Source organism: Pongo pygmaeus, chromosome 15 (genome assembly GCF_028885625.2).
Source record: "Pongo pygmaeus isolate AG05252 chromosome 15, NHGRI_mPonPyg2-v2.0_pri, whole genome shotgun sequence".
NCBI classification, from domain to species: domain Eukaryota; kingdom Metazoa; phylum Chordata; class Mammalia; order Primates; family Hominidae; genus Pongo; species Pongo pygmaeus.
Window position 1 is genome coordinate 64,821,216 of NC_072388.2, and position 144,179 is coordinate 64,965,394.

A 144,179-nucleotide genomic window follows, 5' to 3' on the forward strand; every position below is an offset into this window, starting at 1 on the left:
ACAATCTTATTAATGTTAATTTTGCTTATTTTGTAGATGTGAAAATGGAGACTGGGAAGTAAATTTGCCCACATTTGATTAGACAGGTAATAAAGAACAGAGCTAGCATGGAAATACAGGTTCAGAGCCTGTGCTGTTTCATCTACATTTCATGACTTCTTAATTTTTTAAGTGCACAGTCCTACCAGTTGAGTACCTCCCAGTCATTATTAGCAATGTAACAGGCTTGCGACAAATTGCTCAGCATTACTTGACGTGGGTTAGGGAATAGCTTTTTGCAGGAAATAAAAGAGCTTCAGGTCAACAAAAGAAGAGAAATGACAGGCCCCCATCAACCATCAATCTGTGAGAGACGTGTTGGTGCCAAGGCACCCTGCCCTCTGCTATTTCAGCCTTTTCATAGATCAAGGGTGAGAAATGACCTTGTAACTTGGGGAACAAACAAACAGCCTGGGTTTGGGGTATAGCTCTTTGCAGGAGTTGTCTAGGAAACCAAATGCCTAGCACCTGAAAACTTGGTACTGTTGGGATATCACAGAACCCCTTTTGGGGCAAAGAAGCCCATCGTCCTATGGGAAGCTGAGCTGAGGGTTGGCACCTATCCTGGCATAGTTAGCTCATCATCTGGGCTAACAAGAGGAAGCTCCCAGGGTCAATTCCAGCCATGGTACCCATGAGAATACCTGAGAACAGAGTCATAAACAGTGATGTGGGCAAGCAGCATGGACCTGCCCTCCAATCAACAGAGGTAACTGGTTGTGAGGAAAGAATAGGAGGGAAAGGATACAGGTCTGAGGCACAGCAAGTTCTATCTCCTCCTTACTTTGGGTCTCCCATTTCAACCATCTCTTCTGCCTGGCTGATGGGAGTGGCAAGGGGCAAGTCTGGCAGAACTAAGCTGATCTCAGGATAGACAGGTGAAGGGAAAGGGGCCACATTTGCTGAGAGTGGAGGGGGGATTTGAAACAGGTAAAATATTTAAACATCACTATCTCATACTTTTGCTTCCTTAAATTTCAGGATCCTGGGCAAAGTTCCCATTTCTTTGAACAACCAGATCTCAGCTGGGTTATTTCCTCTCCTCCCTCTTTCTTAGGCATCCACCAATAAATATGTACCCATAATTTACTCATTTCATTATCCTTTCTTACACACCTCCCCTCTCTAGCCTGGGGAATATTATTTATTTCATCTGTGACATGAATCCTATCTTATTTCCTAAGGCCTACACATTTAAAGTTCAGAAGTTTAGAAGAGTCCTGGTGTTTTTTCCCCCATCTTCCTGCTTTCTGCTATTAATTCTGTTTCCCAAGAAAATGAATGTTGAATGGCCTGGCTGCCTGAATGTCGGGTGGGATAGAGTCAATTGGGTGGTAAGAGATGGGGGAAAATATCATCCATTAATATTTAAACAGTATTACTTCTATACAACTTAAAAAAACTAAATTCACTCTTTCCTTGATCCCAGGTACTATCAAATGCCACATATGTGATGTTAGTATGGGTAAGGAGACACATCAACTATGTGAGGACCCTTCTGTTACAGTGAGGTGGGAAATTAAAGAAAGAAAAAAATTAAATTAAAAAAAGAGAAATAAGCTTTCCTATATTAGGCTGACTTATCCCAGAGGCAGCAACAGGCACAGCCCAGACCCAGGAAAAGCCTTGATAAACACTATCTAAGAAGCTAGGACACAAAGGAATGTGGGTCTGAGTTCACTCAGTAAAGATCCTCCTGTATACACCCCAAGGTCTCTCTGGTCCTCCTGTTTCCTGCAACAACAGATCAGCAAAAATCAGCATGAACCATACTGAGGCCTTGATCTTGAGGAAAAGGCTAGCAATGTATAATTTTCCACCTGGATTCTTATTTCCTAGGCATTGGTCAAAGCCCTAAAGTAGCCTATTCAAGGCAATGACTCTCTGGGAGTGAGGAAAAATAGCTCCAAGAGGGAAAGTAACCCTTCCCAGTGTCAGGGGACAGTTGGAGAGATTGCCTCTTTGCAGCATAGTTCCAAAAGCCCTGGAAAGAAGTACAGCTTCCTGAGATGCCTTTCTTGAATTTAAGAGAATCTGCTTCATCCTTGCTGACTGTTCCAAGAGAAACAGACTTGAAAAGGACCATGCTTTCTATTTTGTAGATGCATTTCCTAATTGCTCTTGCATGAGGCTGTGGCAGTATACTCCTCCTTTTCTTTCTTTTCCTTTTGGAATTCCTCCTGACTTCTAGGGGTGAGGAGGTGGCATAGGGAAGAGAAAAAGGAAAGGATTGTGTTTATGTAGCAAAGGCTGCATGATGCCTTGGAAAGCTGGTGAGGCTTCAAACACACATGTCTTCTCAGCTACTAGGGGAGTGGATTATTTAGATACAAAGAACATTCACATTTGCCTGTTCTTCAGTTTGCTGTTGGGTGGGGGCTGATGGAAAAAAGGGACAGAAATGGGAGTGAGGTATGGCATGTTTGTCCACCGAAAATGGAATGCTTCTCAACTCTGGAACTCCAGAGCTATTTTCTTATGTGTAAAAGTCAACTTGTAATATCCCCAAACACCAACTCCTTTTCCTGTATTTCAGATTTTGATTCATGGCACAGAGATCTACACAAGTGCCCAAGGTTTCCTTTCTTCTCCCTCCCTCACTACTCACACATCCGGTTGGACAACAAATCATGTTGACACTAGCTCCTCAGCTGAACCTCAAGAATCAATTCCCTCCAGTTCAGTCTCCCTGACCCTGTCTTAATTTTGAAGAGGTAATTTCTCCTGCCAACTTCTAGTATATCTATATTATTATATATGCTGGTATATGTTTAGTATATTAGTTCCTTGCCTTAAAACTTCTCTTGCTTCCAAGCCATATTGTCACACTTATCTTTCCAAAATACACATATTCATTGTCACTCCTTTGCTTACAAACTTTTGCCACATCCCCATTCCCTGCAAGATAAAGTCCTAATCCCTTAATATAGTGCACACTGCTTTCCTGTTTCCAGATGTTGACTTCCTGGACTCATGCCCCTGCCACTCCTTTCTTCTTTCCACTTTTCCACCAAATCTTATGTGCTCCAGCCACAACAAACTGCCTGTCTTTCCCTGATTGCACCCCCATGCTTTTCTCATGCTGTCTCCTCAACCTGAAAACCTTTTTCACTCCTTCTCAACTCGGTAAAATCCTTGTAGACCCAGTTCTAATGTGAGTTCCTGGAGTGCTTCCTCTTCAAACTGTTCAGGTTGGCTCCGGGCTCCCACAGCAGTTTACACAAGCCTTTCTTCTTTCTTGCATTGTAATGTTTAGTTAAATGTATTTCCTCTATTGAGCATAAACTCTCAAGAGCAGGGACTGTGCAGATTCACAGTAGATATTCAATTAAGTTTGAATGATTGAGTCTATATCACAATTCAAATTCCAAAGACACAGGGAATTTTTTTCCCCTATGTATATCTTCTTTTTTTTTTTTTTCCTTTTGAGATGGGTAGTTTGTGCTTAGGCAGCTCCTAATGCTTCTTTTCTTACTTTCCCTATTTTCTAATTTCTCTGCCCTTTCCTTTAGCTACTAATCACTCCCCTCACCTCTTGCCATGATTTTCTCACTTCTTGGCCATTAAGACAACACTTTTCTCTGGGAGAGCTCCCCATGGTCTCCTTTCTAGAGGGAATGTCAGGAAGACAAAGCAGGGCACACCCCAAGAGGGGAAGGCGGTCCTGCATCAACGGTCTATTTGCAGCCAAACCTAAATGCAAACCATACTGCCAACGGGGAGGATGGAAACCACTCAAGTGGAATCAGATCTAGAGACACAGATATGCCCAGAGAGAGGAGAAAGAGACATCAGTGTCAAAACCAGAGGCCTCAAGGCCAGGCCTGGGCGTAGAGGTTACTCCTCACATTTTTCACATAGCTGGAGAAGAGGTCATTATGGTATCACTGAAAGACAAGACTGGACATGGATGGAGAGATGGATGGGAGGAGGGACAGGGGAACCATACAGTGGACATCTTCTAGCCCAAGCACAGGCTGTGTAGTCCAGGAGGCAGTCAAGAGATACTTCTAGGACGGACTGGGTTGACTGGCTGGGGATCTGGTTGTAACTATTAATGATGCCAGGATCCCACTTTTCAGCAGTTGTGATTCTTTGGGTTGCTGAGGCAAATTAAAATGAGACCCAATCACCATCTTGTGGAATCTTGGGGCGGATTTATGAAGGGAATGGCACCTGTCATACCAACGGAGCTAATATGGAAATTTCCCTTGTAGCTTCAGAAAGGACATTGTGTGAACAAAGCTTACAGAATAAGATGGAAAGTCCCCACCTTCATGTTCACAGGCAGTGCAGCTGCCGACTGCTCCATCTCTGCTGTGACAGGGAAGGGAGAGCCTTAGCAGGAGAGATGGGGTGAGTCAGCTACCACTGAGACCCTCATTCTGCTAGCAGAGATGTTTGCCACGGAGGTCCCCTGATGAGCTCTTGGCATCTCATTACCATTTTCAAATGAGCATGGAGGAATCTGGGCTTTACCAGGCATGTTGGTTGTGGGTTCTCCCATATCCAGGAGTGTTGAGTCAGCTCATTAGTGCCTGGAATTCTACAGACTCTGAATGTCAACTAGGGAAAAGGCGAATGTTCTACCATAAGCAGAGCGCAGCTTGTCGCTGGTAATTAAGAGATAAGGTCATTTGAGAGAGAAGGTAATTCACAGTACCAAGGGGCAAAAACACTGCTAATTCTCAGACTCCAAAAGCTTAGGTGGGGAGGCCAGAATCCCCTCCTCTCCACTCAGTTCCTACTAAGGCTGTTGTAGGTGTATGTACCCTGCATCATTTTACAAGTGGATAGATGTAAAAATTCATTCCATTCTGAACCCTAAAATCCCAACTCAATATACCTCAGTGTTCAGCTCCCCTGGAGTCTTGAAGACACGGTCAGGTTTCAGCACAATTCTGTGCCCTGGGGCAGGCTTCCACTGTGTCATCAGGTTCACAAACAAACCAGACACAGAGGTTTTCGAGGGCTTTTCCCACACCTAGTTCTCCTGCTGGAAATTGCTCTTATTGAGCACTAGCTCTGTTCAGAAACATGTCCCTGCTCCATTTCCATGGTTGCCACAAGCTTCCTTATAGAGTTTTCTCCAGAGCAGAAAAGGATTTTCTGCAGGTGATTTTCCCCTTTCTATGGTAATTCCAAGTCTCTCTTCCACCCCACCCCCAACTCTTCATGCTCCAGTAACTGTTAAGAAAAACCTCTCTCTGATCCTGCTGTTACCACACCTCATGGAGCCGGCTTTGGCCAGCAATTGTGATGCTCCTGACAGCGTTTCCATTGTCAGCTCTTTTAAATCCCAGCATCTGCAGCCCTTTTTCTCTCTGCAGTATGGTTTTGCTTCCCTGACATGCCGCCTCTGCTAACAACTGCTCCAGTTTCTCTACTACCGGTGCTGTGGCTTTTCCTGTCTGTCTGGGCCCAGTCACTCCTGAGGGGGACAGGGGTTGGTAGAACAAGTAGAATAGTGGAATGGGTTCAAGTCACCACCTGTCACTGCCTAGCTGGGAGACACTGGGAAGTTAATTCACCTCACTAAACCCCAGTCTCCTCATCTGTAAGAAGAGGGTTGTTGTAAAGGTGGAATGAGATAATCTAGTGCTTAACACAGGGTCCAGACAGAGTAGATAAATAATCTATTTATATGAGGTAGGGTAGGCTGCCTGAGAGCAAGCATCCTTGTATCCCACATCTGTAAAGGTCAGATAAAACCTCTTAGAAATCAAAACATTAAATCCCGAGAAAACCTTTCTGTTTTCAAGGAATCCTAACAAATACCTTCTGATATAGTTTGGATATTTGTACCCACTCAAATCTCATGTTGAATTGTAATCCCCAATGGAAGTAGGGCCTGCTGGGAGGTGTTTGGATCATGGGGGCAGATCCCTCATGGTTTGGTGCTGTTTTCCCCAATAATGAGTTCTTGCAAGATCTGGTCATTTAAAAGGGCTTGGCATCTCCCCCACCTCTCTTGCTCTCTCACTCTCATGCTCTCTCTCTCTCTCCCCCTTCTTCTCCCTCCTTTCTCTCTCTCCCTCTTCCTCTCTCTCCCCCACTCCCTTTCTCTCTCCTGCTTTGCCATGTGACATGCCTGCTCCTTCTTTACCTTCCACCATGATTGTGAGCTTCCTGAGGCCTCCCTAGAAGCCTAGCAGATGCCAGCATCGTGCATCCTGTAAAGACCACAAAAACCATGATCCAGTTAACCCACACGCCCCTTCGCAGTGAATCTCTGCTCTGTCCCTTCACAGATCAGCTACACAGTTCTGATTTCTGAACACCATAGATCACTGCCTGTTTTAGTCTTCTTTGGCTGAGCAAAGTGCTTTTGAAAGTCATTCACATTGTTGATGGATCAGTTGTTTGTCCTTTTTTATCTCAGAATATGTTATTGTATAAATATACAGTTGGCGCTTTGTATCTGTGGGTTCCACATTCACAGATTCAACCAATCGTGATAGAAAATATTTGAAAAAAATTACATCTGTATTGAACATATACAGACTTTTTTTGTCATGATTCCCTAAATGATACAGTATAACAACTATTTATGTAGCATTTATATTAGGTACTGTAAGTATTAGCTATTATAAGTAATCTAGAGATGATTTAAATTATATGACAGGATGTGCATAGGTTATATGCAAATATGATACCATTTTATATCAGGGACTTGGGCATCTGTGGATTTTGGTATCTGCAGGAGGCCCTGGAACAAATCCCTTGTGGATACTGAGGTACAACTTATTGCATTTTGCTTATTCATTCTCCTTTTGATAGAGATTTAGGTTGTTACTAATTTAGAGCTATGAATAAATTGCTATGAACACTTTATAATTCTTTTTGTGGATATATGTTTTAATTTCCCTTGTGTAAATACCTAGAAGAAGAATTTCTGGGTCATATAACTGATAGGTGCTTAATTAGAAACAGTCAGCAGTTTTCCAAAGTGATTGAACCATTTTAAATTCCCACCAATAATGTTTGAGAGTTCTAGTTGCTTCATATCTTTGCCATCATTTGGTGTTGTTAGCCTTTTAAATTTTAGCCATTCTGGTGAATGTGAAGTAGTATCTCATTGGGGTTTTAATTTGTATTGCCTTGATAATGAAGGATGTTGGACACATTTTCATGTTGTTATTGAATATCTTCATTTGTGAAGTGTCTATTTGCATCTTTTGTCCATTTTTAAAAAAACTGGGTTGTCTGTTTATTGTTGAGTTGCAAGAGTTCTTCGTGTATTTTGGGTAAAAGCTCATTATCAAACCTACGTATTGTGAATATTTTATCTCAATCTGTGCTTTGCTTTTTAATTGTCATAATGGTATTTTATATGAACATAAACTTTATATTGAAGTTTTTAATTCTGATGAAATTCATATGGTCATTGTTTTCTGTACATAAAAAAGATTTGCTCATCCCAAGTCAAGATGTTCTCCCATGTTTTTTCTTAGCAGCTTTATGATTGGAGTTTTTCTGTTTATGTTAGTGATCCATTTAGGATGGTTTTTATATGTGATGTTGTAGGAAAGAAAAAATATATGTATTGTTAACCCTCATATGTTCTTAGTTGAGACATTCTTTTGAAAACAAAAGTCAGATTAACAAGAGAAAAACCTGCAGAAGTCTAGTGACACGTGTTGTGCTCGTCATGCAGGAGAGGCCTCAGTTCCAAAGCATCCCTGCCAAGGCAGCATCTCAGGAGCCTTGCCTAAACAGTATTTTAACAAACAGTCATAAATTCTGTAGTGACAAGACAAAGGAGAGGACAGTTTCTGTCTTTAAAAGGCAGGAAAATGTGGGAAGTAAAATCTGTTCCCAGATTCATCTGGTGCCTGCTGGTATCTTCTCTGGGCTGATAAGCAAGTGCTGTCTTTAGCAAGGAAGGATTTCCCTTCTGCCATCAGGCAAGTAGAGGCTAAGGCAGAGTGTTCCCTCTGTGTTTACAGTGTCTTTAACTTAACAATCCTCCTCATTTTGGGGAGAAATATTTTGGTTTCCTTTAATGTGAAATAGAGGCCAAGACACTCATTTTTCCACACGAAAATCTAGTTGTTGCATTACCATTTGTTAAAGAAAACTTTGTTTCTCCTCATTGAATAGCTTTGACATATTTTTAAAAAATCAATTGTCTATATAAATGTGAGTTTATCTCTGGACCCTTTAGTGTGTTTTATTGATATATTTATTTATTTGTCCTATGCTAATACCACACCTACTTGTTTATTGTAACTTTACACTACATTTTGAAATCAAGTTTTATAAAATTCTCTACTGTTGTGTGTTTTTTTTTTTAAGCAAGATTTATCCTTTTCCAGACTTTTGTATTTCCATATAAATTTTAGAATGGGCTTATCAATTTCTAAAAAACAAATGCCTGGTAGAATTTTGACTGGGATTGTGTTGAATGTAGAGATCAATTTGGGGAAAATATGAACATTGTATAACTCTCTGTTTAGGTCTTCTTTAGTTTCTTTCAGCAATGTTTGTTCAGTTTTATACCTGTTTAAGGCAGGAGGGTAAGACCGATACCCATTACTCCATCATGACCATAGCCAGAAACAAATTACTGATTCTTATACTTTAAACTCTACTCTTGGATTTACCTCTCATAATGGCTTCATCAGTGTCTACAAAAATGCAACCTGTTTGCAAAGGGAGTTTCATTCAGAGAAGTGAGGCTTTCAGGGGCCTTAGGAAACCTTGCTCTACTCAGACAGAGGGTTAGATTCTATTAGTTCAACTTTAATGTTGCAACAACAGTTGCTATGAGCCATGTATCCTAGCTATAGTAAACCGCACAGTGATCATTTCTCAATGAGAACACTCTATCTAGCCCCCAGACAATGTATCCATCCCATTTGGACAAGTATTTTGGTTGGAATCCTGGTGTTTCTCTCTCAATATTTTAGATTCTCAATGTTTCTCTCTGAATGTGACCTACCCAAGTAAACTTTTAAAATATAAATCAGATCATTTCATTCCTAGGATTAAAATTCTCTTATGGTTCCTGTTTGTTATCTATTGCTGTATTACAAACCATCCCCAAACTTAGATGCTTAAAACAGCCAATTATTATTTATCATAATTCTGTGGATCAGCAATATAGATTGGGCTTAGCTGGGCAGTTCTTCCATGTGGTCACTTACTATTTAGTAGTTCAGTTGGGGATTTCTTACATAATGGCAGAAGTGTTTCAAGAGGTGAAGGTAGAAGCTATAGGAACTCTTGAGGCTGAGCCTTTGGAATTAACATATTGCTTTTGCCATTCTGAGGTCAAAGCTAGCCACAAGCCTAGTCCAGATGGCAGAGCTGGGAAAACAGAGTCCAACTCTTGAAGGGAAAAATGGCAAAATATTGTGCCTTTTTTCTCCATTTCTCACAGCTTTCCATTGTCCTTAGAATAAAGTTTAATAATAAATTTAAAATTAATGATCAAAATTTTGAAATAAAGTTCAAAATGGCCCTACATAGTCTAGCACCTGCCTCTCTATCTGAATTGACCTGTTATCAGTCTCTCCTTGGCTCACTAAAAATAAACAGTTGCACTCCATTTGGGGCCTTCTTATTTTCTGTTCCCTCTGCTTGGAATGCTCTTCTCTCAGATCTTTGCAAAGTTCAATTCCATTTTGTAATTTAGTCCACATGTCAGCTCCTCAAAGAGATCTTCTTCCCTGATCCCTTCTCCCAGTCACTCCTTACCAGCTTACCCTGTTTTATTTTCATATAGCACTTAACAACATCAGAAATTATTTTATTAATCCATTCATTCATTGCCCATTTTCTTACCAAAATTTGGATACTATGAGAGCATGGTCATCAACTTTTTAGGCCATCTCTGTATCCCCAGTGCCTGTAATAGTGCCTGACACTGAGTAGATGCTCTGTAATGATTTGTTGAATCAGTTAACATTGCAGTCTTCATCTTTATAGCTTTTGAAAATCCATATCATCTTAGAAAATAGGACAAGAGTGGGTGGAAATATGAATCTGTGTATACAAAACTGGGATTAAAAAAACCTGTAGGCTCTTTTCCTGCAATCAGTATACATTGCCACCAAATGGCAGTAAGTGCCCTGTTGGGCATTCTATCAGGAAAGATTTTTTCCTGAGATTCACATTTTGTTGTTTTCCCAAGTCCATGCTAACAAATTTATAATTAATTATTAACTACACAATGTACTTTTAAAATTGCTGACTTGAAAGAACAATAAACAATAAAGCTGTTTATTCTTTAAAAATAAACACTTAGAGAAACATTTTGTTAACTCCGTACATATTTGTTATTAGTCATCCTTAAATCTAAATCCTCCCACATAGCCATATTCTGATTTAAATGTTCTTTCGAATTTGACGTGAATGCCTCGAGGCTGATGAGGGGAGCTGGACCTTCAGGCTAGATTTCTATTGCAAAGCTTTGTGGCTTCTCTCAGCTGTTAGCTCTAGTCTCATTTAGAGCCTGCTGATGACTTAGTTCCTCCTGGGTTTCAACTCCCTTTCCTCAACGGTAGCTCTTTTACTTCTCTTCCCTAAATCAAAATTAGAAAGAGAGAGAAAAAACACCTATTTCTTTATCCTGAAAGCATAGGTCTGCCTCAGATTCTTTCTAATACAAAGAAAGCAATTTCTACTTCTCCTTAAATAAGAGTCAAATATCTCCCTTCATTCAGTTTCCTCATTGGGAATTCTTTAAACTGCTGTTTGTATACAATAGGACTTATCTTAGTGAAACCACAGCAATGGTTTCACAAGAGGCAGCTTATACAAACTGTTTTCATGATAAGAATTCCTCAGAAACTCTTTTTCTAAAGGAAAAGATAAGCTCTTAAGCAGAAAAATGAAGCAACATTTATACAAATCTTCTGATTGGGCATTTCAGCTTTTCTGCACAGCTCCGCTGAAGAATGCCAGCTCCACAGGGTGGACCTCATGAGTCAGCAGTAGGGATCCAGCTGTGAATCATGCTAAGATCTTAAGATCTCCAGGAACAAATCCTTTCCTTGGCTCACACTTTTTCACCAGGCATGTCAGGGATGCAATAAATGCTACAGGGATGATCCAGACTCTTGGCATTCCATGGCACAGCTGCTGGATCCAACCTAAAGGATAACTTCTTTCTTCTTTCTGTGAGAATAGCCCATTCATATTTTTTGCATATTGCTAACAAAATCCAATCACCCTTAACTTAAATATCTTTTAGAATATAAATGCAATCAATACTCATTAAGCTAATGTTTTTATATAGTGAATATTCATTGAATGAATGAAAATAGCCACACGTGTAATCCCAGCACTTTGGGAGGCCGAGGCGGGTGGATCATGAGGTCAGGAGATCGAGATCATCCTGGCTAACATGGTGAACTCCCGTCTCTACTAAAAATACAAAAAATTAGCCGGACGTGATGGCAGGCGCCTATAGTCCCAGCTGCTGGGGAGGCTGAGGCAGGAGGATCGCATGAACCTGGGAGGCAGAGCTTGCGGTGAGCGGAGATCGCACCACTGCACTCCAGCATGGGTGACACAGCAAGACTCCATCTCAAAAAAAAAAAAAAAAAAAAAAAATAGCCACACAGAGTTTACAGTCTATAAATGTGTTAATTTACATCAGTGTCTTCTGCTCTTTTTGGGTTACATGACACATGTTAAAAAAGGTAAACAACCCCCTAAAATATATGTGTATTTGCATAGGTTATTCAGATGTATCAATGTTTCATATATGTGAAAATATACACAAAAATGTAAATTATAAAGGATAAGATAAAAAAGAAACAATGCTTTTTAAGTAATTGTGTTATTAATGATAAAATGTTCTCACTAAACTCTTTTTACACATTATCAATATTAGAGAGAGCAATGCACTTGAAAATACTTTATGTTTTCAAATCTTGGTTTACGACTTTGTAGTATACTCATTGGAGGGTCCAGTTCTAAGTTGGGTTTGTTTGCTTGCTTGATTTTAATTTCTGTCAGAGGGAAAAAAAGATCCTTCATAGATTCATATGGAAGGCGTGCACCATTGGTCTCTCTTACTAAATTATAGTATTCATTATTGTCATGCCCAGGGTCAGGTTCCAGCCCATGCTGAGGTTTGAGGGAGTGCGTGGATGAGCAGAAAGAACACTTAGGGGGCCATAGGCAGGTGAAAGATGATTTTATTCAGCAGCAGCTGTCATCAACAGCTTTGTGACTCTGTCCGTCCTGTTTCAACTGCTTAGTCCAGTGGCTCCCACACACAGCTGCATGGCTGGCTTTCCCTTACCTTCAGGGTCAGCAGCTTAACTCTTTCTCCAGGCACAAGCGAGCTGAGCTGTGTCCTGGCCTCTGCTCTGTCTGTCTGCAAAGATGGACAGCTCTGACTGTCTCTCTCTTTCTCTGGGTGCCAGTGCACATGTACAGTGTCAGCAGGGCAATTATACCTTTTACAGACAATAGTGACTTAGAGCCAAGGGATGGCTTTCCCATGTTATGGCTACATGGCTGTGATAACAGTGGAGTTATACACCTGTGCTCTAAACTCGCTGACTCACCTCGGCCTGTCCTTGACCGAAGCACAGCCATGTTCCTTACAATTATTCAATCTTATTCACCAATTATGCAAAAGTATTTGTGAAAATTCAGCTAACATTTTCTATATTCTCTGATACCAAATTAGTTTTCTTGCAAAGAAATTAGAAGGTGATGTTTTTATATTTTTAGCAAATGTGTTCAAAATTCACTATGTAAATGACTTAAATATTAGAAAATTCCGTTTCCAAGGTTTTTAGTGTGAAAATATGAAAGTTTTTGTGGGTGGTGCTTTGTCATTTCCACAAAAACTCATCATAATGAAAACATCTGTTTTCACAATGCTGTCTTCATAGCGCAAAGCTTTTTGAAGAGCAGTTACTTTCCCATTCATTGTTAAATTGCCATTTTACATAAAGAAATAGATTAGATGTATTTATTTATTTCCTGCTAGATAGAACTCTACCAACAACTATTTGTCATTATTTAAAAGGTCAGAAATCGGAAAATATTGTATTTTTGTGAAAGCAAAATTAGCAGCACATCTTCATATATGACAGCTCTTTAGGACGTGGACACAAGATGACCAGCAAACCTCTCTGTGAAAATGCTTTGCATGATCCATACCAAATAACCTGAAGATTATATTGTCAATGATCTTATTTTTATAAAATGAATACCAACCCTAACATTTTGTATTTCTTTATGCTCTCACTATTCCAAGTGCAGTTCATGGACCAGCGTTGTCGGCATTGCCTGGGAACTCTTTAGAAATGCAGAATCCCAGGACAGGCCAGCCCTCCTGAATTACAATCTGCATTTTAACAAGATCCCCAGGTGAAACATATGCACTTTCAGGTTTGCGAGTACTGCTCTGTGAAATTCTGCCTTCTACTTCTTTGCCACAGTAGCTTGTTAAGGAAAAATGAACTAAATGAATTTCACATGTGGGACAACTCTACAGCCTGACTTTGGAATCCTTTTTTTCTCCAATCAAACCACCTTCTCCATTGGAGGTAATATTCAGTTTTCAAGATGTCATTTTCTGTGGAGAATATGTCTTCTTTCATGCCTCTTTTTTTTTATTGACTCACAAAATCAGTTCTTCTACAGTCATTATGGAAACAGAACCTAGCAATACCATTCATTTAGATAACATCTTTTCATCCCCAACTCTTACAAACCTCCCACTCTTGTTCTAGACGCATTTCTTCTAACCTTCGACAATGTTTTCTATGCATCTTTTAATATCGTTGGCTGACAAAGTAATTCATTTCTGTGTGCAGCCATATTCTTTTCCACATCTGATTTCAGTTATTTTCACAATAGAAGGAAGAACTAGAAAAAAGATGTGTGGCCTTTTGCTTCTTCTAAGTAAGAAGGCTTTAAAGAGGCTTCTTTATTGTAGTTTAGTAGCATTTTTAAAAACACTGGATTGGGTACCACATGACCTATACTATTGCTGAGGCAATTGCAGAAGTTTGTATCTGGGTTCTGAATGCTTAAAGTTTTCATGTCCTGCTAGTTATGACAATTTCAGGTACAACGTGCACTTGGGACAATTTAATGATAGTTAATGATAGTGGATATAAATATGTGTTTTAAATAGTAATCATCTTCATCATTTCAATTTTTTTTTCCCTTTTAGCTGACTTCTCTGAAGTGATCACATCACCTCACCACTGTGTCACTTTGCAGTGTGGCTGACCAAGAGCTTGTTCTTGTGGTGGGCTGCTTATCAGCCCAGCAATTTCCCTGTTGTTTTTGGTCAGTGGGAGATTAGCAGACATGACACAAGAAGAGGCTGCAGATGGGCTTGGGCATTGGAGCTTGTCCTCTTGCATCTACGCCATCACCATGAGGAAAACAAGCCTGGGCAAGTCTACCAGTCCCAGGATGAGGCTGAGGGTCCTGTGTAGCAGATAAGCTGACAGCTGCTGGAGTCCCAGGTAAGCTGACAGCTGTGGAGTCCCAGACAGGTGAGTTCAGCCAAGATCAGTGGCGCCCCTTAGCCAACCCTCAGTTGATTCCAGTGGTGGGAGCAACAACATGTATCAGTGTACTTGCCTGGGTCTTTGTGGTTGTTAACTGGCACTAGGTCTGTTCTCCTGTCTGAGGCCAGCAAATCTCCCAACTGCTGTTTCTTTGCAGGAAACTTTTAAAGCCATGTGTTAAGTTTCTGACAGTTTAGTTAAAATTAGACACTATATTCCATCAATGCCCCTGAGGAGGAATACATCACACTACACTGAATTGAAAGAAGGGGGAACGACTCATCTAGACCCCTGATTTATGTAAGCTCAAGATCCACAGGTGATAACCATGGACACCTTTGTACACTGAAGGTTTATAATTCGCAGTGCCGTGCTTTGGTGTTTCAGAAGCAGAGAGAGGTATTTATAGAATGGTTCTGCCTGAAAATAGAGAGGAGGGAGAAGGGCAGGTGATGATAACTTTCGGGAATGTCTGAAGCATATGGTGAAAGCACTCCCCATCACAGAATCACCATTCTGTTCTTACCTTTGTGGTTTAGCCCTTGGAAACCTGGCTTCATTGATCCACAAGCTCATTTCTTGCCCTTCCAAGTGTAATATGGATGTAAGCCAGAGCTGTCTTTTCCTCACTTTTGCAGACACTCCTGTCTCCCCACCCTGCTCTTTAAATTAAACTCTTTCACAGTCCAATAATCTTCTCTCATAAACAAGCTTTGGAGAGAATATTTTTTTTCTTTTGCCCAGGAGCAGACTCCACCAACTTCATGGAGGTGGTGGAGGGCTTTCCCCCTTTCAACAAAAGCAATAAAGCTGACTTTGCTGTCATTAAGTTTTATAAGGTGATGCTGACCCTATCATGAAGTGTTCTCATCTAGGCTGACTTTGCTCATTAACCACAGTTGAGTGTTAACCTTTCCGGACATAAATAATACAGCAGCACCTTGATCTGCACGAAAGAGGGGTGAATGGCTAGGCCTTTGTCTTTTTCCCTTGGGTTCTTACAAACTGCTTTTTCTTCTTGTGTTTGACAAAATGTCAAAACTGTATTTCTCTTTATCTGTGTTAAGATATCTGTGACCTCATGCTCTCTGCCATTTAACTTTGCAATGTGTGGGTGGACTGACCTGACACTGGGCTCAGCCACATGACTTGTTTTGGTCAGTGGGAGATTAGCAGGTATGACATAAGAAGAGGCTGCAGATGGGCTTGGAAATTGTATCTTGCTCTATTGCATCTCTGCCATTGCCATGAGAAAAAACAAGTCCAGGCAAGTCTACCCATCCCAGGATGAAGCTGAGGGTCTTGTGGAGGGTCAGATGAGGCTCATCCAGATCAGATGAGAGCTGTGGAGTCCTAGAGAGTTGAGTACAGCCAAGATCAGTGGAGCCAGTTAGCTGATTGTCAGTTGATTCCAGATGTGAGAGCATCAACATGTATTGGTGTACCTTCCTGGGTTTTTGTGGTTGTTTTTTAACTGGCACCAGGTCTGTCCTCCTGACAGGGTCAGTACCTCTTTCTGCACCCAGGACCCAGGCAAGCCCCCCATCTCACCTTCTCACATATGCCCCTTCTTCCTCCCATCTCATGAAACTTTGCCTCTCTATTGGCTAATTCTCATGAGCATTTGAATCACTTCAAGTCTCTTCTATCATTTAGTTCCTAATAATTTAGTTTCATAATAATTGCCTTATATCCTGTCATTCTCCTCTGGCACTTATTGCCTCCTCTCCCCATGTCCTTCACATATGGAATCTTGAAAAAGTTGTTCTTACTCTAAATTTCACGTTTTCACCTTCCATTCACTCTGCAACTCACTGCAGCTGTATTTCCTCTTCCATTGTGCCACTGAAACTGCTTTTACCCAGGCCACCAATGATCTGTTTGCCATTGATGATAGTATACACCTCCAGTAATTCTTTTACAATTGCTCTTTCATTCTGTATGACCTCTTTGTAGCGTTTGACTCTGTTGACAAACCATTTGTTCCCAAAGCCTCTCTTCCCATGGCGCCTGTGGCAACTCACTCTCCTAGGTCTTCTACTCCACTGATCCTCAGGCTGCCTCATGGGCTCCTCACCCTCATTCCATCTCTTTGATATTGGTTACTTCCCTAGGGCTCTGTTCTAGGATCTCCTCTCCCCATACCAAGGGTAATTTCATCCATATTTCATTGCCTACATTACCAAGAATAAGATGATAACTCCCAAATCTCTAAGTCTTGCCAGTTCCCTGTCCTGGGCTCCAGATACATATATCTAAGAGTTTATTGGATATCCCAAAGGCAAACATGAAATATCTAAAATTTAATTCACCATTGTTTCCCTTAAACTCCCTCTTCCCCTTTTGTTCACTATCTCAGTAAGTGGTACCATTTCCCACCCAGTGGTATAACCCAAAATCCCTTTAGCTTCTTTCTTTCCTCCTCTTCCACATTCAACCCATGTCTGTGTCCTAATTTTACCTTCCTAGCATATCTTCAGTCTGTTCACTTCTTTCTATCCCATGTCAGGTACCTTAGTTCAGGCCACTCATATCCTTTGGCTTGATTATTTATTGCTTTACCAGACTCCCAACTTGCCTCCCATGTCCACCTTTCCCTGTTCCAATCCATTTTGCACACTGCAGCCTATACCATCTGATATGGTTTGACTGTGTCTCCACCCATATCTCATCTTGAATTGTAGTTCCCATCACCCCCATGTGTCATGGGAGGGACCTGGTGGGAGGTAATTGAATCATAGGGATAGTTACCTCCATGCTGTTCTCATGATAGTGAGTTCTCACGAGATCTGATGGTTTTATAAGGCCTTTTCCCCCTTTGGCTTGGGACTTCTCCTCGCTGCCACCATGTGAAGAAGGACTTGTTTGCTTTCCCTTCCACCATGATTGTAAGTTTCCTGAGGCCTCCCCAGCCATGCTAAACTGTGAGCTAATTAAACCGCTTTTTTAAATAAATTATCCAGTCTCAGGTATGTTTTTATTTGCAGTGTTAGAACAGACAAATACACCACCTTTCTAAAATGGATATGTGGTCACATCATCCCCCTGCTTAGAACCTTTTAAGGGTATTCCATTTTCAAGAATCATACAAGGTTCTTTGTGATCTGGATCCCTGCTTATTTCTCCAGCTTTTACCTCTTGACATTCCCTTCCTTGAACTAGTGGAAGCCATAAATAGCTGCTTGGAAGTTGCTGAAGGACACCCCATTTTCTCTCTCCTTGCATATTTTTGTACCTCTAGCTCCATCTGCCTGGAACAACCCACACCCCAGCCTTGCTCTAGCAGGTCAGGTAGGAAGCGTTCCTGTAACCCCCACGTGCACTGGCACAATACCCCCTGCCTCCCTTTCCACTTATTCCATCCCTTTGCACTCAGTGGCCTCTTTCCTAGTCTATCATCTATGTGTGAGTTCCTCCAGGCAGGGATTGTGCCTTAGTTATCACTGTATTCTCAGGAGCCACCACATTTAGGAACATAGTAGGTGCTTAATAAACACTGGTTAACTGAGTGACTGAGAAAGGTAAATACATTAATGAATATGCACATGAACCATAGACTTCTCACCTGAAAGCTTCTCTACTTTGTATACTGTAGAGCTAAGACCTTTTAGTTTCTCAAAGATTTCCTCCTCTTGCTTATCATCTACAAATGGATTTTGTCCTTACTTTATTGGCACTATCTTTAGGTCCTATAAAAATGTCTTCAATTCCTTTTACTAGCTATCTCAGAGTAATAAGCTTCTCAAGTTTCCCCTATCTCTAATGACTGCCATATGGGGACATGATACGCTAATGCTCACTTCAATAAGCTGAAGTTATTGTTAAACAAACTGAACTACCTCCAGCTCACCTTCCATTTTAAAGGGCCCACTAAAATTGATTATGTGAAATAGGCTTTTAAAAAAATATCCTCCTTAAGTAGAAAATATAAACAGGGGAGGACTGTTAGCTCAGAAAATGTAAGCCTATTTGGAGACCCAGTTTATTTCGCTTGACTGAACAGGAGGTAATAGTGCCCATTGGCACAGTGCAGTCTGAACCTGTTTTTGTCCACATTAATGGATTCAGAGTTCTTGAAGATTCTGATTAAAAAATGGCTCCAGCTTCAGCTTTGAATGTCTTTGGGAGTGAGTGACTCACCTATGACATGGCACATTCATATGTCTATGTGATGGAGGTAACAGTGCACACAAGCGCTGTAGCATGAAATGTTTTGTTCATTTGTGCCATGTTTCCTTAATACTAATAAACCAGAGTATCACAATTCTACATCTAAAGACTTATTTATGGCTGCATAAAAGCTATTGCTATCACAAGGATTGTATCAATTTACACATACACAGACACAGACAGATACACATATATTTATGTAATATTTATCATATGAGTCTTCTGTGTACTATCTTCTAAGGCTATAAACAGTAAATAGCCTTAGACTGAGCATTTTTCTACACCCCCATTTGGGGTCATTTTAGGAAATGAGAGAACTGGGATCATAATCAAAAAAGAATCCAAGGCTGCAATTCAGTTTCAAAATGGGGAAGACAGCTCTGATTCTCTAGCTTTTGTTAATAGACTTCTTGAACTGTGGTCATTCAGCCAGGTGGCTTCCTTGAACCTCATTCACTGTGTCCACTGTCAGGATGAAATGCACTCTCTGAGGCCTGAAAACATAACCCAGATGGGAATGCAGACAGACAGGCAGAGGAACATGGCATCAGAGATTGCTGAAAGGGTGGTGGGGGGCTCACAGCAAATACAGCCCTAGGCAAGATATCTGGAGGACAACCCAGGTGAGCTTCTACTGGTGATTTGGGGCCAGAAGCTGTCAATTGTTTTTGAAAGTTTTGATAGGTTTTTTTGTGTGCCAGTTCTCTATTTTTTTTCTTTAAACAGAGAAACTAAACTATTGTGGTATCAATAGGGTGAATCAAAGCTGTAGAAAAGCTTGTTAGGTAGCAGACAGAAATGCTGAAATGAAAAAGCATGGGCTACAGAAAAGAATCGAAAATGAGTCTTAGAGCATGGGTCAGTTAGAGTCAACCAAAGTCTTCTAACCTGCAGCCAGGCAAGTACATTACCTGCCTACCCACCTCCACCCTGAGGTACAGGGTCTGTCTGCGTAACCCTGCCAGACCTTTCGTTTTTAGTCTGAAGAAGCAGAGTTCAGTGTGCACAAAGCTCTGAATATTTTCTTTCCAACCCTAAAACTCATAAAAACATAGACAATGGGCTTTAAAAGGCAGTGGAAGCTGGGTATGGTGGCATATGCCTGTAATCCCAGCACTTTGGGAGGCTGAGGCAGGTGAATCACTTGAGGTCGGGAGTTCCAGACCAGCGTGGCCAACATGGTGAAACCCTGTCTCTACTAAAAATAGAAAAATTAGCTGGGTGTGGTGGCGGGCGCCTGTAACCCCAGCTACTAGGGAAGCTGATGAGGAAGAATTGCTTGAACCTGGGAGGCAGAGGTTGCAGTGAACTGAGATTGCACCACTGCACTCCAGCTTGAGTGACAGAGCAAGACTCTGTCTCAAAAAAAAAGGCAGTGGAGTCTCCAAACTCTCATGATTCCATATTCCTATCAGTTAAAAATTATATTTTTATGTATTAATACATTATAAGAATATGCTAATATACTAACATAAGGTGCAACGATAAAGCATATATATAAAAATAGAGGCTAAGCAATGTATGAGATAAAACATACAAAAGGAGGTATTTTCTTCCCATACGATAGGAGAGTGCTGGGAACAAAGGGAATATCAAGAGAGTGAGAAGCTGATAAATTCTTCCAAGAGGTGATTATAAATACAGAAGGTGAAAAATATAGTGGACTAGAAATCCTGAAATCTTTCCCATTCTAAAATAAACAGGCAAACAATAACAACTTAAAATGCGGAACAAAATGTTTTAAGAATTCAGAACTTTTGAGACAGTAGAGAAAGGCTCAGAATATGAAAATAAAGTGCCTGTGGAAGCCAACAGCTGCCCTCCAGGGGTTCCTTGGCCCCATCATCTTTTCTAGAGCTGTGGGTTTTTATGGCCATGGTGGGGCAGGTGTCCAGACAATGGATCACCACCGGGTAGGGAATTGGAAGGGCAGGAATTCCCTACATGCTACACCCACTGGGAAAAAAAAAAAACACTAGGAAAAAATTCTGCTTCACGAGGGCACAAACAAAAAAATGTGACTATTTTTGCTTTGGCCTTTGGAAGATGAAAAATCTCTTTTAAATATTTGTAACCACAAGCCTGTGCCCGTACGGGTTTGGAGCTTAAACACTACCTTTGTATACCAGAAAAACCCAGAGATATTAGTTAATGAGAAATTAATTCAAAGCAACCCAGTGTTGGAAGCACCCCTGGCATGTGGCAGAAACAAATGCAAATCCTCTCTGGAGGAAAATCCTTCAACCAGACTCCTGGGATTCCCACAGATAAAAGCCTGAGAAACAAGAAGATACGAAGGGCAGAGAAGTCAAACATGTGTCTAAGTGGAGTTCCAGAGAGAGAATATAGAAAATGGGGAGAAGCAATGTTTGAAGAATAAAGGCCAAGAATTTTCCAGATTTGGAACTGCAACAAATTCCAAGCAGGATAATACAAATAAATTTATACTGTTAACCAAAAATAAAATTCTAAGTCCCCCCCACTGACAGAATGGAATCTCCTTGGCCAAGAGAGGCCATGATGGGAAGGGGGGCCCAGACATACCTCATTATACCCTCTTCCCTTAGGAGTTTAGGCACAACTGACCAGCACTAACATTAAAAGGGAGATCATAAGACTGAAAAAACAGATTCTTTGTGGCAATAAGATACCCAGCTCCAACCTAACTCTGGCATAGCGTCATATGACACACAGCAGGCCCTGAAGGAAATCAAAATATTTTACCCCAAAATACATTTCCTTGACATATTTTGAAATGGCCCTGCAAAGCTATCTCTTGTGGAGGAAATTTGCATACTGTAGAGAATCTCCTATACTTTCTTGGTCTTTTCCAAAGAGTCTGACACTTTAAGGTCCAGTAAGAGACATTTACCATCTATTCTCTCTGAAGTCTGTTGCTTAGAGGTGTCATCTATATAACAAGAACCTTGGCTCCATAACCCCCTGCCCCATCTTAACTCAAGCATTTATTTATACTGACTTCAACTCTTCAGGCAAAGCTTAACTCTCTCAACCAACTGCCAGTCAGGAAGCCCTCACTCTTCAAGATGTTCCACCTTTCTGGGCCGAACCAATGTCTATTTTACATGTATCGATTTATGTTTTTGCCAGTAACTTCTGTCTCCCTAAACTGTATAAAACCAAGCTATAACCCAATTGCTTTGGGCGCATGTTCTCAGAACCTCCTGAGGCTGTGTCATGGACCATGGTTCACATATTTGGCTCAGAATAAACCTCTTCAAGTATTTTACAGAGTTTAGTTTTTTCCATCAACAACATTTTGCCACATTGTAGTGAAACCTCTTTAATAACAAAGGCAAAGAGAAGATCTTAAAAACAGCCAGAGAGGAAACTCGGATCTCAGCAACAGCAATTGACTGACTTTAGCCTCCTCAACAGCAGTAATGGAAGCCAGCAGGTGGAGGGATTCTATCTCCAAAAGGCTGAGAGAAAATAACCACCCATCAAGAATCATATACCCTGCAAAAATGTCTTTTGGAAATATAGGAAAAAAATATTGTTCAGGGAAATGTCAGTGGAGTTTGCTACGAACAGAACCTTCTTGAATAACCTTTTTATCTTGAGAGATCCCTCTTTCTTCTCAAAGAACAGTTCTTAATCACAATGATAGTCATAGAAACGTTAGAAATAATTCCTAACGAGGAGCGTGTCCCTTCCCTTCTCCCCTCATGCTTCCTCTCTCTGTTAGTCCCCATCTTCTCAGAGCTACCTGGAGGGGATAGCTGTATTTCTTCTCTCTCCATTCCCTTATCTCCTTGCTGGAAAGGCATTAAGGAGCTACTGACATGTTGTTCTTTGCATTTCCTGAATGGGCTGTCTGCACCGGTTGTTAGAAATTAGACCCCACGGAGACATAAGTGAATCTCAGATATAAGCCCCCTTCCTGGGCCCCCAAGGAGGCGAGGCAAGACTTGCTCAGCTGACACTGAAAGAGAAGACTAATGTCCTTTGTTTTCCAACCACATTTACAGTAATTCAATTTACTTGTTACCATTTGGCATTTGGGAGCCACTAGTAGGCTGTCAGGTAAAGTGAAAGAAAAGCGATTGGGAACGCCAGGAGGCATAATTAAAATGGAGTGCTAATGACTCTGCCCATCAAAAATCCCCTGTCACTGTGCTCTGAGTGCAGCTCATTAAGCAGACCTGCCAGCTGGAGAGGAGCCGGAGCTCCTGCCCTCCTCACGGCCCAGCTGCCTGGGTAGCTCCCAGGCCCAGCGTGCCCAGTTTGTTGAGCGTTTTGTGGAGCCTGAGCTCTCGGCTGGTCCTCAGTGTCCTATCCTGAGCAGGTGTGGGGGTTCTGAAGTGAATCTGCCTCAGGATGAAACCCTGCAGCATCCTGGAGGCTGTGGAGGTTGGACAGGCTTTTCTCAGGAGTCTTGAGCATCTGTGAAGGCAAACATTTACCTCAGGATGGATGAGGGGAGCTGACAGAGGTTCTAATTTCAGCAAACAAGGAAGGCAAACTCGAGGTGACTTAGTAATTTTATGACTTTCAAATAATACAGCCATTCCAATTTCCTTCACAGAGAATAGAAGGTCAGGCATGAAGGCTGCCTCATTTTCTTCTTAGAACACACCTGATGAGGCAGAGATTATTGGCATCCTTGCTTTATAGATGGAAGACACTGAGGGAGGAAGTCAAGGGACCAAGTTCCTGTGGCTAGTAAGCTCAAAGCCTTAGTCCTTTCTATGCAAAGACAGTGTTTCATCCAACAAACATGGTGCTTCTGGCCTGCAATATTGTCCAACAATATAAAAAATAGCATCAGTTAATATTTACTGAGCTCAACCCCTGTGCCAGGAATGGCTCTAAGGGTTTTATGTGCTAACTCATTTAATCCACACTGCAACCCCAGGGAGTAGGTACTATTTTTATTCCTATCCTATAAATTGGGAAGCTAAGGCCCTGAAAGGTGATGTTTCTTGCCCGAAACCTAGAGCTGGTAAAGTGGCTGGGATCAAACTCTCCAGAGTCTTTGCTCTTAATCCCTTTTGTAAGCATAGTATTCTTTCTCCCTTCCTTCCTCTCTCTTCTATCTTCCTTCTCCTCTGTCTCTAAATAAGGACCTGCTGAGTTCTGAAATTCTAAATACATATAAAAATGTAAATTGTTTCTTTTAATGTGCAGTGCTGCCATACAGTAGGCTGTCAATCTAGATTGGGTCTTTGACTTGTTTTTCTGTGGAGAGAAGGATCAGCATTGAAGCATCTGTATCCTAAACCTGTTGCTCCCTAAAGCCCACAGCATGAAGTTTTGCAGGTATTTTGTGACTGTGGATAAAAAGAAATCTGATGGTTGGGACATAACCTGGTGCTTGGCAGTATCAGCTGGGGCTGGAACTAATGAGCCTCAGCCCCATTTCTGTGACCCAACCCAGGGTACTCTATTCTAGGGTGGGCATTTCCAAATATACCCAGGCGCAGAGCTCCTGCTGGCATCCCCATGGCCTGGACCAGTTTTTGTTCTGAAAGGGCCTGCCCAAATCTTTCCTCGCCACACCTCCCAGAAAAGCAGGTGCACAAGTTGGCCAGCCAGCAACCAAGGTGACTGTCCCCATGGTGTCCCATGTGGGGTTTATTAAACTGCAGAGCACCAATGCTTTGTGACTAGCCAGACCTCAACAGCCTGCCTTTGTCACCTGTGTCACCAACTGTGTTTCACTTCCACAGCTTTATTAGGATGCAATGGCATCTTGCAATTGCTCCTTTGTTTGGGCCCATGGACTGGACCACATGTCTGAGGAGTCTCAGTTAATAGATCTATCATATATTAACTACATGGAAACTGCCTTCCTTTTTAGCATTCAGCAAAGAAGAATGCAGGAGCAAGGAGATGCAACTCCCAATTCAACTTTGTTGTAGAGAATCAAGTCCAGGCACTGGTAGATTGCCTGGACCAACAGAGCACAAGACAGAGAAGAGGAGAGAATGAGGAAAACAGATGTTTAGAGTGACTCTGGAATTCATCAAGAAAGGAATCAAAGCTGTCATTTGGGCAGGGGGAGGTAATAAAGTAATGAACTAAAATAGCTTTCATTCATCCCACTATCCAGACTCACTGTTGTCAATAGGTGGGGTCATCCCTGTGTTGGTTATTCTCTAATTGTTCCCCACCTCCACCCATGCCATTGCTTCCATCCATGCTCTGCCCTTTTCTATACTACTGTTCCCCCAAAAGCTGCTCCTATAGACCCCATCACCCAGATCCCCTTGCACTCTGGCCTACAGTTGGTTTGGGACAATGGAAGCACCAGCAGGAGATCAGAAGATAGAAGGGGAGGAGGAGACCAGGGCATATCTTGGTTGTCCCCTCCTTGCATCAGTGTCACCCCTCTAGCAGGGGCTGAGAGAGCCTGCCTCAGTGGCTACAGCTCTCATTGGGCTCTGGTAATGGCCTGGGGTGGCGATGGCTTTCCACTGTTAGTAGTTATTAGGTATCTCAACATGCAAAGGACTGTCAGCCTGTCCCACAAGACTTCTCAAGAGAGGAAGGCATGAAGAAAATAGGAAAGACAAAGGGACGTACAGAGAGAAACTGGGAAACAGAAACAGAGAGCAAGACAGAGCAGGAGAGAAACATAGCTGATGGCATGATATGAGACCTCTCCTAGCTGCCCATTCTTGTCAGATTTCTGAAAGATCTTTGAGACAGAACCTCCTATGCAAGGCTGATGGTTTTAAAAAGCAGCAAGGATCTTGTGTGGAAATTAAGAGGAGATGACCACATGGCCTTCAAGGGAGACCTGTTATTTTCAATTTGGAAGTTATGCTAAGGCTGGCACTTAGGCAGGAGCATCTCTCTCAAGTCTTTAGAAACTAATGAAGGATAAATAATAAAGCAAAGGTTCACCTTCCTTTGGCTGCTGCTGGGTCAGAACAATCTGGGCTGGAGCAGAGTGCTGGACAGCTGAGTTCTTGACTACCCTAACCTTAATTAGTCACAGATCCTGTAGAAATTCCTAAACTCCCAGTGACTCCAATTGCCTTTCCTGTAAGACGGAATTGAGATTTAACAAACAGCACATGAAACAACTACAAAGCACTACACCAGGGCTATCTTTTTATAAGTGTGGTATCTTGTCCAAGAACAGAGGTTCTTTTAACTGTTACAATTTATAGATTTTCCAACATGTTGGAGATGATAGCAATGAGAGTTCCACCAAGAAACAGAATTCAATGAGGAGACTCTAATAAGAGCCTTCTTACAAAGGTGTGGGCAGGGTTAAGAGAACCCATAAGACATATTAAGGCACCAAGAACCTGCTAAGGGCAGAAGCCATTACCAGCCCTGTGCTTGTTACCAGGATCCTGCGAGAGCTGTGGTCATGGAGGGTCACTCGGGGTCACTCTGAACAAGGAACTTAGCCTATGTCAACAAAACCCAAAGGGATGAGAGATGGAAAATGTCACTACAAATCCTCTTTTGTTGTTTTTCTTTAAACCCCTTTTATTTATTTATTTATTTATTTATTTATTTATCTATCTATCTATTTATTTTTGAGACAGAGTTTTGCTCTTGTCACCCAGGCTGGAGCGCAATGGAGTGATCTCGGCTCACTGCAACCTCCACCTCCAGGGTTCAAGTGATTCTCCTGCCTCAGCCTCCTCAGTAGCTGGGACTACAGGCCTGTACCACTATGCCTGGCTACTTTTTTGTATTTTTAGTTGACATGGCGTTTCACCATGTTGGCCAGGCTGGTCTCAAACTGCTGGCCTCAAGCGATCTGCATGCCTTGGCCTCCCAAAGTGCTGAGATTACAGGCGTGAGCCACCATGCCTGACCAACCTCCCCCCCTTTTTTTTTTTAGTTATTTTTATTTTTATTTATTATTATACTTTAAGTTTTAGGGTACATGTGCACAATGTACAGGTTTGTTACATATGTATACATGTGCCATGTGGTGTGCTGCACCCATTAACTCCTCATTTAGCATTAGGTATATCTCCTAATGCTATCCCTCCCTCCTCCCCCCAACCCACAATAGTCCCCGGTGTGTGGTATTCCCCTTTCTGTGTCCATGTGTTCTCATTGTTCAATTCCCACCTATGAGTGAGAACATGTGGTGTTTGGTTTTTTGTCCTTGTGATAGTTTGCTGAGAATGATGGTTTCCAGTTTCATCCATGTCCCTACAAAGGACACGAACTCATCATTTTTTATGGGTGCACAGTATTCCATGGTGTATATGTGCCACATTTTCTTAATCCAGTCTATCGTTGTTGGACATTTGGGTTGGTTCCAAGTCTTTGCTATTGTGAATAATGCCGCAATAAACATACGTGTGCATGTGTCTTTATAGCAGCATGATTTATAATCCTTTGGGTATATACCAAGTAATGGGATGGCTGGGTCAAATGGTATTTCTAGTTCTAGATCCCTGAGGAATTGCCACACTGACTTCCACAAGGGTTGAACTAGTTTACAGTCCCACCAACAGTGTAAAAGTGTTCCTATTTCTCCACATCCTCTCCAGCACCTGTTGTTTCCTGACTTTTTAATGATTGCCATTCTAACTGGTGTGAGATGGTATCTCATTGTGGTTTTTTGATTTGCATTTCTCTGATGGCCAGTGATGATGAGCATTTTTTCGTGTGTTTTTTGGCTGCATAAATGTCTTCTTTTGAGAAGTGTCTGTTCATATCCTTCGCTCACTTTTTGATGGGGTTGTTTGTTTTTTTCTTATAAATTTGTTTGAATTCATTGTAAAATCTGGATATTAGCCCTTTGTCAGATGAGTAGGTTGCAAAAATTTTCTCCCATTTTGTAGGTTGCCTGTTCACTCTGATGGTAGTTTCTTTTGCTGTGCAGAAGCTCTTTAGTTTAATTAGATCCCATTTGTCAATTTTGGCTTTTGTTGCCATTGCTTTTGGTGTTTTAGACATGAAGTCCTTGCCCATGCCTATGTCCTGAATGGTATTGCCTAGGTTTTCTTCTAGGGTTTTTATGGTTTTAGGTCTAACATGTAAGTCTTTAATCCATCTTGAATTAATTTTTGTATAAGGTGTAAGGAAGGGATCCAGTTTCAGCTTTCTCCATATGGCTAGCCAGTTTTCCCAGCACCATGTATTAAATAGGGAATCCTTTCCCCATTTCTTGTTTTTGTCAGGTTTGTCAAAGATCAGATGGTTGTAGATATGTGGCATTATTTCTGAGGGCTCTGTTCTGTTCCATTGATCTATATCTCTGTTTTGGTACCAGTACCATGCTGTTTTGGTTACTGTAGCCTTGTAGTATAGTTTGAAGTCAGGTAGCGTGATGCCTCCAGCTTTGTTCTTTTCACTTAAGACTGACTTGGCGATACGGGCTCTTTTTTGGTTCCATATGAACTTTAAAGTAGTTTCTTCCAATTCTGTGAAGAACGTCATTGGTGGCTTGATGTGGATGGCATTGAATCTATAAATTACCTTGGGCAGTATGGCCATTTTCACGATATTGATTCTTCCTACCCATGAACACGGAATGTTCTTCCATTTGTTTGTATCCTCTTTTATTTCATTGAGCAGTGGTTTGTAGTTCTCCTTGAAGAGGTCTTTCACGTCCCTTGTAAGTTGGATTCCCAGGTATTTTACTCTCTTTGAAGCAATTGTGAATGGGAGCTCACTCATGATTTGGCTGTCTGTCTGTTATTGGTGTATAAGAATGCTTGTGATTTTTGTACATTGATTTTGTGTCCTGAGACTTTTCTGAAGTTGCTTATCAGCTTAAGGAGATTTTGGGCTGAGACAATGGGGTTTTCTAGATATACAATCATGTCATCTGCAAACAGGGACAATTTGACTTCGTCTTTTCCTAATTGAATACCCTTTATTTCCTTCTCCTGCCTAATTGCCCTGGCCAGAACTTCTAACACTATGTTGAATAGGAGTGGTGAGAGAGGGCATCCCTGTCTTGTGCCAGTTTTCAAAGGGAATGCTTCCAGTTTTTGCCCATTCAGTATGATATTGGCTGTGGGTTTGTCATAGATAGCTCTTATTATTTTGAGATACATCCCATCAATACCTAATTTATTGAGAGTTTTTAGCATGAAGGGTTGTTGAATTTTCTCAAAGGTCTTTTCTGCATCTATTGAGATAATCATGTGGTTTTTGTCTCTGGTTCTGTTTATATGCTGGATTACATTTATTGATTTGCGAATGTTGAACCAGCCTTGCATCCCAGGGATGAAGCCCACTTGATCATGGTAGATAAGCTTTTTGATGTGCTGTTGGATTCAGTTTGCCAGTATTTTATTGAGGATTTTTGCAACAGTGTTCATCAAGGATATTGGTCTAAAATTCTCTGTTTTTGGTTGTGTCTCTGCCAGGCTTTGGTATCAGGATGATGCTGGCCTCATAAAACAAGTTAGGGAGGATTCCCTCTTCTTCTATTGATGGGAATAGTTTCAGAAGGAATGGTACCAGCTCCTCCTTGTACCTCTGGTAGAATTCGGCTGTGAATCCATCTGGTCCTGGACTTTTTTTGGTTGGTAAGCTATTGATTATTGCCACAATTTCAGAGCCTGTTATTGGTCTATTTAGAGATTCAACTTCTTCCTGGTTTAGTCTTGGGAGGGTGTATGTGTCAAGGAATTTATCCATTTCTTCTAGATTTTCTAGTTTATTTGCATAGAGGTGTTTGTAGTATTCTCTGATGGTAGTTTGTATTTCTGTGGGAACAGTGGTGATATCCCCTTTGTCATTTTTTATTGCGTCTATTTGATTCTTCTCTCTTTTCTTCTTTATTAGTCTTGCTAGTGGTCTATCGATTTTGTTGATCTTTCCAAAAAACCAGCTCCTGGATTCATTAATTTTTTGAAGGGTTTTTTGTGTTTCTGTTTCCTTCAGTTCTGCTCTGATTTTAGTTATTTCTTGCCTTCTGCTGGCTTTTGAATGTGTTTGCTCTTGCTTTTCTAGTTCTTTTAATTGTGACATTAAGGTGCCAATTTTGGATCTTTCCTGCTTTCTCTTGTGGGCATTTAGTGCTATAAATTTCCCTCTACACACTGCTTTGAATGTGTCCCAGAGATTCTGGTATGTTGTCTTTGTTCTCGTTGGTTTCAAAGAACATCTTTATTTCTGCCTTCATTTCGTTATTTACCCAGTACTCATTCAGGAGCAGGTTGTTCAATATCCATGTAGTTGAGCAGTTTTGAGTGAGTTTCTTAGTCCTGAGTTCTAGTTTGATTGCACTGTGGTCTGAGAGACAGTTTGTTATAATTTCTGTTCTTTTACGTTTGCTGAGGAGTGCTTTACTTCCAACTATGTGGTCAATTTTGGAATGGGTGTGATGTGGTGCTGAAAAAAATGTATATTCTGTTGATTTGGGGTGGAGAGTTCTGTAGATGTCTATTAGGTCCACTTGGTGCAGAGCTGAGTTCAATTCCTGGGTATCCTTGTTAACTTTCTGTCTCGTTGATCTGTCTAATGTTGACAGTTAAACATTAATAATAATGGGTGTTAAAGTCTCCCATTATTATTTTGTGAGAGTCTAAGTCTCTTTGTAGGTCACTAAGGACTTTCTTTATGAATCTGGGTGCTCCTGTATTGGGTGCATATATATTTAGGATAGTTAGCTCTTCTTGTTGAATTGATCCCTTTACCATTATGTAATGGCCTTCTTTCTTTTGATCTTCGTTGGTTTAAAGTCTGTTTTATCAGAGACTAGGATTGCAACCCCTGCCTTTTTTTGTTTTCCATTTGTTTGGTAGATCTTCCTCCATCCCTTTATTTTGAGCCTATCTGTGTCTCTGCATGTGAGATGGGTTTCCTGAATACAGCACACTGATGGGTCTTGACTCTTTATCCAATTTGCCAGTCTGTGTCTTTTAATTGGAGCATTTAGCCCATTTACATTTAAAGTTAATATTGTTATGTGTGTATTTGGTCCTGTCATTATGATGTTAGCTGGTTATTTTGCTCGTTAGTTGATGCAGTTTCTTCCTAGCCTTGATGGTCTTTACAATTTGGCAGGTTTTTGCAGCGGCTGGTACCGGTTGTTCCTTTCCATGTTTAGTGCTTCCTTCAGGAGCTCTTTTAGGGCAGGCCTGGTGGTGACAAAAATCTCTCAGCATTTGCTTGTCTGTAAAGGATTTTATTTCTCCTTCACTTATGAAGCTTAGTTTGGCTGGATATGAAATTCTGGGTTGAAAATTCTTTTCTTAGGAGTGTTGAATATTGGCCCCCACTGTCTTCTGGCTTGTAGAGTTTCTGCTGAGAGATCTGCTGTTAGTCTGATGGGCTTCCCTTTGTGGGTAACCCGACCTTTCTCTCTGGCTGCCCTTAACATTTTTTCCTTCATTTCAACTTCGGTGAATCTGACAATTACGTGTCTTGGAGTTGTTCTTCTAGAGGAGTATCTTTGTGGCGTTCTCTGTATTTCCTGAATCTGAATGTTGGCCTGCCTTGCTAGATCGGGGAAGTTCTCCTGGATAATATCCTGCAGAGTGTTTTCCAACTTGGTTCCATTCTCTCCGTCACTTTCAGGTACACCAATCAGACATAGATTTGGTCTTTTCACATAGTCCCATATTTCTTGGAGGCTTGGTCATTTCTTTTTATTCTTTTTTCTCTAAACTTCCCTTCTCACTTCATTTCATTCATTTCGTCTTCCATCACTGATACCCTTTCTTCCAGTTGATTGCATCGGCTCCTGAGGCTTCTGTATTCTTCGCCTAGTTCTCGAGCCTTGGCTTTCAGCTCCATCAGCTCCTTTAAGGTCTTCTCTGTGTTGGTTATTCTAGTTATCCATTCATCTAATTTTTTTCACAGTTTTTAACTTCTTTGCCATTGGTTTGAATTTCCTCCTGTAGCTTGGAGTAGTTTGATTGTCTGAAGCCTTCTTCTCTCAGCTCATCAAAGTCATTCTCCATCCAGCTTTGTTCCGTTGCTGGTGAGGAGCTGCGTTCCTTTGGAGGAGAGGTGCTCTGCTTTTTGGAGTTTCCAGTTTTTCTGCTCTGTTTTTTCCCCATCTTTGTGGTTTTATCTACTTTTGGTCTTTGATGATGGTGACGTACAGAAGGGTTTTTGGTGTGGATGTCCTTTCTGTTTGTTAGTTTTCCTTCTAACAGACAGGTCCCTCAGCTGCAGAAGTTTGCTAGAGGTCCACTCCAGACCCTGTTTGCCTGGGTATCAGCAGTGGTGGCTGCAGAACAGCGGTGGCTGTAGAATAGCAGATCTTGGTGAACTGCAAATGCTGCTGCCTGATCGTTCCTCTGGAAGTTTTGTCTCAGAGGAGTACCCGGCCATTTGAGGTGTCAGTCTGCCCCTACTGGGGGATGCCTCCCAGTTCGGCTGCTCGGGGGTCCAGGACCCACTTGAGGAGGCAGTCTGCCTGTTCTCAGATCTCCAGCTGCGTGCTGGGAGAACCACTACTCTCTTCAAAGCTGTCAGACAGGGACATTTAAGTCTGCAGAGGTTACTGCTGTCTTTTTGTTTGTCTGTTCCCTGCCCCCAGAGGTGGAGCCTACAGAGGCAGGCAGGCCTCCTTGAGCTGTGGTGGGCTCCACCCAGTTCGAGCTTCCTGGCTGCTTTGTTTACCTAATCAAGCCTGGGCAATGGCAGGCACCCCTCCCCCAGCCACGCTGCTGCCTTGCAGTTTGATTTCAGACTGCTGTGCTAGCTATCAGTGAGACTCTGTGGGCGTAGGACCCTCCGAGCCAGGTGCGGGATATAATCTCCTGGTGTGCCGTTTTTTAAGCCCGTTGGAAAAGCGCAGTATTAGGGTGGGAGTGACCCGATTTTCCAGGTGCCATCTGTCACCCCTTCCTTTGACTAGGAAAGGGAACTCCCTGACCCCTTGCGCTTCCCGAGTGAGGCAATGCCTCGCCCTGCTTTGGCTCACGCACAGTGTGCTTCACCCACTGTCCTGCACACACTGTCTGGCACTCCCTAGTGAGATGAACCTGGTACCTCAGTTGGAAATGCAGAAATCACCCGTCTTCTGCGTCGCTCACACTGGGAGCTGTAGACCGGAGCTGTTCCTATTTGGCCATCTTGGCTCCACCCCAAACCCTCTTTTAGAAATAGGTGAGAGTATCTACCATAAACAACCTCATGGATAACCATATTTACTGACATAACAAAATTTAATAACTTTTATTTCAGAATAATTTGTCTAGGCTTCTTTAAATAACAAATATCATGGCTTATTAAAGGATATAAACTCATTTAAATAAATTTTGTTTGAAACTTAAACATGTCCCTGGTTTAATAAATATATCTGAAGAGAAGCCCTGGCCCACAGCTATTCCACTGACCAATAGCTCCTGCTTTTAGTGGTGGGTCTATCTCCTGCTAACCATTACCCAGTATCTATTCCCCACCTTAGCTCTCATTCAGCTTTTAAGAAAGGAGACCCACTGACTCCATTGGCGTTGCAAGGTTGCTGACTCAGCTAAGAGGTTGGGCAGGTGCTTTCTTTTGTCCACTTCGTAATCCTTATATTGTCCACTTTGTAATCTTTCTCTCCCTCTTGCTACACTTGCCCTTGCTACTCCCTGGGGAAAGGCTCAACATCTGTACTTTGTCTAGGAACTTTTGTGTAGGATAAAGTCTTTCTCATTGGCCGTGCTGTCCCTAGGGCCTGTATGTGCACAGAACTACTGACTTCCACAACGAGAAATTGATTCCCAAAAATTGCACCTAAAATATAACTTGCTATGGATTATCTTCCTGCGTTGGGGAAGAGCCAAAAGACACCCAGACCTTATGACCAAAAGAAGTAAAATAAGCGATGCTCTTTGCTCTTGGTCATTACTTTCTTCCATCCTGCTTAGGAATCATCAAAAAACAAGCGGAGTAAAAACAAAGTGAGGCAGAGAAGCCAACCATAATAGGGCCCCTCCACGTAGTGTACTTCTGATCTGTCAGAATCTCCTTCACAACTCCATGGCTTGAGCAGAATCCCTAGCCAAAAATCTTTCTTCAGGCTAAAATTCTACACATGTGGGGAAGCCAGAGGATGAAAACAAAAGGGGAAATAATTGGCTCAGAACTCTATTTGAGTTACAGAATTTCAGAGAAGGACTCCTGTAGCTCAACTCAATATAAAAAAGACACCTTTATTATGTGACATCTTTTCTTTCACTCTATATCCAGAAATGCCTTTCAAAGCAAATTTATTTGTGATTTGGACAATTTAAGAGTTTCAGGTAGAGGAGAAACTAAAAAATCTTGGGATTTGAATCCAACTAGAAATTCCATGAGGCATGGAACTAGTCCTGTCGAAAGGTATCTCATGAACCCTGCTGCCTCGGCCTCAGGACCTCCTGCACTGGGACCCACCTTGAAGAGCCATCTAGTTTCTCATCCTCTCTGATGGCTAAAGAATGTTCTTCCTTCTGGCTCATGCTACCCTGGTCTGAACTGCCCTCTTGTCTCCCAATACAGGACATTCAGACTTCATGAAACTGTATTAGCCCAACTCCTGCTGACCTCTTTCTCAGGAAATAGAAAGCCAAGTCATCTGCTGCAAATGACAGGAAAGAAACCAGGACTAGGAATGGAGTGGAAGGCTTGAGGAGAGTGCTAAAGGTTTAAAACAGTCATTTGGAACCAGATTGGAAACTTCAGTTGCCAAGGGGTTGGCATCTTTAATTTGTAAGGCAGGCACCATGATAAGTTTTCACAGGCACCACTAAGAAGCAGGATCTGAGGAAGCGGATGGTTGGATTTGTCCAGAGTTGGAATTGTTGTGCTGACGATCAGAGGAAGGACAGCTCCAGAGGCAGATAAGGGTATTAGGAAGAGTGTTATTGAAGTGACTACCCATGAAGAACATAGGTAGAAAAGGAAGGAAAGCCAGAAAATGCTGGGAGGCTCTGCAGAGTCAGGGAACTGGAGATCTTGAAGGATGGAGGGACTAGATGGCAGCTCTGGTGGGACTAGAGATGTGTGGGAGGAATAGGGAGATGGCCAGGTGTGATGGTTAATATTGAGTGATAACTTGATCGGATTGAAGGATGCAAAGTATTGTTCCTGGGTGTGTCTATGAGGGTGTTGCCAAAGGAGGTTAACTTTCAAGTCAGTGAACTGGGAAAGGAAGGCCCACCCTCAATCTGGGTGGGCACCATCTAGTCAGCTGCAGCAAGTCTAGAATATAAGCAGGCAGAGGAATGTGGTAGGACTAGACTGGCTGAGTCTTTAGGCCTTCATCTTTCTCCCGTGCTGGATGCTTCCTACCCTTGAACATCAGACTCTAAGTTCTTCAGCTTCTGGATTCTTGGACCTATACCAGTGGTTTGCCAGGGGCTCTTGAGCCTTTGGCCACAGACTGAAGGCTGCACTGTTGGCTTCCCTACTTTTGAGGTTTTGGGACTCGGACAGGCTTCCTTGCTCCTCAAGTTGCAGATGGCCTATTGTGACACTTCACCCTGTGATGGTGTGAGTCAATACTCCTTAATAAACTCCCATTCAAATATTCATCTATCCTATTAGTCCTGTCCCTCTAGAGAACTCTAATACACCAGGAGTGGAGATTCCAAATCTAAGGCAGTGCAAAGAGAGGGAGGAGGATGGCATGTTTCCTGATGTGATGGTGGCAGTTGGTGGATAAGGCAGAGGGGATAACAGGGGTGAGAATATGGACTGGGCTGTTGGATGATCTGTCCCCATGGACCTAGAGGTCAGTTAGTCTCATGACAGGAAGTAGATTTTTCCAGAGAACATGGAGCTGGTAGACAGAAGTGCTCTGATTGGAGCCCAGACCTCTGGGCTGCCATCTTGTGTGTGTTCTCCATTAATAAGCACTGCACACCTTTTCTGCTATAAGTAGCTCCCGAAGAATAAAACTTCTGAAGCCCCACCTCAGAGTTCTTATTCTAGGTGTCAGGATGGCAGCTCTGTCTCTGCTCAAGAAAACTCTGGGTGTGTCTTTCTCTGAGGTTGAGAACTGTGGCTCCCAGCAAACATCTTCATTATGGAGTAAGTCCTTAAAAGAACCCATCTAAAGGTTAGATGGAGAAAAATGTTGGCATGGACAAAAATAAAAATAAGAGTGAGGTGCTTGGTTCTTCTCTTCTGGTTTAGACCTTGGCTCCTCCATGACTGTGTCTCTGAGCTGGAGACATCACAAATGCCAATCCTCAGGTAGTTCAACCCTTCTCTCTTTTTGCTTCCCAGTCCTCCATCTTGGGAGGGTGCTGGTAAGAAAAGAGCTATTACTTGATAAACCAAAACTAATTTTTTAAATATAATTTTTCTCTTTTTTTGCCTGGCCTCCAAATGTTGCTCTGTGAAAATGTGCTTTTTGTATGCTTGCCACATCATCCCCAAGAAACATGGAATCAGAAACTCAGCATTCAATTTAGTTCCAAGTTAGAACTTCTGGCATCCAATCATGGTGCTAGTTTTTGGTGCATATTCAGAAATCAATATCACCATCAAAAACAAAATTGAAAAAAATTGGAATGGTGCTCCTTTTAAAAAATGAAATTTCCTAAATTAGCTACGAAGAAATACCTCAAGCCAGAAGGAAGAGAAACTGTGATCTTGGGTAAGTCACGTTCCCTCCCTGGGTATTAGTATTCTTATCTGTTGAACTATCTGAGGTCGTTCCCAGCTCTACATATTGTTATGAGATGCTTAAATAGCTAAATAGCTTTTGTGGACTGCCTCCCCGCTCCCCGCAAAATGTATTCACAGGAAAAATGAAAAAGTCTGGTTTGGTTTGACTTTTTCCCATAGAGACGTTGATAGAAATCCTGCACCACTATTGTTCCTATTCATCTTGTCATTTTTTTTCACTGCATCTCACATCTCACAGAGAGCTTATCTGTATTCTATTTCCAAAATCTTCCATATTATCCTCATGGTGTCTTTGTAACTCTGTTCACTGTATTGAAGTTTGGAATACAGTTTTCTTGAAAGATAACACCCAAAGCCAAATTCTTATAAAAGACTGTCACTTTGGTTTGAAGAGTAGAAATGAGTTGGCAATAAAGATAAGACCCTCCCTTCACGTTAGGACCAAAGAAATCTGAAATCTTTAAGAAGTCCAATTATGAGCTGCATACTTTGCTGACAAGGCTGAAAGAGATACATTATGCTTTACAGTAAAGAAAAATCACCCCTAGCAAAAAGCAGGGACAAAAAATCCATTTAATCATCATTTATACAAGAACTTGGAGTCCCAGCATGACTTATCCCTTATTGCTTCAAACATTACATCATTTATTCCCAGCTCAGTTCAATTCCCTTGTGTTGAATGTCTTCCTTTACTGAAATTGATCTTTGTTAATAGCAGGCATAATGTGTTCTCCATCTCTTAAAGGAAACCGATGGACTCTTGCCATGACAGGAGATAACTGGAAATCTATATACTCCGGACACCAATATCCCATCAATACACTAAAATGTCTTTTCCTTAAAAATAACAGCCCTGCATGAATTTGATCACTTTCCCAAATTAGTGTAATTGATGCACCCTGAAGCCATAATGATTCAGAAAGTGCATACTCGAGGGATATTTAAATAGCTATTTTGTAGGGAGATAAAATATGGGCCAATTCACTGAATACGCATTCCCTGAGTTTAGGTATTGCTCAGAGCTTGGCTGAGGGCTGGCTGATATGTCAGAAAGGCTGACCTTAAATAACACAGAGGGCAAATGTCTTCTAACAAGCATGATCTTGTTCTCTTCAGGGCCCTCAGTGAAAGATGCAAATGACTGCAGTTTAGGACATGATAATTATTATGGTAGGAATTATTCCACTGGCTGTTTCCAAACCAAAATTAACCTCAGTTTTCTATCCTGAAAAACTGGGTTGATAATAATTTCTAGTTCCCAGGGTTATTTACTGATGTTGAATCTAAATGAAGTGCCAAAGCATACTCGAGTCTGGAAAACAGCTCTGAGAGTCCCCAGAACTTCCTTCTACAGGACCTCCTCTCTTCCTCCAGTGCGGCAGTGCTGCTGATGGAGGCTATTCTGAGAATGCTGAATAAATGAATACACGAATGAATAACTTCCTCCACTAGCACCTTATAGGCATGCTCCAGCTGCACACCAGCTAGGAGGAATTGGCTGCATTACTTCAAGCTAAAAGATAGCAAGTATACCTCCACTCATCATTTCTAAGCCCTTGGCAGACATAAATAATCAATCACAGCATTCTTCTCAAATGTGGCCTTCAAAATATTTCTCTACAGAAATATATTTCAGGCAGCCACTACCAATTGTTCAGAGTTGACACTAGAGATAAAACCTATTTGAAAGCCCCAAGGGTATACAAATTATTGTTAGGGCATAGAGGCTCCTCCTAAATGGATGCTTAAATCATTGATGCATCACAGCTGCCATCCTGTATTGTCGGGATGCCCTTAGCACTGCTCATGTGCACTGTGGGTGGAGAAGGCTGGGAAACCAAGGTCTACTTAAGGGGAAGATTGTGCTGTATACGGAAGGGTCCTGCAGAGGGACTTATTTGGTTTGCCTCTGCCTAGCAGCCCTCGATTCTTCACCCTGCCCAACACATACCACTTTCCTTGTCAAGTGAAGCAGCCCATTGTCTTCGACCTGCTGTCTCTGACCTTCCTGGTCTTGATCCAGAAATACCCCAGAAGCTAACTGGGCTAATAACAAGCCCACTGTTGTTCTTCACTTGTGTGCCTGTCACCCCTTCTCTGTATTGCTCCTGACCTCCTCTGTCCCTAATCCTGCCTGGGTCCTCGCTCCTTGCTGCTCAGACTCTTGCCTGAATCCCTAAGCCCCCAATGCCTGCTTGTCTGCTCCCACTTATCTGGCTACTTGCCTGTAGTTCTGGTGACCCCTGGCAAGTGTCAGGCACATTGTGCTGGATGCCTGTCAAGGTTGTCAGCCTTTACTGGGGAAAGATCCAACATGAACTGCTTGCTTTTTCTGATGCCAGCTTCTTTAAATCCATTACCTAATATAATGTTCAAAACAAAGCCAGGAAGATTGATATAGCATCATTATAATCTATGTGGGGGACGGGAGGGGACTGGAAATTCAGAGACATTAAACAACCCAAGGTCACAGAGCTGGTAAATTCAGGGCTGGGATTCCAGATCTGACTTCAGAATTGGGACACTGTCCATTCACCACACTGCCTCCAAGGGAACTGATGCATACATTGCAGGCTTTGTGGAAGGTGTTGCACAATATAGGGCAGTTTCCTCCTTCTTACTTTCCCCTCCCCACTGCCTCTAGCTCCAGATCTTCTCCTTCAACATGGCTGTCAGGCTCATGTGACTCATGTGAGGAGAGGAAGAAACAGCAGCTTTCTCTGGGTACAAGAAACCCAATGCAGTGATTTGCAGCATGGGGTCTGAAAATTAACTAAACAGGATGCCTTCCAATGAGACAAATCTTACTTGTTTTTATTGCCACATTAAAATGTGACTCTTAAGCAAAGCAAGAATATAAATCTTACTAGAGGATGCTGGAGTTTAAAACAATATATACTCAACTCAATAGAGAAAAGTCTTTACTGAAGGCCATAAACCTTTTTTTGCATGTCTGGCAGGGGGCATATGACCATAAAACTGGCTCTGGGTTAGTGATTTGGTAAATGAATAAAATGTTTGTCTGGGTCCCAGCTGGATTCTTGGGGGCTGTCATTAAAGCCCCCATATGCAAGAGCAACGTTCTGTAGATCTATGTTGTCCAAGTACAGTGTTTCTCCCTGAGGGTGCTCCTGGCATTTATAGCAGGATAATCTTCATTTGATGGGGGCGGGGGGGGGGTTGCATTGTACATTGCAGGAAATTTACATCCCAGGAATAGACCCCCTCCTTATTCCCAAGAATACTTCAAAGCATTTCCCAAAGAACCTATGAGGCTGTGCTTTTCTTCCACTTACCATGGAGCCCCAGAACAGGAGTCAGCAAACCAAAGGTGTCTTCACTCCCCCAAGCTCCAGTTGTTTCCTCTGTATATGAACAAGAATGCCATCTACCTTTCACTTACCTTTGGGTCTTGTGATTGTTTAGAACAAGAGAATAAGAAAAAGAGGGCAGGGGAGAAAGAACAGAGAGGAGGTTAAGGTTCCCAAATAATACTTTTTTATAAAAGGCAAAATCTTGACTCACAAATACAAAATAAACTTGTCATCATTAACGAGGAAACTGGTAAGATGTTATAACTAGTTCAAAGGAGAATTTTTAAAACATCACATATATAGAACATCAGAAATGCTGAAATAAATACAGATAAATACAAAATTGATCAATTTCTACAGAGAAATAATCAAATTCCACCCCCTGGACACAGTTTGCATTCCCATGGACCAGAATCACTTGCATTAGTACCAGAATTCCACATCTTGACAGAGTTGTACAATAGTTGGTAATAAAAGATGACCCAAAAGGGTGCTCTAGATTGGACACCCACTAATCAATTTTGCCTATTTCCAAAGTCTTTCACAATTTTTGCTGACAAGGTGGTTAGGTATGAGGGGTGTCTCTAAGAGGGGACTCTGTGTCTTGCCCTATTCCCAGCTAAGCCAAGGGTATGGCTATATAGACACCCAAGGATTTGGGGACGGGGCTGGGGGAGGAGGAGCAGGTAGACAGCTCAAGTGCCAGGCTTCCCTTCAGTTTCTGTGGAAGGGGAAAATCCTCACGTATATTTTCCAATAGACCATAGCAGGACAGATGTCAGAATGCTGTAGAGATGGCTTCAGGGGATCTTTTCACATGTAGAATAAAATACCAGCCCCTTACTATAGCCTGCAAGACCCTGCCTGATCTGGCTGTGCCCACTTCTGTGGTTTTCTTTCTTCACTCTCCCTTTCTTCTCTTCGCTCTAGCTATGCAATCATCTTTCAGTCCGGGAAAGAGGCTGAATTCCTTCCTGTTTTAGAGCCTTTGCACTTCTCTTTCTTCCCCCTTGGAAATCCATTCCTCCAGATGTTTGCATGGCTGCTTCCTTCTCATCATTCTGTTTCAGCCTAAATGTCATGACTGAGAATAGCTTCACCACCTCTGGCCCCCTTCACAATACTCCTTGTCTCCTCTTTTCATTGATTCATTTTCGTGTCTATGACCTGGCTCTCTTCTCTAGAACATAATATTCTGATGGCAGACTTGTGCATTGCCATCTGCAGTGCCCAGGAATCAGTGGTGCTCGGTATTTTCAGATCACCAGGTTGCTGAGGCAGCTAAGCCAAGGCAGCCTGCTTTTCTCTCTTAAGGCTAAGAGTAGCACAGGTGTGATAGTTGGATCTGGCCTCCTAACTGGGGTAAGAAGCTTAATGGATCTAGTATGAATTGTAATTGCTGAGGTCCAAAAAGGAATGTGAACATTTTAGGAAATGACAGCTTGGCAGGCATCTCTGTAGCCAGGGTCCTGATGCCACAACACCATGCTAGTCCCCTGGGCATACAGCCTACACCAGGGAAAGTGGGGGAAGGAAATAACCCTGAAGTGACTGAGTTTGCCCTCAATTGGTGAGAGAGTGTGTTTTCTGCAACCATGTGAAATGACTCAAGATAAAGAAAAAATTTAAAACTTCTGTGTTTGAACACCTAAGTTTTGTGGCCTGCAATTATTTTGCCTGCTACATAAACAATTCTGCAGACTAACCATCAAAATTTTGGTAATTATGGGTCTTGCATATTAATGTGTACAAAAGGCCAGTGTAAGGGGAGGAGGAGAAGGTTACCTTTGCTTGTGTTAACCTACCCAGATATTCCCCATCATGTTGAACTGAATTTTCTGTCTTACTATGTTTGTTCGCATTGTCAATACAGTGAGGGCCTTGGAAGGAAGGGGGTGGGAGATGGAGAAACAAGGGGGTGTCTCTAATTTTTATCTTTACCACAGGAACTCTAAGGACATCCTTTCATGTTCTCGACACATATTAATCAAATATTTACATGTGTCAGGCACTATTCTAGGTGCTTGGGATACAGCACAGAAAAATGAGGTGATTGATTCTGCCCTGAGAATCTTACAGTCTTGCAGAGGAAGAGAACAATACATAATAAGTTGACAATAAACAAGAAAATTACATTGCAGGTTGAAAGGAGAGGAGGGCTTAGAAAAAGAAAAAAGCAGATCAGGACAAAGAGGACTAGGAATGGGTGGTAAAGGGCAGAGCAGCCTGGGGTATTACTGTGTTCAGGAGAGACCTCATTCGAGCTATGATTGAAGGAAGTGGGGAACTACTTGGGTATCAGGTGAGGAAACAACTTGAGCAAAAGCCTCGTGGGATAGGGCGGGGCTTGGTTTATTTAAGAACAAAGGGAGAAGTGTCTGTTAATATCCAAACACCGCATGTTTTCACTCATAGGTGGGAACTGAACAATGAGAACACTTGGACACAGGATGGGGAACATCACACACCAGGGCCTGTCGTGGGGTAGGGGGGAGGGGGAGGGATAGCATTAGGAGATATACCTAATGTAAATGACGAGTTAATGGGTGCAGCACACCAACATGGCACATGTATACATATGTAACAAACCTGCACGTTGTGCACATGTACCCTGGAACTTACAGTACACACACACACAAAAAAAAAGAACAAAGGGAAAAAGGCCAATGTGCCCAGAACCAGTGAGGGAGACGAGAGCAGTAGGAGTGGAGTCAGGGAGTTAATAGGAGCTGGATCATGCAGGGTTTTGTAGGCTTTTACTCTGAATGAAATCGGCGATATACTAGTTTCCTGTGGCTGCTATAACAAATTACCAAAAACTTGGTGGCTTAAAATAATAAAATGTATTCTCTCACAGGACTAGGGCTCAGAAGTCCATAGTCAGGTTCACTGGACTGAAATCAAGGTGTCAGCAGGGCTGTGCTCCTCAGCAGCTCTGAGGAATCTGTTCCCTGCCTCTCTCAGCATCTGAGGCTGCTTCACTTCAATCTCTGCCTCCATGATCACGCTGGCTTCTCCTCTTCTATCTGTTAACTCTCCCTCTGCCTCTCTCTCATAAGGATACATGTGATTGCACTTAGGACCTATCCAGGTAATCCAGGATCATCTCCCAACCTCAAGATCCTTAATTTAATTGCAATTAACAAAGAGCTCCCCCATCCCTTTTTTTTTTTTTTTTTTTGCCATGTAAGGCAACGCTCACAGGTTCCAAGGATGAGGACATGGATATGTTATAGGAACTGTTTTCCCATCCACCACAGAGACCACCGCAGGGTTTTGAGCAAACATGATCAAATATACCTTTTAAAAGCATGAAAAGAACCCTCAGGTAGCGGAGAAAAATATAGAAGCAGGAAGAACATGATAGCAGGAAGGCTTTCATAATAATCCAGGTGAGACATGATAGTAGCTCAGATCAGGGTGATAGCAGTGGAGATGGTAAGAAATGTCAAATTCTGAATATCTTTGAAGATAGAACAAACAGCATCTACTAAAAGATTAGATATGGAGTATGAGAGAAAGACAGGAGTTAAGGGTGACTCCAAATTTTGGGTTTGAATAACTAAAAAAAAAAAAAAAATAGAGTTGCCATCAACAGAGAAAAACAGGGTTCCTGGTGGAGCAGATTCAAAGGAGAAGATTGATAGTTTGGGACAAATTTGAGGTGCTAGTCTGCTGATTTGACATTGCCATGGTCTGAATGTTGGTATCTCCTCAAAATTACATTGGAAACAAGTATCCGATGTGATATTGGTGTCAAATGAATGCTGACAGGTCAAGGAAAGTGAGGATTGTGGATTATCTTTGGATTTAACCGAATGGGGGTTACTGGTGATTTTGACAAGGAGAATTTGATGTTAGAAGAGTTAGGAGAGATGGGAGGAGAGGAACTGAAGGTAGGTTGTATAAGAAGTGGGGCCTTTTAGAACGTGATTCAATCATGAGGGCTCTGGGCCGGGCACGGTGGCTCACGCCTGTAATCCCAGCACTTTGGGAGGCTGAGGCAGTCAGATCACTTGAGGTCAGGAGTTCCAGATCAGTCTGGCCAACATGGTGAAACCCCATTTCTACTAAAAATACAACAACAACAACAAAAAATTAGCTGGGCATGGTGGCACGCACCTGTAGTCCTAGCTACTTTGGAGGCTGAGGCAGGAGATTCGCTTGAACCTGGGAGGCTGCAATGAGCTGAGATCATGCCACTGCATTCCAGCCTAGGTGACAGAGTGACACACCATATAAAAAATAAAAATCATGGGGGCTCTGCCCTTATGAATGGGATTATTGCCCCTATAAAAGAGGCCCAAGGGAGATTGTTTTCCCCTTCTGCCATGGGAGAAGGCAGCAAGAGGCACCTCTATGAAGCAGACAGTTAGCTTTCACCAGATACTGAATCAGTTGGTGCCTTAATCTTAGACTTCCCAGCCTCTAGAACAATGAGAAATAAATTTCTATTATTTATAAGTTACCTAGTCTAAGGCATTTTGTCATAGCAGCAGGAATGAACTAAGGCAGACATCCAAGTGGAGATGTCAAGTAGGCAGTGGCATATACTAGTCTAGAGTTCCAGACTAAGGTCTGTGTTGGAGAAATATAGATGGTATTTAAAGCCAAGAGACATGATGAGATCATTAAAGAAATAAAATCAGACAGAGAAGAGAAGAGATTCAATGACTGAGCCCCAGGGTAGTCCAACACTGAAAGGTTGGGAAAAAGAGAATGACTCAGAAGAGACTAAGAAGCATTCACTGAGAAAGGAGGAAGGCCAGGAGGGTATGGGGTCCTGGAAGCCTAGAAAAGAGAGTGTATCCAGGAGGAGAAAAGGCTGAATTGTGTCAAATGATGCTGATAGGGCACGGAAAGTGAGGAATGTGGATTACCTTTTGATTTAACCAAATGGAAGTTATTAGTGATTTTGACAAGAAGACTTTGATGTTAGAAGAGTTTAGGAGAGATGGGAGGAGAGGAACTGATGTAAACTAGTTCCTTCGTCTCTTCCAAGGAGTTTTGTTGCAAAAAGGAGGAAAGAAATGGGACGTAGTAGGCGGGGGAAAGTGGAGTTAAGAACAAGGTTTTTTCACTTTTGTTTAGATGGGGAAAATAACTGAATGCGTGTATCTCCCAAGTAAGGAATGACTCAGTATAGAGAGAAAATTGATGATGTAGCGGAGAGAAAGATAAATTGCTGGAAGAATGTCCTTGAAAAGACAAAAGAAAATGGATGTTTATCTAAGCTAATGTACACAGAGGCAGAATCTGTGGTGCAGGTGCTGGTGGGGGATAGATGTGGTTGTGAGAATCTGTGGAAAGTCTCTGCTTCAATTTTTCCAGAGAATTAGAAACAAGACTATCTGTCTAGAGCAAGAATAGTGAAGAAGGCATTGGTAGTCTGAGAGTCATCTAGGAGAATAGCAGAGTGTGCAAGGGTAGGGAAACCCAATATTACAGTGACTGCTTCAATCGCATCTTTGTTGAATGTGATGGAAGGAGAAGCCTAGGGAAGGCATGGTTTTAGTTCATTAGACTCGTAGGGGCTTTTAGGAGCCTCTTTGCATGAATGCATCAAGAGCTGATGAAAAACATGATGAGGGAGAGCTCGGGGCTGGAATGGTGTCTTGAGCCTTTTGAACAAAGGGCTGCTCTAATCTCAGAAGTGGCTGTGTGTGGGGGGGTGGGGTGGGGTGGAGGGGGTGGGGGTGGGGATGCAGAACAAAGAAGCAGCCCTAAAAAGAAATGAGGCAGCGGACAGAGGACTCACCCTCAGGTAAAAGACAGTCAGCACATGCTGTGGCCTTTTTAGGCAGATTATTTAGGGTGAATTATCTGCTTAATTACTAGATAGAAAAGACCATGACCTGAAAGGCCAAAGTGAACATCTGGGGATTCAAAAGGCTCTGGCTATTTAGGGGCCAGGACAAATATTCAGAGCCATCATCTCCCTGGTGGAGGGGAGCAAGAGGAGACCTCAGGGGAACCATGATAACTGCTGTGAGTGGACTGGCCTGGGACTGCCCCAAAGCTGAGCTCATGAACCTTCTGATCAAATGGCCCAGGAAGGGATTTGTCTATTCCCCAGACTTCGTCCTGCAACTTGCTCTTGAGAGAACAGAGGATGTAATCAGCCACTAGCAGTGCTCTGCCAGGTGCCCTGGCCCCACGCAAGTTGGCTGGACCTATTTGGGAGTTTGTCTAAGCCTTCCCGGCACCAAGAGGAAATGGGAGAGCCTGAAGAATGTGGATTAAGCGCTCCCAGCTGCTGATATGCTGCTGACTGTGGCAGATAAGAAGGGATGAGTGGCATGTGCTGAATGCAAGCTCCAATATTACTTGACTACATTCAGATGGCTGGTGTTCAGGGTACTTGAAGTTATTCAGACCCATCCGCCCTGTTTAGAAAGTCTGATATGTGTTTGCAGACATGTGTGAGGAGCCAATGGTGCAGCAGAGCCAGTATGATGGCTCATATTTGCTTAGCTCACACATTGCCACGCTGGTTGCAAACACACGGTCCCTGGACACACTCCCTCCTCCTCTTCATAACTGTTACAGAGAGTGAAAGGGGCCTGTGTGCTAGTAATCCAGGCAACTCTCTGACCATCCAAAAGGTAAGTTTCCATGCCATTAACTCCTGTACCTCCCAAGAAACTATAGAATATGAGCAGGCAAACTGGAAATGAGAACAAAGACTGTTGCAATTTGATGTATTAGGCCCCATTGAGTAGGGAGAGGATGCATTACACTGGGAGTCACGTGACTAGTCATATGACCACAGGAGGCCGTGTTACTTCTCTGAGCTTCAGTGTTCTTATTTGTAAAATAAAAGAATTAGACTAGACCAAATCGGTGTCTGCCTGCCTGCCTTCCTCCCTCCCTCCTTCCCTCCCTCCCTCCCTTTCTTCACATGGAACCCTTTCCTCAAATGAAAAAAAACCTTAACTAGCCCTACACTTTTGCTTGTAACTTGTTTCTAGCTTTTTAATGTGAAATTATCATTCACATAATAGTTTATGGATAATACATGGTATAGTCCAGGGGTTGGAAAACTTCTCCTATAAAGGGCCAGAGTAAATATTTTAGGCTTTGTGGGTCTCACTTTCAGTTAAGTGAGAAAGCAGTGATAGGTAATAGGTAAACCAATGGGTGTGACTGTGTTCCAACAAAACTTTATAAATACAGGTGGCAGCCCAGATTTGGTCCATGGGCTATAGTTTGCCAACCCCTGGGATGGTTCCATTAGCAATTTCCTCAATTCTTGAAGCCTGTATGAGAACTCCAAGGTTAAACTGAATGAGGGAGGAGCTGAGACTAACTAGATCACTCATTGTACTGCCCTTGACCTGATAGTATTTCTCTCACATCCCTAAATATAGGATTTCTCTCACAGCCTAAATATAGAAGTTCACAAATAGAGGGGACTTCAAAAAGTTCACGAAAAAATTGAGTTAAAACATAAAGATAAAAAATATAAACTGAATTTCTCAGCATACACTCCATCAAGGTCAAGACATTTCTGTAAGAGAGAATATCAGCCATTTAGTCCATCCCTAAAGAACAGAGGATCCCAGAAACTTAACCATGTCAATACAGTCTTTTTTTTACATTATTAACTGAGGGAAAATTGGTGCCTTTTAAAGACTTTTTTTTTTTTTTTTTAAGATTAGGAAACAAAAAGAAGTGAGAAGGAACCAAATCTGGATTATAATGTGGATGCCTAATGATTTCCCATTGAAACACTTACAAAATTGCCTGTCTGATGAGAGGAATGAGCAGGAGCATTGTCTTGGTGAAGGACTCTGATGAAGATTTTTCCAGGTGTTTTTTCTTTCTTTCTTTTTTTTTTTCTTTGCTAAAGCTTTTGCTTTCTCAAAACACTCTTATATTAAGCAGATGTTATTATTTTTTGGGTGTCCAGAAAAATCAACAAGCAAAATGCCAGGTCCATTCCACAAAACTTTGCTATAACTTTTGCTTTTGACCAGTCCACCTTTGCTCTGACTGGACCCCTTCCCTCCCTGGTAGCCATTGCTTTGATTGTGCTTTGTCTTTGGGATCGTACTGGTAAGGCCATGTTTCATCTCCTGTTACAATTCTTTGAAGAAATGCTCCAGAATCTTGGTCCTACTTGTTTAAAATTTCCATTCAAAGCTCTGCTCTCGTCTGCAGTTGATCTGGGGTGCAATGGTTCTGGTACTTGTTGAGTGAAAAGTTTTCTTAACTTCAGTTTTTCAGTCAAAATTGTGAAAACTGAACCAATTGAGATGTTTATGGGGTTGCCTATTATTTCTGCTGTTCATCATTGGTCCTCTTCAATTAGGGCACAAACAAGATTTTTTTTCCTCTCAAATTGATGTGGATGGTCTGCTGCTATGAGCTTCATTGTCAACATTGCCTCACTCCTTCTTAAAATGAGGTATCCTTTTGTAAACTGCTGATTTTCCTGGGCATTGTCCTTTTCACAAAGCATCAATGATTTCACCATTCTTCCACCCAAGCTTCAGCATAAACCTGATGTTTGTTCTTGCTTTAATTTTAGCAGAATTTATGTTGCTCTGATACATGTTTTTGTTTGTTTGTTTGTTTTGACAGAGTCTTGCTCTGCCTGAAGTGCAGTGGCACAATCTCAGCTCACTGCAACCTCCACCTCCCGGGTTCAAGCATTCTTGTGCCTCAGCCTTCCGAGTAGCTGGGATCCAGGTGCCTGCCACAATGCCCAGCTATTTTTTTTTGTATTTTTAGTAGAGATGGGGTTTCACCATGTTGGCCAGCCTGGTCTCAAACTCCTGACCTCAAGTGATCTGCCTGCCTCAGCCTTCCAAAGTGATAGGGGCTCTTTTTAGGTGGATGTCTTATTCTTCTTAGCACCTCAAATTATATCCTGTTAAGACATGTTATAACAAGTTATTACACATTTCTTTTGGTGCAAAAAATAATATTGAAATCCATGCACAGTTTTTCCGTAATTTACGTTTTCCATGAGCTTTTTGAAGACCCCTTGTATATGCTCCAAGCGAATTGTCTTTACTTAGAAAGAAATTGCTCCATATTCATGAAGGGAAAAGAGACCAAGAACCCAAACTGTTGTTGACCCGATTGATAAGCCAACTGGCAACCACTCTCCACTATCCCATAAGGCTAATGACAAGTCCCAAGCTGGATCCTGAAATCAATGGGATCCTGTCACTTTCTTCCACCAGAGCAGAGGCCCCAAAAGTAGTCCACACAATGTTCCTCTCCACTTGTGTAGCATTTGTTGCATGAGTAGTTTCCAATAGTCCCAATGTCAGGTTATTAATTGTATAACAATCTGCCTATGTGAGGATAGATTCTCTAAGTTTATAATGATTTAGATTCTCCAAGTCTATATTAAAACTCTCATATGTACAATATTTTACAGTTATAGATGATACTTCCTGAGCTATTTTTCTGGTCCTCTTTTTCTGAGTACCATTCTTTCCCACCTCTAGTCATCATATTCTATATGATAGGAGCCCAAATGGTGCTCAAAGACCCCTTTGCTGCCTCAGGATCTTTGCATATGCTGTTTCCTGGACGTGAATCTTTCTTCCCCCAGCTGTATCCCTGATTAATGCCTACTTATCTTTCAAGTCTCAATTTATATATCATTTCCTAAAAAAAAAAAAAAAAAAAACCTTCCTTGGCTCTCTAAATTAGTCCTTTCTGTTATTCTTAGTATCTTATTTTCCTCCTTTATCACACTTATCATAAGTGTTATCATATATTTTGTTGTCTTCAGTTTAACATCTGCTTCACTACAACAATTTAGGGGAGAAGATGGAGACATTATCTATTTTGTTCAGCATGGTATCCCCAGCATCTAACACCACGCAGTTAGTTGGAAATTAATTCACATTTTTTGAATGAATGACCCATCACTTGCTGCTGTTGGTTTAAAAAAAGCTGACATCTTTCCAGGGCTGGAGTCAGAGCACACACTCTGCCCTGCAACCTGGCCTCGGGTTCTTCCTAACCACACAAAAGAATGCTCACAGTTTGCATAGATTCTGGGCACTCCCATGGGCATTAGGAAGGGGAAAAAACGTGGAGGGAAGGAGTGAGAAGAAAAGTCAGCAGAGTAGATGTCCTCATTACCAAAATGTTAAAGGAAATGTTTAGAACTCCCAGCCAGTCTGGGCTTGTACTGAGTCCTTCATATCATGAGAATTTTCTTCTCCCTTGAGGAGAACTACCTATTTACTGACACTTTTCAAACTTATGGTCATCCTGTTGCTGTCCCCACTACTTCTGTCCCTAACATACCCAGTTCCTTGGTCTGTGCCTAACCTATGGGCAAGTAAAGTTTCTTCCCTGAGAATGACCAATGGAAACTGAAAGAGTTCGTTTCCCACACGTAAATTCAGTGACCATGATTTATGAATCATGATTTATGGTCTATAAATAAAGAAGACTCAAACAGATGTGAAGGGAGAGCTAGAGAGGACAGCTAGAAAGAGAGCCCTGATGCATTCTAGTTCCTGGTTACAGTTCTTTCCTGAAGTCTCCCTGCAAACTTGCCCTCAGGTGCTTTGAGAAACCCACCTTTTTGATTAGGCAAGTGACCTACTGTAAAACAAATTCTAGGTAAACAATGATTTCTCACAGATTGTCCTGTTTAATCCTTACAATAACACAGTGGGGGTGGTATTACTATCCCCATTTTACAGATGCTTTTTGGTTACATGAAAATTAGTCCGAGATTAATTGTTAGGGAGACTTAAGTTCTAGTCTCAATTCTACAATGACTGCTACTTCTAAAGCAGATTAACTTCCTTCAGCCTCAGCCTTTCTCAAAAAGCAACTTAGACTGGCAGAAAGACTCACACAAGTGGTTAAGCAAGATCCTATTTGTAATTTATGAAATCAATGGCCATGACCTGGAAGACTTCGCATGGGCAGAGCTGTCAACAGCATGGTCTGCGTCTCCTCATCCCTAAGTGCATGAATTAGATTTTATAGCATGTAAGATGCCTTCAAGCTCTAAAATTCAACAGATTATTTCCTGGCCCCAGCTAGCAAGAGGTTCATTCTCAATCATGAAAGAACTGAAAATGGCTAATAAATTTGGTGAAACATTTGGACAACACAGTCATTGAACCACTTGAATCTATAATAATTCTTTTTGGCTCTAAAAACCTTTGGAATTTTTCCCTTTTATTATAACTACATGGATCATTACTTGGCAAAGAAATTTCCCCTAATATTGATCTATGAACATAAAGAATTATATCTCAGCATAAAAGAATATAAAAATAAAGCCTACTAACTTACTGATAATAAAAGTAGGGGCTGAATTTTCATGAAAATGAACAAACAAAAGCTTCTATGGAAACTGGATGAGCTGAGAAAATGAGCAAGCTTAATTGATTTACCCTGAGTTAGTGGGTTTCAAGCAAATATTCCCCAGTTCTGAGCTTCCAATGTTTTCTTGACATTGTTTAATGTCAAGAATTGGTCACTGAATTCTTAGTCGATTGTCAGCCCACTCAGAGCTGTAACTTTGATTGTCATCTTTACCAGAGTGTCCCAGGACCTCATCTGTGCACTTATTAGTATTTCTTGGATGAATGACATTTCAGAAAGCCAATATCCTGTAACCCCACAGCATAATGGGGAAATACCTAAACAGAGCCTACTAGCACTGGACCTCACTGAGTTCCCAAACTGAAAAACCCATTAAGATAGACTCTGAGGATGATGGTCTGCCAACTACATTGACATGTATTTTCCAAAAGTGGCATAAAATTTGAATCAGATGAAATCTAGGGACAACCTGTATTTTTCAAACATCTGTGATTCAGAAAAAATCAGGTCTATTCCCATAATAGTTCCTGGCACATATGTGGTTTTCAAGGAATGGTTTTCAAATGAATAAATTAACTTTACATATGTGTATATGTTATTCTTAGTATCAAAGCTTTTAAGTATATATGCATACTATGTTTGTATTTTATTACATATAAAAGGAAAAAATGTTTTTGTTTTGCATTATCCTTCAATCTTACTTCTTCATCTCAGTTTGGACATATACATGTGACTCAGCTAATCCAAAGTACATTCTACCATATTGGCTTTAGAGGCTCATCTTCTGACCCATTCATGACCTCATTAACTGAAGCTTGACTGAGACCTGAGAAAACTCAATTAAACAGCACTTTGCCTGTCCAAGGCATCTAAACCTTATTTTTTTTCCTTTGCCACATAGATAGATAGACAGACAGACAGGCAGATGGATAATAGATATTTAAGTTGTAGTTGCCCTTTTAGAATACAATACAAATCCTGAATTTCCCTTTGTTCCTGCTCAAGCAGCATATAATATTGTGTCATCCTCTACCTGTAACAGGGCTGTTCATTTCATTGAGTTGCCAGGGCCTTGGCCTTCATTAGCCCTCCACTGCCTTTCATTTGATTTGCATCTCAGGCTCCCCATATAGGTAATGATTCTAGTTTTGAAAATTTCCAGAGGTTACAGCAAAGAAACTGAGCCAGGAAGAAAGACACACACAGAAATGATACAAGTATTCCTGGCTCCCCTCACCCCTGCCCCGTGATTCACCCCTGAGAGAAAGGATGGGCTGCAGGGGACCATGGAGCTTGGGGCCCTGAGCCTTCCTCTATACTGTTTTCTCTTCAATAAATGGGCACTCATAGTTAATGTCACAGACATCATGACAAATGAAAATCAGAACCTTTGCCTGAAACCACCAAAGACTTTTAAAAAGGCACCAGCCCCTCTCATGCCCTGCTCCCCCTTATCCACTACACAACTGCCACAGCAACCTGCCCCTCCCTTCTTGCCTCAGGGCATTTGCACATTCTGCTTATTGGGCCTAGATGTCTCTTCTTCTAGCTTTTTCTAGATTAATTCCTACTTATCTTCCAGGTCTCAATTCCTATATCATTTCCTAAGAAATACCTCCCTTGGCCCTCCAATCCAAATCAGTCACTTCATATTCTCTCTTAATATCCGGTTCTTCTCCATTGCACATATCATATATCTTAAGTGTTGTTATATTTTTATTTAATGTATTTTGTTTCAATATCTGTCTTCCTCAGAAGAATTTAGGGGAGAAGATGGGGACCGTATCTATTTTGTTCAACACTGTATCCTCAGCATCTAGCACTGTGCAGTGAGTTGGAACTTAACTCACATTTGTTGAATGAATGGCCCATCATTTGCTGCTGTTGATAGAAGAAAAGGCTGACATCTTTCCAGGGCTGGATCCAGAGCACTCTCTCCACCCTGCAACCTGGACTCAGGTTCTTCCTAACCACACATGGGATATAAGGCTGCTCGCAGGCTATAAGAGACACACACTCTGGGCACTTCCATGGGCATTAGCAGGGAAAACAAGAAGTGGTAGAGGGGAGTGGGGAGAAAAGACAGCAGAGTAGGATGCCCTGGTTTTCCAAGTGTTAAATGACACCTTTAGAACTCCCATTCCCCCTGGACTTGTACTGTCTTTCACAGCATGGTGGTTTTTCTCTCTCTTAAGGAGAACTGCTGTATCAGTCTGTTTTCACACTGCTATAAAGAAATACCTGAGACTGGGTAATTTATAAAGGAAAGAGGTTTAATTGACTCACAGTTCCATGTGGCTGAGGAGGCCTCAGGAAACTTACAATCATGGCAGATGGGGAAGCAGGCAGCTTTCTCAAGGTGGCAGGAGAGCGACGTAAGAGCACAGGAAAAAACTGGCACTTTTAAAACCATCAGATCTCATGAGAACTCCCTCACTATCACAATTACAGCAAGGGGGAAACCACCCCCATAATCCAATCGCCTCCCACCAGGTCTCTCTCTTTCAACACCTGGGGATTACAATTCAAGATGAGATTTGGGTGGAGACACAATGGCTAACCATATCAGGGACCTACCTACTTACTGATGCTTTCGAAACGAGGTCTACTCCAGTAATGAGCCCGGCCTCTCAAGCTTTGGCTTGAGTTTATACTTTATGGATGCTCCCTCAGGCAGGCAGCACCCAGATATTTGCTCAAATCAGGAGTGCTCATTTTTACAGTCAATAAGGCCCTCTCGTTGTATTGGTTTCCTTCACCGCTATAACAAATTGCCACAAATTTAGCAGCTTAAGTAACATAAATTTAGCATCTTGTAGTCCTGGAGGTCAGAAGTCCGAAGGCCTCACTGGACTAAAATCAAGATGTTGGCAGAGCTGTGTTCTTTTCTGAATGCTTTAGGAGAAAATCCCTCTCCTTGCATTTCCAGTTTCTAGAGGCTGCCGGCATTCCTTGGTGTGTGCCCCTTCCTCCATCTTCAAAGCCAACTGTGCTGCATCTTCGACCATTCTCCTGCAGTGCATCTCCGCTTCACACTCTTCTTCTCTTTCTCCCTTCGACTTTTAAGGACTCTTGTGATTATATTGGGCCCACTCAGATATTCCAGGATAATTTCATCTCAAGGCCTTTAAATTAATCACCCTATAAAGTGCCTTTTGCAATGTAAACTATTCACAGGGATTAGGACATGGGCATCTTTGGGGGCCATTATTTCCCCCTAGCACACTGATGAGTTATTCCTAGGACAAGTCTCAAAATACAGGTGAGGAGGTCTCAGTTCCACCCCGGCCAGTTCCTCCGACGAGTCAAGGAATATAATGTGAAAAATGTAAGGACTGGAATATTGATTAATCAAAAAAGCAGTGGCAGAAGCCTCAAACCAATGAGCTTCATTCTTCAGCATATCAGTCACCACAGTCAATAAAAGCCAGCTGTAAAAACTTTCCAGGCCCTAAGAAAACCATGTGAAATAACAGACTGGAGTGATGTGAAGTTTCTGATATTTGCTAATAATGAATTTGGGGTGTTCAGAAATAAATTTCAAAGTCATTTGTGCCAGGAATTATTTCAGCTACAAATAATAGAATAACCACAAAACAGTGGCTTAAGCAATAAAGGCATTTGACTACTTCCTGTAACAGAAAGCTTAGAGGTAGGTGGTCCCAATATGGGGGCAGCAGCTCAGGGGCAGAAGAGACCCAGGCACTCTCTGCCTTTCTCAGTAGGTCAGTGATGTTTCTCCTCATGGTGAACAAGATGGTTGCACATTCACCAGAATCACATCCTCACAAAACATCTTCCCAAGCAGCAAAGAAGAGGATGGGGAGTAGGACCTTTCTCTTCCTGCTGCTCTGATACGGTTTGGCTGTGTCCCCACCCAAATCTCATCTTGAATTCCCATGTGTTGTGGGAGGGACCTGGTGGGAGGTAATTGAATTGTGGGGGCAGGTCTTCCTCATGCTGTTCTCCTGATAGTGAATAAGTCTCATGAGATCTGATGCTTTTATAAGGGAGAGTTTCCCTGCACAAGCTCTCTGTCTTTGCCTGCTGCCATCCATGTAAGATGTGACTTGCTCCTCCTTGTCTTCCACCATGATTGTGAGGTCTCCCCACCCACATGGAACTTTGAGTCCATTAAACCTCTTTTTCCTTGTAAATACCCAGTCTCAGGTATATCTTTATCAGCAGCATGAAAATGAACTAATACATGCTCCCTCTTTTATCAGAAAGGAACATTTTCCTGGAGTAGCCAGCTGACCTCACCCCAGATCTCAATGGCCAGTCAGGTCACATGTCTACCCTGGCAAAGGCAACAAGGATTCCATGATTGGCTTAGACCAATCAGGAATCATCCTCTGGGGTTGGACACATTGAGACGACAAGCAGAATTGGAGTTCTATTAAAAGAGAAGTAGGGGCAATATCTATTGAGTAGTAGGCAACTAGCAATGTCTGCCACAGAAACATGATTTGCTTTTTATTTTTAAATGTGCAAATGCATAAACAGGTGGATCTCCATTCAGAATAAGGCACACTTTATGCCCAAATCTGAGATGTTTATCTCATCAACTGAACCAGACCACCTTGGGCCTTTATATACAGATACCTTAAGTTTATCTAATTTTATGTAAAAAGGAAAAAGACAAAGGCACTAAACTAGTATTCATGGACAGATTCCTATGTGATACCCTTTAGCCATCCATTAGAAATTATTTATTGAGTACGTACAGTGACCTTGGCACAGTGGCTAAGCACTAGGACGAAGACATTGTTTCTCTCCTTGGGTAATTAATTACAATATGGATGGTTACGTGTTATTGCAGGGACAAGAACAAGAAACAAGGAAATGTCTCTAGGGATAGAAGGGTAACATAGCCTTATCTTGGAGTCAGGGAGGGTTTTCAGAGGATATGAGGCTAAACCAGAGTCCTGAAGAACAAATGGAATTAGCCAGATGATGGGTGGGATGGGAAGAGGATGAAGAGATGCTCCAGGCAAAGAAACACAGCTGTGCAAAGGCTTGGCAGTAAGAAAACTCAGGCAAATTTTGAAAATAAGTATAATGCAGTAAAAAGGAGCAGAGTGTGATTGGTGGTGTGAGAGGACAGATAGGCTGGGGGTCAGATCATGAATTTAGACTCTATCTCAAAAACAATGGACAATGGGGAGTAACACAGTAAGATTTGCATGGTAGAAATCAGGGTCAGTGTAGACCGTTTTATTGCCTGATTGCCACACCATCCTACAAGTCCATGAGAAGCTGTGTCTGTCAGGCACTTGGGCTGGGTGCAGTCTCTAACTCATTTCCCACTGATCCAGGTAAATGTTTTGAATGCACTGGCAGCCTCTGATCGATCCAGCCTGGCTTCTGCCTTCTAGATCCATGGTGGCTCCTGGTTTTAATATGGCATTGGGCTCTTTTCCCTTGCATTCTGGATTCTGAATTCTGTAGACCAGCTGTGGCTCAAATACCAACGCCCCTTTTATGGTGGGCAGGAGGGGCACTGGGAGAGGTGAGAACGTGAGCTATTGAGGAGTGAAAAGTTTGCAGGAGTGCATACAAACACACACGGCCACTAAGCCCAGCACAGGACTTGATGGAGCTCTCAAACAATTACCACAGTTATTACCTTGGCGATTGCTCAGGCTAGGGAACACCAGACACTTGAAGTTTGTTTTCCTTTTCAATTGGAACTGACATTTCCCCACGACTGGATTACTTTGAAATCAAGAAATTGCAGCTCAGATAGTTCATAAATTTATTTCTGTTCCACCTTGTAGCATTTATTACGAAGACTGATCAGCCAAAGAATATGGGCTTTCTGCTTTTTATGTCCTCTTTTATTGCAGTAACCTTTGAAGAGTGGGTGGTATGGTTCACAGGGTGGAGGTGGCTCGCAGGTGGCAGGTAGGAGAGCAGCCCAGCAGATACCAGGGTCCTCTGGCTCTCATGGACTCTGTCTGCTGCCTCCTCCACCCAGCCCCCCCAGAGGAAGGGCCTGGGAAAAGATATCCAGTGTTCTGGGGGAGAAAGGTGCCTAGGGGGATGGGCAAAGAGGCACTGGAAACCCCACACCGTGTCTGATAGAAACCTAGAATTTGAGTGGGACAGCCATTCTTTCCTGTCCCCACTCCCTCTACCCAACTTTGGGGATAGGTTAGAAAAGGCCCTTGGTCAGAGGGAAGAGATTACAAACTCATGGGTTCTGGAGAGGAGTTCTGGGACTTTTGGGGTCCAAAGGTCATCAGTCTTTGTTGGGTGTGTGTGAAAGAGAAAGGGAAAGGCCTTGTTATCAAAACATTTACTAACTAGCGGCAGACTCTGCAAAACAGACTGAGGGCCCAGCAATGAACTGTCTGTCCTCCAGAAGCTCCCAGTCTTGCAGGGCCACTGAGCCTAAAGCCAGGACAGGGAGAGCCCAGGAGCTATGAAAGCCCTGTGGAGGGCTTCCTGGAGAAAGTGCAGTCTGAGCTGGCTTCTGCTTGGAAAGCCCCTTTGATGTAAGACAATTACCTTTTACGTTGTTAGACCCAGATTACTGAACAGGAGAGCTGGCAGAGGTTCAGGGCAGAGGCCTATCCCAAGATGACCACTGTACATATGACAGCTTGACAGGGTGGTTAAGAGCCCTCCTGGGAAGATATCCTGGTTCTATCATTTGCTAGCTCTGTGACCTTAAACTTTTGTGTCTCAATGTCTTTATTTGTAAAAGGGGGCACAAATGGCTTACCTCATAGAGCTGCCGGGGGAATGAATGAGAAAGTCTGCGTCAAGGCTCCGGATGGTGCTGGCCACCAGGAGCACTTGGTAAAGGCCAGCTCTGCTAATTTGGCAGCACCTGACTCTGTGTGTGTCTTTCAGAGGGGACGAGGAAGGTGCAGAATGCACAAAGCCTGCACCTTTGTTCTTGGAGCCCTGTCCACCCAGGACAGATGACTGACCCAACCACAGTCAGCCCGAGATGTAACAGACAACTTATTTTAAATGGGGAAAGGAGAGCAAAGTTTTTCCTCATCTGTCATATGTCCTTTTTAGGATTTAAATACCAGTTATAATCTCCACTTGTTTCTTTGCCAAATAAATGCCTAGAAGCACAGCCTACCTTCTATAACTGGGAGAATAAAATCTCAAATTGGTTAAATAACTTGTCCCACACTGAGATTATTAAAGAGTAGGAGTCTGAACTCTGCTCTTCTAAAGCACAGGCCCAGGCCTCCTAATGAATCACATTATTCCTTGTCATCTGCTACCCAACAAGATCTGCTTCCTACCATTACCAAGCTGGTCATACAAGGAGGAATGATTTCATCAGAGCAAGCCATGCTCACAAACAGAAAATGTCATACAAGGAGGAATGATTTCATCAGAGCAAGCCATGCTCACAAACAGAAAATGTCATACAAGGAGGAATGATTTCATCAGAGCAAGCCATGCTCACAAACAGAAAATGTCATACAAGGTGGAATGATTTCATCAGAGCAAGCCATGCTCACAAACAGAAAATGTCATACAAGGTGGAATGATTTCATCAGAGCAAGCCATGCTCACAAACAGAAAATGTCATACAAGGAGGAATGATTTCATCAGAGCAAGCCATGCTCACAAACAGAAAATGTCATACAAGGAGGAATGATTTCATCAGAGCAAGCCATGCTCACAAACAGAAAATGTCATACAAGGAGGAATGATTTCATCAGAGCAAGCCATGCTCACAAACAGAAAATGTTGCCTCAGGTGCTTTCTTGAATGTGAGATTTTAATATAAAAGCCAGTTCTATCCATAATGGGCAAATCCTAAGCGGTTGATTCTCTTAGGTTTCTCGTACAGCACAGAACAGAGGCTGAGAAGAAAGAGAGCTCTGAAGAGTCAGCAGAAGGGGGAACGGGGTACCAGGTGACTTTCATCCCTGTGAGTGGGAACTTGACTTTGCATTGCGACCCTGCTCAGCTGTTCATCCAAAAGGAAATTGTGGTTTACAATTACAGAAAATCAGTAGCTGGAATTATTAATGATAGCAAAAAAAGCGCTGTTTGTGCAGCAAGTGATTTGTGGTAATGTTTTCTAATTGACAGTCATTTCTATTATTTAAATACTAATTAATTCATTTCATGTACTAAGCAGTGCATTGACTTTACTTACAGTATTATGGCAGCCCTCCTAGCTTAAAATCGTTCCTTATTGTTTTCTTTAGGTAATTAAAATGCACTGCTTCCATGTTCTATTTGTGGCTCCTTATAGGATTGTACCCACTGAGAGAGCACTGTGGGCAGTTTATACAAAAGCAACCACATATAAGCTCTGGTCCTTCCAGCCTGATGCTTTTCTCACCAGTAGGATTCCCGGGATAGCCTTTGGTAATTTGTCCCCACAGTCTCCCTACTGCTGGCTTCATTTGGCTCTTCTACAACATGAGAAGAATGTGAAGTCTCTGAGTGCAGCTGCCATTTTACAGCAATGACCTAGGAGGTTCTGGCTTTTCTGCAGACAGGTTTTCTGGGCCAGTCCTTTTCCTCTGCAGGACTGTGGGCCTCTGTCTAGGCCTATGAAATGAGGGGGATGGAAGTGGTCATCCTTAAGAGTTCTGGACGCTCTAAATTTGAATGAGATAATGGAATCAGTGAATATGTTTTCTTGCAGGTGCATTGAAGATTCTGACTGCTGAAAACAGAAACTACAAAAAGATTAATGGGCCTGTTGCCAGAGGATTCACTGCCGACAGACATGAGCTGCCTGTTCCTGTTTAGTATCTCTGCATCTTCTTGAAGGCTGAGTTTTATTATTTGACTCCTCATATCCCTTTAAACAATAGGCTGCACATAAAATAAAATCTACTGAATCTCAGCTGAGGCTGTAGCATGATGCTTTCTGAGATATTTCAGAATATTTTTCCAAGTTTATTTACAAGATGAGTATTTATATTCCATTTTTTGGACGTATTCATTTGTTTTTGTTTTTGTCTCAGGAAGACAAGAGAAGGTATTTATAAGCTGTCAATCTCACCTCACAAGGTCAGAACTGAAAGCTCTGTGTAGAAAAAATTCAAGTGCAGGATTCAAATATGTTGTATTGCTGTTGCTGACTTATGACTGTGCCATGTCAGATGGTTTCAGCAACCTTGAGAGATTAAGACCATGGATTCTTGTTCCATGTAATTTCATGAGTTTTGTTTTGTCCCATGGCTTCAGATCATGGTCCTAGCTCTAACCAGCTATCTTGTAAATGTATGTCATGTGTTGTAAGAAGCATTTGCTTTGACCTGAAGCTTGGCATTGAGTTCTTGTTACCTGTGAATGGACCTTCTTCCCCATCTTGGACCTATCAATGCTGAGCATGTTCTGAACCACAGCTGGTAAGGCTAAGTCTCTTGGCACAAGAAGTCTTGTCTACCTGGTTGAACCCTGACTGTCAGATGGTATGCCTAAGCTCAATGGCTTTCCATCATCTTACTGAGCAGGTCTAATGTCAGGCCCTAAACCTTCCCCCAAGGAAGGTTTGATGTCATGACCCTGGCCAGCCTATCCTGAGCTACAGCCATGGACAGCACCTCCTGGAATGTTTGGCACTATTTGGAAGAGGTCAAATGAGTAGATATAGATACATTTCAAATAAGAAAATTGTCAGGGAACCAAAGAGCTATCCAAAAGATGGACTTTGAATTTTCCCTCTGCTGGAATTCATTGAGAGATAATACAGATGAAAACAAGTAGGCTTTTTTATTTAAATAAAAATAGTGAGGTGGGACATGCCCTAGATATTAAAATATACCAGTAAGCTGAAATAAGTTAGTATTAAGGTACAATTGCAAAAATGGACAGACACACCAAGAAGAGACAACCTTGATATAGACTTTGATATTTATAATTGATCTATAATAAAGGAGGAATTACAAAGTCAATAAATGGAGTTGGAAATTTTAGTAGTTTAGGAAAAAAGAATTGACTTAGATATTCCTCCCAGAGTATTTTACAAAATAGTTTCCAAATGGATAAGATGGATACGAGAGTTATGTGTACAAAATGAAACTTAAAACATCACAAGGAATTGTAGAAGGATTTCTATTTAACCTGTACATGGTAAAGGACTATTTAAACATAAAAACAATGGGGTAAGATCAAATAGATTTAACTAATAAAAATGTAAAACATCTGTATATTTTTAAAAATCAATATTTATCTTCAAAGACAAACTATGAAAAAAATGGTTATCAAGAAGGGATTCTGAGAAGACAGAAATGACAGTGGCATAGTTTTTAAATCTCCCAGAATTCCGACATAAAACAGATGGAGCAATTAGACAACCAAAAACTATAAAATCCATGGACAATATTTACAACGTTAAGTGACAAAGTATTCCCACAAACCCTAAAATACAAGCAGATGGGGCAAACCACCAGCGGCTTCAAGATCTTCAAGGTGTCAGCATATGTGCCAGAGGAAGTTGAGAGAGGAAGGGGAAATCCGACAGATTTGAGAATAGGCCAACCCCAAAACTGGGAAGCAAAGCAGGGTCTCATGAGAATAGCAGTTGGACCTAGGAGGGATTTTACCCAATTGTATTAGTCAGGGTTCTCCAGAGAAACAGAATCAGCAGGATGGATGGGTGGATAGGTAGGTAGGTAGGTAGACAGATAGATAGATAGAGGAGATTTATTATGGCAATCAGCTCACATGATTATAATGGCTGAGAAGTTCCACAATATGTGGTCTGCAAGCTTTAGGCCCAGGAGAGATGATGGTGAAACTCAGTCCAACACCAAAGGCCTAATAACTGGGGAGGCTGCTGGTGTAAGTCCCAGAATCCAAAGGCCCAAGGACCAGGAGCTCTGAGGGCAGCAGATCACAATGTCCCAGCTCAAGAAGAGAGAGAGAATTGTCCCTTTCTTCACTCTTTTGTTCTATCAGGTGGAGCCTCAATGGATTGGATGAAGCTCACCCCCATTGGTGAGGGCAGATCTTTCCTCAGACTACTGATTAGAATGTGAATCTTTTCCAGAAACACCCTCATAGACACACTTAGAAATAATGTTTCACCAGCTATCTGGGCATCCCTTAATCTAGTCAAGTTGACACATAAAATTACCCACCACACCATTCCAGTAGTGGTGAGTGCAGGAAGGTTTGTAAGGAGTTCTGGGGAGACCAGAGCAGTCTTGTCTTTACACCTTGCCAACTCTTGAAAGGAGCAGTCAGGGCTCCCCCTGGGAAGATTCTCAGTAATTATGGAGGTGGTGGTGGTTTTCTTACTGTTATTCTGAGGCTGTTGTATGTATAAAATGGGATAATGCAAATTAATAATTATTGAATAGTCTATTATCTCCTGTGTCCTTGAGAACCAGGATTTTGGATATAGAAGAAAGGAAGTACAGATGTCCTATAGATTAAGTAAAAATCTTATAGTACTGAAATTAAACTGGAAAGTCCGTATGAATTCATGAGGTGTGTGCATGTATTCAGTTCTGCCAGAATATGACATATGCATTCCTAAAACAACAAAAAATATCACCTCATGTTGCAAAAAAATCACAAGATTAAAAACCACTGGATTTATGGTAAAAAATGTGGGTAAAGGCACAACACTCAAAAGCTTCAGTGACAAATTTTTAAAAGGATATAAATCTAGCAAAAATGACATAGTTATATACATGGCTAAAAATATGCTAAAAATAGGTAAATACTACAATAAATATGGTACCTCACACTGAAAAAGACATTGAAAAAGACCTGAAATTTGCTTGTGGAAGTGGGCATTGGAAGGATTGCAGCATGTTCAGTCATCATGAAGGGGTGGAAGAAAGCTTATCTGAAACTGGATGGAAAGTTGTCACATTAGATGTGGATGAATGTGGCTCAATGTCCTCTGTTGGGCATTGACGCTGAACATGAGAGTTACCTGACCTTCTGTAGCCTCAAATCCTGGGTCATTTTTTTCTGCCTTTGAGATAGAGGCCCTTTGAGGAATGCATTTGTAATAGATAAACTGTTTGATCAAAATTGAAAATTTTATCTGTTCTCTAGCCTTATTCAGTTAATTTCTGAGCAATTGCTGGACATTCCTTTCCTGCCTTTTCATCTGCACTTGCAACTTTGCCCCTTAGTTGAAAACTCTGGAAATTAGAGTGGTGTTTGAAACCACCAAACCCACTACTTATAGCAGTAAAAGGTGCTGCATCTACTAGATCTGGCAATTTCTGTTTAAGGTGTTTATAGAGAGATGGTGTATAGATTGTGCTTCTCTTTGATTTTGAAAAAGTCTATTCTTATTTTTTATTATTTTATATATTCTTACATGGTTTTGTTCAGCTTGCTGTGGTTTTCTGCATTTGTCGACTATTTCTTCTGTATAAAATAGCCAAACACAAAATTTGTGTAATGCTCCACTTGTTCCCTAACATATCAACTGTGGTTGAACAAATTAGTGTTTTCAAAATAAGTGTTATTGCAGAATGGCTGTGGGTAGATTTTCCCCCAGCTCCTTTAGCTCTGTCCAATGGAAAAGACTTAAAATCATGACTAACCTCGCAGTGGAATAGCAATGAGCATCCGTAGCACCATGATTAAGGTCTCAAAATACTATATCCCATTAAAAGAAATCAGGTTTCTTAAAGAAATGGCTGGTTTCAGTCTGGGACAGGGGATGGGTCTGGAACATCTTGTTATTCCAGATAGCAGGGAAGCTATCAAAGACTGCTAGGGTCATGTCAAAAGGACTCATAAGCCAATTGAAGAAGCTCTCGCTGCCAGAGATGAGACATTTGTATCTCAAAACAAATTTTTCAATTGTATATACATATTTAATCCATCTAATATGTTTAAATCCATGAATTCCTAATGATATTTGAAAGACAAAACAAACTGGCTGCTTTGGGAGGATAAAAAGCACCTTCTTATTATCTTGAAAACTGATAAATAAAGGCAAAGAATCAAGCATTTATCCTGTCTTTCTTTTGTGAACTGTACCACTGGGTAACAAAATCAGAGAGGAGAGAAAACATCTCTTTGTGGAAGTATTCCAACTAATACATGAAAAAGAAATGATAGAATTAGAACATTCTCATTTTGCAACCCCCAGTGAATTAATGGATCTAGGCACTGAACTTCAACAGCTGCTAACATCACAAAAGGGAGACATGCAGACGGTATTTGCCTCCTAACAAAAAACACAACACCATCTATAATCTTGCCAAGGGGATCAAACTTAAGCCTAATCAAGCCTTTGGATCCAGCTACCAATTTGCAGAAAATACAGAGCTCAGAAGAACATATTGAACTGTTTCTTAAATACACAATCAGCAAAATCCAGACTGTGGGAAACTTTACAGGTTAACGTGTTCGGATTCTTAAACAAACCAAAACAAAAAAATCTATAAGAATATGAGAAAGTCTAGGTGGAACTTCTAAGTTAAAAATATTTAAAAGACATAGCAAATTTTTAAAAATAGGCAAAGCTAAATTACAGTGCCTTAGGGATGCACTTTTTGTGATAAAGCTATAAAGAAATGCAAGGAAGTGGTTGCTGTAAGAATCAGGGTAGTAAGTAATTAAGTTAAACCAGAGAAAGTTACAGAAACTCTATTTCTTTACAATTGTGTGTGTGGATTGAAAGTCATGCTCACTACATGCCTATTGAGCCATGCTTTTCCTGATCTGCCTTCTTTCAGGACAATGCCTAGGTTTGCATCTCTAGCCCAATGTGTAGCACGTGCATTAGCAACCACAGGGCCTAACACTACACAGGGTTTCACCTGTGCTGAATGGTTTGCTACTGGGCTAACCCTTTGCCATCCTCCTGCAGGCTAAGGCAGTTCCCTGGGATGAGCAGAGCAGCCACTTTATTCCTAAATCTCCTCTCAAAGGTTATGACAAGACTCAGTGTTTGCTTTTCTTCCCCCCACATCCAGAAAAACAAAAACCAAAAAAACAAAAACAAATGCTGGGACTGCCGGAGATTTTTCCTCACTATCCCTGCAAGAGCCCAAGAGTCCTATTTGGCTATTTCATGACAAACCAATTAGGTAACGATTGTTAATCAGAGTAATGAGGGGAGAAGGGACTGGAGGAAAGGAAGGAGGACAGGAGTGTGGCAAAGGCAGCTGCAGAAGACAGAACTACCTCTCCCGCTCTGCTCTGATGTTTTATTCAGGCTGTTTGCAAATGAGCCAGCGGAAACAGCATTAACAAGAAATGAGATGCATTAGACTGAGAAGGGGCTGAGGAGGGAGATTTGAGGGCCTTTCCTTGCCAGCCAGGCTTACGGGCTCCCTGTTGGGTTGACAAAGGTGAGTCCTTCTCAGGCGGCCTTACCTGCTGGCCCACCTGTACTCTGGCTTTCTGAAAAGGTTTATGTCCAATTTAGCAAATACTAAGAAGCTCAGAGGGTTTTCTAGCAAGTGAGAGCCAGCCTAAAAGGCCTATCCAACATACTAACACCTAATGGCAGGAAAATTTTACTCCCAGCCTCATCACTGAAGTGGTCACAACTCAAATGACCTGTTAGGTAGTTTTAGGTCCTCCACTTTATTAAAATAATGAATACTTGATTTATGCTTTATAATTAACCAAGCACTCTCCATCATAAAACATTTCTCACAATAACGCTGTCAAGGAATGGGAGTGACCCATTTTATAAATAAACCGAGCAAGGTTACCCAGGGCCTGAAAGACCTCACTTTCAGAATTCCATTCATTTTTTTCCTTTTGGACAATTTCCATGAGATCAAATGACCCCCACCTACCAATTTACCCAGACTTGTATAGCTCCTTCTTTTCATTCAACAAAAATGTACTAAATATCACAGGGGCTGAGCTAGGCCTCCGGAGCACAGGAAATCCCAGTGGCCAAAACATCATATTTGATTCTACAGGCTATCAAGCTGCCAGTTTTCCTCCGATATGGATTCTGATTCTGCTACAATTAGTACTTCCCAATTTAAAAATGATGGCAGTCGTCATTCATTAAGCACACACTAAGGGCTAAACTCTGTGGTAAACAACCTACAAATGCGATTTCATTTAAAGCTTTGAGTCTATGTCCCTTAACCCCAGACAGAGCTCATGGTCAGAAACCATATGCTGCCAACACAACACTTTTTCTTTTTTTTTTTTTTTGAGATGGAGTTTTGCTCTTGTCACCCGGGCTAGAGTGTAGTGGCACGATCTCAGCTCACTGCAACCTCCGCCTCCTGGATTCTCTTGTCTCAGCCTCCCTAATAGCTGGGATTACAGGTGCCTGCCACCATGCCTGGCTAATTTCTTTTGTATTTTTAGTAGAGACAGGGTTTCACCATGTTGGCCAGGCTTGGTCTTGAACTCCCAACCTCAGGTGGTCCACCCACCTCAGCCTCCCAAAGTGCTGGGATGACAGGTGTGAGCCACTGTGCCTGGTCAACACTTTTTACAATAAAGGGAGCAAGCTTTCCTTTTCCCCATTGAATCCCACCCTTTCACAACCTCAGAGAAACTACTCCCGGTAGTGAGACACGTTCCAGTTGTCTGACTTGGCAGCATGATTCCTCCAAGGTAGCTCTTCCACTGTATTTCTTCTTCACACGTATCAGCATCATGGGCAAGGGTCTCTCCAGCAAAGGGTGGTTAAAGAAGGCCAAATTTCCTTTCGTAGCTTAGATAAAATAAACCTCTGGCACATAAACATTGGATTTCTGTTGGTCAGGCCAACGAGACCCAGGAAGACTTAGAGTGATATTCCCTGGCACCCATCTCTCTCAAAGGTCTCCCCAAATATCCCCAATATACCAGGAAGGCATAATGAAAGGAAAAGATGTCTATCAGAGAGAAGCAGAGCTCTAGAAGACAATTGTTTACCTAGCGTTGCTTTTCAGCGTAGGGACCTCGGTGTGGCAGCAGCGTCCTCATCACCAGGGAGCTGGTAAATAAAGTGGAAACTCCAGCTGCACTCCAACCTCCTCCATCAGAGCCTGTGGAACACACGTTGGAGTTTGAGAGGCACTGAGTTAGAATACATGGGGAGAGACTACAGCGTAGTGCTGTGGTTCTCAAGGTATGGGGCCCCAGAGACCAGCAGCATCGGCATTACCAGGGTACTTTGAAAACGCAAATTTTTAAGCCCCACCCCAGGCCAGCTGAATCAGAAGCTCTAGGGGTAGGCCCTCACCTGTGTTTAATAAGCCCTCCAGGTGATCCTGATGCATGCTAAAGTATGAAAAGCCCTGGTATAGACAATTACTTTTCCAAGCCCTGGCTCCCCTACTTCTGACTCATCCGTTAGGCTGCAATCTTGGCTGACATTTGGGGGAATGGAAGGAAGGCCTTGTATGCTTGGTTTTCCCCCTTCCATTTGATTTCCCTGGGGACGGTTCTTAAAACTCAAGCTTCTGAACAAAAAGTCTGTCTTGCTTGTAATTTAATCCTTCATTTGCATTGCCAACAATTAATGGGAAGAAAGAAGTTCCAGGAGACCAACTGGCTTTTAAGTACTGTATTGTATATGATCAGAAGCAGGCCTGGGAATGGAAGACTCAGGTTTCCCAGCCCAAGAATAAACAAGGGCATGAAGCCATGAGGAAGGGGGGCTTTGGTGGGACTCTCCCAGGTCACAGGCTGCGGGTGTGGGTGGGCATGTACACAACACTGGCACAAGATGGAGCCAAACGGGGGAGAGTATCTACACAGAAAGAAGAGGCAAGAACATGTGGATACCCTCCTACTCCACAAAATCCGAGAATTGTCAGCTGTCAGACAACAACACAGTCCACCTCCCACTCTGATTAGTATCACACCTACATCTCTCCAGACTGAGGACCTCCATTTCTTCAGTCTGTGATGGTGCCCTCACCACCTGCTGATATTAAAAGAAAGAGCACAATAGTGTCCATCCATTCATTCAACAAGTCTTTGCTGAGACAGGCCTAGATGCCAGACACAATGTCAGGTGCACAAAGACACGCTCCCAACTTCAAGGAGTGTACATTCTAGTGGAGGAGACAAGCCTCAGTTTTTTAAATATATAGTCACCACAACATGTGGCCATGTTGGGGCATTGTTGACAGGGAACCTGGCTTAGTCTCAGGTCAGTGAAGGCTCCTTTAAGGAAGGAGATTGTTGGAGTTTGGGTTCTGAAGAATGCACAGGAGTCAACTAAGCAAAGGCAAGTGTTGATGGTGGTAAGGAGAGCATCACAGGCAAAGGAAAAGGACATGAGCTGAGACAGAGCATGGCAAGTTTAAGGATCAGAGAAAACCACCATAAAGAGACTCAGGCCATGAGAGAGGGAGGTGGCATCAGATGGGCACAGAAGTGGTGGGCAGGACAAGGCCGCCGGCTTGTAAAGCTTTGAGTCTTTATCCTAAACGTGATGGGGAGCCTTCAAACGATTTTAAGTAGGAGAGTATCAGGGACAGATTTACATGTTGTAAAGCTTACTCTGGCTGTGCCATGGAGAGGGAAGTGCTGATTCAGGAGTATAAGCAACTATGAAGCTGTTGCAGTTGTCCAGGGGCCTGGGACCAAGTGCTGGTGGTAGAGGTGAGCAGAGGAGTGCAGACCAAGGAGAGACTTGGATGACATCCTTAGGCTTTGGATACGGATTGGACATTGGTAAGGTGTCCAAGGAATCTCTTAGTCACTAGGCTGGGCTGAAAATGGAGTGAGAGCTGGACAGGAAGAGAGGCAGTCACTTAGCTACAGATGTAGAAGAGATGCACCCAGAAAGAACACGTGATGAAAACTAGGATAGTCTGCAGGAAGTAAGACTCACTTAGCAGTTAATTAAAGTAGGTGTCCAAACAGCTCTCAGTTATTTGGGTTATCCAATGTGTTAATTAGAGTCCCGTTCCTCCTATTGCAATCTCTGGGCTTTGTTCATTTGCATCTTCACCAGCAGGTGGAAGGAGAAGGGAAGGGGGACTTGGGGGACCCAGTTCACTTACTCAGTGTATGCCTTGTGGAGAGATGAACACTAAGTGGCCTCGTCTACTTGGAATGCCAGCTTATTGCAACTATTTGGCTTACAGAACAACAATCCTGTCCCTGAAGAGGAGAGCTGCATATAAATGCAGTTTACATATCCAGTAACTTTCTGCAACCATCCCTTAATGAATTAGTCAAACCTCCAGGCATCCAGGTTGGTTCCTATGATCCTTTCATCTTCCAGGTTGTTCGCCTTTAAAGTTTAGAACTGGATTGAAGAGTATTTATAGCAACGGGACATTTTTGTGAGCTTGAGGAAAGGGGTCTTTGATAAATCAACACTAGAGAATTGTAGAAAAGGAATGCAGCCAGCGGAGCTTTTCAGGCAGGTTTGCAATGACTTCTTGTGCCGTCTCTTGGAAAGGTGTGAGGGCAGCAGCCACCCTGGGCTTGGAGATTGTGTGGAAAAGAGAATCCAAAATTACAATAAAATTTTAATTGTATGCTTGATCTGTTTCAGGATGAAGAATTAAGACAGATTTAGGTTTCTGTTTTCTTCAGGGTTCGGGCAGGAATCAAACAGTACACTCAGAAGAGAAGGTTGAAGAGAAATGAATGAAAGAACTATTTCTAAGGCTGTGAGCAGGGAAAAGGGAAGCTAATGAGCGATAGTGAAGCACAAACTATCCAGAAACCACCAACACCCCAAAGCATGAAATGAAAAAAGGAGAGAGTGGGTAGTTGTTTGTCCAAGTGTGGCAGGAGGCCGCCTTGAATCTGCAGAAGAATGGATCCACTGCCAACTACAGTTCAACCAGGAGAGATCCTGGAAGGGAAATTCCCAGACCTCTCCACAGGTGCCTCCCATTGGTCCACCCAAAGCAGAAACTGATGAGCCCGGAGCCCATTGACTCACCCCACAGGCAGCCTCCCAGGCACAGAGCAAGTCCAGAGAAAGGTGCAAAGTGAACACATGGGGCCAAGCAGAGAAAACCCAGTACATGGGTGGGCCAAAGGACTGGTTCAGATTTGCAAATCTAGGCAGATTAATATATTTATGTGGGTCGGTGAGTTTCACTGCCAAGGCTGTCCTGGTTTCTTAATGATACAGCATAGCGCATGTTGCTAGTATTAAACAACCAACGGAAGACAGAGCTGCTAGCCCGGGATGTGCCTGGGGTGAGGTGGGGAGGGAACTGTGCTGAACAGAGCTGTCTGTTGTTTCCTCGGTTTCCCCTCTGAAGTCAGCTGTGCCTCTGGCCACGGGGCTCTTTTGTTCTTCCTCCTCTCCCCTCTCCCCCACCAAAGGAGACAGGGCTTGAATTATTGATGAAATCAAAAGAATAAGTTTGGGGATTGCATGTTTCCATCTTGCCTGTTGTTTGTCTGGTAAATAACGTGTTCTCTGTAAAACCTAAGCTTTTATCTCAGGTGTGCTGACCAGATTGAAGCCGGCCTCAAAGCTTCCCTTGCAGAAAGCCAGCTATGATCCTGGCTCACTCCAGTCTTCTCTCTTTCCATATGCAGATAAAACACAGAGTCCACCAGGACACTTTCCCCGTGGCCCTGTTTTATTTCCCACTGTGGAACACACGCAGAAACAGACTTTGCTCCTGGTCTTTTCCGTGACCAGATACATGCTCCCCTCCCCAAGACCTGCTCATTTCAGAGTAGTTACCTGTTCTCTTTGGTGAGGCAGGGAACCCCTCAGGGTCCCAGTAGAGGAAGACCACTCAGACACTGCCCTCTGCTGGAAACTATTGGGACTGCTCCATCCTCCCTGAGGGCTCCTGCCGGGTTCCAGAGGAAGGGACGTTCACTCCTTCCACCTGTTTGCAGATACGCCTGCAACATAGGCAGGGACTGACTTACCTAGAAAGCTTCTCTCATTAAGGACTTAGACATAAAAAAAATTAGAGTAGGAGGTGGGAGGATTTTTTATGATTTGATATGGAAAAAGATTTCTAAACGACACGAAAAACAAAACACACACAAAAAACTGATACATTTGACTACATCAAAAACAAAAACTTTTGTGTGACAGAAGGCACCATGAGCAAAATTAAAAGGCAAAAACAGAAAATACTTGTAACAAAGGATAAGTATCTAGATTATATAAAGAACCTCTACAGATTGAAAAGAAAACAAACAAAAATCCAACAGAAAAATATTCTAAAGATATAAAATTGTAATTCACAGAAAAGAAAATATAAGTGGCCTATAAGTGCATGACAATAATACTCTGTCTTACCAGTAATCAGGAAAATAGAAATTCAAACATCAGAGAGAGATCTCTTTTTTTTAACCTGCTAAATTAGAAAAAATTAAAAAGGGCATGGGAGAAAAGATATTCTTTACTCTCTAGGTAGGATCATAAGCTGGTATAATTACTTTGCAGAGAGATTTGGCAATATCTATTAAAATGCAAAATATTCATACTCTGATCCAGTGAGTCCACTTCTCCATATCTACCCCAGAAAAACACTTACTCATGTGCCCAGCAAGTTTGTGGCAGCTTTGTTTGCAAAATATCAAATGTTAGGTGCAGAAATAACTGAAATTAGCATAAAAATGGGATTGGTTAAATAAACAATGATTCATTCATCATATATATATATAACAGTGTTTTAAAATATATATACTATGTGTACTGACATGGAAAGATACCCAAGACCTATTGTTGAGTGAACAAAAATCAAGCTTCAGACTGACACATCCTATGATAAATTATATGTAAAACACCCAGGCATATTAAACAATATTTTTTCTATGGGTATAGATACTATGGTCTTTAAAGCATGGAAAAATGCAGAGGACATATAACACTGATACCAAGAGTTACCTCTGGGGCAGAGATGAGGATTGGAGCTGGTGGTCAAAGGGGATTTCAGCCTTATCTGTAATTTTTTTTTAGTAAAAAGAATGTGTTAATGTATTATATGTGTAATTAAAATTAATAAAAGCTATTCTTATATTAAAAAGGAGAAAAATCTCTCTTCCTCCCTATTAAAGCATCTGCAACAGCCAGGAATCATTGAGCTATAAGTAAAATGCTGCCTTAGGTGATTTGTCAGGGGACCTGCTAAGTAGAGGGCCATGTGGTTGTCATGGAGACAGCTGTCTTCAACACAAACCGTCCTGTGCATCTATCTACACATGTCGGATATGTAACCATATCCCATTCAATGTCATACTTTTAAATCTCGGTTCACAAACTCAACAGTAATAACTTCTAACACAATGAGAGCAGTCAGTATTAAAATCGAGTATCTCATTTAAACCTTTACTCTTTCTCTCTCCCCACCCCACCCCCAGATGAGTTTACTTATATTTAGAGATGTTAAGTAGCCTGTACAAAGTCAGTTGACTAATATGTAAGAATTTTTCCTACCCCAGAGGCCATTCTTTCAACCATTTAAACTATGTTACAAAGTGATAAATGCCTTTGTCAACTTCAGCCAGGTAAGGGAGGCTGAGGCAGGAGGATTGTTTGTGGTCAGGAGTTGGAGACCAGCCTAAGCAACACAGAAGAAACTCCATCTCTAAAAGAAAGAAAGAAATGTCAGTTTTCTGTCAAAAGCTTTTGTGGGTTTCCCTGCCTCACATGCCATGCCTGTTTGCCGCATTGCTCTGAATCAAAACAGCAGCTGGTTCATTCTGGGAGAAAAATCTAGCATAAGAAGAGGTGTTATTTGGGTCCCAGTATAACTAAGAAGCTCAAAGACAAATACGCATTAAAGGAACAATTAAAAATTTAGGAATAATCCTCAACCAGAAGACTACTTCAAATGCATTAAAAATAAAGTTTAGGAACAAAACTAATCAATAATAGCAAAGGTGAAATTTCGATAATAATGCAAACCTTGCAAGGTTCTCATAGGATACAATTTGCTCCATTTTCCAAATTCTGCAAATTTTTTATATCAACATGAAATGCGTTCCAGTGATGCAGCCTTATCCTCACCACTGAACCATTCCTGCCAGGCAAAAACAACGCAACTGAGTGGCATCAGAGATTACAGAGATATGGCCCTGGCAAAGTCCCGCCAGCAGGGCTCTTCATTTCCCTCTGAATCAAAGAAAGGCAGCCCTCTGCTTGCTGGGGAAGAGGGCTTTCAAGCGATGTTTCCAGAATAAATCATGAGTGGATGGGGGCACCAGGTTTACAAATGACAGTTGTGACTTCCCACTTACAATGAATTTTTAAAAAATGAATTAATTCAAAAAAATGAATTAATCTCTGTTTGATTTCTTCTTAAGAACAGGTGTGTCTATGAATAATACATGGTGGGGCAGGCAACGCATGGGTCTGAAGACCCAGAAGCCTGAACGCAAATGAGACCCAGACTGTCAAGATTAAAAGGTAGATTTTAAGGAGCATCACATAAGCGAGAAAAAATCTGGGAGAGCACAAAAACTACTCTGCAAATAATAAGCACACATCTAAGCCCCTGGCTATGAACACAAACACATCTCTTCTCAGATAGTGGTAATGGAAAGTCACTAGGTTCCCATATGAGGAAGGGGGAGATAAACTAAAAAACGTAATCTAAAATAAAGATGAAAACATTAGGGTTTTAATGAATGATGTTTCAGGACAGAGAATTAAGGACATTTATATCTTCCTCTCTAGTATGGAACTTTAACTTCTTAAACTCATTAGGGCCAGGCGTGGTAGCTCACGCCTGTAATCCCAGCACTCTGGGAGGCCGAGGCAGGTGGATCACCTGAGGTCAGGAGTTTGAGACCAGCCTGGCCAACACGGTGAAACCCCATCTTTACTAAACATTTAAAAATTAGCCGGGCGTGGTGGTGGGTGCCTGTAATCCCAGTTACTCAGAAGGCTGAGGCAGGAGAATTGCTTGAACCTGGGAGGCAGAGTTCTCGCCATTGCACTCCAGCCTGGGCAACGAGTGAAACTCTGTCTCCGTAACAATAATAATAATAAAACTCATTAGGCACTGGCACAAGAGGAGCCATGGTCAGAGCAGCAGATGTGGGGTGGGGTGGTGTGGGGGTTGCAGAATTCCTGGGTTCCCTCCAGGATTTCACTCCCTGGCCTCCCAACAGCTCAGCTCTGCCTGGGTCTGCCCACCAAGGCTGAGAAGATGCTTTATTTTGTTTTTTTCAGTTTGTTAAACATGAAATAATATAATGGCATCGTATGGTTTGGGGTTTTAAATGTCAGCAAAACCCTTGCAATGTAGAATTTCTAACTGGCAGTGTCTCAGTCTAGAGCTGTTTGGGGAAAACAAGATGTTGAAAACTGTGTCCCTGGCTGGCCTCAAGAGCACAGAGAAGGATCTCCCACTCCTTGATTTGGTCCTTCTAAGATCTGTGGTGTCCCCAGATAAAAAGGAAGCTATGAGGATCACGGAGACAACAGTAAGTAACACGCTGTTTGAAGGAGGGGTAACCTGAGATCTTGACAGCTTTACCGTGCACGCCTGCATGCATGAGCGCGCACACACACACAAATGCGTGTTTCTTTTCAGCTCTGTTGGAGCAAAGAATTTTCACAGATAAAGGATTTGGATTTTTGTCTTGTCCAGGTGCCTTTGGGTATTGTCTCAAGACAAGACAAGGTTTGGTCCCTTTAGCCTTGTCCCATTTGGAAGTGTACACAAACAAAATATTGCTCCACTCCCCTTGCTCCCTCCCCATCCCTTCAAGTAAAATGGCCCACATGTAGGAGCAGAAGCTATTTGGAGCTGTGGCAGGAGGCACATTAATATGTGAACTGAAAAGAGACCCCTTAGAAGTCTGCCTACATTGCAGAATTGGAAATAGATGAACTTCTTTCCCATGACAGCAACAATACCACAAGGCGGGATTTGTTTGCGAGATAATGAATTGGCAAACAAGCTGGGACTAGATGGTGGCTCCTGCCTCCCTCTGCAGCCTGAGTAGGGCTGAAGAAGAAAAGCAACCCAAGGCTATGGCAGGCCCCAAGGAAAGCCAGGACAAGGGGCTGCATAGAACACCGCCCACAGCCTCTGCTCCCACCCCAATATCTCATTCCTGGCCACTGGCCTTTCAGATAGAGATCCCCTTGAGTGTGCCACCTGTGGCTGGAGCCTGGTAGGGTCGGGTAGCTTGCCTTTTAGTCTGGCCCTAATGGGGCCATTCCTCATGGTGACAGAGGCAGCACAGTGGACAGAGACTGAGAGAGCCCAGACTGCCATGTGCAACCCCACCTTGAATTCTGACTCCCCTACTTATAAACTATGTGACTATGTGTCCTTAGACGAGCTGCTTAACCACTGCAAGCCTCAAAATCTCTTATCTGTAAAATGGGTATAACACTATCTACCTCACAGGGTTATTCTAAGAATTAAATGAGAAAATGCATGAAAACTCCGTAGCATATTGCTAGCATAGAACTTAAATGCTCAATAAATGTTGCTAATATTATAATTGAGATCCCCTAACAAAAATCTTCTTGCTCAAACACAAATATCTTCCCTAGAAGAGAACCTGATACAAGCAGACCCAAGCGTTATCAGCTCATATATCTCTAGGTCAAGCTGTCTGATTTATTGCTATATGCCTCAGAGACTTGCAGAGTATCAGCCTCACTGTAAGTTAAATGAATTAAAGTGTCATTTAAATCTAAGTGTAAATAGCCACATGTGCCTGGTGTAGAATGCCTTCAAAGATGCCCATATCCTGATTTTTGGAATCTGTTTACATGTGACCTGGCAAAGTGGAACTAAAATTGTAGATGGAATTAAGATTGCCAATTAGCTGACCATAACGTAGAGAGATCAGCCTGGGTTCTCCAGACCAGCCCAATGTAAGCACATGAGTCTTTAGAAGTGGGAGGAGGAAGCAGAAAAGGAGGTCAGAGTGGTGCGACGTAAGGACTCCATCCATTGTTGCTGGCTTGGGAGATATAAGGGGGCCAGGAGCCAGGGAATGCCGCTGGCTTCTAGGAACTGAAAAAGGCAAGAAAACAGATTCTGTGTTGGAAATTCAGAGGGGAACACAGCCTGCTGACATCTTGATTTTAGTTCAGTGAGACCCGTGTCAGACTTCTGACTCTGGAATGTAAGATGATCAATCTGTGCTGTGTGAGTACTCTGTTTGTGGTAATTTGTTACAAAAGCATAGGTAACCAGTACAGAGAGGAGGATTTCAGCAGCTGAGATCGGGGTAGCAACCTGCAGGAGGGACTGAGGAAAGGCAGTGGCCCTGCAGAATAAGACACACCCAGAAGGTGGACTGGAGGAGCTAGGGTAGGAAGGAGGCCTGGGAAGAGGGAAGGCATCATGGCAGCAGAGTCTAATATTCCAGGGACAGGGCGGCATCTTTACTCGGAGGCCCTGCAAAGACTTTAGAGCACATGCAGTGTGTCTCTACTTGCTCTCTGCTGCTGTGAGTCATTTTCTGATGCCTCTCTCCTGACATTTCTCCAGGCCCTCCTGCACCCCTGTTTATCACCGCCTGAGGCATGCCACCCAGTCCCACAGACCTTTAATAATGAGTGAAACAGTAGCAGGTGTCAGAGCTGAGAGGGGAAAAAAATCTCAATTCCCACTGGAGGATGGAGATCATTTTATGCATTTCCATTTAAAGGGAGAAGTGAACAGCATGAAATTACATGCCAACGAGGAGAAAGAGTTTAAACCAGGATGACCTTGGCAGGGGCAGGCGCCAGCAGCTTCCAGGTCATGGCTCCCCAAACTGAGCTTCTGGGGAGAAATGGGGCACGTGCACAAGGCCACCATCCTGTCCTGACTTCTACCCTGAGCCCCAGCTCCAAGCCCTGCTGGCCTGCCTGACGTCTTTACTTGGATGTGCCTCAGGTTCTCAGCTCTTCCTGCCCCAAACTCAGCTTGTCGCTTGTTTTTCCAAATATGCTCCTCTTCTCACATAATGACTTCTTTTCAAGCCAGAAACCTGGAGTCTACCAGGGCCACTGTTTCCCTCATATCCCTGACCCTACTGCACCATCCATGGCTACTCAGCATCTTACAGCCAAGTCAGTTCTGTCCCTGCCCCTTCATCCCCCCTGCCAATGACCTTCATCCAGCTCTCATCATCTCACGTGTGGACCGGTGCAGTAGCCTCTTGGCTGACCTCCACTCCAACTCTCTCTCTCTAATCCAGCCTCTCTTTTGCTCCCAGAATGTTTTACCCCCTAAACTACAAATCTGATGATGGAACTTCTCTTTTTAAAATCTTTGAGTAATTTCTCTTCACTGTCAGGATAGACCCCAAATTCAGGCTGGCAAACAAGGCATTCCAAACCTTGCTCCTGCCTAGTTATCCAACTTTATCTGCTCATCTACTGACCACCCTCTGTCTCCACTCCCAACTTTTTCCCTCAAGGTCCCAGGCTATTTCACACACTGTGGCTTTGTAAAGTCTGTCTCTTTGCCTTGTCTCCCTGGTGAACTCTTACTTGCCCTCCCAGGACCACCTCGTGTACCCCCCACCGGCCCCTCTGCCAACTGTCTCACTCTTGGCTGTTTCCTCCGTCACACCAGTGTTGCACTTGTGCACTCACCTCTCTGCCTCCCCGACTGTTTCCTGGAGAGCAGAGACTGTGTCTTGTTCATCTTTAGATCCTCAGGGCCTAGGACAGTACCTGGCCCTGGCCCAAAAGCCTGGAGGAGTGCCTTTGGAATGCATGAGCCTGTGAAGGGGAGAGGCTGTGGAGGGAACTTGCGGACAGCTGGGGAGACTTGGTGAAGTGAAGGAGAAAAGACACTTCCCCTCCTCACAGACCTGGAGCCCCTGCCTGAGATGAGCCCTGGGCCTCCAGATCAAGGGGACAAACCGAGTGTCAACACAGAATCCATAAGAATAACAGATGAACTATCCAAATATAAATATCCATCTCAGTGGTGTCACAAAAGAAGAATTACTGCCTGTTCCTGGGATTGGAGAGGGGCCAATTCTTCATTTTGCTTTCTTCTGGAGAGTAGCGTAAATTGGACTCAGGCCCACCGGGCTTCAGGATCTGTAAGAGCCACGAGCTAAGGACATCGGAAACATCTCCGTGGCACCTGGGGTTCTATTTGCACAGGAAGCTGAATGCCGCTCACTCACTTTTTTATTAGTATTGAGATAAAACTCACATAACATAAAATTCACCTTTTTAAAAATGTACAGTTCAGTGGCTTCTAGTACATTCATGATGTTGTGCAACCATCACCATTATTTAATTTCAGAGCATGTTTACCCCCAAGGGAAAACCCGTACCCATTAAGTTTTCACTGCCCAATCTCCTCTCCTCCCAGCCCCTGGCAGCCACTAGTCTATTATCTGTCTCTATGGATTTTCCCATTCTGGCTATTTCGTATAAATGGAATCATACAATATGTGGTCCTTTGTGTCTGGTGGCATTCAGTTAACATAGTGTTTTTGGGGTTCATCCATGTTATAGCATGTATCAGAGCTTCATTTCTTTTCATGGCTGAATCATATGCCACTGTGGGTATTACCACATTTGTTTATCCATTTGCCAGCTGGTGGACATTTAGGTTGTTTCCACTTTTTGGCATTTATGAATATTTGGCTGCTGTGAACATTTGTGTACAAGTTTTTGTGTGAATATACATTTTCAGTTCTCTTGGGTATATAGCTAGGAGTGAACTTGCTGGGTCAAATGTTTACCATTTGTTGAGGAACCCCAAATGTGTCTTCCACAGTGGCTGTACAATGTTATATTCCCATCAGTAGTGTGTAAGCGTTCCACTTCACTCACTTTTAAAGATCTTAGGTGTCTAATTCCTAATGTTGGGTTTTCTCTGGTAGACCCTGAAAAAATACAACCAATTGGAGAGCAGCAGAGTCAGAATTTAACACCTGAAATGGAGAAACAGTGTCAGGCTGAATCTGAGCTTAATACTGTCAGGCTGAATCTGAGCTTATCCCTGATGCCTCTAGCCATGCACCTCCCAAGATGTGTTCTCTGCAGCCATCACATGAGGCAGGGTTCTGTGCAGCTCAGAATAGCAAGGGCATCCCATGCCCTGTCTCCTAGATAGATTAGGTAAGAATACCCACATGTGGCATCTCTACTTTCTCCCATTTACAAAGCCGATGAGGAAAATAAGTGAGTCCAGATTTCACTGGTGAGTAGGAAGGAGAGGAAACAGGCCAGATTCCAGGAAACAATTTCATTTATCAGAAATTAGGAGTCTTTTCTGTGGAAGCCAGAGGGCTGGAAGAATCCTGAGGGGTAGGGCAGGTGCATCAGCACGGGCGCAGGAGGGCTGGCTACCAGGTTGGCAAAGAGCAGGTTTGGCCTAGTCTGAAGTTGGGTGATATGCAGAAGTCTAGGCAGGTGGGAGGTCTGAAAGCACCAACTGTAGCCCAGCCTCAAGGTGTGAGTCTGAGCAGCAGGTGCAGGCCTGGGTGACAAATGAGAACATGGCAGTGTTCTGCAGGCCCCAGAGGCAAGCCCACAGCCACACTCAGCACTGCCTGCTGGTCCAGCTTTATAGCTGCCACTCTCCCTCCTCAAACTATGTGCTGGCAATGAAACGGAGGGCATCTCTAAGTCCATGAATATGGTGTGCCCTCTCATCTCATCTCACATCATTCACACATGCTCTTTTCAGCTGCCTGAAAATTTACACCCTCAACCCCCAATCTCTAAAATACTCTGATGTATTCTTCCAGTCTCAGCTTAAGCATAACACCTCTGTGAAGCCTTCCCTATGCCCTCTGAGAACCCGGGTGTTCCTTTCCCCATGCCCTTGATCTGTAGCACCGTGCCCACGATGGCCTCCATCTCACTGTCCTGATCCGTGAGTGCCTCCTCGCTACATGGCAAGCAATGCCGCCGGGGTGGGGACACAGCCTTTCCACCTGTGTAGTCCTGGCCCCTAGCACAAAGTGCCCACTGCCCTAGGGGCTGACTGTTTGCTGTCAGTCTGGCTGCTGGGGAACTGCACAGGGATTCAGTTGCAGAGCCTGGAATTCCAGCAGGGACTTCACTGAAAGGAACATGACCGGCATTGGTGATGGAGAGAACCAGGCTAGGGCTTCAGGGCAAGACCAGCCACAGGCTGAGGTGATGATGCTCTAAGCCAGGGGTTGGCAAACCACAGCCTTACAGGCCAAATGCAGTCCACCATTTGTTTTTATATGTCCCAAGAGCTAAAAATGAATTTTACATTTTTAAATGATTGAGCAAAATCAGAAGAAGAATAATACTTTATGATATGTGAAAATTATATAAAATTCAAATTCAGTGTTCATAAAGTTTTAAATTATCTCAATAAAAATGTATAGCAATGTGTTTTCTCTCTTGTTACATGATTATGTGCATAATATCCTTAATTTTTCCTCTTAGCCCAAAAACCTTAAATTATTTAAATGTGGCCCTTTACAGAAACAACTTGCCAACCCCTTCTCTAAGCAGTTAGCCTCAGGACGCTCAGTCTTCCCACCTCCCAGATCCCCCACCCCAAATACCAAGGCCAAGGCCAAGGCCAAGCAGACCAACTCTCTCTCCTAGAATGGCAACATTTTCAGTGCGGAAGAAAAAAGCCAGCCGTGACACCACCTCCCCAAGGCTGAATTCAACAGCTCCAGTACTTTCCCCACCCCCACACACCTCATGTCCTGTTACCAAAGGGCTTCAGGAAAATACAAAGCAACTCCAACTCACAAGAAGATCCATAGCCCTCCATGTGATCAATGACTAAAGCACGATAGTCCTAAAATCTATTTAAGGAGCACTCACTACATGCCAGGCACAGTGTGGGGCATGTCAAAGACACATCTCAAATACTTGCAACCCTCTTAAAATTTCTCATTGTTGTACCTCTCACATACATGGTAGAACAAAAATGTTGGTCCCCTTTCCCTCTTTGATTCTTTTTTATCAACACCCAGAGTGGAAAGGGAATCTTCAGCATAACACATCAAAGTGGCACTAATTTATATAGCTTTTATCATGAGCAAGGCATAGTTTTAAATCAGGGTTTCTCAGGCTTGTCACTACTGACATTTGGGGCTGGATCATTCTCTGTCGTAGGGGCTGTCTTGTGCATTATAAGAATCCCTGGTCTCTACCCACTAGAGAGATGCCAGCAGCACTCCTCCTCAAGTTAGGACAATAAAAATGTCCCAGATATTGCCAAATGACCCCTGGGGTAGGGGACAGGAATTGCCCCCAGTCAAGAATCACTATTCTAAATATTTTACATGTAAATTTACAAAAACTCTATTAATAAACCCTATTATTACTCTCATTTAAGAGATAAGTAATCCTTGGCACAGAGAAGGCAAGTAACGTCTCCAAGATCACACAGCTAAGAATGATAGAGTGAGATTTGAACCCGTATAGTTTGGCCCCTGCATCCATGCTATTAGTAATATCAATTTTAGCAGGTCTCAGAACCCCCTGAGTGACCCTCACACAGAGAACAGTAGGAGATTCCTCTGCTGCCCTTGTAGGGTAAAACCAAAATTGAGGATCTCTTTGGCTTTGACCAACAAGATAAAACTGGAGTCTGAGGGAAGGGAAAGGGCTAGAAAAGGGAAGAAGAGACAAGGCCAGGGGACTCAAAGCTTCTGGGCATCCATCCAAGGCTGACTCTGTAGCCCGATGGGAAAGGACAAGTCCTACTCTGTATCACCCTCTGTACTATGGGTGTTTACTGCTCCCCTCCCTCCCTCTCTGCCCTTTTTTCTTCCTTTCTTCCTTTCATTCTCATCGGTAATGGGCTGTATACCTGCCTTTCCAGGTATTGTGGGGTGTAACATGAGGAATAAGAATAAATAAGTAAACCAAGGCTCAGAGCTAATGAAGCAAAATGAGCACATGCGCACACACACTTCCCTCTCACTCAAGGGACCTCGTAGCACAGTCAGGATTTTGTTTCAGTTACCATTGCTGTTGGCTGCAGATAACAGAAACCAGACTTATAGTGAATGAACTAAACAGGAAATCATTTTTCTCCTTCACCGAAGGGTCAGCTGTGAGCCCTCCAGGACTGCTGGTGGCTTGCACTGCTGCCAACACCCCACCCGCCCTCTGTCTTCCTGCTCCTGCACCCTGAGCATGTGGTGTCATCCTCCTGCCCACAAGAAGGCTGCTGCACTTCCAGCAAGCATAATCACAGGCAGGCGGGAGAGGAGAGGAGGGGATGATGGACAGGTGGTGCCAGCTGAGTCTGTCCCTTTGGCTTCCATCTCATTGGCCAGAACTGGGCCACTCATCCACCCTGGCTGCAGGGGACCCTGGGAAGGTCTTAATTTTTAATTGGACATGTTACCATCCTGCAAAAAATATTGGAGTTCAATTAGCAAGGAGGAGGTGGGGACAGGGATGCTGGGGAGGCATCTAGCAGTGTCTGTCATGGATTCCAAAGGTAACCCTCATCCTACTAGGGAACACTGCGCCTTACGAGAGCCAGCAGAGTGGGGTGGAGGGTACAAACTCTGAAGACAGATGGCTGGCCTTGAATCTTGTTACTACTTGTGTGATCTCGGGCCAGTTGCTTTAACTTCCTATACTTACATTTCCTCATTTGTAAAATTAGGAAATAGAATAGCACCCAATTCACAGTATTGCTGTGGGGATCGAATGAGTTAGCACATGTAAAATACTTAGAAGAATGTCTGGTGCATAATCCATTCTCAATAAATATTAGCTATTTTGGCTGTTACTACATATTTATGGAGTATCCACTCTATGCTAAATGCTGCACATTTTCTCATCGAATTCTCACAACAAATACATGAGGGGAATAAATGTTCACCCAGGTGGCATGAGTTTAGGAGTCACAGACCCCACAGACTATCATTTTGCCATTTCATCACAACTTCACTCACTTGAATCAAGAAGACTTCTAATCCTTGAGAGTTTCTTTAAAGAAAATACCTGTAAGAAAGTTCTCCACGGCTTTTTCAGCAAGCAGCTTCGCAGTTGACACTGAGGGCAGAGATTAGTAGAATCAGCACACCAGGACGTCAAAGACAAAGCCTCTACGTCTGACTTTCTAGTAGGTCTTGTCCTGGGTTCGGCTGCAAGGTTTGAGTGAAGCTTTAATCTAATTTCTATTCTTTCTTGCTTGATCTGCAAATTGACTCACCTATCCCGGATACTTAAAGAAATGTGTTAATGGTGCTCCCAGGATACAGCAGAGGCTGATATGCACAGAGCTTTCAACAATCAATTAGGTCAGGGTTGAATCGACCTGGAAATGCTGAGAGAGAGGAATATGGGGAAAGGTGGTGGCGGGGGACTGGGGCTCAGAGAAGATTTGAGCAGTTGGTTCCTGAGTAAGGTCAGACTAGGCCAGAGAACAATCAAGTGCAATGACCCAGACTCTGTCTTTACAGAGATCCTAGGTGCTGACCCAAGGACAGTCGAAAGCAACCCGCAGGGGAGAAAGCATCAGATCCATGGAGGAGGCCAAAACAAACCTGGGCCCTTCCTACAGCCCCTCTCTACTGTGGCACCAAGACAGAGCCAGTGGGGCCCTCACTCAGTGCACCCCCAAACATCAGATTTTGTTTGACTCCTAGAAGTCCAGCCTAAATTAAATTTCATATTCCCGGAAATGCTTTGAAAAATTCAAAGATTCCTATCTCTGTAGGGTAAATTCTACTTTTAGGAATATTTTCTGCAGAGGTAACGTCCAGAAGGATTTTGCACTGTGGCATTATTTGTAATAGTGATAAATTTGGGAACAAACGAGGCATTCATTAATAAGGGACTAGTTAATTTATGGAATACATATGTTTAAAAACAAAGAGTACCTCAGAATTTACTAACATAAAAAGACGCGTCTGAATTATCAAAAGAAGATATACAAACGGCCAACGAACATAGGAAAAACTGCTCAACATCACTAATGACTAGGGAAATGCAAATCAAAACCACAATGTGATACCACTTTACTCCTGCAAGAATGGCCATAATCAAAAAATTAAAAAAAATGGATGTTGGTGTGGATTTGGTGAAAAGAGAACACTTTTACTCTGCTGGTGGGAATGTAAACTATTACAACCACTATGGAAAATGGTGTGGAGACTTCTTAAAGAACTAAAAGTAGAACTACCATTTGATCCAGCAATCTTACTACTGGGTATCTACCCAAAGGAAAAGAAGCCATTATATGAAAAAAATTCTTGCACATGCATATTTATAGCAGCACAATTTGCAATTGCAAAAATATGGAACCAGTCCAAATGCCCATCAATCAATGAGTGGATAAAGAAATTGTGGTATATATATACCATGGAATACTATTCAGCCATAAAAAGGAACAAAATAATAGCATTTGCAGCAACCTGGTTGGAATTGGAGAACATTATTCTAAGCAAAGTAACTCAGGAATGAAAAACCAAACATCACATATTCTCATTCATAAGTGGGAGCTAAGCTATGAGGATGCAAAGGCATAAGAATGATACAATGGACTTTGGGGACATGACAGTAAGGATGAGAGAGGGATGAGGGATGGAAAACTATCAATTGGGTACAGGTATACTGCTTGGGTGATGGGTGCACCAGAATCTCAGAAATCACAACTGAAGAACTTATGCATGTAACCAAACACCACCTGTTCCCTGAAAACCTATAGAAACAAGAAAAAAAATGTGTCTGATAAGTAGTTACATAGGACAAAAGGACATTACAAAGGTACATATGTAAGAATAGGTACAATTTATGTGAAAATAAGGAAATAATACAGATAAGCATATATATTTAGAATAATATTAGCAGAAAGGCAAGAACATGGACAGAGACAAAGACAGAAATGTCTGAAAAATGTTTGCTTAAATGTTAGCATTGGTTTATCTGCATAAAACAGATCCTGAAGAGCCAGATTTCTCACTGTTGGAGTGGGAATTTACAGATAAGCATGGGGAGGAGGCTAGAATGACCCGTATGGTAATGGATTAGAGATGGAGACATCAGAGGAATTTATTAGTTTAATACAGATACAGACAGTTACATATCAAAATACTTATAGATGCGTGTATACTCATGCATTGGGATACACACGCATATTTCTTGGTTCTCTCAGCTCAGAGGGCCTAGATGAAGTGACACTCCAGTGGTACCGAGTGCATCTACAACCCAGATCTTTATTTCTATTTTTATTCTCCAATAAAAGGAACCAGAGTGCTTTGGAGAAATGGCTGATTCTAAGGCTGGGGCAAAAAATATACACGATAAGTATGGATCATCGTGTAATGCCAGAAAGCAAGGAAGTACTAAAAAACCAGTCAAACAAAAATACTGCATTGGTGGGAGTACACCAAAGGAGCCCAGGAACCAACTATCCGAATTCCTAGTAGCCAGTACTGAAGCAATTTAGGCAACACAATCAAGTATATTGGATTATAATCCAACTATAAAATAAATATCCATGAGTCCACACTGATAAAAGTAAATGATTGAATACATTAATAAATGCGGGGAGGGGAGCGAGAGATAAATCTCCCACGCAGAAGAATTCCAAACAATTTATATGCACACTCTGCCCTCAAGGAGTATAATGCCCCACTCGTTAAGGGGGGCTGTGCTGAGTGGCTTCCTTCCAGAGAGTACAGCATGCGAAGAGAGAAAAAGGAAAGGTAGCCTCACAGTGGAGACACCTGACAAACACAACTCAGTCCGGCGATCAAAGTCAACATCAACAACCATAAATCATGTGATCATGTAACCTTGATATGATGTGGTAAAAATGACACTTTATCTCTGCGATCTTCTTCCTCAAAATCTATAAACCCAGTCTAATCATGAGAAAAACATCAGACAAATTCTACTAGAGGATTGTCCTACGAAATTCCTGCTCAATACTGCTCAAAAATGCCAAGGCCATCAAAAGCAAGAAAAGGTTGGCAAACTATCCCAGCCAAGCAGAGACATGTACATCTTGAACTGTTCTAAAAAATAAGGTTTTTTTTTAAAAAAAAAAAAGTTCTCACAGAACGATTTTTACATAAACAAAAGAATCAAAGAGAATTTTAAAAAAATTTTACATGTATATATATATATATTTTGAGATAGAGTCTTGCTCTGTTACCCAGGCTAGAGTGCAGTGGCGTGGTCTCGGCTCACTGCAACTTCCACCTCCCAGGTTCAAGTGATTCTCCTGCCTCAGCCTCCTGAGTAACCAGGAGTACAGGCATGTGCCACCATGCCTGGCTAATTTTTGTAATTTTAGTAGAGGGAGAGTTTCACCGTGTTGGCCAGGCTCGTCTCAAACTCACGACCTCGGGTGGTCCACCCACTTTGGCCTCCCAAAGTGCTGGGATTACAGGCGTGAACCACTGTGTCTGGCCTCGAAGTGAATTTTGATTGCAGCTTTTAACAAGACGTAAAAGCATCTTTGAAAATAAAACTTTTCCTTAAAGGTTTTCCAATATCCTGGATCAAATTCTTACATAGAACTTAAGGTCAAAGTTCTTGGGCTTTCTCCAGGACATGGAAAGAGTTTCCCAAATATAGCAGAGGCAGACACAACCCTGATCAAGGGGAAGGCTGAAGAAGGTTTAGGCTTCCTTTCCTAGGCTCTTAATGTTTTCCTCATCATACGTACACAATAGATTAAACTTGAGCATCTCAGCCTCTCTTTTGAGAGATGGCAAAGTTGACTGTTTCCAGCTGCATTTGCAGTTTTCATCAGGTCCCAGTCCATCTCAGTGGTTTACCACCATGTACCCAAGAAGCAGACTCAGAGCTTTTCAGAGAGGCCATGAAGTCTCCAGACAGATATGAATAGACAATGGCCAAATACCAGGGTCAAGTACCCTCAAGCTGCTGATTGACTGAAGACGGTGAGACACTTCACTATGAATGCAGAATGGACGGCAGAGTGGTGTGCAAGGCATCCTAAACATTCCTCCCGTCCCCACTTTAAGTTAGAGAGAAGAATCTCAAGAGGCTGCACGCCTATGAATGGAGCTGATGGGGGTAAGCCATGGTTTGTTTTATTTCTTCTTTTTGATTTTGTGTATATGCAGCTTGACTAAGTAGAATTATAACAAGTTGTTTCCCTGGTGATCCAATAAATATCCTACAAAATATAATTCTGGATAGTCAGAAAAGTCCCTAAATTAGCACTAGGATTTAGAAACAAGTCAGAAAGTGACATTTTTGAAAACAGAAAGTGACAAATCAATATGCAATGCATGGGATTAGCCCCCAACAGCTCTTCCTCCTCTGTGAGTCATCCACACTCAGAGATGTTTGGCAAACATTACCCGTAAGACTGGAGTGTCTCCCGAATCTTGCCAAGGGCCCCGGGTGTCTTCTGTGTCTCCACAGGAAACTTCTCATCTCAAATGGACTTAGGTTATTGAGATAAGCTACAGTTTTGAAAATTGTAGGATGCTAATGACAAATGCAAATGCAAAGCTCTCCAAGGACCCTAGGGACAGGAGATAAATAGAGAAGTCCTGGTCAGGGTTTTAAAAATAGGTCTAACCAGTAGTCTGACCAATTCATGGTTTCTGGTTACTAGAAAAGTGCCTTTTCCTATGGAACTGGGACAAGAATTCCAGTTCTTGTGACATGCTGGTCCCATGAAACTAGGTAATCTTTTCTCCTCTCTAAGTTCACCAAGGAACCTTATGGTCTCCAGGGAAGACAATGAGAGGGAGATGATACAGATAGGTGGACTAAGTATCCAATTACTGAAAAGCCTGGTCTCTCATTGTAGAAGTCCTGTGTTAGTATGTTTAAAAATCAGTGTCATGCATTTGGAAAATGTTCCTCCATACTTGAGAGCTAGGGCACATCTGTACATACTGATGCTGAAGATTCAGATACTAGACAAAGATGTCCGTGCTAAAGGATACTACAAAAAGCTTGTGTGGGCAGCCGGCTGAACCCCTTAATGCTTCCTCACAGTAGCCTTGGATCTTGGTTTTAAAATATAATATGTTACGTGTTAAATGTTATAAGACCATTTATTTGCTCAAGATGCTCCTTAGATTCATTACTTCTTTGGGACTGGTTAATGTTATGTAGTCAGTGAAGTTGGAATTATCATTTCTCTAATTGTGTTTGATTTTTCAACTTCATATGGAACAAAAGGGTTGGGTGCTTTCTTACATGCAATCAACTACTTGGTGGGCCCTACCCAGTGACTGAGTCTAAGTGAAGGAACTATAGACGTGTTCTATGGACTGTAGTACTTAAAGCCAGAGCTCAAATCCTTTGCTCATGCTGCACAGAAAGACTTTCCCATCCATTTGTATAAAAATCATCTTCTGTGGCCTGAAAACAGTACTATTTAATGGATTTCAAAAATTTTCATCTACAATAGAAAAAGTAACACTTATAAGAGGTGATCTGTGCTAGTCACCCATGTGCATGAAGTGGGTCTCAGTTTCCTTTAAGAAGTTTTATCCATGGATTAGGGAGAAGAACATGTGTTTTAAAATATTTGTCTGTGTGTGAGCGAAAACAATCTTATTCCCCAAAATATGTTCTTAGGAGAAGTTAACTTCTCCTGTTTTCTAAGACAGCAATGATCACTTCTCTTCCTCCGCTTTGCTCTCTATAGAAATTGCAAGGCTTCTAGTCATACTCTGTATCCCCCTTGGTTTCTGCAGGCTCCTTGGTGAACACACACCCTGTTATGATTAAAAACATTTGCTAGCTGTAAAATGTCTTCTCCAAGGCCCTCTAGCAGAATGTTAAAACCAAGGCTCATGCTGTTATGAGTTTCTGGAACAACAGTCATGGAGACAACAGCTGCTCTTCTTATTGTTGTAACACAATCTTTCTTGGCAGCCGTATAACTTTCCTGGAGGGAATCTACTAAAATTCAAGAGCAGAGTCCACCTATCCACCATCTCTTTGATCCAGAAGACCTCCTGGCAGCCACCAGCTAACCATGTAGGATGGGGCTTATGAACTCTTCCTTCTATGAACTACACAAGAAGGAAATCAAAGAGCAAGAGAGAGAGAGAGAACTTGAGAGAGAGAAAGAGAAACAGAGTGCTCTCTAAGACCCTGGACAACATTCCTATGTATCTAATGGCCCCACTCAAAGGCAGCTGCCTGGGCCAGAAGTACTGCTGCTTCCTTCAGGCATGGCTTCTCATCCGGAGTAAAGGCCTTGGGTCAGATATCAGTGCTTTACACCAAAGATACACATGGGTTTAAACCTCCAGAAAAAAAAGGAGACAGGCATTATTTGCCGAAGAGACTCCAAAGGAGAACAAAAATGGTCCTTTTTGCCAAGAAGCCTCACCTGAAAGGTGTCTGGCTTGCTAAGGAGAGAACAGTATCACTGGCAGGGAAGAGCACGGAGTGGGAAGGTGACCCCTGCAGCTCGAATGGCTCAAATGACTCAAAACTAGCTCAGAGCATCCAGGGGAGCAGTGCACACAGTCCATGGTTTCCACCTCGGTTCCAAATGGCAAGATTATCATAGTTCGTCTCTTAAACGAGCACAGTATTTTTTTCCTTATTATTTGCTTCTGTCATCCTTGGAAGGTCCAGTAAGTAAACGATTTTAATAGGATGTAGTAATAAAATTAGGTAACATTTATGTTTTATATACATGGTATTATTTAATCCTCACAATGAACCAATGGGGTGAGTATTGTTATATCAATTTTATAGGTAAATAACTTGAATATATTAAGGGATAAATAACTTGCTCAAGAACATACAACAAGCAAGTGGCTGAGCGGAGATTTGAACTCAGAAGGTCTAGCTCCAAAGCTCATGCTCTTAGCCATGTTCCATTTCCTCTTCACTTTCTACTCCCTCCCTTCCCAGAGTGGCTGCATCTCAAGGCTTGGTCAAGTGACCCTGTATCTGCAAGCCCCCAGAAAAAAGTCCCCTCTACAGTACACCTGGAGGTCTATTGCCTGAATATTTGACAGACAGTATTTTCTGAAATGAAAACCTACATTGGTCTCTCATATGACTAGAGGCCTTTTTAAGTGCTGAGGTCAAGTGACCCTCAAGGTTGCAAGGGTTCAAAGAAAGAACCTAGTCTTCATATATAGCTTCAGAATTCTGAATGTTACAGCATTGGCCCATATCCATTTTGCACAAGGAGCAGATGGACTTGCTCAGAGAAAAGATACAAAATATTTTGAGGACTTCCAGTAAGGCCTGGAAATTAGAAGCATGCATTTATCTTTGCTTTCCACTGCAATGTCTCTAAAATGACCATACAGACACCTAAAGGAATAAACCCTATAGACAAAGAGAATGGGCAGGGAGACAATAGAGAGCAGGACAATGGAAGGTGAATGGGTGAGTGATGACTCACGGAGAAAGTCCAAGCCCAGCTGCCTTCAGAGGGATGGCCAATGAGAAGCAAGCTGACTTGTACCATGCAGACCCTAAAAAGTTTTGGGTTTGGAGGCACTGGGTACCTCTGAAGGGGAGGTTGAGGAGTGGGACTGAAAACAACCTAACTGGTAAAAATCTCCATGAGAAGCATTTAGACCTGAGTCCTGTCCTTTCTTCCACCCCAGGAAGCCACATGGCCAGCCCTGCCCTAGCTATTACAGGAAACAAGAAGCATGCTCCTTGGAGAAACTGAGCCATAAAGGTCTCAGACCTAGAGACACAAGGCTTAATAAAGGGTAAAGCACTAAATGAAAAGGAGAGAACTGCATGAACATCTACACATTGACTAAATAATGAAACTCTAAGTGCCTTCTTCATCCCCTCCCAGAAGGTTGGCAAAGAGGTTCTTTGGAGAAAATGAACACCACCAGCAAAAGGCTTATCTATGATGATGTTTCAAGGCTGTGTAAAAGCAAGGTACGGTCCTGATTTAGTTATTTTATTAAAAAATTTTAAAGACTTTTCCTTTGGAAACAATTTGACTTACTAAAAAGTTGCAAGTATAGTACATATATCCTTCACCCAGCTTCCCCAAATGTTAAAGTTTTACATAGCTATAGTATAATTATCAGAATCAGGAGATTAACATTGATACTATACTATTAATTAATTTAAGCCGTTAGTCAAACCTTACCAATTTTACTTTTCTGGTCCAGGACTTAATACAGGACACTGCACTTAGTTCTTGTGTCTCCTTAGTTTTTCCCAGTTTAAGACAGATCTTCATTATTTCTTTGTCTTGAATGACTTTAATACTTTTAAAAAGTACTAGTCAGTTGCCTTAGAGAATGTTCCTTCTCAGTGCACCATACCAGGAAGGACATGATGTCCACATATCTCATTACTAGTGAGGTTAACTTTGATCACTTGGTTAACGTGGTGTCTGCCAGGCCTCTCCACCCTAACGTTGCTTTTAAAATTAGTTAACTATATTATAGGGAGCAACATATTCTGTTTCTCAACAAATTTTGACCCACTAGTTTTAGCATGCATTGATGCTTCTTGACTGTAATGACTATTACTCTGGTGATTGCCAAATGGTGATTTTCTTTTTCTCCATAACTCCTTCCACATTTTTAATTGAAATTCTACAGTGAGAGCTTTCTTCTCTTTCCTCAGTTATTTATTTATTAAAGTATCTATTTATATCAGTATGGACTCAGGGACATTTATCTTATTCTATGGGTTATTTTCCATTATTCTCATTATTTATTTTGTTGTTCAAATTGTCCCAAATTTGACCAGTGAAAACTTTTTAAAATAGGCTTTTCTGTCCTTTTGACATATCCCCAACAGTTTTTGAGTACTTTCTTACTTTCTGGAAACATAAGACGTTCCAGGTTTACCTTGTACTTTTTCTAATGTAGCCTAAAATGAGCTATTTCTCCAAGGAGCTCTCATTGCTTTTACTGGAGAATGAAATTGAAAAACTAGCGGTGGTTCTAAATGTGCCTTTAGTTACAAGGGTATCATTAATTCTAGGTCCTCTCAGCAGACACACACACATCTATATCCTATAGTTAGTTTTTAAATAAAGACTCAAATTTTGGATTATAATTGACATTTACTAAAATCTGCTTAGAAGAGGAAGAAATGGAGAAGTTCAATACCTCAGTGATTCAACTCCTCAGTCTCAAGTCTAAGAAGTTTTAGATGTTCTCTTGTATGCCTTTGCATGGAACATTTATGCAGAAATAGATTAGTAACTAGAGAAAGCTGTCAAGGATTTCTTCCTAATAACTATTTCTTTTTTATGGTTAGATGTAACTTGTGACATAGGGAAGCTTGAGTGTAGGGGTGTCTTGTGATACAAGGGAACCAAGGAGTCATAAGGGAGGTCTTTGTCATGGTGAGATCAATTGGCTGGCAGTTCTCGTCCATACATAGGACCTGCATTAGGCTTTTTATTGGCTCATTCTTAACTACAAATGGACAGGTCATCAACAGGTATTTGAGGAAGTCTCCTAAATGAAAGATAGAAATTATAATAAACAATAAAAAAAGAAATTTAGAACTATCAGAAACAATGCAGAGAATAGGAGAAAAGAAAAGCAATAGATAAGAAGACAGATAAGAAATATAACTGTTAAACAAGATCAGAGTGCTATTTAAAAAGAACATTCAGAGAACAAGAAAGAACTCTTGAGGATAAAAATATGTTGTTACGGGATCCTTGGGCTGTTGCTTTTCCAGCTGGAAACCTCTGTGGCCAGAGGTGCCTTTGCCCAAGTTTTGCTCGGCCCCTGCAGGCTGTGCTCAGCTCACGATTCTGGCCTGGATCCCACACCTGCCAAGGGTGAGTGGGGCGGCAAGGGGTGTGTAAGCAAGTGAGCGTGGGGTTCGGCCACTGTGCACAGCCAGGCATGCTGGCTCCAGTGGGGTGGGCAACCCCAGGCACCGGCAAAGGGGCTGGTTCCCTGTGAGGCGGCAGCTGGACCAGGCGTACCATAGGGAGCTTCTACGGCTGACACCAGGGAATGTGTTGTCACCCAGAAGCTTGGAGACGCCAGGAATCACAGAGCCCTAAAGAGGCTGTCACAGCCCCAGCTTGGCAAGCTCTTAGGTCTGGGCTCCCTGAAGGGCTGCAGCTCTTTTCTCCTTCTCTCTTCCCTCCTTGTTGCCCACAACGTGGTCAGCAAGGGGCATGTTTCAGTCCTGTTTGTATTACAGCTCTTTTAGCCCTGCCATCTGTCAGATCCCAAGTTCTTGTCCTGAGTCCAGGAAGACTGAAGTACACAGACAAGCAGAGGGTGAGCAAGACAAAGAGGAGCTTTATTGAGTAACAGCTTACAGGAGACCCGCAGTGGGCAACCCCTCTCTGGTGTCCCAACGGTGTCCCAACGAGTGTTCAGCTCTTAGCAGAAAGGGTAGCTCCTCTCTGCTGGGCAGGTCATCCTAAGGAGTGTTCAGCTCCTAGCAGAGAGGAGACCCTAGGGTAGATAGCACCTCTTTGCAGCTGGTCTCCAGTCATCTCTTTGAGTCTGGCTGAGTCCCAAGCTTTTTATTGGTCTCAAAGGAGAGGAAGTGCATGCTGATTGGTCGATGGGTGGGCCTGGAAAAAGCACCACAAGTTCCCACTCTGGTTCATGGGAATGGCAGCCCCGCCCTCAGGGTTCAGGTGCTCCCCAGCTTGAAGGTGGGGATTCACAGAGGACTCGTCCCCTTCTGCCTGCTTGCCTCCTACTGCCATTCATGGCATTCAGGCTGTTTGGGCCAATAGGCACCTGTGTGCCAGCACTCAGCTGTCCTCAGGCCCACCTGGACTCCCTCTTGTGCTCTTTGGTGCCCAAAGTCCAGCAGGGCGAGGAGGCAGGGGGCTGGCGTGTCCATACTGCCTTGAGCGTGCACACACCTGCCCAGGCTGCGACAGCGTCCAGGCTTGATTACAACTTTGCTCCAAGATCAGAACAAGTGCAGGGAGCGGGGAGAGGCCAGGCAGCAGGAGCAGACACCTCTGAGCCTGCGGTGGCAGGGCGGGGGGGGCCTTCCCGACCCCAAGAGTGCAGAGATGCCTGGGTGTGCAGCCATGACTTGGGTGGCTGCAGCTGCACCTGGGAGGGCGGGGCTCCTGCCTGCTCCCAGCCCCTGCTGGTTCTGTGGAGAGTGGAGCGCACCACCACCCTAGACCTACCTCCGCCTCGAGGCCCCTCTCTGCCCGCCCCTCCATGCCCGACTGTGCTGCTCCCCCACCAGCGGACAACTCAGCCCGACCCCATCACTGCGGTTCCCAGGGCAGTGGGCTCTGAGGGACTCCCAGGGGCGGGCTCTAGGGACTGCCCACCTCCTGTCCGCATTTTCACCGCAGTATCTGTGGACAAGGTGCAGGTGGCATGGCAGCCCTGGCCAGCCCCACACAAATGAACCTGACGCTCTCAGGGCTGTCCCAGTAAGTCCTGGCTGTGCCTTCCGCCGGGTGCTCGCAGGCTTCCGAGATGCAGCAGGGAGCAAGGTTGAGGCTGCAGCGGAGGCTCTGGGTCTGGGAGCGGGTCCTGCCCGGCTGTGCAACGATGGAGGTGGCCTAGTCAGCTGCCTCGGGGACGCGAGGCACAGGGGCCCACCGTGGCCACTGCTGCTCCTGCAGTCACTCCTGTCACCACCACCCACGCCTCCAGCTGCAGCTGGCACGATGGCAGTGGATGCTCTGGAGGGCCTGCCACTGCCATCAAGGTCGGCTCATGACTGTAATCCCAACTGTTTGGGAGGCCAAGGCAGGAGGCTCGCTTGAGGCCAGGAGTTTGAGACTAGCCTGGGCAACATAGTGAGATTCCATCTCTACAAATAGTTTTAAAAATTAGCTGGGCATGGTGGCACACACTTGGGCTACTTGGGAGACTAAGGCAGGGGGAATCACTTAAGCCCAGGAGTTCAAGGCTGTAGTGAGCTACGATTGTGCCACTGCACTCCAGCCTGGGTGACAGAGAGAGACCCTGTCTTTAAAAAAAGTCATAAATTTTTAAAAGTTTAATAGAAAGATTGGAAAGTAAAGGAGAAGAGAGACTCTAGAAGGCAAAATAAAAAGATCGAGAGAATTTCTTCTTTTTCCCTTTATGAACAATTCAGTCTCAAAACCATGAGATGAGGCTGAGAAAAGTGAGGGTCTTTACCATGTGGAGGCTAAGGGAGGGGAGGCCATGTGCTGGCCGCAGTGCGGGAATTGGAGCTTGAACTGGGGGTGTGGGGGCGTGGTGGCCTGGTGCAGGGTGACCCTGAAATGGTATCTGTGCAGGGTCAGAAGCCCTGCTTGGGGTGTCTGAGCACAAGAGGAGTGAGGAAGATATCCACATACTTGGGGGCTCAGTGGCAGCCTGGCACAGGGAGTCAGATCCTGACTAGGATGAGGCGGATATCCTCGTGGGGGAGGGGAAGATGGCTTTGATTGGGAGTTGGTTTACATAAAGCCATTGATCAGATAAGTAAAGATGTTAAAGATATCACTCTCAGAGAAGGAAGTTAAAAATATGGAAAAAGAGAAAACTAGAATGAACCTTATGGTATTAGAGGTATTAGAATGAACCTATATATTGTTTTCATTATAGATAGATATAGGAATAAAAATGTATATATAGTTATGTGTATACTGTTTGTGCATTTGTGTGTGTATTTTGTGTATTACCCTCTGAGAGGGCCCGGCAGTGCCCCAATAGCAATGAACACAGCACTCAGATCTCAACTTCTAAATACCATTGACCACTAGAAAGATGGCTAATTCCAACACTAAGGTGAGTCTGAAATATTTTGTATGCCTAAAAGTAAGAAGGCTCCCAAAGAATGATGCGGCATATCAAAAGATCCAGAAATCGGCTCAAATTTGGGACATTCTGAGCATCAAAATCAATAATGATGGTAAAGGATTATAATCCACTGAACATAATAGGAAACCATGAGTCATACGCATATAAATACTGACTATATGGGAAGTTTGATGAAGAAAAGGATATTTACAGAGTTTCAAAATTCCTTTCCATAAAGTACTTGTTAATTACAAAGGGAAAAAGTGCAACTTTACAGAGAAGTGTGGCAGATACCTCCTTAATCAAATGATCAAAGAGAACATCATCAGGGATAGGACAAATCAAAATCATGCACCACCTGAGCAGATGCAGTGAGAATGCTCTGCGACCCATCTGTGAAATCCACTACCAAAGACGCATGACCTGAATCGAATCAAAACAAAGCATCAGGCAAATCCAATTTGAGGAAAAGCCTACAAAACAATTGGCCTGTGCTTTTCCAAAGTGTCAAAGTCATGAAGGAAAAATTAGATTAAGAAGACTAAAGAGAAATGACTAAATGCAATATATGATTCTGAACTGGATCTTTTTGCTGTTGAGGACATTATTGAGGAAAACAGAAAAACTTAACTGGGGTCTGAGAATTAGATGGTAGTCATGTATAAATGTTAATTTCCTAATTGTTACTCTTATTTTGTGTTTTTGTAGGGGAATGTCCTTGTTTGCAGGAAATACAGACTAAAGCAGTGAGATGTCATGATGTGTCATGTTCACAACTTGCTTTCAAATGGACTAGGAAAAAAGTTCTTTTTCTTTTTTGTATCTGTAACTTTCCTGTAAGTTTGGGTTTGTCTTAAAATGTTTAAAAATGGTTACTGAATAAAAGATCAATAAAAGATTTAAAAGTGTTAAAAATGGTTAAGTAAAATCATGAGAAAAAAATATTTTTGAACGAGTTAGGGGTTTAGTTCAGGAAATCCAACATCTGAATCCTCTGAGCTCCAGAAGGACAAAACAGAGTAAACAGAGGGGGACAAGATTTTCAAAGAAATGTAAAAGAGATAAATGTCACAGACCATAGGAGATAAACTTTCAGATTAAAAGGCTCACCAAGCTCTCAACACAATACATGGAAAAGACCAAGGCGTATAATCATAACAGTGTAGAGCACTGGAGATAGGAAAAGATATAAAGAGTTTCTGGAAAGGAAACACAACAAAACAGGTCACATTATCTTAAGTGAAACAATCCAGGCACAGAAAGTCAAACATTACATGTTCTCACTCATAAGTGGGTGCTAAAAAATGTGTACACATGGATGTAGGGAGTGGGATGTTGGACAACAAAGACTCAGAAGAGTGGCGGGGTGGGGGGGTATTGGGAGGAGAATGAATGATGACAAATTAGTTAATGGGTACAATGTATGTTATTTGAGTGAGGAATATACACTAAAAGCTATGACTTGACAACCACCCAATCTATGCACATAACAAAGTTGCACATGTACTGCATAAATTTGTGCAAAAAATAAAACAGGTCATATACTCTTTATAAGGCAATCCTTGACTTAAAGAGTAAATTGTTTCTCTTTCTCTTTGCCAAACCTCAAGTAAATAAAATTGTTTTTATAAAACGATGACTGAAATGCTCCGAACTAGAAGAGACACACATCAGTCAAAAGAGTTTTTGTTCAACAAAATTCTGTCATTTTCAACTCATGATAATGTCAAATTATAGTCAAATAATACTCAAACTAGCTTCTCAGCCTTTTTCTTTAATGAGATTGCTCCTTGAATGGCATCAGACATCAGAATAGAGATTTGAGACCTGCCTGCCACTTGTCTTGGGAAAGCTGAATGAAAGAGGTTTGTGGAAGGAAAAGATCTGCAGACACCAGCTGCTCACTGCATCCTTCTGGAAGTGACCAATCTCTTTCATTTACACCAAAAGATGTTTCACAGGTGCCATACATTAAAGCTTTTTCTTTGTCATGTGGGGCTCCAAGAAGTGGATGGCCTCTATTTTCTGACAGATATTCTATAGGTATTGATCATGCAAAAGTTCTCATGACATTGTGTAAGGCATGAAGAATAAAACCCTCACCCCATCCTGGTTTTGTTCTATTCCTTTGATTACCTAAAATTTTCTCTTGGGAATGTAGCAATGTAAGACTTGCTAACCCATAGTTTCCGAGAATCAGCTCTCCAAATCCTTACATTTCCAGATGAAAAATGCTCCTGAGAATCCCTGTTGCACGCATAAAGGAAGAGAATCAGAAAGTGTCAAACTTCCTAACAAAGTCAGTCAGTTCCCTACAAAGTCAGTCAGTTCCCTACGGAAAGGCCAAGACTGATCCTCATGGCAAAAGCAGCAGCTGTATATTATGACTAGCATTTGAAGGAAAAAGAGAAAGCTATGATTCGAAACCCTGAACTCCTCCAACAACAGCTGCTGCAGGATGCTAAGGGCTATCAGTGGCACAACGAACACCTCTGAAAGGCAGGGCAGCCGATGTAGCACCTTCGTGAAAATTAGAAAAAGGAGGCCTCTTTGGGCAAATATCCCCATGCTCACAGTGTTGTTGTGCCCCTTCCTCTGGACAGAGTCATCCTAATTAAAGGAACATAAACTGGACACAGTCCCCACTTTTTGCTCCCTCAGTCAAGACCTTTGTGTCTCAAATGCACAAAACACCCATCATACATGGTGGCCCTGAACATTCGGCCTAACCTGGTCCTCAGCTGGTGAGCTGGGCTGGAAACAGGCCAAGTGGCCCTCTGGCTTTGTCCCCAAGGCTGACATCCTGCTTTAGGCATCTATTCTAACTGCTCTGTTGGTAAGAAGCACAGAGGGACATACACAGGAAGAAAGGGGATTTCTGTCTTGTGGAGTCCTAATAAAATAAGTAAGTAACAATGAGGAAAGGGCACCAGGTCCCGCTGCTGGCACGACATCCTGCTCCCAAATACCTCTCTCCTTTCATGGAGCCCCAGCAGCACGATCTTATATGCAAACTTTGTCTGCATGCAGCCCCTCCAGCATGACCCTATAAAACTTCCCCCAGCCCCCGCCTCTTCGCAGACAGCACTTTCTCTGCTGTGCTGCCTGTTGCACTACTGCAACATATCTTCATACTTTCTCTAATAAATCTGCCTTTCTTTATCTATGATTGTCTTGGTAAATTCTTTACTGCCTGTGATGCCGGCCCCAGCCAGTCACACCTGTTACATCTCTCAGGCTCTGAACACCTGGTCCATTACAGTCCCTCTATGCCTTCCTTCTGCTCCCCTTTAGGCTCTGCTTGCAGTACACGAGGAGCGGGGACTCCTGTCCAGTAAGAGGCTGCCTCAGGCCCATCTTACCACTGATACAAAAGGGCTGGGCTGCCAGCTAAACCCTACCTTTAAGCCTGGAACTGTGGCCCTAAGGGAAAAGAGCTGACCTGGTTCTTCCACCCAAATGTTGCCTTTTTGTCCTGCCTCACCCCTATCCTGTGCCCATAAAAGACTTCAGCTAGCAGAGCAACACAAGTGCCTGAGCATCGAGCAGAGAAGCAATCAGCGTTGGAGACTACAGATAGACACAGCTAACTTCAGATGGTGCGGCTTCAGAGAGGGGCCCAGCTAGAGACCACTGGGCTTCAGGGAAAGATCACCTCTCATCCCCTTTCCAGCCTCCCTTTCCGCTGAGAATCACCCACCACTCAATAAAGTCTTCCACATTCATTACCTTTCAGACAGTTTGTGTGACCTGATTCTTCTTGGATGCTGGACAAGAACCCAGGTGCTAAGAGGGAAGGGGCTGCCCACCCCTGCCCTCCACTGAGCTGCTTGACACTTGGCCATGCCCAGATGGCAGAGCTGAAATAATATTGGTTGTAACATGCTTGGATGCTGCTGCAGGGCCCGCACAGGGCCTGCTCCTGCCAGACAGGAGCAACTGCCTGGTTCCAGCATTCATTCACCCTTGTTTCTGCACTCACTTGCTCTCATGCTCCTCCTGTGAGGAGTGGCCAGAAGTGGGCTGAGTGAATTGAGCCAGTTCCCGCACATGAAGGGGGTCAAGGGAACTATCCCATCTCATCACAACTTATCAAAGAAAGCCAAATGGATTTTCTCCCAAATTAATCCAATTAGGAAGAAGAAGATGACAGCAGGAAAAAGGGAACCCACAGGTTTGACAGAGAGAAGGATTGCAAAAGAAGGATATTCTCCTCAAAAACAAGAATTTTTAACTTCTTCTCCCTTCTCCCCAATTCTACTACCTTTTGAAGTCAAATTAGTGGCCCTCAAATGAGTCAAACCCAGGGTTTGGGAATGGCAGAGGAAATGTTGCTTTCCTAGAGGTTGGAATGTGACTTCACGGTCACAAGAGCCAGGTTATGCACTGGTGGCTGCAGGAGAATTTGAAGGGTGACACATAGGGAAACCACCTTTGCAAAAATTGTATCAGTGAGAAAATTATGAAAGTGGAGGAGATCTGATCTAACCAATCCCTCTTGTGCCTTTAGCCTTTCAGCTACCTTTAATTATTCCTGGGCTATCTTTGGGAGACTTTTAGTTTATATTTTAAATGATAATAGCCCTTCCCCAAAACTCAACTGCCTTGGTAAAGCTACTGAGAGAACACCAGCCTAGGGGAATGTAAACCAAAACTAAAATTCAAAGTCCCCCTGAACCCTGCCACCATCTGAATGGACTCCCTCCTTGGCCAGGGCACTCTAAAATTTAACCTGAAAGACTGGTCAGGCCATGATGAGAAGTGAGGGTCAGATGTGCCTGATTATGCCCCTCTGGAATCAAGACAGACCTTAAGTTGGCTACGAAGCATTTACAATCTATTGTCTTTGTCATTATCTATTATCATTATCTATTATATTATTATCTATTATCTATTTGTCATTATCGTCATTATCTGTCATTATCAAATCTATTGTATGTGTCATTTACCAAGAGGGTTTATCTGCATGATAAAACCTTGGTTTCCACAACCCCCAATCTTAACCCAGATATTCCTTTCTACTGATAATAACTCTTTTAACCAGCTGACATTCAGAATATGTTTAAATGTACCGGATCTGGAAGTCCCCCCACTCCCACCTTAGGCACAGGTCCTCAAGACCTCCTGATGGTGTGTCATGGGTGTGTCCTTGACCTTGGCAAAATAAACTTTCTCTTCTTCTTCTTCTTCCACTTCCACTTCTTCCTCTTCTTCTTTCTTCTTCTTCTTCTTCTTCTTTTCTTCTTCTTCTTTTCTTCTCTTCTTCTTCCTCTTCTTCTTCTTCCTCTTCCTCTTCTTCCTCTTCTTCTTTCCTCCTCCTCCTCCTCCTCCTCCTCCTCCTCCTGCTCCTCCTCCTCCTCCTCCTCCTTCTTCTTCTTCTTTTCTTTTTTTGAGACGGAGTCTTGCTCTGTCACCCAGGCTGGAGTACAGTGGCTCCATCTCAGCTCACTGCAACTTCTGCCTCCCAGGTTCATGCCATTCTCCTGCCTCAGCCTCCCAAGTAGCTGGGACTGCAGGTGCCCGCCACCATGCCCAGCTAATTTTTTGTATTTTGTTTTAGTAGAGATGGGGTTTCACCATGTTAGCCAGGATGGTCTCATCTCCCGACCTCGTGATCCACCTGCCTTGGTCTCCCGAAGTGCTGGGATTACAGGCATGAGCCACTGTGCCTGGCCATAAACTTTCTAAATTAACTGAAACCTGTCTCAGATATTTTGGGTTCATAGGAAGGAGGGGGGGCCTGAATTCTGCTAAGGTGTAGACATAAATGATTGCCAGCCATTATTCTAGAGGTCATAAGATATGCAACTTCCCCAGTTACTCCTGCAGATAACGTCACTATTGTAGAATTGGAAGACTGGCCTTTTGAGATATCTTCTCAGATTTTTTGCATATCTGAAATCTATGGCTCCAAGGACCTACCTACTGATGATGACTCCACCTGGACCTGCCAACTGTTCCTGTGGCCCCACCCAGAAGCTATTCAGTGTCCAGGAGGATCATTTCCCACACCCCTATGCTTGCACCCCCTAACCAATCAGCAGTGAGCCGCCATTGCTTACCCAACCCCACCCCATCCCCAAACTACCTTTGAAAAACCCTAGCCCTCCAATTCTCAAAGAGACCGATTTGAGTAATAATAAAACTCCCATTCAGCTGGCTCTGTGTGAATTAAACTCTTTCTCCATTGCAGTTCTCCTGCCTTGACAACTTGGCTCCATCTGGACAGCAGGCAAGAAGAATCTACTGGGGAGTTGCAGAAGAACACAGAAGCTGCAAGGGACTGGGCCAAGGGAGAGGGAAATTTGAAGTCCCAGCAGGCCCACTGGGAACTCATTGCCAAAAGTGGTTTCTGTTATCACTCTAATAATCACTCACATTCTCTGAACCCTCTGCTTAAGGCTAGGATGACCTGGGGAAGTGGAGGTTACAATTTAAAAGGCTCCAACTGGATGTGATAGGGACAGGAGACAGGGAAATACTGGTTAAAAGAAGGTGGTCCCAGCAAAAGCCCCACCCTCAAGCCTGGAAATCCGAGACCCTATATGGGAACATGCATTCCTGTTTTCATGCCTGCCTTGCTCCCCTATCCTGTACCCATGTAAGTGCCAGACTCCAGGCCCCAGAAGCAGATGAGGAGATGATCAGAAGAGCAGCAGAATGGCAGAGCAGCATGGTAGAGAGAAGAGGACCATCTGAATGTTGAGAGGAGTTTGGCTGGGGGCAGCCAGAGAGGAGATCGGCCACCGGACAGCCGAACTCCAGGGGAAGATTATCTTCCCACTCCATCACCTTTCCAGCTCCCCCATCCATCCCACTGAGAGCCACCTCCACCACTCAAACCCCTGCATTCACCATCCTTCAAGTCCATGTGTGACCTGATTCTTCCTGGACACTGGACAAGGACCTGGATACCAAGAGGGCACTGAGCTGGTTAACACTTAAGCTGTCCATGGTTGGCAATGCTAAAAGAATGCACTGTAACACATGCCCACTTGGGTTTCGAGAGTTGCAGACACCCACCCTTGGATGCTGCTGTGGAGCCAGAGTCCAGGGGAGCTTGCCCTGGCTCCTGCACCTGCTCATCTATGTGCTCCCCATTTGGTAAGGGATTTGAGCACACATGGCAGCCAAACAGATGAGCCATACCCCTGTCGCATGTACTGTGAGGGAGGGCCAGGGAACTCTCCCGTTTCAGATGGAAATCCTTAGAATGACAGCCCCAGCAGCTCCCCAGTGCTATGAGAAACACCTGAGGGTCATGAACAATGTGTCACTCTCATGTGACAGCTTTGCCTCATCAATATGAGGCAGAAGGACACCCACTAAAGTTTATCTACACACCAAGAGAATTTAGACTCAGCATTCCTGATGCCTTTGCTCCTTCTATCTGCCCCTGAGCAATCAGTATCATTGAAAGGAAAAAAAAATTATCCTTAATTACAGCAAGTGGATTTAACATTTTCCATCTATCCTCAATTACTCTTATCTCTCCCCTTGTCACCCTGTGACCCAATGAAAAGCAGCCTCTAGGTCCTTGCCTGCATACAACCCACCAGCCATTGGGGATATATTAAATTTTGTCTTGACCTTACCTCCACTCCAAATTTGAGAGCCCTTTCGTACCACAGCAAGTTCTAAGTCACCTATCAGGAGTTTTAAAGTTAGATTTTCATCATAGAGAAATTACTCTTTCCTCAGTCAAGATAAAACTCTTCCAATTGGGCCAATGTCTAATTAAGGCTATTTTGATTGCCCCAAAAAAGACACTAATTTTAGGCCAAGTCAAAGTTTTCACCTGATTAAGCAAAATGCCTGAGTGTTGGCAGGTCCACTGAACTTTAATACCAGTCCGAGGATGTTTCCTGTTTTTCTTTTCCTTGTGCTCCAAGAGTCTTCCTCTGAGATGTCCCCCAAGTTGTTCCCCTCAAGTGAAAATTTGCACTGACTTGGTGACCAACAGCATCAACACCAAAAGATGGGTTTTGAAAGTGCCTACAGGTACTTGACACTTTTTCGAGAATAATCTGCACAGAAATCTCACCCTCTTGTACTCAACAGAGCAGGGAGCAGCACAAGACCAATCCCCTCCTGTTTGCTGTCAGACTTTTTACTCTGATAGTTGATCTGGCTTCTTTTCACTGTTTTACTCTATAAGCTAATGGATCCCTGCCCAATTTTTCAAGTAACTTGTTCGCTCATATAGAATATTACCTTTGGATCCATCTTTTATCAAACTATGGTTTAAAGCTTTGCTTCTAATGAAGGACATCCCTTCCATGAAGACAGGGGCCAGGTCTGCCTGATTCACTCTTTTATCCTCACTTCTCTGCATAGCTCCCAATAGGTAGTAAGTGCTTGATAAGTGATTGTGGATTGCAGCAATGAACCAAATCTGACCAGCTAGTCAACATAGAATTATATCACAACAGCAAGTTTTAGCCCATTCAGCATGGTTCAGGCTTCCATAAAAACAACTGTCTTCCCCAAAGCTTTTTCTAAAGCTGTTAATCAGACTCTATTTAGTGATCATTGTTTCTCTGTGGCCTAAAGACAAGACATGAATATCACTGTTTAGAGTTAATTCTCACCTATCAAACAGAGGAATCAATCAGATATCCTTCCTTCTCTAGGTCTTCAAATTTTAAGTAGCTACAAACATGAGCTTTGGTGCCAGACTGCCTGTCCGGATCTTGACTCTGCTACTTATTTAGCTGTCCCCTGGGCAACCTTCTCTATGCCTTAGTTTCCAATCTGTAACATTAAAATGATAATTGTTTATAGTTCATAAGGTTATTGTGAGGAGTAAATGAGTTAACATATACAAGGTGCTTAACACTGTGTGTGGTACCATTAAGTACTCAACAAATAATACCAATTATTATTATACAACTTCAGCCCAATTCTGTAAAAAGTCTTTAGCTTGAAGTACCCAAAAATACTTCTATGATCCTTGAAAGGCAACTTTTAAAAATCACAGTGAGACAGCCAAATGCCTAGGCAAATAAAAAGGGGTCCCCAGAAAATCTCCGACCCGCCCCACAAGTGTTTACATCAGATGCTTTTGTGCAGATGAGGGAACCTGCCCAGAGCCTTGTCTGAACATGCGCACATGTGCACTGGGGGAATGGGGTGGAGCCATGGGCAAGAGGGAGGAGCCTGGCTTCTTCCTGTGTGGTGGCCTGGGATTCAATCTGGGAGGTGGGGGGCCTGTCAGCAAGAATCCATCTTGCTTTGCTGAGCTGTTTTTTCTTTTTCTTCCCTTTTCGCCCAATAAAACCCTGTTCTACTCATCCTTCAATGTGTTCGCATGCCTAAATCTTCCTGGTTGTGTGACAAGAACCCGGTTTTAGGGGAACTAAGGAGCAAAATTCTGCAACAACATTATCCCCACCCTCTAAAATAGTTTTCCTTCCAGTATAGATACTTACAGGTAAGTTATTTCCATCAGCCACTGCCCCAGCAGCTGTTGGTCTTTATGAGCTCACTGAAGCTTCCTGAGGTTACAGTAACATTCAGAAATACAAAAATTCTTTACTTTCTTTGGAGCTGCTTCTCCAAATCTGTCTCCTCCCTGACATCCACATGTGAGTTCAGACTCCAGGGAGACACAACAGAGAAAGAGGGAGACTTCCCTGCCAGGCCAAGGGCTGGTGGCAGGGAAGAGCCCTCAAGGGCTAGAAGAATGATATAGGGTGTTAGTCCTGGATTCTGGTGTAGCCCTCCCTAAGATTCCAAGTCCAATCCAGTCTAAACTTCACTCAGTGCTCCTGGACGTTTGAAGCCCCTGATAAAAGACTCTTGGCTGCAGAGGAGTTTCTGAGTGAGAGTAAGACTCTTTGTGGCATTTGTTCCCAGGACTGGGAAGCATGTGGTGAGACGCTGAGTTGGGCCTTTTTCTCAAATAAAGGGTGAACTTCAGGACTAGCCTTACCACTGGCTCAAGACAAGTTTGGGCCTTCCAGTCCTGCCAAATTAGGAAATGAGAGATGAAGAAAATGTGCTTTAGGGAAGCTAATCTATCATTTCTGCACAAGACGGACTGGAAAAGAGTGGACCTGAAGACAAGGATTCCCGTTCAGAAAGGAGATAAGTGGGCCTGCAGCAGGTGGTGCCAACAGTGAAAGAGAAAGGAACAGCTAGAAAGATGGGCCCAAGGAAATGCAATTTGAAACATTGGCTGACCAGCTGGACGTGGCGCAAGGAGAAGAGAGAGGTCAGAAACTCCAAGGTTTCAAGCCTGGGAGATTAAAGGAATCCCATGACTAGGAAGAGGGACAGATGATGTTGGAGCTGAATGATCAGCCGCTGGGTTTGATGACACCTGCCTGCAAAGATGCAGTCAGTAGCAAGCATGGAGGATCTGGAGGTACAGAAAGCAGTCAGGGCTGAAAACTCGGGTCCTGGAGTGATTCACATCTATTGTGAAGTTGTGAGGATGGGTGTGTTCTCTGAGGGAAATGACACAGAGAGAAAAAAGCACAGAGTTGCCATCCAAAAACTGAGGAGCCCTCTTGTCAGGGCAGAAAGATGAGTAAGGAAGGGAAGGAGAATAAGTCTAAGAAGGAAGATGTATGAGTCAGGGTTCTGCAGATAGAATCAATAAGATCTGTTTGTATAGAGGGGTGGGGGAGAGAGTGATTTATTTTAAGGAATTGGCTTATACAATTATGGAGACTGGCAAGTTCAAAACCTAGAGATCAGGGAAGAGCCAGTGCTGCAGTTCAAGTCTGAAGCCTTCCTGCTGGCAGAGCTCCCCCTTGCTCAGAGGAGGTCAGTTTTTTGGTTTTTTATTTTTTGAAACAGAGTCTCATTCTGTCACCCAGGCTGGAGTGCAGTGGCATGATCTCAGCTCACTGCAACCTCCGCCTCCCAGGTTCAAGCGATTCTCATGCCTCAGTCTCCCCAGTAGCTGGGATTATAAGGGTGTGCCACCACACCCGGCTAATTTTTGTATTTTTAGTAGAGACGAGGTTTCACCATGTCGGCCAGGCTGGTCTCCAACCCCTGACCTCAGGTGATCCTCTTGCCTCAGTCTTCCAAAGTGCTGGGATTACAGTTGTGAGCCACCACATCCAGTGGAGGTCAGTTCTATTCACCTTATTAGTTGAGGGCTACCTACATTATGGAGGGCAATCTGCTTTATTCAAGGCCTACAAATTTCAATATTAATCTCATCCAAAAAATACTCTCAACAGAAATATCCAGAATAATGTTTGACCAAATGCCTGAGCACTGTGGCCCAGGCATGTTGCTACATAAAATTATCACAAAAGATGAGGACTTGTCCTCAGGGAGGCCAAGGATGGGGTTTAAGATAGATAATGGTGATGGAACATGAACACTGTCTCCGAGGCCAAGAACTATGAAGGAAAAGTCCACTGGATTCTGCATCTGAGATTCGTTGGACCACATTTCTCTTCCTACTAAGTGTAAAATACTGGTTAAGAGCAAGCATGGGCTTTGGGGCAAAAAAACATTCTGAAGCCCATCCTGACTCAGCCATTACTTACTGTGAACCTGCACAAATTACTTTCCCTCTCTCGACCTCAGTTTTCCAATCTCTAAAATAGAAATAACTGTATCTATGAAGAATTTTTTAAGAATTAAATATTTTGGTGTATCTACTATATGCTAACTGATAAGTATAGCTCATGTTAATATTATCATCACTAATATTCACATTATTATCATCTTGATCATTATCATCTTCATCTGTTCCATATTCAGAGGACACAATTTAGAGTAGAAGGATTAAAGAGGGAATGGCTTAAGAATAAAGGAGGGATTAAGAAGGGAATGAGGAATAAGGAAAAATGTGTGCCTATATTTCATAGCAGACCTAGCATTCTACACTGAAACTCAGTTCTGAGTCTAGAACACTTTTAATTCATTCTCTCTCCTTTTACAAGCAAGGAAACATTTTCAACACTAATACATTTATTTCTCCCAATCTATAGTTCAACAACACAGTCAGAAGTATAGAGAAGACTTACTTTCTCTACCCTGCGCCTCTGTCACCAGATCAGCATATTCCTAACTCCCATGGCTTAGCCTTGATTGTGATGCTACTTTCCTAGAAAACTTCTAGTAAGAACGGGGGTCATAGTGGACCACATCACTTCCTTCTCCCAGCATTACTGAGGCAAATGAGGAGGGAGCAGGTTTAGATCCTTACTACAAAGAGCAGGCATGGATTCTACCTCTTGAACATTTTACTCAGGGTTCCCTGACAATCAAAACTGCCTTTCATTTCTTCTTTCAGCCCACTGGAGTAGGGGTTAATGACTTTGTCCTAAGAAACAAAAGGCTCACATACAATTAAAAAGATCTCAGAAACAAGTCAGGCATGAAGAGTGTTCTAGAAACTCTACAACTGAATTTTTTTTTCATTGACAAATGATCCTGCCATCATTGTAGATAAGGTAACACATCTAATTCCTATAATTCTATACCTTTAAATGAAGCCTGCAGGAAATGCCTTGATGGAAAGGAAGATCAATGGGACTGAAAATAACATATTTCACTTCATTCCCCCTCTCTGAATTCAATTTCTCACCAGGCACTCTGATAGTTTCCTTCTTCCACCCCTTCCAGAAGCCAATTCTGATTTATCCAACCCTAAAAAAGACTATGAAGCCAACGGAGTCACCAAACACCTATCTTAGCAAGGGCCCCAGTCTTCTTCTCCAAGCAAACCTCTTCCTCTTTGTAATTCACCTTTATGTTCTTCATCTAGCAGAGAAAGAAATAAACAGGGAAAGCAGAAAGAAAAGAGGTAGAGAGGGCACTGCAAGGCCCAGAGAGTTCACAAACAAAAGAACCTGCCTTAGTATTACGAAGCACCAACCACACTTGCTTTATGCTTAAATCAGACTTGATTTGGCTCTTCTGAACAAGCACCAGCATCTAAATCATTCACTTGGCAGCATTATCTGTGGCCTGTTACATGACAGACACAATGCTACACACTGGGGGATGCCAGTATGAAGATAAGATATGATCCTGGAATGTAACATTACTCATGGTGTCACCTTGGGCAAGTTATTTAATCTCCCCATGACTCTGTTTTCTCATCTGTAAATGGGGATAATAATAAGCTCTACCTCAAAGATTGTGATAAGAATTAAATGTATTATTACATATAAAGCACTTAGTGCTAGGGTAGAGATATCATCACAGGAAGATAGGATACTTGAGAATTCCACCTGGACCTTCACACAGACAGTGATCCTTGGGCTGGGCTTTATAAAAAATTGTTTAAGGTTTTAAGAAAAGTGTAAAAGAGATGGAAAGGTCATGCTGGAGGACAGGCCAGCATGAACAACGGCTCAGAGGTGAAAATACACACATTTCTTGGATGGTGAGAGGCTGGAGCACGGAGAGAGCTTTGAAGGGGAGGCTGCTGGAACCTCAGGCCTCCTCTCCCAGGCTCTGCAGGGCCTGTATACCTGGGGGAGGAGCCTGTCTGGATGATCTACAGAGCTCCTGCTGCAAGAAGGAAGCAGTCCTTAACTGTGTCCAAGGAAGAGTGGTTCTGGACAAAGAGAGGGAGCATTTCCCATCTGTTCCTGTGACTTCCCCACTGGTGGGGCAGGAAGGACAGAAGGGATGTTTGCTCTGAGATGGGTTCAGTTAAATTCAAGTTTCCAATAATTCTAATCCTTGACCAAATTTCTGTGAGTGGAGCCTTCTGCTCTAGAATCTTTCCTCCTTCTGGGCACTGCCTTCACAAGCGCGAACTACCGACAGGCTTTCCTCTGCCCTCACTTTCCAGTGTTCCCAGAACTCTGAGGAAGGAGCAGCCCAGGTGAGGCAGAGCTAGAAAGGCCATGAGGTGCAGAGGTGACCTCAGTAGCCACTGTCTCTGCCCTCTGGTAGGGAGCCAGGCTCTCAGCAGGTGGAGGAGACAGAGAGCAGAGAGAAAAAGGCAGACAGAGACAGAAACACAGATGGAGGGAGAGTCTGAGTGTGTTGGCCATCTTCTGTGCTCCATCTTACACTGCCACGGTAACCAATTTGCAAAGGTGTGACCTGGTGGATGTAGGAGTGGTTCCTCCCTCACCATCACTCCTAGTGGCCCCCTGTGGAATTTGCACTTCTTGTCCCATGACCTTATGCTCTGCTGGTTAAGGGCCCCAGGTCCCAAGGGGGAACATGGTTGGAATTCTGCTAGAAGAATGCTATCTATTTCTTTTAGGCTTCTCCTGCCAGTGAAGAAGTAGGCATGGCAAGGAGTTATGTTGTTGGCAGGGGCAATCAGCCTGATGACCACGAGGAGCTAGTTTGCTGCTCTACAACATGGGGCAGGAAGGAGTGCCTCTGGAACTCAGAGATCCCCTGGGGTGTCTCTCAGGGATTCCTGTGCCCATGATAACCATAAGTGGGCCATCTGTATACAATTGTGGCCTAGAAAGGCTCAGACCCGTTGGAGATGAAATTTCAAGCCCCCCACAGGGTAGCAGCCTTGACCCACCAAAATGCTCACTGTGGTGAGGGAAATGTAGAAACCAAGGTGGAGAATGACGAATCTTGATTGAGGCCTTGGGATTAGTCGTAAGGTCACAGACCATGGCATGTTCCACTAACCCTCATGTCCTCAGGCTTTTGGTAGAGATGACAGACGGCTACACTTTGAAGTCACTGTGGCAAACTTGACTTCATGGGAGGCATTACTAGATCTGAGCATTGCAAGGGGAAGACAGCATGGTGTCCTGTCTCATTTCTTCCTCGACTGCTTTTCTTTCCTGCTGTTGCTGGGCTAACCAGCTTTGCACAGCTTTTCTGCCTCAGTTGCAAGCTGCCACCTGAAGTCCTGCTCCAAAGAGAAGAACCGCTCAGAACCACAGTGCTGCCACTGTAGACCCAGGCATCATCCCAGGGGCCTGGCCACTCCTAATGCCATGCCTTGCCCCACAAAGTCACTTATCTTGACTGGCGAGGCTGGTTCAGATGATCTCATTTCAGGGACATTTTCCTGGTTCCCCCTTTCATTTGTCCCAACTCACTCACAGCTGAGCATGCATGGATTAGGATAACAGCAATGTTTCTGACAGGAAATGTATTACTAGAACACTTTAAGAACCCCTTGTGTACACACACACACACACACACACACACACACACGAGTGAAACCTTTTCCTAATATAAAGATTCAAGGCTTTTGTAGTGGCTTTAGGTTGTCCCATTTTCCATAGCAAAGTTTTATACACATACACACACACAGACACACGCACACAGTGTCTTAAACATAAGTTGATGGAGTGTGAAACTGCATTTCATTTACTGCATAATGAAACACCTTAATGATACTCTTAGATATAATGCCTTTTCTCTGAACCACTCTTCTTTTTAGTATTTAATGTATGTTATCATCACAATTTTCATCTGTTTTTCAGAAATACTCTACAAAATCTATTTTCCTTGCTGGTAAACTAGACCCAAAGAGCAGGTATCCCTGTCTATGTTGTTAGCAAGTATTTTGAGATGTCTTTAGGGATGCATAACTCCACAGAATTGAGAATACAAAGCCAGGAGACATTAAAAAGATGTCACATCTGTAAGAATACCTCCTGGACTAAGCTTAAATGAACACTACAGAGGGTCTCATCCTCAAAAGGCTTTGCTGGTTGTGTAGGACCAAGAAAGTTATAAAGCTGAAGCCAATAATAAAGCAAATGACCAAGAAACAACTTTCATATTAATCAGGATTCATTTTTAAGTTGAAGTGACCAAAATACAACTCAAACTAACTCAAACAAAAAAGAAATAGGTACTGGGGAGAGGGGACAGTAGGGGAACAGGCTCCCACATACTGAGATCTAGGAACACAAAGGGAAGTTATCAGGTCTCTCTCCCTCTCAGCCCTGTGTCTTTCAGTGTGGTGGCCTCGTTCTTTCTAACTGAAGAACGATCTTTATTGCAGAAAATTCTAAGCATCATTGTGGCAGATCCAATAAGTCCCAGAGAAGGATTCTGATTGGTCCTGCTTCAGTCACATGCCTGCATCTTAGTCCAATCACTGTGGCCTGGAGGATGGGACACCATCATTGGCCAGACTCTGATCACATGCCCACACCAGTGGCTTTGTGAAGCAGAGCACTAGCAGTGACAGTCCCACCAGAACCACATGGAATAGAAAACCGTGCATTTCCCTAAGGAAAGGGAATGCCAGAGAAGGGCACAAGGGAAATCAGGAAGACAAAACAGTAAATTACCTACCTCAAATCCAATTTACTGGTATTTTTCCACTTACACTTAACCAAGCAACAATTTCTCCTGGTCCCATAATGGAAAAGAGGGTTTATCTAGATTCATATATACAAGACTGAAGAGTGAAGAGAGACCCAGAGAATGTTCTAAAATCTGCCAGTTAGCATAACCACACAGAGAAATCTCTGCTTCCAGAGGAGGAGCCAAGTTCAAGTCAGAGGTGAGGAATGCCAACAGGAAAGCTCAATTTCTCCGGGGATATTCAGGCCAACACTAGGAAACCACAGCCAAGTCAGGCAGGGCTTGGGGCGGAACTGCTGACACCTCCACCCTAGCCAATCCAAGGTGCACGCCTGCCTCATGCAGCCCAGCGTGACTCCCGCCATTGGCACACCGTGCCCATCACAGGCTGGAGCTCCTTTCCTCCACCGTCTTCCCAACTCCTGCCAACCAGAACTTAACTACTTCTTTTGGATTCTGCTTTTCACTTGTTCTTCATCAGACTATGGAAGCTTAGACTTCATAATTTGGCTGAGACTTCAAAAATAGTTTTAAAGAAAGCTATTCCCACCCTGCTAAAGTAATTATATGATTCTGCCCCCTTAAACACCCAAAGCCCTAATCCGTGTTCTCAAAACTCTGATCTTAATCACTTTTTTCCAGTCTTATCTCCTACTACTTTTCTTCATGAATACTTCCTTCATAAACACTGTACTTTAAATTACTCTCCTTCAACTACATTTTTACTTCCCAGACGTTGGCCTTTGCTTTATGCCATTTCCCTCACTTAGGTGGTTTTTTCTCCACCAGAATTCCAGTCTTTCTTCAAACGTCAACTCAAAAACAACCCTCCTCATGGAGACTCCTGTGGCCACCTCAGTGGGAAACAGTCGACATCATTGATATTAGAATCACCGATGTTGGAAACAAGCTCACTTAAGTAGCTTCCAAGTATGAGATTTCTCTACTTGCCTCTTTAATATTCTGCCATAACTTTTAGAGAGTTATCTCACCTAACTCCAGCCAGAAATACTAATACATGCCCTGGGTCTAAAGAAAATATTGCCTTTGGAATTTGTGTAAGAATTTATGATTGAGACCTCTGAATATGCCATGAAAAATATGAGCCTTACTCTCATGAGCTGAGGGAAGTAAATGTATGTGAATCTATGAATCTCAAAACAACATGTAAAATGTGTAAGGATCTGATGCTACAAGGGTTATTAGTTTGAAATTTGGTGATTTTGCTGCCAGATGTCCATAAACTACACTACCCACTGACAAATACATTTATTAGAAGTTTTTCTTACAAAAAGACATGAACTATTTTATCAGGGAATCTAATATACAAATAGTTTCTAGAAATTGTAAGTCTTGTCATACAGCACACTAGTGGTTAGAGCTTATGAAATATATAAACAACTTCTAATATATTCTTTTCCTTTATAAAATTGTTTAGTTTATTCCATGAATTTAATACAGGTCTATATTTTAAATTATCTACCCAAGAGTTTCCTACTTGTTAGAATTCTGTTCTTTGTCACAGCAAGCTGTTTCACATTGCTGTAATTGTATGTAGAAGTTTGTTATTTTTCATTGATGTATGTAATATTTTATGATACAACTTTACCACATTTATCCATTCTTTTGACAGTAGTTGTTTCCAGCTTGGGGCTACTGTGGACATTCTTGTGCACATCTTCTGTTGGACATGTGAACTCATTTCTCGTGGATATATACCTAGGAGCATTGCATCTAGGAGTGCAACTGCTGTGTCATAGGGCAGACAAATATTTAGTTTTAATAGATATTTCCAAAGTGGTTGAACTGATTTCACTCCCTCCTATAATGTATGAGAGTTCTAATTGTTCCACATCCTCACCAACACTTAGTATTATTAGTTTTGAAAAAAATTTTAGCCATTCTGGTGTGTATGGGAATTTTTACTTTCCTAATGAATGTTATTGAACACCTTTTCATATGCTTACTAGACATCTGAATTAATCTTTTATAAAATATTTGTTTATAAAAGATCAATTCAATTTTAAAAAATGGTTTATTTATTTTCTTTTTCTTGTAGTTCTTTATATATTTTGGATACAAGATCTTTGTCAGACATTGGTATCATGAATATCTCCTTCCAGTCTATTAGTTGCTCTATTAGTCAGGGTTCTTTAGAGGGACAGGACTAACAGGATTGATGTATATATGAAAGGGAGTTTATTAAGGAATATTGACTCATACAATCACAAGGTGACATCCCACAATAGGTTGTCAGCAAGCTAAGGAGCAAGGAAGCCCGTCTGAGTCCCAAAACCTTAAAAGTAGGAAAGCTGACAGTGCAGCCTTCAGTCTGGGGCTGAAGGCTCAAGATTCCCTGGCAAACCACTGGTATAAGTCCTTCAAGAGTCCAAAAGCTGAAGAACTTGGAATCCATTGTTCGAGGGCGGGAAGCATCCAGCACAGGAGAAAGATGAAAGCCCAAAGACTCAGCCAGTCTAGCCCTTCCACATTCCTCTGACTGCTTTTATACTGGCCTCACTGGCAGCCTCGATTAAGTGTGGGTGGCCTTTCCCAGCCCACTGACTCAAATGTTAATCTCCTTTGGCAGCACCCTCACACACACACCCAGGAACAATACTTTGCATCCTTCAACCCAATCAAATTGACACTCAATATTAACCATCACAGTTGCTTAATAACTTTCTTGATGTGAGTTGATCAGCAGATATTCTTAATTTAATAAAATCTAATTTATCAGGTTTTTTTTAATGATAGTCTGGCTTTTACATTTAGATATATGATCTACTTGCAATTATTTTATGTGTATGGTATGGAGTTCTAGAATTCAGGAAGTTAAATCCCTTCTAAAATTCTGGCACCTTGGCCAGCAAAACTTTGCAATCACACCTTTGATTTAATTAACGTGAGTAAAAGAAAAGTGAGCCTATGCAAAGAGGAACATATGCAAAGTGAGCCAATGCCAAGGTGAAATGCCAAGAGGAACATTCTAGTATTCTCTGCAGCTTGGCATATGCTTAAAATACAATTCTTTTCAAGGGAACTCAGCAAATTGGGGGACATTTTTCACTCATCTTTGATGAAGTCATATTTGGGTCTATTGCCATGTTTCTCAGTCTTGGCTCTATTGACATTTTGGCTGGATAATTCCTTATTGTGAGCAGCTGTCCCATGCACCCTTGTAGTGTGTTTAGAAGCATTCCTGACCTCCACCCACTAGATGCCAGGAACATTTCACCTTGCAGTTGTGACAACCAAAAAAATTAAAGAACACTGGGATTCTCTCCATGAAGCCTGGGACAAGACCCAGTTTCACTGCTCTGGACAGGCAAACCTGGTCCTCCCTCTTCTCCTTGCCCAGGCTGCCTTTCCTTGTTGGTAGAATTGGGGTACTACAGCAGCCTCAGAGGATTGTGGAGGGGATTGACCGAGCTGGTTTTGTGAACCCACAAATGGCTACCGCTTTAACTGTAAACCACTATTCCCATGTAAAGAATAAAGTGATTTTCCTAACATCACAGGATGAGTGGCAAAACTGGAATTTGGATCTGCATTGGTCTTACTTAAAAGCCTTTTGCTACCACACCTTGCAAACGGATGCATATTTGGGAATGACACTAGGATAGTGGAAAGTTGTATGCACTACCCAGACTATCTATCCCAGGGATGTGTATGTCAGAGGAAGAAATTCTGCTGTCCTTTCTGAATCTGTCATTTGAGGGAATACCAGGTAAATGCTATCACAGTGACCCATAGTCCCCTGTTGTAGAGAGATCTAGGCTGAGTCAGCAGGATCTTGACACAGGGTACAAAGGAGGAGGATTCCTGACCAAAAGAAGCAGCAGAAATAGATGTTCCAGTCTGTGGCTACTTGAAGCCTAGCTTTCCCCATCGTCCTACAGGGCACAGAGAATAGAGAATCTCTTGCAAGTCAGTCTCCCAGGAGTCAGCCAGGGAGAGAAACACCTAACAGACCAGCAGACCCAACAAGAGACCATGAAGCAGAAGACGTGTCTCCCACAAGGCCAGATCCACAGGACTTTCACTCTTGGTCATCCTTGACAAGTAACAGCAGTGTTATGATGTTGCAACCCTGTAATTTCCATTATGATCAATGTATATGTTGGGGGCCAGAGAAAGGCAGATTGATAACTTCATTTAGAGCAAACCAGTTGAATTCCACTGAGAGATTCATGACTCATCTAAGAAATGTGCAAAGGGTGTCAAAGAGCACTGAGTCTCCTCCTCTGGTGATTTTTACAAGCCTCATCAATTTTTGTCCCACAAAATACTTTAATTAACATAAAAGTTCTAGAATTCTTGGAGTTAAATCCTTTCTAAAATTCTGGCATCTTGGCCAGCAAAACTTTGCCATGACATCTTTGACTTAATTAACATGAGTAAAGGAAAAGTGAGCCTATGCAATTGTCAGCTGATCAGCCGTGACATTCAGAAAAAAAGCAATAAAGACAGCCACTGGCAGTGCCTATGACAGCAGTGTCCTGGAAAGAGAGACACTTATGTGGTCCAGATTCCCTTGTTGAAAAATCCTTTCAGCCATCTTAGCCTCACACTGCTACACACTTAAGCATTCTTTGTTCTGATTCCATATGTATTGACTGAATAGAAGCTGGAGGAGTAGGTCATGCCACTCCCTCCAATACGTACATTTCAGATCCTTGATTCACATAAAAGCTGAGAAATCACTGGGGCAAAGACTCAAATTGTGGGGTTCAGTTAGAAACAACACAGCTGGTGGACTTAGCAGATGGTGGGACTTGGTGCAGTGGCAAGAAGAGGGTGTAGGATGCCCAGGGACAGTGGAATGTGCTTGTGCTTTCCTTGCCTCCCTGTTCTCTGCTGCTACAGCACTGAAATTTGCATTTAGTGTTTCTGGTGCCCACATAGGCTGGTGCCTGGAGACAAATGTCTTTCTCTGTCCTTTGTCTGTCTTTATCATGCTCCAGTTTGGTGGGGAGCAGGGAGACTAGTGAAAGCCAGCTTAAATGAAGCAATAATGGAGGTGTTGAGACCTAACTCAACACAGGGAAGAAGACGAACTATGATGAGCCCAAGCTAATGCTAAAATCAGATGTTGGGAGGAAATAGTGGCTCTTGGACTTGTGCAGCAACTGACACCAGAATCTACTCTGATCCAGCTCTGCTGGTGTCATGCGTGTGCCTTTCGAGAAATAGTTTGCATAAACAACTCCGCTCTGGGCCCTTTGCATAACTAAGAAGGAATATCTATTTATAGCAGAGATAAAGGAGCTTTGGCCTTGAGCCTTGTAGAACTGTCAGGGTTTGAATGAAGTTTATCTACCTGTGATAGCTATTAATAAACAGGATTCATGTGGGTACAAGTATAAGCAGCATCCCGGGGTCTCTAAATCTACTGGGAGAAAAGGCTGAGATTCCAGCAGCAAGCAGAGGGCTCACAGACGTTAAGATTTGGCTCTTATGGAGACTACATCTTTATTCCCAATCTGACAAAGTCAGAGATATCTGGATATCAGTGCTTACCAATCTTGCCCCCACAACTATTTTCAGTCTCTAAGGCATGGGTGATTTCCTTTCCCTGTTTAAAGCCAATCTTCCACTTGTGCACTAGATCTCAACTCTGTCACTTACCTGAGGATTTTGCTCCAGCAATTCGCTTCCTTCTCTTATATCTTCAGTTTTTCTTTTCCTACTGGATCATTACCATGAGCATGCAAGCATACTATTATTTCTTCTACCTTTAAAGCAAATAAACATTCTCCTAACCCTACTTTTCCCCTAGCTCTGGCCCCATTTCTTTGCTCTGTCTCCTACCAAACTCTTCAAAAGTGCTGTGTATTCTAATCAAGCACTTTCCTCTCATTCTCTCTGAAACCCTTCAGTTTCTTGTCTTTAAAATTGTTCTTATAAAGGTTACCAGTTACCTACACACTCCTAAGTCTAATGCTTATTTTTTGTTGTTATCTAACTTGTTTGACCAGCAGCCTTTGGCATGACTCATCATGTCTCCGTTCCCGATTCACTGTTACTCACCGGCTTCCTGGATGGACTTTCTTTGTTTCTCCTCCTATCCCAGTGATTCCACTTTTAGCTTCCTTCACTATTCTTTCTTTCCTCCCAGTGTCTTCATGTTGGAGTGGACCTTTCCTCTGTCAACAGAATGGATAAATTGTGGAATAGTCATATCAGAATACTACACATCAGTAAAAAACAACAAACTTCTGCTACAAACAATCACATCGATGAATCTTGCAGACAAAATGGTGAGCTAAAGTAGTTAGACACAAAAGGCTACATACTGTATGATTCTTTCTACAAAAAAATTCAAGAACAGGCAAAATTAATCTTTGATGATAGGAATTAAAATAGTGGCTACCTTGGATAGTGGTGGTAGGGTTATGAATTGAGAAACAAGGGAATCTTGAGTGCTGGAAAGACTCTGTTTTATATCCTGATCTGAACAATGGTTACAAGGGTATGAAAATATTCATGAAGCTGTAGTTTATTGTAAATTGTACCTCAATCAAAAAGACATTACATAATGGAAGTGCTTACTGAGTAAATGATATTATATCTGGAATTCAGGGAGGAGGGGAAGTGAAAGGGGGGTATATTTATAAAATATTGATGAGTTGATAATTGTAAAATTGGGTAATGGGCACATGAAGGGTTGTTATACTATTTTGTCTGCTTTTTTAGCTTAAAAAATAAGTAAAAAATTTAAATATAAATTTGTCTACATAATAAAATATGTAATAATTGACATTATTATTACACAATAATATAATTATTATGTAATAATAATTATATTATAATGTAACAATGTATATTATTATATAATAATATAATTATGTGATAATATTATTTGTCTACATAATAAAAATTAAACAAAAGTTAATGAAAAAGCAAGTCAAATTATATCATCCCTCTGGTTACAACCTTGCCTTGACTTCCATCTCATTTAGAGTAAAAAACCAAAGTCTAAATGACTACAAGTTCCCATGTGCTGTGTCCTTATGGCCTCTGCCATCATTATCAGTCCTCACTCACCCATTCCAGTGACAATGGCGTTTTCCCTCCTTAGGGCCTTTTCTTAGCCTGTTGTCTCTGTCCAGAATGCTCTCCCAACACATATCTACCCTCCTTCAATCTTTCCTCACATGTTGTCTCTCAATGAGACCATACTGATCACCCTATTCAAAATTGCAATCTACCTCCCTGGAATTCTCAATCCCTTTTACCCTATTTCCCTCCATAGAAGTAATCACTTCCTAACATACTGTATAACTTATTTATTGTTTATTTTCCCCCATCTCTCCTTTAAAATGCAAGCTCCTTAAAAGCAAGTATCTTTATTTTTTTCATGAAAGTATTCTAAGCATCTGAACAGTACCAAGGTCCCAAAGCACCTGGCACATAATATGTGCTGAATAAATACTTTTTTAATGAATGAAGAGATGAACAGTAAATGCCATAAAAATTACAGATTCTGACTTGACCTCCCATGCATCTTGACTACAAGAAGAGAATGTGCTGGTCATGCCACCATGATTCCTTCTGGTCCATATAAAAGTTTCCTGTTGAAATGGCATGTTATTCTTTGATGGTGTATTGAACATGTTGGGCAATGGGCCTGTCATTCTCATTGTTCCCTATGTCTCTTTTTTTGTTTTTCTGTTTGAGATGGAGTCTTGCTCTGCCACCCAGGCTGGAGTGCAGTGGCGCAATCTCTGCTCACTGCAACCTCCACCTCCCAGGCTCAAGCGATTCTTCTGCCTCAGCCTGTCCAGTAGCTGGGATCACAGGCATCCACCACCATGCCCAGCTAATTTTTCTATTTTTAGCAGAAATAAGATTTCACCATGTTGGCCAGGATAGTTTTGAACTCCTGACCTCAAATGATCCGCCCGCCTCGGCATCCCAAAGTGCTGGGATTACAGGCATGAGCTACTGTGCCCAGCCTGTTCCTTATGTCTTAATGAGAAAGATCTTCAGAGGCCTGGAAAAGGGAGATCTAGGAGTCTCATGACCTGGCTTTCTCAGTTTCAGTCAGTTTGGCTGTGATTGAACCCACGACACAGAAAAGCCAAAGAATTTGGATCACAAAATACAGAAACCAGTCAGCATGGCAGATGCCTGACCTGAATAGGCTGGGTTGTGTATAGGCAGAGAATGAGGCACATGAAGCTGTCAGGCAGGGGCCTGTGGCCTTTCAGGAACAAGAAGGCAGGCTCCATCCTGACTCCTTACTCCCACTTACAGTGTCTGTTCTCACACAACTCAGGAGGACTCTCTCTCTGGCCCTTCATGCCTGTTGAATCCTTAAAGTAAACCCTCTTTACTCAAGCTTGAGCGACTCTCTGTCTGTTGACAAGGCATCTCTAGGGCACCCAAGCCCTGATATACATGATCCTTAGGCATCCAAATGGAGGCTAATGAGTGCATCCCAAAACGCTGGTCCAACATGATCAATACAGACTCCTTGGATGGATTCTCAGAAATATGGATTCCAGTGCAAAAGGTAGGAAGTAGGGGCTTGAAATACATGTTGTTGTTTTTTTAACAGTGCTCTAGAATATTCTAATTTGCAAATCAGTTTGGAAAATCAGCATAGGCTACTATTTCCAGATACAGGCCTTCAACTCATTTCTACAGAGTAAATGTAGCTCTTTTTCTAATTTAGGACAGAATTTGCATTGCAAATACGATAGGCATGTCTTATTATGCATACCTATACCATTTCCCTCCCCCGTATGAATGGTATACCAAAGGGGCAAAAAGTAACCTCAGTAAATCTTAGGATTTCCCTAAGAAGTGAGTCTCCTTTTGTGGCAGTATGACCTTGGTCTGTATATGCAAATTCATAGAAATGAAAAAGAGCAAAGCCCTGATCCTGTTCCCTAAAGGTCACCAAGTCCTACACGAGTGTCACACTGACAGAGGGGTGGGTGGGATGAGGGTTTGCAAATTTTATGACTCATAATAACAGTCCAAGTAATGCAGCTGAGATAAAGTGCTAATCAAATTTCATGCTCCAAGGCATGAGCTGATTACTGCTGGGCCAAGAGGGGATTTATTCCCTGTGGCTCTGACAGGCATAGGGGGCCAGGAGCACTCTCTGAAGCTTCACACCCTACTGACCACTTCTGAAAGGGAGGATCCATGAGTCCAGAGGCCTGACACCTAGTAGGCCTGTGTTTTCTCAGATCAAAGGCAAAGGATGGCATGAAGAGAAACCTCAAAGGCAAAAGATTTGTTAAGAAAGATGGACCAGAACTTTGTGGAATGTACCTGGGGACTCTCTGGAGAACTTGTGTTCCAGGGCCTCATCCAACCTAGGGAGGAGAGAGAACCCTGAAGACCTCTGCTCCTTTCCACTGGTGTCCTATTCCGTCTGTAAAAGTAGGATAATGATGATAACCTTTTTGAGATGGTTGTGAAGATGAAGGTGGACAAGATTGGATTATGGGGAAGGATTACAGATGGTGCCCCAAAACTATTATTCTGACAACCTGGGAGACATCAGAGCACAGGCCCTTGGTTGAAAGACAGCAATTCTTGGGCCAGGCCCGGTGGCTTACACCTGTAATCCCAGCTCTTTGGGAGGCCAAGGTAGGTGGATCACTTGAAGTCTGGAGTTCAAGACCAGCCTGGCCAACATGACAAAACCCTGTCTCTACTAAAAATACAAAAATTAGCTGGGTGTGGTGGTGGGCACCTTTAATCCCAGCTACTGGAGAGGCTGAGGCAGGAGAATTGCATGAAACCGGGAGGCAGAGATTGCAGTGAGCCAAACTTGTGCCACTGCACTCCAGCCTGGGTGACAGAGCAAGACTCTGTCTCAATTAAAAAAGAAAGACAGCATTTCTTGGGCTCAATAGCTTTGTGTAGTTAAGAACTTTGGCTCTGGATCAGAAGCATACACATAGACCCAAAGCCTGAAGAGTTTTTAAGAGAACTATAAAACCCAAAACCCAGTAATTAGTCAACCTCTAAGGCAATTCTCGGGCCCCATAACTTGCACCAGTAAGAAGTGGGATGCCAACACTGTTTTACACCCCCAAAATGTGTTTTCCCAGTGCCCATATAAATATTGCCATGGGAGACACAAACTAAGAAAATCCTTCCAGGAACAAACCTGGGCATTGAAAGGTAACCCAACCATAGGGATAACAGTCATAACTCCATCCTATCCCCAAAACTTCTCCAGCCCTGTGAAGTCTCTCAGTTGGAACTGAGATGAGACTAAGGTGTGCCTCCCAGTGCATCCCTCAAGATGGCTCCAGAAGGCTGTGGCTCAAGCCCATCCTCCTTTAGGTAGGCTGGTCTCTCTTTCCTCTTCCCTAGGCAAATCCTCCTGATTTTTTGGATCGTAGATCAAATCACTCCATCTCTACTCAAAGTCTTCCCTAACCATCCCAGGCCACAGAACACTTTCCCTCCTCAGAATTCCTTATAACTTTTTACTAAGCATTGATATTGTACACAGCAATAATCTCAATAATCTCTATTTTTGTTAAAATGAACAAATATAAAGTCAATATATTTCAGCAGAAAGAGTTCTGACTTCGAAGACAGGCCCTGGTGCCTCTCCTTGCTAGCCAAGTAAACTTTGGAAAGTTTTTACCCTCTCTAAGACATGGGGGTCACCATCAGTTAAATGCAGATAATCATACCTTGTGGAGTAATTGTGACGATTAAAATAATGCTTGTAAATCACCTAGCACACAGTAGGCATTTAATACACTGGCTATTAATACTGGTCTCATTTAATTTTTCATATGCTTCTGTTTTATGTATCTAACTAAAGTTTAAGTTGTTTAAGGATAGAGTTGAGTCTTATACATTTCTATATTCTCATAGGTTAATGCCCACAATAAGTGTTCTTGAAATACAGTCATGCGTTGCTTAACCATGGGGATATATTCTGATAAATGCATCATTAGGCAATTTCATCACTGGGCGAACATCACAGCTTGTACTCACACAAACCTATATAGCCTACTACACACCTAGGCTATATGATATAGGCTATTGCTAGCAACAAACCTGTACAGCATGTTACTGTCTTGAATACTTAGGCAGCGGAACACAATGGTAAGTATTTGTGTATCTAAACATATTTAAACATAGAAGTACAGTAAAAACATGATGTTATAACCCTATGGGACCACTGTTGCATATGTAGTCCATTGCTGACTGAAATGTCATTGTGTGGTGCACGGCTGTATTCGTGACTAAAGATTAAAGTAACATTTGGTGTAAATCTATTTTCTTCCCTTTGGTGTTTCCAAAATACTATCCTAAAGAGAGCAAACCTAAGTCTGGGTTCATAGCAAATGCAGTGTCTTTTTTCTAACAGTTACAGAAGCAGATAATCAGTGGCCCATGGATTCCAGGTGAGGATCTGGGACCCAGACATCCAGATATTGAAAACACAGGGATGGAGTCTGTATGGAAAAAATTAAAATATAGCAAAACATGAAATGCGGAATAGAAATCTTTCAATTTCCCAATGGAAGTGAGAAAAGAGTAAGTAAAAGATCCCCAAAAAGAACCAGGGCAATAGAATCAGGTACTAGAGACCAGTGGTAAAAGGGACTTTAAAACAAATTAAGGTCTCCTGACTTAGGATCCAAGTTTTTATATAGTATCTGCAGAGTCAGGCATCCATACGGGTATCCACCCCAGGTTAGGCAGGAGCCTGGGGGCAGCTGGCTAAGATGTGTTCCCAAAGCTTCCTCTAGGCAGACACTGACGAATATTCTCTCTTTAAAACTAAACAAGAAAAAAACCTCAAAACTTCAAGGTATACAAGCTGATTTATGTTTGAATTTCTCTAAGAGCAACTATGTTCTCTTTCTATATTCCCAAAAAAGGCAAAGAAAAGTATTGGTCTTCCAAAACAAATAGAGGATGGAGCTGCTGCTGTTGCATGGTCTCTAGAAACTCAGACAACTTCATCATTCCATATTTGCATCCGAGAGAGAAAGAAAAACTACAATCATTTTCCACTTACCCATCAACCCATCAACCTCCAAGTAAGTGATCTTTAGGTCATTTGCTTCTTGCTCACAAAGGTTTAGTGATCTTTCTTGAAAGACTTTCATGTATCCTAGGGGAAAAGTGCCTCTCCAGGCCAAGCCCAGCTCTTCCATATTTGGGGTGAGCTCCCTGATTTACCACTGGAGCTCCTCACATTTCTTTACCTTGACTTCCTCTTCTGCCATCAGGCCTTGTACCGCTGTCAGCCTTGGAAAAGCCTCATAACTCTGGATGACAATATCTAGACCATTAAGCCTACATACTTCAGCAAAACTGCCTCACTGCTGTCTCTGCTCCAGGTTATAAAGATTTCTCACAGCTTACACAAGCCTCTCAAGAACTGGACTTGAGTGGTTGCCCTCAGAAAGCCGCTTCCAAGACCAAAGACATTTTTCATTCAAGCAGTCTGTCTATGGAGGCCTCAAACTACTGCACAGTAATGCTGATGATGCTAGCTCTGAGGTATTACCCAGGCATGGCCCATTGCTCCGATCTCAGAACTGGTGATCAGAGCTAGCTTGACCACTTCAAAACATACATGCATTCATACATGGATTCTGAAACATGAGCATCAATTCCCTTTCCTCATCATTGCAGAAAATCCATAGCCTACAGTGAGTACAAGAATCCACTCACTAGAATTCAAATAATCTGGTCAAGATGGTATAAAGTCAAAATCCCTGTATTACGTCTAATAATCTTCAAAATTCCCATATAACTTGAAACATTCCTGGTGCTTGATAAGAAGGAAATTTTTCCTGGAGCCTATAAAGTTTGGGCTTTACTGAAACTACTAATTTTTTCTTCTTTTTTTCTTTTTTGAAACAGAGTTTTGCTTTTGTTGCCTAGGCTAGAGTGCAATGGCCCAATCTCGGCTCACCACAACCTCCACTTCCTGGGTTCAAGCGATTTTCCTGCCTCAGCCTCCTGAGTACCTGGGACTGCAGGCACGCACCACCAGGCCCAGCTAATTTTTGTATTTTTAGTGGAGACGGGGTTTCTCCATGTTGGCCAGGTGGTCTCAAACTCCTGACCTCAGGTGATCCATCCACCTCTGCCTCCCAAAGTGCTGGGATTACAGGCCTGAGCCATCGCACCCGGCTCTACTAATTTTTAATGCCCCTTGGCTGACATTCCCAAGCTTCCTCTTCTCAGCCCCACATCCCAACTTTCACCTCCAGGCAGACTGAAATAGTTGAAGGATGACATTGTCGAACAGACAGCCATATTTTAAAAGCAAGTGTCAAAGTCGAGAGTATACATATCAAAATTTGCAAATGTTCATGACATTTGCCAAGGAATCTGTTCATTTCCTGTGGTGCTGCAGCCAAAGGCTACAAGATGGTGCAACGTCAGTCTCTTGTCCCTCTCTGGTACCTGACAGTGGAATCTTAGTTGTGAAATGCTGTGTAGCCTGTACAAACTAGACTTTAAGGATCTTAATATGCACTGGCACTTATTTTGAATGATGACTCTCTTTCATTATCATATCATATCCCTGCCATTTTAAACTTCTCATGGGGAAGTCCATTTAAATCAGCACTGTCCAATACAACTTTTTGCAGTGTTGGAAATCTTCTGTCCAATAAAAATCCAGTAGCCACATATGGCTACTAAGCACTTGAAATGTGTCTAGTACAACTGAGGAACTAAATTTTACTAACTTTTATTTAATTTAAACTTACATTTAACCACAGCAGTGCAGTGACTACCATACTGGACAGCACAAATTCTAATTGTCATGACATGGAACACTGCTTGCTTCTCCAGCATTTCAAAAGCCCCAGAATGATAACCTGGCCCAGAATGACACATGGATGAATAAGAGGAATTAAAACAAAGTCCATTTACATCAAATATCAAAATGAGTGTGAGACAGCCTCCCCAGATGCAGTTTCCAAAGAAATGACCAGTTTAACTGGTTCCATGACACTTGCCCCTTTTTCCCTGCCAGATAAAGGCTATTAAAAAACAATCAAAGTGTGAAGAGGGCAGAAAATGTGATGAAGAGATTCTTTGGAGAAAGCAGCTGCCACTGTTACCTTGGGATCTGCCTATAGTCCTCACAGAGCTTGGTAAGACAAAAGATGGCTTTCCTGTAGACATAGGAGGGAGAGAAAGCTGGGCCAGAGCTGGTTAAATCCTGCCCATGAAGACTGCCTTGAAGAGCAGTGGGACTCCAAAAGCACGAGCCAGGATGGGGTGGACTCAGTGATGTGCTGGTAAATGTTTAAGAACCAGCTCTCCAGAAAAAAAAAAAAAAAAAAAAAAAAAAAAAAAAAAAAGCTCTGATTTTTTGCATTTGCCAATTTCTTGGGTGTAAATACTCCCTCGTGGCCAATTTCCAGCCACCTGTCTGAAGTCTCTCTGGAGTTGGGAATGGACATGCACAGTCAGCTTTTGCGAGCTGATTGTACTGTAAGTCAGCTCCAGCATTCGGCTGGTTGGCCACTAGGGAGCCATGGGTACAAGGGAAACAGCTTGCCTAGGGAATAGACAGCATCCCTTATAGTCCAAGACCCGCATGTGGGAGATCCCTAGTGACAAGTGTATTTGCATATCCCAGGAGAGAAAGAATGAGTTTTAACCACTCTCCACCAAGAGCAAAAGCTGCTCAGCCAAGTCAGAGCTTTCCTTTCCCCTTACCTCTCCTCTTTCTCTGCCCCTTCAGCCCTTGCAGGATAGATCATAGGAGTCTAGGAGTCTGCAAGAAGGTAAGTAAGAGAAAGAGTAGAACCTTAAAGGCAGGCAGCTGCCAATTATTGGCCTCAGCCCACCAAAAAGAAGGCGATGTCTCTCCTCTGAATGAAGACTGAGACATTGATTAATGTCATGGACTGGATTGATTCTATTTACTGAATTGAGATTGTGTGTTGAGACTCAAAATGACCATAGGACCATCTATTATTTACCAAACATTTTCTAGGGGCAGGGGATAAATTTAAATCACCCCAAAACTGATAACGATAGGGTTGAGCTTTTACTACATCATGAGTTGTGCATGCTCAACACAATTTTGACAAAAATTTTCTGCTGGCTGAAGACACATTAAAAAATAGCACCCTGTTTTGCTTTGTTTTGTTTCATTGTGTTTTTTGTTTTTCTTTTTAAAAAGTTTTCTTTTAACCTGTATGAATTCTGGGGTGAAAAATCTTTTTTTTTTTTAAGAGACAGGGCCTCACTATGTTGCCCAGGTTGGCCTTGAACTCCTGGGCTCAAGGGATCCTCCTGCCTCAGCATCCTGAGTAGCTGGGTTTACAGGCATGAACCACCAGGCCCAGAACCATGTGTGAGTGTCCCTTCTTGCCCTCTCTCCATCTTCACAGCATATCTTATTATTGTTAATATTGAAAATCAACACCCCAGGGATCATCATCAGACTCATGTTCTTTATTGAGAGACAAGGTATGACGCTTGGGGCAGGATGGCAGCAAAAAAATCATATAACCTAAAGTCCCTGACATAAACAATGTGCTCACTTGGAGGCTGGGGGTGGTATTTAGGTAAAACCAACAAGATGGGAATCAGCATGACCTCTTGATGTGTAAGACAATCAGCCTTATGAGATCTTTAGTCACTCATGTCTTATAGTTATTTTTTTTAAAAACTTTTAAAAAGTAATAGTGGAAAAGAAAATAGTTATTTCAAGTATTCCAAAGCTCTCAAACTCAAATGAGTAGTGTGTTCATCTTCAGTTTCAAAGTAAGCCCCACCTCCCTACGTTTCAAGGGCAAGGTGAGGTGGTGACCTCAAACAGGCCATGGTAGAAGGTGGCACGTAGCAGAAGCTGAATGCCCAGGACAACTGCTGGGGTCCAGTCTGCCTGCTGTGTTAGCAAACCTCAGAGAGACTCGAAGACAATACCCAACGGATGAGCCTGTTGAATGTAAAGGACCCTAAAGTTAGGCTAGACCTACAGGGGCTTATTCTGTAAAAATACATTTTCTATTTACAGCTTTTGAAAGCCAAATGCGATCTGTCTGCCCTGAAGTGACTACTTCATCTCCACCCAGCCCTTGGCTGGCAAAGTCAGGAAGACTCCAGTGTTTCCTGAAGACCAGGGGAGAGTTTATAACTCTAGCATCAAAGTCAGCAGCTGTTCATCTAGAAAACAACTTCCTAAAAGTCAATGTCTTTGCCTGAAGCTTTTCTTCCCAGATCTCCTATGGTGAAACAACCAAAGGGAAGAAGAATGTGGGCAGCCCTCAGTAAGACAGGAGATGAGCATCGACACTGACCCATTCTTTCCTCCAGTCTTCGATGCTTACCTTGTACATTCTTCTTTGTCTTCTGACTCAGTGCCTTTAGGGTATGGACATTGCCTGGTCCCACACAAGCCAAGCATCAAATGGATGCTCAAGCATCAAATGGATGGCTCAACAAGGAGGCCAAGACCAGCTAATATTTAGTGAGCACCCAAAGGGGCCACACTGGAGAGAACAGCACAGCTCCGTCTGAGAAACAGCTGTTCCTTCCTGCCTGAGAGGCAGCGTGATAGAAGATATCACAGAATGTTACTGCTTCGTCTTCCACCCTGAACCCTCCACGACCTCCCTGTAGCTTCCTGATTTTAAGCAGACATCAAATGATTCTTAATCCTTTCTGGGTCTTGGAATGATTTGAAAATTGTCAACGGTACTGGGATTCCCAGAATAATGCACATATGTACATACTCAGATATTCCCCAAGCCCTGGATATAATTTTAAGGGAGTTCACAGACCACACTCCCCCACCCATCTGTGGACCCAGATTCTGTGGGTTCGAGATTCAGAAGCCCTGTTTCTAGGCAGGCCCTCTGTTGCTAACGCCCCTCGAGAACATCACCCTAGATGATTATCCCTTCTTCCTCCACTCCTTCCCACCTTCTCCAACTGCTGGGTTTCAGCACAAAGATTGCTTGCCAGTTAAACTGGCACCATGGACCGCGCAGTAGTTGTTTCTTGGGTCTAGAGGAAACAGCCAGATTCCTTTAAGTAAATCATGTCTTAGTTATTGATTGTCTCCACTGGAAGTTTTTGACAATCTCTGATTAAATCATAAACCACTGCATCCGCCATCTCCTGCTTCAATCTCTCAAACCAAATGTCAGTTTCTTTGTAGCCTTTCAATTCAAAGTTTGCAAATTCGGAATCTAGGCTTCATTCTTTCACTCATTTAAGCACTAACATCTATTGCATAACTATTAAATGCCAGGCACTGTTCTAGGCATCAGGGACATAGTAATGTACAAAACAGACTTCATCTTAATTTACTTATTCTCTTCCAAAATGCTAATTCTAACCAGTGCTGCTTTGAAAACCATTATAATTATTACAATAACTGCATAAGTTATAAGCTCTATTCTAAATAGTTAATATGTATTATTATTTTTCAGAAAACTCTATGAGGTAGGTATTATTATTATCATTCTTATTTTTACAGAAGTGAAAATCATAAAGGTTAAGTAATTTGCCCCAGCTAGAGAGGGACAAAGACAAGATGTAACACCAGGCAGTTTGACTAAATTACTTACTGCTAAATTCAGCATCCCTGATTATGGTTACAAAGCAAGATTAGATTCTTTAGCACTGTTGAAATGTGAACAGATGTATTACAAAAAAAATTGTCTAGCAATGTGCATATATTTAAGTAGCCCCGAGGGTTATCTGTGGTTGCCAAGAGGCTCAAAGTCAGCCTGAATATAATCAGGAGGCACTGATGACTTTGTTACCCAGAGACGATTTGGGGATCCTTCAAGAGTATCATGCACATGGACAGGAATGTGAGGCAGAGGATTACTGGTGTTGACCTGGCAGTCAAGGGACAAGCAAGCCAAAAGTTATAAAAAACATATTTTAAAATTATACATTTTTAAACAATCGTGATGGACAGAAGAGATTGTAATCCTGAGGCAATAACTGAGAAAGTATTGAGTAGGTAATAAAAGGCCTGAGTAGGCTGAAAAAAATGTTTTAAAATAGCAGTTTCCTGTATCCATGGCTTGTAAAGACCTCAGTTAGTGCGAATAGTAACTCAAATGAAATTTAGAACCAGGAATAATTGAGAGGGGTAGCTCCCAGGCAGGAGTGAATTGTGTTTTGCAGGATTTGAAGATTATACAATTTGGATGACTCTCCTTTAAAAAATTACTAATACCAAATTAGATCCAGGGCCTCGGGAAGGGCCTGGAAGCATAAGCTACATTACCTTTATAGCAAACCCAGCTTGGACTCATGGAGGAGGTTGCTAAGAAACACATACATTGCTAGATCAGGACAGCGGTGATTCTGATGAGCCTGAATGCCCAATTTGGAGAACTTTGTGATCCAGAGAACAGTGATTTGAAGGCACTTTGACATGAAGATGCAACACAACAGCGGATGTGTTTTGAAGGAGGGCTTTGGCAATCCAAACAACTGAAAGAGACATCCCGTGTAAATTTTAATGAGATATCAATGTTTGCCATTCAATTTCTCAATTTTAAAAAATTATACTGCCGAGCCAGCCTCCAGCTAACTTATACAGTACCTATGTACAATTTACAAAAATATGTCTATTTAGGCTGACAAGGTGGAAAGACAAACCCCTTCTGGGCAGGTGGGGTGGTATTGTATGACAATCTAGTGGAGCTTTCAGGCAAGCATTTCTTTCTTTCAAAGCATTTCTTTCTTTCTCTGTGGTGTCGCACTTGCAGGGAGCAAGGCTGGGCAAGGGAACTGCTGAGTGAATTTCAGCCCTAATTCATCCTCTCAGCTAGGTACCTTTGCACAGTGTCCAAACTGTACAACCAAACAAGGCAGTCCTGTATCTACAGGTGTAGTGATCTTAACAGCATGACTAAAGGGACCTAAAAATGTGCAATCCTCTGGCCCAGAAAGTCCACTTCTTGGAATTTATTCTAAGAAAATTATCAGGGAAAAGTACAAGTACAAATATTTATATAGAACACTTCTAGAAGTAGTGTTTATATAAAGAAAAATTGAAAACAACCTGCATGTCCAATAATACAACATGGATAAATTAACTTGTGACTCAGCCTAACAACAGAATACTGACCATCCATTAAATGAATTTTAAATGGCAAGAGGAAATGTTCATGACATAATTGCAAATTAAAAATCAAGAAAGGAAACTATGCAGACTTTAAAAATATGTGTGTTTGTTCAAAAAGACCAGAAAACACCAAACTATTAATATTAAAAGTAGTTATCTATGGAGCATTATCTGTGGATTACAGGCAATTTTATTTTCTTATTCATATTTTTCCATATTAAAATTTTTTTACCTTGTGAATGTCATACTCTTACCTTTATTGCAAACATATTTTAAAATAGTATCCAGACTTGAAGGGCAGAGACAAAATTGGAGCAGTGAGTGAATGTTGCCTTCCCCTCATGGGCGTAGTGTTTGCACCTCATTGATTTCCACTCTGCATCGAGTCCCATGCCTCTGGTGGCTCGGGTGTGCCTTGCTTCATTACCGTCTGTCCTATGGTGATGGATGGTCATCGGAGGAATGCGATATCTCCCTATGACTATCCCTACTTTTCAAAGCCCCAGGAGTATCTCCATGTACTCGAGCACTATGACAAAACAGCTTTGGGTCACTAAAGACACTTATCCAGAAGCCACCATAGAAGGTAAAGATAATGTGAGTCAGACTAGAGCAGCTAATTGACTTAGCTATTGACTTTCAGATTTATGGGACACCACTGCTGAGTAATTAAATTTACTGAGCTATTTCAACAAGATATTAACTTTAAGTAATCCTCACTAAACATAAATTGAGAGCTGGATTTGGGTTTTGTTTTGCTGTTTTTCATTTTGGTATCAGGAATTAAAGATTATTCAATTATGATAATGTATTTCTTTTAGGATTGGATTGGTTTTTGCAGCTGAAGCCTGATGCACACTATGCAGCTTGGATGACAATGATTTTGTTTAAAATCTCCTATAAAGTTCCAACTGAAGGAGACGTGCTTTCTCACTTTTTCTATGGCTAGTTGTTCTCTAAACTTCATTCCAGAACCATCTTTAATTCAAGGCAGATTTTCTCCCTAGGGTTGGAGATGGACATAGATTTAGTCAGTGTGTGTTAGAAGCCCAGGTATCCCTAGCACATGGACCATTTTAGTACATTGCATGAAGTCATAAAGGGCTTCAAATTTAATAATCATAGTTAAATGGTGGCGTAAAATGGTCCGAGAGAGGAGCTCAGGACCTGAGGCCCACAAATCTTCTCCAAGGGATGAAGAGAGAGGCCCCACTAGGATCATGCAGTCAGGACTGCACAGTCTGGCTTGGCCTCTTCTCTCCAAAAGTGCACTTGCCTCAGGCTTCCCCAGCAATGTATATTGAGTGGTAGATGCTGATGCACATTACATCCCCAGTGAGCATGTAATCAGCACTCCTTCTGGCAAGCTCTCAGCAGCCACTGGAGCAGAACGTAAATCCAGGTAAACTGACATGCAGGCAAATTACTGCTCCTGGCTTAGCAGGAGCCAGACCTCTGTCTTTGGTCCAAGCTATCTCACAGGGGATTGGGGATGCTGCATCAGAAACAGCAGAGGCAACTCAGGCTTCTGAATAAGGTTAGACCTGGGTTTCAAGTCTTCCTAATGGGTAACTTTGCCAAGTTTCAGTTTCTTCGTCTGTAAAATAGGGAGGATACCACATAACCTATGGAAGGTGCTGTGACTTCAGCAAGTGATACCATATATAAATATCTAGCACGGTTACTGACACACGACATTTGTTTCATTCCACAGCTCCCAGTGAGCTCCTAGGTTCCTGCTCTTATTCAATCCTTGATTCCAGTGGGTCCTCAACTCTGGCTATACTTTAGAATCACCTGGGAAACCTGTAAAAAATACAGATGCTTGAGCCCTGTATCAATTAGCTATTGCTGTGTAACAAATCACTCCAAAGCTTAGTGGCTTAAGAAACATACATTTATTATGTCACAGTTTCTGTAGATCAGAAATATCATAGCAGTTTAGCCAAGTAGTTCTAAGAGTTTCTCATGATGCTTGTAATCAAGATGTCAGCTGGGGCTGCAGTCACCTGAGGCTTGACTGGGTAGGAGGCTATATTTTACCTCTATCTCACTCATTCATTGGCTCTTGGCCAAGGTTTCTCACCATGTGGTCCTCTCCACCAGGGTACTCATGGCATGGCATTCTGCTTTCTCCAAAAAAATGCCACTCTGCCTTTTATGACATAGTTTCCAAGTCACATATCTTCACTTCCATTTTATTCTACTAGAAACAAATCACTAAGTTCTACCCACACTCCGTGGGATAAAATCCTAAAAGGATAAGAATATCAGGAGGAAGAAACATTGGGGGCCTTGAAGACTGGCCTTTACAGACCCTAATCCCAAAGATTTTAATTTAACTGGTTTGGGGCCCAATCATCTTTTTCTTTTGTTAAACTCCCTAGGTAACTCCAATTTGCCACCAAGATTAAAAACTATATAGAGTTTCTCCTACATTACCTTCTCTTTTGACCCAACTTGGTCATTTTAATCCCTTTCTTGGCATGTCCTTAATTGGCTCATCACATCCTGCTGCTAAATTCTCTCTGGTCCTAAGCAGTCAGGCAGGTACACACCAGGTCCCAAGGGTGCATCTGTCTGAGTGCTTAGGACCCTAAGGACTGCTTAGTGGGGCCCTTTGAAATGCAGGAACACAGTTGCAGATAGCAAACAGCATCTAAAATTAAGACCTATTGGCAGGCCCTGGAGATACTGGAGCAAATGACTAGGCAAGTGACTAGGCAAAGTCAGGGGCCAGGAAAATTAGAGATTGGAAATGCTAAAGGGGCCAGGCAGGAGCAGCCAGCAGGCCAGAGAACAGTCACAGGTCACCAACAACAAGGAGAGCCCCCAAAGCTGAAGCAAACTTCTGGCTCAGCCCTGGCTGCCTTACTATTATTCTCTTATCCTTGTGAAAGCCAATCCCAAAACATCTCCCTAAAACATCAACCAAAAGCAGCCTGAAGTGTGAATTCAGAGGAGAACAGACAGTCCCAGCTTCCTGGCAGAGGCAGTTCCTCTAACACCAGCTGCCCTCAACCCCTCTTCCAGTAAGCAAGATTTCCTGGCTCATTATAATGTTGGCATTGCCATCCACAAGATGAAAGTTGCCTACAACAAAAATAAACATAAAATGATTATAATATACACATCACTGGGGAGCGAGGTGTCCATCATCACAGATGGCTTATTCATCTTTGTGTAATGAAACCCAAATTATAATTGTATATATTTTCAGACTGTTCTCTCTCATTGCTCATTAAAGGGGGATCTGGCTTTGTCTATCTGATCAATTTCTGCCTGCTCTTGCCCTCTGGTCCTTTGGCCTTTCATAGCACAGAATCTGGAGAAGGAGAAAGGATAGAATAAGAGGGATCAGAGCCAGTGCAGGGAGAAAGCTTAACAAGAGTGGTTCTGAAGAAATGTGGGGGAGTATTTGCAGTGTATGAGAAAAATTGATGGAAGAGAAAAAGATTAAAAGGAGAACTGTTTCTCAGGACTGTGAGTCCTTTCAACATATCCAAAAATAGCAATTATAAAAAAACTTGCAAATTTCTTTTCAGTTGATGGACTATGTTTTTCGTTAATCATAATCCTGTTTTGAAATTAGATCATGGGGGTCCCTGCTTTAATGAGGTTCATTAGTATTCACAGTGCCTAGAATAGCAGAACCTAGTAATTATTGAAAAAACTGTTAAATAAATATTATATGCTCATAAAGTTCCAGAGAGGCCTATTATAAAAGCTAAAATATAATGATATATATAAATGAAATATAATGAGAACCATAAGGACAATACATCATCGTGTGTGATCAAGTGCCTTCTGATCAATCCTGCCTGTAACCAGAGCCTGAGACTTGCTCCCCTTGTGAATTACATCAAAGCTGGACCCTCAAGCCAGCCTGACTCCTTCTTCTTCCTCAAGGTACCTCTGGCCCCTGCCTCTTCAAAGATCTAGTGAATCACTAAGTTCTATTGATGTTGGCACCAACGTTTCTCCTATCTAGTCTCTTTCTTTGCCCCCAAAAGCACTGTCTTAGCACAGGCCTTTATCATCTCTCATCTGAACTAACACCTACTACCTAGCTTCCCCACCTCGTCTTTTAAGCCCACCATCATGTACAGCTTCCAGGCTGAATCCTGTGACTCCTGTCATCATTAATCCCCACTGTTTACAGGATAAAGTTCGAAGCATAAATGGTTCTTTCTGATGTGGCCCCTGCTACCCACCAGTTCAGTCATGTACCTATTTGAAGTGTGATGAGCTCCCCATAAGGGTTACACCTCTGTGCCTTTGCTGGGGATCTTCCATCTGCCTGAATTGCCATTCCACCCACACTCAAGCCTCCACCTGGAGGCACCTACTGTGTCTGTCCAGGCTCAGTTCAATTACCACTCAGATACAACTCAATCTCTTGTTATTTTTCCCCACTGTGCCCCATAGAAAATTTTATCCCAATATTAATGACCTTGTTGTGCCTGTTATTTTGAAGGTCTGTCTCCCCCAGTAAGGTTGAAAGCCCCTTACTGGCAGGATCTTATCCTGATAGTATTATAGTAATTATAGTTTCATAACTATGAAGATTGTTCATGGCCATTTGCTGAGCACATAGTAGGTGGCAGAGCCAAAGCTCTTTCCAATAAAGCATGCTGCCTTTTTCTTTTTTGTCATTTTTAGTGCTCAGGCCTGGCATATAGTAGGCACTCAGTAAATGTTTTTAAACAAACAAATGGTTATCAGTTTACTCACAAAAACAATAGGGAGCTTGAGTTCAACTCTTGCTATTCCTCTACTGTGGCAGACCCAAGGCCTGAAGTGGAAATCCTACTTCTCACCCCCAAGAAGTGGGTTTTTAGGGATAAATGTGGCAAATGTAACAAAATCTTAATAACTATTGAGTCTGATCTGACTTCATTTTACCACTTTCTCTAACTTTGAGTGCATTTGAAAGTTATAATAAAAAGATGAAAACTTTTTTATGCAGCATTGTTTTAGGGTTTTCCTGCTGTGAACTTGCCAGCGACTACGTGGTGGTTCCCTAACTCCTCTCTCTGAAGCCCTTCCTTTCCCTGACCAGACCAGACCATTCTCAGCAAGGTTGCCTTGGTGACTGCTAGATCAACAAAGACACATTATGTATTTTATCTGATGAAATCACTCCTCGATACATGCAATGAATTCACTCTTGGCTTGATCTGATTTCCCTGGGTGATATATGCAGCAGTGGTTCAGGCCTAAATAGCCACCTGGCAAGGCAATTCTTCAGGAGGCAGCCTGCAGCACGTGAGATGCACCAGTGACAGGCATGATGGTGGCAAGATTTATCTGCCAAATAGGACATTGTTAGTGATATTTTTCAGCTCCAAGACAGGACCCAGACTCAGCAGCCAAGCTGCTCAGAGTCTGCAGCCTGGAGCAAATGGGATTTTCCTTACTCTCTGCAAAACTTCAGCCAGACTTCTAAGTACAGGAGTGCTGCCGCTGGAAGCCCAGCAAGGCATTAACCCCTCCTGGGCACAGGAGCCCATGACAATGTGCAATCTGCAGTTAAATTTGATAAAATATCAAACTTTATAAAATCCTTCAGGGGAAAAACTGGGTTTAGATTATTTTGCTGTTTTAGATCTGGGAGGTAGAAGCCAGAATGGAAAGAAAAATAAGTTTTAGAGCTAGTCAGATACAGATTCTGACACCAGTTAAGCCACTGCCATTTTGTGTCCTTGGACAATATTTAACCTGCCTGAGCTTCCACTGTCTCCAGTGAAAGATGGTAATAATCTTATAGAAATAATACATGTAAGGAATCAACACAGTGCCTGGGACATAGTAAGTTCTTAAGAAATGATAAATGTATTGTTCTGAAAGATTTTGACAGAGTTCACAATGTTCCAGGAGGTACATACAGAGAAAATAAGTGTTGGCTTTTAGATTAGACAGAAAATCACTAAAAAGAGCAGGGAAATCAAAAAGTACATGAAGATAGGTGGAGAAGGATCAGAAAATTTAAGGGGCAGCCAATGGGAACAGAAGAAAATATGAACAGCTAAGTTTCTTTTATGTAGATTTTAGTGTTTCAGGGGTTGTTCCTGGTTTTACAAGACCTTAAATTATTTAAGTCAAGTCAACATCTCCTGAACATTCAAAATCTCATTTTGTTGGTTTGAATGCTTTTAGCAATGACGCACGGCCCCCGCAGTGCTGGGGCAGCATTTTTCTAAATACTGACCTCAACATCCACTGCACATAAGAAGCAGCAGAACAGACAGCAGCTTATGGGTTGCTAAACCAAGTCATTTTCCTAAGTTATATGTCTTCTATTTCCCCCATCTCTGTAAAAACATTACAGTTCATTAATTTTGTGAGATTTCAGGATCCCCAGTCTGTAATTCTCGGTTAGTGCTGTCCCATATGCTCTGGTGGGGAAGACAAGCATAAACCATTCCCAGCCACACATCAGTGCCAGCCTAGAGGCTTTGGGCTCAGGCCGAGAGATGCAGCTTCAACTCGGATGTTCAACATCTGCCTGATTTATGGCCTCCTCGCTTTATGAAGAGAGCTGGTAAAAGCTGTTGGGGAGCATTTTGATGCCACTTGTATTCCTTTTCAGCAATAAATTGTGACAACGTTGCAAGAGCAAATGTATCAGACAGTCAGAGTCTATTATTGTATAAGGCCGGCGACATCCTGGGAAAATCACAGTATACACAGGATGCAAAAACTACCTTCAAGTATCCTTTAGAGCATATTTTTAAATACACAGGAAATTAGGAATATAGACATTAAGATTCCCACAGTCACACTAATTGGGCCACATTATTTTCTAACCATCAGGTTGTGCATGGCACTGAGTAGAGCTGACGAATGTCACAATGAGACCCCAAAGTCAATCAGCCATCTGCAGTGTGGAATTGTCAACCCTAATGGTCTAGTCATACTTTGTGTTTGTACTATAACATTTTATATGGCTTATACATTATCTCCTAGCTTGTTAAACAGTGTTACAGTCACTTTCATCTCTCTGCTGCTCTTCTTTTCCTAGTTATTCTCTGGTTCAGGAACCCTCATTCCCCTTTTCCCCAAAGTTTCACACCCTTCTCCCTGGCACCAGCCACTCTCACAATCAATCTCTCCTACAACTGATGGCCAAATTAAGTTTTCTGAAGCATTGCTCTTTTCATATCAAACACTGCTCAAAAACTGTCAATAAACTTTCACATCTATTAAAACACAGCTACATACATTTCACAGCTAATCTGCTGTGTGAGCCTGATCTTCTGGGAGATCTTCCTTGGCCCCCAGTCATAGTTTATTTTTGCTTCTGTGTCTTCCTTACTTGACATTGAACTCTCTGACAGCAGAGGTAGTCCCGGAATACAATAGGTGCTCATTAAATATTTGTTGAATGACTAAATGAATGAATCTGTTCATGCATACTGGTTGGCAATATGAACTAGTAAAAATTCTTTTGGAAAGTAATTTGCAAGTATCAATATTCATTAAAATATTCATAATCTTTGACCTTAAAATGATATTCTGAGAATGCATTCTGAGGCAATCATTCAATGGGGATATGATGCTTATGAGGTATTGCCTATAATAATGAAATGTCAGAATGGATTTAAAGCAATAATAAGAGAATGGTTATGTAAATTAAGGTAAATCCACTCAAATGAACATTATAAAGTCAATAAAAATTATTATGAAGACTGGTTAGTGACATGAAACATTGACCTGTATCTTTTTTTTTTAAGTATTGAAAATTAAAGCCATATCCTGTTTTATCCACTCATCTAGCAAGGATGGTAAAAATTTTTTAAGAAGTACTCAAAAGTGAAAATTGTAGAATTATAGGAAAGCTTCTCGCTTATTTGGATTTTTGTTAATGTTTTGGCAAAAGGATCCCCTGCCTCCCTAGCAAACAAGCACTTCAACAGTTTCCTATCCCACCGAATAAAACCCACAACCTGCCTTCAATTCTACACACAGAACAGTTTCCTCTAAACCTATCTTTCCAGGTACATATATTTTTTTCTTTATGTGTTATAATATACACCAAAAAACCCCACATAAATCAAAATTATATAGCTAAATAAGTTTCCATAAAGTGGAGCCTTGTGTGACCACACCAAGATCAAGAAGATAATGTTCAGAATCCCCTCCCATCCCTATCTCACCCTTCTCCGCAAAGGAAACCATCTCTACTCCTTTTGTTCCTTTATAGTTTGTCACATATGCCTTATCCCTAAATATTATGGTTTCAATGTGTTTTGAACTCACTTAACTAAATGGAATCACACATTTTAGATTTTTGACTTCTTTCACTCAAAATTATGTTGTTTAGATTTATCCACATCATTGTCTGTGGCTATAATTTGTTCACTGTTTTTATTGCCTAGCATTCCATCTCAAAAATATACAGCATTTATTTATTCATTCTACTGTTGATTATTATTAGTTAGGGCTCTTTCCCATATGAGGGTATCATGAGGCAGGCTCTCTGAACATCCTTGTACACATTTCTTGGTACTCTCATGTATGTGTTCTATTGGAAATATGCCTATTGGAAATATACCTAGGAGTGGAATGCTCCAGCCACAGGACTTCTGACCTGTGGAAATGTGAGACAATGAATGGGTGTTGTTTTAAGCTCCTAAATATGTGGTAATTTCTAAAATGACTGCAGCAATAGAAAACTATTGCAACAGGCTCGCTACTCTCCGGGAGAAGGAGTCCAGCACGGGGAATAGCAAGGGTAGAGGCCCTGCTGGGAACACTCTCAGCATGCTCCAAGAATAGCAAGTTGACCAGTGGGGTTGGAACAGTGATAGAGGGGGAGTGTGAGGACATGAGGTTAAAGATAGAATAAGGGGTCAGATCATGTGGGGCCTTGTAGAGCTTAAGAATTTTATGGGAAGCTATTGGAGAGTTTTGAGCAGGAGAATGATATAATAGGATTTACATTTTAAAGATAACTCTTGCTGCCATGTAGCAATTCACTATGGGGAGACAAGTATAGATGTGGGAACAGTTAGGAAATCTAGTGTGGTAGTCAAGGAGAGAGATCATTATGGCTGGGGATAGTTAGTGAAGGGAGGTGAGAAGTTGAATAAATTTGAAGATACAGCCACCAGGATTTGCTGATGGATTGGATGTGGGGTGTAAGAGAAAGCGAGATGTAGAGATGCTGAGTGGGTAGTTGGATGTACAATCCTGGAGTTCACAGGAACTGACAGCAGATAGATGCCACTTAAAGTATAAAAGTGGAGGAGATTTCTTGGGAGGTGAATGTAATTAAAAAAGAGGACTGTGCTCTGAGGAAGGTGGTAATTTAGAGACCTGGAAGAGGCAAAGCTAGGAAATGAGGTATGCAGAAAACCAGAAGAGTGGTGTCCTAGAAGCCAAACGAAGAACAGGCTGCAGGGAGCAGGGAGTGAATAGTGCCAAATACTGCAGGAGGCTGATCAGAAGAGGACAAAGACTGAACCACTGGATTTGCAGTAGGGATGCCCGTGGTGACCTTAACAAGACTAGTTTTGTGAAGTGGTGAGGATCAAAGCTTGTTTGGGTGATCTCAAGAGGAAATGAAAAAAGAGGAAGTGAAGACAGTGAATACAGACTGTTTTTTGTTTTTTTTTTTGAGTAGTTTTACTGCAACAAGAAGCAGAAAAACGATGCTATAGAAGGAGAAAAAGCAGGGTCAAGGACAGGTAATTTTTCTTAAAGCTGGCAGGTATTATAGTACTTGCTTGACGTAGATGGGAATGACCTAGCAGAGAGTGGCAATTCCTGCCGGAGTAAAATGCCAGAATGGGTTCAGGGGCATGGGATTCAGGTCACCGGAGAGGAGGCAGAGTGAATGAGAATGGACGTCAGCAAGTTGGAGGATGTGTCCTATGGAAATAATAGTAAACACCAGTAACACACACACAGCACTAGGAGTCTCAGTGAGATGGTTTTCATTTTACATGCAAAGAAAATTGCACCTTAATATTGGGCAAGATGGCCGAACAGCCGCAGCCAGGTGGAACAGCTGCCACTGAGGGACCAAGATAACTGGAGCATTCCTTACAGATCAGAGGGAAGGCACCGAGAGTGGACAGAGGGAAGACACAGAAGCTGGGCTGAAGAGCGAGGAAGCTGGGAACCCTGCACGGGGCTGCTGCACAATGGGATTTTTTCCTGGTCCCCAACAACTATCAGGGAATGGATGAATTAAACTGGCAAGGAGCAACATGCTCTTACCATGACCTCTGGAATTCTGGCCGGAGAGACACCTCAACCACCATGGATACTCGAATTGACAGGGAGAGCTGTTTAGAGAAGTGGTGACAGCAAGCCAGCTGATGTGAAGCCCAGAGGGTTTTGTGCAGGAGTGTCTCTAGTGGAGCACGACCAGGGATGCCCATCTCCTGAGGCTCGACGTGGTCCCATTGGAGACTTTAGCCCTACGGGAAGTGTTCACCTGAACTCTGCAGGGCAGTCTTGCCCATTAGACTGGGCCAGTCCAACCTGAGCACGCTTGGTCTGCTGGCCTCTCCTGGGGCCCTAGCCTGGCCATGCCTGCTTGCAGGGCAGCCTTGGGTGCCCTGGGGGCCTACATCATAGCTCCTGTGCTGGCAGACTATGCCTGACCAGCAGAGAGCTCCAGCAGAGCGGCCTCCATAACCACACACCAGCCCACCTGCTCCCTTCCCACACTACAACTTCCCCCAGGCCCACGGCAATCCCTGACATTGCTTTGCTGGTGGATGTGTGTGTGGATGGGTTTTGCCTTCCTTGCCCCACCAGCACGCATGTGTGCATGCACCCTTCCTTACCACTGCTGCAGTGGGAGTGCACACTGCCCACTCCTGCCTCCACTGAACTGCCATTACAGATGGCGCCTTGGTGGGCACAGTCAGCCAGCCCTGCCCTTGTGCCCACACTGCCATGGGAGTGAAACTAAGCACAAAGAACAGTGAACCCTCCTCCACACTGAGTGACCACTCCTGCCTGTGGTGCAAGAATGCTCACACAGACCTGTGCCTGCCAGTGCCATGCCCCCATGCTGACACCAACATCAGCAGGATCATGTGTACAGTCACCAGCAGGGGCCCCACACCCCCCAAGCCATGCTACCTCCCCCACTGTGGTAAATGGCTGCATGGAGGCAGGCACCCCAGCACCCTCTAGCACCCGGCCACAGCCAACAAGCATGCATCCTGCTGTGCTGCCACTGCTGCCACTACCGGCACAGGCAAACAAGGATGGATCCCACTGCCACCACACTATGAAATGCTTTGGCTGACACCACCCATCAGAGTGTAGTGGCCAGAAGTCTGGGAGCACTTAGGCCTTCCCAATGCAGTGGACTCCTAATCTCGAGGAGCCAGAGAACAAAATCAGTGCCCGATACAAGTACCCCACAGTTAGAACACACAGTGCAGAAGTTGGGAGCTGAGCATTGGATAAATTCCTGGAAACATAAAACTTCCCAAGGTTGAACCAGGAAGAAATTGAATGCCTGAACAGACCAATAACAAGGTCCAAAATTAAATCAGTAGTACAAAGTCTACCAACCAGAAAAAGCCCAAGACCAGAGAGATTCACAGCCAAATTCTACCTGATGTATTCTGGTACTATTCCTATTGAAACTATTCGAAAACATTGAGGAGGAAGAACTCCTCCCTAACTCATTTTATGAGGCCAGCATCATCCTGGTACCAAACCTAGCAAAGACACAACAAAAACAGAAAACTCAGGCAAATTTACTTGACGAACATCGATGCAAAAATCCTCAACAAAATATTAGCAAACCAAATCCAGCAGCACATCAGAAAGCTTATCTACCACAATCAAGTAGGCTTTATCCCTGGGATGCAAGGTTGGTTCAACATACACAAATCAATAAATGTAATTCATCACACAAACAGACTTAAAGACAAAAACCACATGATCATTGCAATAGATGCAAAAAAAGGCTTTCAATAAAGTTCAACATCCCTTCATGTTAAAAACCCTCAGCAAATGCCATTGAGGTAACATATTTCAAAATAGCAAGAGCCATCTATAACAAACTCACAGCCAACATCATACTAAATGGGCAAAAGCTGGAAGCATATGCCTTGATAAATGGAATAAGATAAGGATGCTCAATCTCACCACTCCTATTCAACATAGCACTGGAAGTCCTTGCCAGAGCAATTAGGCAACAGAAAGAAATAAAAGGCATCCAAATTAGAAGAGAGGAACTCAAACTATCTCTGTTTGCAGATTATATGATTCTATATCCAGACAACCCCATAGGCTCTGCCCGAAAGCTCTTAGATCTGAAAAACAGCTTCAGCAAAGTTCCAGTATACAAAATCAATGTACAAGAATCAGTAGCATTTCTATATATCAACAGTATCCAAGTTGAGAGACAAACCAAGAATGCAATAACATTCACAATAGTCTCAAAAAAAATAAAGTACCTATGAATATGGCTAACCAGGGAAGTGAAAGATCTCTACAATGAGAACAATAAAACACTGCTCAAAGAAAACAGAGAGGGGGTGGGGCCAAGATGGCAGACTAGAAACAGCAGTGATCAGAGGCTACCATTGAAAAGAACCATAATAAGACTGTGAATCCTTCACTAGAAACCAAGGTATCCAGGTTCTCTCATCAGAACTGACTAGGTGGCTGGCATGATCCATGGAGAGGAAGGAAGAGCAGTGTGGTGCAGCAGGCCACCTGAGAGCCACACAGGGCAGGGGAGGTCCCCTGCCCAGCCAAAGGAGGAAGTGAGTGAGCCTGCTAACCAGCCGGGGAAACCATGCTTTTTCCACAGAACTGCAACCCATACATTGGAAGATCCCGCTCACAAACCCACACCACCGGGCCCTAGCATCCCAACTCTGAAGCCACCCAGATTCTCAACAGCCTCTTAGCTGGAATCTGCTTAAGCCTACTGAGCTCTCCTAGGGTAAGGGGAGACCAGCACCACAGCTGCAGTTGCCTGCTGTCTAAGCCAGTTGAGCTCCTTGGGGGAGGGGCAGCAGCCAGCATTGGGACTCACAACTGCCTAACATGTTAAGCTTCCTGGCTGGGGGAAGGGCAGCATCCATCTCTATTGCTCCAGGCCATGCTTTTCCCCTGTTGGAGCCAGGGAGGCTGGATGGCTTTGTCCCAAGATGTGTCCCCCACAGCCCAACACACTGGCTGTGGCAGACTGCAGCCCGAGTGCCTCTTCAGGCCTGACCCTGACTGTTCCTTCCTCACTTGGCAGAGCTTCCCTGCAGGAACTCCAATAACTCCAGCCAGAGGCTCAGGGACAGAACCCAGAAGCCCCTGGGCCTGAGCCCCTAGCAGGAGGGGTGGCTGCAGTGTCTGTGGACCAGCAGACTTAGTCTTTCCTCCTGGTAGTTCTGAGGAATCTGGGCAGCCCAGATGAGTGGGTTTCCCTCCAGCAAAGCACACCCCCTCCACCAAGGGACAGTCAAAGTGCTTTATTAAATGGGCCCCATTCCCCGTGCCACCCAACTAGATGAGACCCTCCAACAGGGGTTGTCAGACACCCTATACAGGAGTGATCCTACTGGCATCAGGTTGGTTCCCCTTGAGGTCAGAGATACCAGA

At 42.7% G+C, this 144,179-nt stretch overlaps 1 protein-coding gene and 1 long non-coding RNA gene across 7 annotated transcripts; both read left to right on the forward strand.

The window, feature by feature from the left end:
• The first annotated feature begins 14,439 nt into the window (after positions 1–14,439).
• Positions 14,440–58,750, forward strand: LOC129012677 (uncharacterized). Its single transcript, XR_008493676.1, has 3 exons — positions 14,440–14,522; positions 47,201–47,356; positions 58,679–58,750. It is a non-coding gene; the product is annotated as an uncharacterized LOC129012677 (long non-coding RNA).
• Positions 58,751–111,322: 52,572 nt separating this feature from the next.
• LOC129012684 (uncharacterized) lies at positions 111,323–128,611 on the forward strand. 6 transcript variants are annotated; one of them, XM_063651299.1, is made up of 6 exons: positions 111,323–112,076; positions 112,307–112,436; positions 122,880–123,049; positions 123,397–123,558; positions 125,517–125,637; positions 127,518–128,611. In XM_063651299.1, exons 3-6 carry the CDS (start codon positions 122,999–123,001, stop codon positions 127,703–127,705), a joined length of 522 nt encoding a protein of 173 aa, XP_063507369.1. In that variant the 5' UTR covers positions 111,323–112,076; positions 112,307–112,436; positions 122,880–122,998; the 3' UTR covers positions 127,706–128,611. The 6 variants fall into 6 exon arrangements, 4 of the variants coding, with proteins under 4 accessions (XP_063507369.1, XP_054304598.2, XP_054304600.2 ...); XR_008493679.2 differs by lacking the exon at positions 122,880–123,049 and adding an exon at positions 126,234–126,276 and having other exon boundaries at positions 111,324–112,076; positions 112,307–112,447; positions 127,518–128,610; XM_063651298.1 differs by having other exon boundaries at positions 111,359–111,716.
• Positions 128,612–144,179: the final 15,568 nt, after the last annotated feature.

What these genes read in the sequence shown, in the direction of transcription:
- LOC129012684 (XM_054448623.2), top strand. Translation starts at nt 117,646, where the DNA reads ATGTTGGAGTGGACCTTTCCTCTGTCAACAGAATGGATAAATTGTGGA. An exon ending in TGAATCTTGCAGACAAAATG is followed by an intron (nt 117,781 to 123,396) that starts GTGAGCTAAAGT and finishes TTCCCAAAAAAG; the next exon opens with GCAAAGAAAAGTATTGGTCT. An exon ending in TATAGTCCTCACAGAGCTTG is followed by an intron (nt 125,638 to 127,517) that starts GTAAGACAAAAG and finishes TTCTATTTACAG; the next exon opens with CTTTTGAAAGCCAAATGCGA.